The 126,045-nt window shown below is 41.0% G+C and overlaps 3 protein-coding genes across 6 annotated transcripts in view; 2 read left to right on the top strand and 1 right to left on the bottom strand.

Moving 5' to 3' along the window:
- The window catches only part of LOC308219926 (prolyl-tRNA synthetase associated domain-containing protein 1-like), a gene marked incomplete at both ends in the record, with an annotated part of 1,208 nt that extends 930 nt beyond the window's left edge, over positions 1 to 278 (top strand). The window contains one exon of the mRNA XM_080615533.1: positions 1 to 278. This exon is cut by the window's left edge and continues 160 nt beyond it. Coding sequence (XP_080471659.1) covers positions 1 to 278 — 278 coding nt within the window.
- A 6,087-nt stretch (positions 279 to 6,365) lies between these two features.
- On the bottom strand, positions 6,366 to 85,343 carry CCDC88A (coiled-coil domain containing 88A; the record flags this gene model as incomplete). 4 transcript variants are annotated; one of them, XM_080616321.1, is made up of 32 exons in its annotated part: positions 84,445 to 85,343; positions 84,243 to 84,343; positions 62,646 to 62,754; positions 57,079 to 57,148; positions 52,416 to 52,474; positions 51,567 to 51,650; positions 50,881 to 51,021; positions 49,733 to 49,902; positions 46,088 to 46,169; positions 45,418 to 45,576; positions 41,865 to 42,011; positions 40,940 to 41,084; positions 40,249 to 40,433; positions 37,687 to 37,824; positions 33,780 to 34,850; positions 33,090 to 33,217; positions 29,140 to 29,281; positions 28,336 to 28,512; positions 27,654 to 27,815; positions 25,138 to 25,415; positions 24,803 to 24,946; positions 23,535 to 23,721; positions 23,022 to 23,167; positions 22,335 to 22,427; positions 21,928 to 22,142; positions 16,850 to 16,933; positions 15,625 to 15,828; positions 15,249 to 15,320; positions 14,190 to 14,270; positions 12,508 to 12,773; positions 10,542 to 11,031; positions 6,366 to 6,430 (listed from the first exon to the last, which is right to left on the bottom strand). In XM_080616321.1, exons 1-32 carry the CDS (start codon positions 84,505 to 84,507, stop codon positions 6,366 to 6,368), a joined length of 5,658 nt encoding a protein of 1,885 aa, XP_080472447.1. In that variant the 5' UTR covers positions 84,508 to 85,343. The 4 variants fall into 4 exon arrangements, with proteins under 4 accessions (XP_080472447.1, XP_080472448.1, XP_080472449.1 ...); XM_080616322.1 differs by having other exon boundaries at positions 29,140 to 29,278; XM_080616323.1 differs by lacking the exon at positions 16,850 to 16,933.
- A 28,163-nt stretch (positions 85,344 to 113,506) lies between these two features.
- The window catches only part of CFAP36 (cilia and flagella associated protein 36), a gene marked incomplete at both ends in the record, with an annotated part of 13,282 nt that continues 743 nt past the window's right edge, over positions 113,507 to 126,045 (top strand). The window contains 9 exons of the mRNA XM_080616366.1: positions 113,507 to 113,624; positions 118,548 to 118,612; positions 119,059 to 119,160; positions 120,027 to 120,141; positions 121,105 to 121,192; positions 121,856 to 121,907; positions 124,031 to 124,157; positions 125,004 to 125,173; positions 125,574 to 125,729. Coding sequence (XP_080472492.1) covers positions 113,507 to 113,624; positions 118,548 to 118,612; positions 119,059 to 119,160; positions 120,027 to 120,141; positions 121,105 to 121,192; positions 121,856 to 121,907; positions 124,031 to 124,157; positions 125,004 to 125,173; positions 125,574 to 125,729 — 993 coding nt within the window. The remainder of the gene's footprint in view (positions 113,625 to 118,547; positions 118,613 to 119,058; positions 119,161 to 120,026; positions 120,142 to 121,104; positions 121,193 to 121,855; positions 121,908 to 124,030; positions 124,158 to 125,003; positions 125,174 to 125,573; positions 125,730 to 126,045) is intronic.

Genomic DNA, 126,045 nt, shown 5'->3' with positions numbered 1-126,045 from the left:
TTGGAAGCGGCAACCTGAGGTTTGCTGATGAAAACGCCATGCTGGAAAAGCTGAAGGTGGGCCAGGGCTGTGCTACACCGCTGGCGCTCTTCTGTGACCAGGGGGAGGTGAGGCTGGTGCTGGACGCTGCCTTCCTGGAGGATGGCCATGAGAAGGTGTATTTCCACCCAATGACAAACACTGCAACCATGGGTTTGAGCCCTGACGACTTCTTGAGGTTTGTGAGATCAACAGGGCATGATCCCATCATCATACGTTTTGATGAGGACACAAAGTAGATGAAGTTCACTTTTTTATGACGAGGCATAGGTTTTGTAAAGAAAAACTGGCAAAAGTCTCATTACAAATAAAACTGGAAAACCCAGGCTCACTCCTTTTTACTCTTTCAATTGTGTGAGTTTATAGTCTGATGAGAAAAAATTCTGTCTTTGGGTCATTAGAAGTTGAACAGCATATTCTTAAAAAGACAAGAGATGTTTGCAGTCTACCACTGAGTAACCAGAAAAGGTGTTATTTAAATGATGTTACAGTCTGTTAACGAAACAGATAAAACTGGAACTTCCCATGTGTGGTACTGGCCTTGAAGGGTTAAACTGAAAACATCATTAGGATCTAAGAAATTAACTTAAAAGTTCCACGGCATTTGTCAGTACACCCAGGACAGAGGTGTCTCTGCTGTGTACCTGTACCCACTCATCCTCTCCTACACATTGCTTTCTTTTTATTATTTTCACCTAGAAAGAAACAATTTGCCTACACTACCAAAACCACATTTGATTGTCTTATGTTTTTAGCTGCAGTTTCACTTTCACAGTATCCTCCCCTTGGGAAGTTACCTTGTGCTTGCCCCATGAGCACAGACATGCACCTCTCTACTAGAGCTTCTCAGCAACCAGGATGCAAACCCCGGTACCAGCCTCCCTTCTAACGGAAGAGCTCAAAGGAGTAATGTTACTGCAGGTTCCTGGTCTCTGTTGGTGATGCTTGGGAGGAAAGTTAATACAATCGGGAGCTGTACCAACATTTGTGTGTGGTTTTGTTGTGTCTGTGCTCCAGTGTACCTTAACCAGCACCTACAGAAGTGGAGAGAAAGATACAACGAGGGGCTGTACTTGAGCTGCTCCCATCGGGAGAAGGGGACTGCCTTCCCCTGACAAACATCCACGTGTTCCAAGAGGTTGAGGGGAGGCTGATTTGGCTTTCAATAGGTGATACTTTGTACAGAGAAACATCTGCTGTCCCATGACCAGTACACGCTGAACGCGAAATCTCTCAATTCCTTCTCCTCCTCTCTTGCCTAAATGAATAAACCCCCTTCAAATAGAATGTGTGTTGAAGACAGAAGCAGCAGAAACTCCATGAAGTTCAGTAAATGTGCTGTGGCAACAGGTACCCTTCCAGAGACGGGAGCAGTGAAAGCAAGGGACACAATGTGAAGATGATGAGGAAAAGGGCTTCTGAACACAGCCTAACAAAAATGTCACGTACAAGCAATAACACTGATGAACTGAAGACAGAACACAGAAGGAGGAAGAAAAAACACATTAAAGACCTCATGATCTTGGATGACTGTTTGCTACCACATCACTGGAAAGGATGCAGTATTTCTTCCTATTTTTTTCTTATTAAGAAAGTGAAACTTTAAATTCTACAGAGGGAACAACTAATAAAAAGCATCTCCCAGGGCAAAGCAAGTCACTGCACAAACAGCCTTACCACGGTGTCCTTCAAATCCTTCGAAGGATTTGATAACCTGTTCTCAGCCATGAGCTTGAACTGCTGTCTCCTAACTGTTCTGTTGTTATTCTCCCCTCCACATTCCAAAGACACAAACCAACCCGAGCTATCGCTGCAGTCATCTCAAATGGGAAAGAGGTGACCTAAAAATGTTGATGCTATAGGAAGAGCCGCTAGAACGATGTCCAGATACCTGTGGTTTTATATGTGTTGTTAAAGAAAGGACTGAAAGGAACACGTGGATACTGTCTTATGTGTCTTTAAAAGTAGAATTTACTTTACCCTCTGCCTGCCACTCACTCTCCCTTCCCTTTAAGTTTTCTTTGTGGTACCCTAGAATACTTTATAACTTAAACCCCAAATGATATTTGACTTGTCAAGGTTTTTCTATCCAGAAAGCTTTAAATGTGAAAAGTTGTTTTAAAGACACGTGCACACAGCGCTTTACTGTGCTTCATGGATCTCCAGCTCTGTACTGCCTCAAATTTAACCACCTTTGTCCTCAGGAGAGACTCTCAGACTTCTCTCAGCAGAAGTAACAACCAGGCAAAATCAAAGCTTTCAATGCTACATTTGGCAAATCTATAATGATTTCTTTTTGCATTTACTTATGAAATTAGTGCCTTTTTTATTTAAATAATATCAAAATAGCGTCTAGTGAGCAGCCACACACAGAGAAACAACACAAACTAACACTGTCCAGGAAAGATTCTGCGCCAGCAGAGTCAGAAGGACTCACTGACTACAACTGAACACCACCATCCTTCCAGCAACATCAGTCTCCAGTGAGAGTGTGTATAGATGTACACACAAGAGTAAGAATTATTTGGTTTGGCATTTTAATAACATCATTAATAAATGTTTACAGTGGCAAACATTAAAAAATCAATATGTAAAGGAAATTACAGATTTAAATAAGAGCTTTTTGAGTGTTGTTTCACACCTCGGTACATTCCTTTAAGGCAGTTTTATTAATATCAAAGCATTATTTACACACACATCATCATCTAACTCCACAAATCATACATGAGCTGCTTCGCTGGGGCTGCAGCATGTCTTGGGAATAGACACAAGACGTGTTGGGAATGATACTAAATCCTCTTGCAGACCCTCAGCAAAGTAAATCAAACCGACACATTGTACAGCACTACAACCTGTTTGTGATCCGGAACCAGCAGTGACAGATCTGGCAGTGCTTGAGGAGAAAGCAGTGTGCGTACCCCTGTTGTACACACACTGTCCAACAGCCACCCTGGTGTTCCCCTGGGAGATTGTGTTTCAGAACACGTGAAGCAGCTCCCTAATTAAATTTACATGTTTATTGTATTTGAAGGGCACAGACTGGGAAGATTAAGAAGGAGAAAGAAAATAATTGGAACTCCTCAGAGCATGGAGAGCTTCCTGACAGCTTCCTTTGCTCCAAGACGTCTGCAAAACAAAGTGCTGTGAGCAGCAGATCCTGATCTCTCAAACGCCAACACATCTCTGGTGCTGGGCTTGGCTAATTCAGCAATTACAACCCCAAATCCCACTCTGGCCTCTGTGCTGATGCAGGTGAAGTGAGTAAAAACCCACTTCCATTGGCACAGACAGGCCTGAGCCAGGACTGGGGTGCCGGGGGAATTCTGCCCCCAGGCTCTGGCTGATTCTCTTGTACAAGGAATGGATGGGGGGGTCATTTCTAACACCCGTTATCGGTTAATGAGTGGCTGTAACCCTGGCTGTGATTGCACCAATGCTTTAGGAAGGTGTAACAACATGCAGAAAGCAAGTGTGGAAGTTGTGATGGGTGATCCAGGACAACTTAATGAACACAGAAAAGAGCTGAGCTAATAAATGAACCATCAGGAGATGCCCATGGGCCAAAACTAACACAGCCACACTTGGTGAGGGCAGGCTATGTGTGCCCAGCAGCGCTGCTCACAGAGAAATGCCTATCACACAGTCAGGGCAACACACTCTTGCCCAACGGGTCCTGGAGGATCTACCTGAACCCACCCAACTGCTTGGACCCCATGAATACAACCAGCATGGCTGTTACTGTGCGGCTTGGGATGCCCAAATCCCTCTCAAAACATCCTTGTACTGGTTACAACATAGGGAACTGAGCTCCGGATTCCAACAAAAGCTGCCAGCTGCTGTGGAGCCAGACACCAGGAGCACTGCAGGCTTCAGATCCTCCTGGGATTGCAGCTCTGTGTGGATACTCAACAAAACACCCCACGCTTCTGCTGGAACCAGTGAAAAGCTTGGCACTGAGAGTGAGGGACCAGAACCGGATGCCAGTGTGAGCTGGTCACCACAGTAAGCCAGTGATTGTAATGGAACACCAGAAATGTCTGCAGAGGAAGAATGGACATTCTATGGGTGCAGAGCTGTGCAATTGGTCCTGTTTTCACTTAAGAAAAACAACTAAAAAATGTTTAAACTCTCTGGGAAAACAATCCCAAACTGAACTGAGTATTCCTATTGTAAACCCAGAACATTCTGTGCAGATCTGCATCTTTTAGGATATTTTATCATCAAAGGGAGCTCAGAAGGAAGTTGCTCTAAGGAAGAAAACCAAGAGAATTTCCTTCTAAAGCTTCCCCAACTTTCCTCTTTTTACCCTTTTTAACAAAATCTCAGTAAAATGAAGTAAATGAGGTGCCAGGATGCTTTTGAATTTGCTGAACTGCATCTTTTCTCCAGCGAAAACAATTCCATTCCAACTGTCCTTGACAGCTCAAGTGCTAAACCCTGCAGACACATCAGCTTACCTTCACTTAGGTGAGTGGAGATAACTGGAGATGAAGTTACTCGCACGCCTGTCAGCGGATGGGATGTGAGGAGGTTACACAGTTAACCTGTTAGAACTGGAGCATGAGTGTGCTTATGGGGTTGTAGTAAAATACAACTACAGTAAACTCATTTTGGCTCTGCTTGTAAGTTCACATACACGTCCTGTGAGCTCTCCCCACGGGCTTTCAAGACAACAAATATATGCAACCACTGAATGTACCAATAACATTCATCGACTTTAATATAAATCAATAATGAACAAAATGTATCTTGCTAGTAAAAGATAACCTTAAGGGGAACCGATTGTAAAATGCAGGTGATATTATTTACATTTCTTTTTTTTGCCATCAAGAAACCTCCTAAAGCCACAACCAGCTCATGTCGAAGGACAAACAAGTGAAAAAAAGGAGTCAATACACACACATCGTAAGACAGTTTGATCCTGGCAATGCCACTTGTTGAAAACAGCCTTGTAGTAAAAGAAAAGGCATAGAAAAATCATACCCGACCATGTCCTGCCGGGAACATCTGAACACACACTCGCAGAGTAACGTGTGGGAATGTGAAGAACACAACTGACAAACGACCTCTGTACCACACGATCATCCCAGGGCTCGCACGTGTTCGTCACTGAGCTGTGTCAGGTTTGTAAACATGGTTTTTTTCCCTTGCAGAACGCAACAAAAATCAGCAGAAACGTTTTAAAGAGCAATTTCATGCAGATTACACTAACCCAGTAAGGCAGTGAAGTGCCAGTAAGCGGGGAGGGGTTTGGAGCTGTATTTACAGTCAATTCCAACAAAATAGTACAGCGGTTTAGATGTACAGAAGAGAAACTGCTTGTTAGGGGGGTTTTTGGCTAATTATTAGCAGAAGCTGAAGCAAATCAGTGGCTAATTTCATAAACAGAAGAGGAAAGAAGTATTTTTATTCCTTTTTTTGTTTCCCCTGGAGTAAATTCTTGAGACCTTAAAATCCTCGGTCCTTAGGGAGAGATGAGAACTGTCCTTTATTCAGTAGATCTTAACAGTGCAATGTGCAATAATTCCTAAGACCATCTACAAGTTTCCGGCAGCAGACTCCAGTAGAGCTCCTTGATTCAAGGAAGGAAGGAGGAAGGTAGGTAGGTTTTTATTTCTTGCCTGCTCTAGTCACGAAGAAGGTAAAAAAATTCCCTTAATTCTTATTACTGATTCCTACAGTCGCTGTCTTGTTACTTCAGATATAAAGGCTTCATACTGAGATACTGAAGGACACTTTTCTCTCTGCGTTCAGTTGAAAGGCGGAAAGAGAAAAGAACATAAGAAAAGCTTAAAAGTGGGGAAGTATAAAATACAGGAGTTAAGTCACTAACAGAACTAACAGCACTAACAGCATGCAGCAAAGGTGGTTTAATGGAGTCGAGAGGAGGACAGGATGCCAAAGACAAGCTTTGTACAAAGGCAGTCTCCTTGTGCTATGGAACACTTTTTGTTCTGTTAAACTGTCCTTTTAGATGTATCAGTCCCTTTCTAAGAACTGACTTCAACATTACTCCTTTCTTTAACTTTCTTCCTCAAGAAATATGAGCAACAAAAGTAAATGTCATTTTCCCAGGCAGAAGGCTGATGGGATGATACTCCCTTTCCTGCACAGGCAAAACAACTGCTGGAAACCATCCTGCTCTGGCCTAACCAGTAAGCGAGACAGAAGCCAGTTAAGCAAGCAGCATTTACAACTGGTTAATGCAATGTGCACTTGTTCTCATAGGTAATGCTGTTAGTTTGTTGTAAATGAAATTAATCTCATTTACGTTTTGGGCAGGAAACTCACCACTTGGCCCACAGCTCAGGTAGTGGGTAATAGAATTAGGAGCTTTGTTGCTCCCTAGACCTGCTTTTTGAATTTCTGCTTTCTGGGATAGCTTCCACATCTGCAGAGAAAAGCATTTCACGTTATTCATTGTGTTGATCAGGACATGAAAATAAACCCCTCATGCATTAAAATACATTCGACTCATTAGTAGAGCAAAAGGATACACTTCAACATCTTTTTTGTTTGTAGAGGAAAGGACAGAGGAGAGGGATGGAAGAAACTCACTGGAAGTGCCTGCTCAACCACACTTGTTACAATTCATCCTAGCAGTCGGAATAACCGGGTACTGTTCTCAAAGCCACACTCAGATACACTTCCCTTTCAGATACACTAACCCTAAATGCCTGTATGAAAAGGAAATGAACATAACCCAATGGAACCCAGGCTGACTGAACCCAGCAGAGCAAGGACTCGCCTCATCTGTGTTCATCAGTTCTGCAAAACACAGAATTAACTTTGCATGCAACAGCCTGAACGTGCAAAATGCGGGATCTCGATTTACTACTCACTGCAAGCAACGCATCGAGCAAACCTTAACAGCAAGCACATCACTGAGCCTGAACACAACCTAACCTCTTCTGGCCAGCAGCCACCTATTTAGTGCTTGTAATTACCATGCAAAGCCCTAACTCTTCAGTTTTAAAGGCAGCAGAGACCAAGGGCACGGTGCAAGGGCACCATCTGCAGGGCTGAGTGGCAGCAGTTTGGTCTGAAAGGAACCTCACAGCTTCTTCCGCTGTTTGAGCACAGATCACAACAGACATCCATGATGTTATTGTTAAAGAATGAAAAGGGGAGGAAAAATAACCCTTCCTTACATGAAAACATTTGCTTTCTCTCATATATAATAAAGAAATGTTGACAATTTGTCATTCAGAGACACTAAAAGCTCTAGCAGCATGTGCCTGCTGCTGTGCTGAACTCTGCAGAGCAAGCCCAGGAGCACAGAAAGCTGGTACCCTCAGAACTGAATGCAGTTCATTAGAAGGTTATAAACCACACAAAATGGCACCTTGACCTGGACAAGGTGAGTCTAGAACTGTTGTAGAGGGTATGAGGCACTCATGTTCCAAGGCACTGACAGTTATTCTGAAGCCCTTTGGGTTTAAGAGAGCAGCTGTTTTAATGCTGCCCCCCCAGTGAGGTAACGTAAAACACAGGCTAAAAGGCATTAAAAGGCATAGATACCCACTCCCAGGTTTGGTTTGTTTGAAAAGCTCTGTGCTAGGAAGAGAAATGAGATGGTTGAAACTGCAGTGCTGCATGGGCAGGGGCTGGAAACAGCATATCCAGTGCCTGGACAGCAGCTTTACCTTCACTCTACTGGGGTGACCTCTACAACTTCTCTTTAGACCTTAGGGTTGCTCCTGACTATAGTCAGGGTTCAGTGCTGGAGGGTTTGCAATGTATCTGGGGACAATACTGGTGGGGTTTGTAGCTGAGACAGCCCAAGGACCTAAGCATGACAAGGCTGGCAAACGAGGCAGTATCATGCACTAAAGCTTATCCAATGTCTCAGACAACAGCAGCTGATCTAAGGAGAAGATACTACCGTGAGCTACAAACCTTGTTCTTATCCTAACAAGCAGCCTCGCTGCAAGACACAGGCTTGCAATCAGTTAAGCAGATGATACAGATACTGGCAGCACAGTGTGAGTTTATAATAAGTACTCTGAGAGCTCTGTAATGCCTTAAATAACCCGCAAAATGTGCTATGCTCACATCGCTTCAGCACTGTTCACCTCAGAGCTAATTCTAACACAGAGAGATTAACAGAAACAAAGTCGAGTGACAGGGCCAGAGAGCAGCACACACTGATCCTGCTGCCTGTGAAATGCAGATGGTATTTCAGAGTTGGGGTTTTTAACAGAGAGACAATTCTAGAGGGAGCTCAGCAGTAACTGACAGCTCGCTGTGAGCAACACTTATCAGCCCAGTATCAAGGGATGCCTGCAGCCATGGGGAAGGATGGCTGCTTCACGTTGAGGAACAGTCATTTTATCCTGCACAAAATGTCTCTGAAGCATCCAAACTTCTGCCCCTGTTCCTTTTCCCTACCTTAGAATGGAGCTGGAGCTCTGGGAAGGGCTATCTCTGTGTTCTATTAACAACTCCCATGTTTGAAATGGCCATTTTCTAGACTAAGATATGGGATGTGTCTGCTGCTTTCCCTTAAAGAGCAGCAGATTTGCTGTCTCTCCCTAGTGAAACGCTCAGGAATTAAAGCTCCAGCAGCACCATGAGTGCCACAGAACCGCTGGCAAAAGAGATTCAAATGTAAAACTCAGAATATGGCATTCATTATTTCCAGTATCCAGGAGATTTGAAGTTATTTCTTCTCTAGATATATTGTCATTCAGGTCTTTATAGCATATGTAATGTTGGCCTACCATAGCTGTTGGTAACTACGGCCTCTAGCAAAAATGTGCTCATCTGAAACCTCATTAATTAAAGTATGATACAATTTTAAACTGTTATATATAACATAATATACAGTTACATATTCACCATTGAGAGGCTTCAAGCCATTGCAGACACAGGGGCACATGAAGCAATTCGTTTTCAGCATTTCTCTGTATTGGTCATTTGGGATTTAACGAGTTACTCGCTTCACCATCCCTATAGTAACTTTACAAGCAATGTCTTGGTGATTGTGTCTTTTATTTAGCTGTGTTAACGTAACAGCTATCCCTGTCACACATCTTCTTTTCTATTGTATTAGTGTTACTTCTATTCAGAAGAAAAAATGAGCTTCCACCATGATCAATACAGGTTTTTATTACCACACATCACAAGGGGTCTCCTATCACTCCGTTATTTGACTCCTAATAACCCATACACTTCACCACATTTGTACACCAGGCGTGGAGAGACAAAGCATACAAAAGGGAGGAGGTGGAAAGGGTCATTTCTTCATTACAAGTGCTGTGTATCATGTGAGTATTTATCACCTCCTCCTAAGATTTATTAGGATTATGAATGGTCTTTGCATTTATTAATGTTCAGGGAATTGAATAACTATGAACAGTAATTCACGTTTATTGCGCAAGCTGGAGGCATTGAATTACGGGGCTGTAACTTGTTCCTTGTGCGAAGTGCGTTTACACCAGGCCATGGCATCAATGAAAAGGGTAAGACGCTGGAATCTCTCTAACCACTTCTTTCCATTAGTATCTCATTTAAGCAAGAGGAGGGGGGAGTGTTTTTACTCCAAATACATCCTCAGTGTGTTACTGTTACAGCTGAAAAGCCCTGGTTTTGTACTGGAACTGCTCTTGGTGCCGTTTGTGGCAGTGCAGCATGCGACTGGTTTGACATGCATTCAGTAACATACACGGAGAAACCAAAGTATCTGTGATGCGTGACAAATAAAACCATAGCTTGCATTATAAAGACTTTTCAAGGCATGCAAAATACATACAGTGCAATTAATGGTTCATGCAGGCTTTGGTGAGGTTACAGTTACACATTCAGACATGCTGGAGTACACAACTGAGCTCTAGAAACAGCCACCCGCAGATCTAACATGGGATTGTTCTGTCATTGGAGTGAAATCTCTGAAGTCCAGTGGACACTGAGCAGAACACCTATGTGTTGTGTGACACTATATATATATATATAATTAATAATACAACTTCCTTGTCATACGCAGCCATACTCATACCACACAGTTTTGTTATCCTCAGAAACCAGCAGTGGGGATTCAGCCTCACTGGTGTTCACACACGGGGCAGGAACAAGTTCACTACTCAGAGCTGACCGTGGGTCACTACGAGCAGGCTCCTGGGGAGCAGGAAGCTGCTCTGGATTCTTTGGCACTGATCTAAATGCTGACAGATTTGCCTGCTCAGTTGGTTTGGATGTAGGTCTGTGAGGCAACCCACTTATATTACTAACTAATTCAGTGTTAAGGGATAAAAATGGCTGAGCCACAGTGAGCGACCCTGTGCTGTCGTTACCAGAGGATTTATCATTAAACACACTTGAGCTCAGCAAAGTTCTCTCCCGAAAATTTGACCTTTCCATCCTGGAAGTTTTAGGCACATCAGAGTGACATCCTACAGTACGGGGTTTAACTGCAGTAGCTGCATCGCTCTGTGGAACACAATCTACTCTGTAAGCCACACAGTGAACAAAAGGAGAGGGTAACTGGTGTGCTGAGTACTCACTAGAAGCCGATGGAATGCTCCTGTCAGCGGTGGCTGGCGCTGGATCCACTGATACAGGCTGCCTACTGTCCTTAGACAAGAAGTCATGAATGCTTGTCCTTCGGGTGGTTCCTTCTGCCGTGGAGATGACGCTGCTGGCACGAGGTAAGGTGGCGTAGGGATTGCAATCGCGGGATTGGCGCTGGGAAACGCTCCCCTGGAGCTTTTCCTTAACGGATTTGGCCTTCCCTTGGGTGCCTCCTGTCAGCTTCGCTGGAGAGCTAGTGACAGTGGGATCGTCGCTCTTCCGAAGGCTGGGCCTCACCAGCTGCTCTGGCTTCAGGGACCGTCCATCTGAGAAGTCAATGGTGGCTTTGACACTCAGTGATCTCACGATGCCACAACCGGCTGACGGCTGCTTCCTCAGCTTCTCCTTCCCTGCCAGCTCCGAGGACTCGGATAAGCTCCTCATCACTTCATCTAACAGATTCTCTTCGCTTGCTGATTTCATCTGTCACAAAGGTGAAACAGGAATTTATACACTGGAATTCTCACCTTTGTGGACATAAATGGAGAACAATTCCTGAACGTACTTCAATGACTCAGATCTAAAAGTAGCATTCAATGTTTATGGTACATACCACTGAGTCTTCTGTACAGCTTACAAGTACTTTGGAAACCAGACAGCACAACTAATCTGGAGGTAGCTTCTCTATCACTGATTAACTCAGCAAATCATATGCTCAAAACTCCAAGTTCACCTTCTCACTCACTTGCCCTGTGCCATCACGCACTCATACTTCCTGAACCATTTCATGTGGACTCTTACTGTAACTGACACTGATCATCCAGAGCCGAAAGCTCAATTTCCTTCATCACTCAAATAACAAAGACAAAAACCTCACACAGCAACACAAAGTACAGAACTTTGGGGTGCCTGCAGTGCCTCCATCGGGACCAGAGAGCTCCCCATTTTTTCTTGAAAGAGTCAATTTGGGAAGAATTAAGCTAAAAGCATTAAGGAGATACTCTGGCAGAAGACTGGAAAGAGACCTCCTGAATCCCCTTGCACCCTGAATGATTTTGTGATGCTGTGAACGGGTCTGTGCTACATGAGTAGCAGTGGATGGATGACTCAGGTGGTTTCTGGTGCTTCTATTGCCAGAAAAGTATTGTCTAATGCTCAAAACCCAAAATCCTTGTCAGGGACTCCATAGGTGAGAGGTCACTGGAAGGATCTAGCAAAAAAATCCAGGAACTCAGTTCCAGATTCAAGTCTGGAACCTCTGACTTCCCCAATCAGTACAGATGTGAATGTGTGTTCTTCATTTTCAACTGTGGCATTAAAACCAGATGGCTTCTGGTTCTCTCTCAGGGCAGGGCCTAGTCACAGTAATGGGCTTGCTCTATCCTACAGCTCTTCTGGCTTTTGGACATCTCTACTGGTCAGGAACTAGTGAAGAAGCAATTGGAATACTAAGGGACAAGGTGATTTCGGGCTTCTAACAAACTGTCACCAATTGAAAGAAACATTCTCTTTGCCTTATTCCTCTCAGATCTCAGTATGTTCCAAGCTGTTCATTTTTTTGCCCAGTTAAAAGATGAGTCTGAAGCAGACAAGAGCCTCTCCTCAGGGAACAAAGTAAAGCATCATCCTCTTACTGAGGACAAGAGCTGAATGGGAACTAAACCTACCCTGAGTTTGTGGCCTTCACCTGAGCTCTGGTGCGTGTGCCAGGTCTCAGTTTTGTGCAATGGAGATGGATTTTCCTACCTAATTCAGTAACCCGGAAAGAGTTAAGCTGCAAAATCCCAACTGATTTTGTGTGTAATACAGTGAGTGCAGTTTATCAGGATACCGTCCACACCACTCCTTAATGTAGATGCAATCAGTAACTCCACACAGTTTTACAGCCATTCTGCTACTCTGAGTCTTCTATCGACTCTTCTCATGGGATAACGTAGTTAAAGCATCCATTAAACTAACCTCACTGGAGGTACTCTTGTTGCTCTCTTCCAGAAACTGCTGCAGGGTCACGACTTCACTTCCAGGGGAACCCGTTCTGATGTGTCTGCCGCGAGCATCCAGCGTCTCGGGTGTTCTCTGCTGCAGCACAGGACTAGACCTCGTGTGACCCCTCAAGTACTGAATGGGGCTGCTGCTGCTGCTGGACCATGCCTCGTGCTCGTGCAGCAGGCTGAACTCCCCGCTGCTGTGGCTCTGGGGCCTGCTCTGATTGTGAATTGCACCTGCTTTGAGGCAAATGGCATTCAGTGATTCCATAGGAATATATGGGAGCTGCTGAACAGTACAAACCATGCTCACATCTGAAACAGTATCAGATTCAATTATCAAAGCCCACTTAAAATACTAAATCCAGTTTAAAAGATTAAAGCCAGTTGTCCTTTCTTACTCAAACCAAGCAGATTAACACAACTGCACTCCCCTGACTTACCTCTTCGAGCTCTTTAAACATCATGGGGGTTTCTGAATACAACCCCTACCTCTCACTTATAATCTGGGCCTCCACCTACGTAACATCATATTCCAAGGGGCTAAAGAGGAGTCTCCATTCTTATTCAGCATCACTGTGAGGCACATGCTCTACTATACCAGTAATGAGGTTTACATTAAATGAAATACAAAGCATGGAATGGAAAGAAAATGTTTTCTTAAACACAGCTCTTCAATGAGGACAATTGAGGAATGCTGCTTCTGCCACAGCTTCTGCTCTTACTTCTAGTTTATGACAACTGCGGCCTAAAGGAAGCACACGGCATTCAATGTAAAATGAACTCCACAGCACCAATTCTTTTTATTGCTCAGTAATTGTGCATTGCTTGAAAAATACTGATGAATAATCAAGTATTTCCTATGCCGTGTTATTCCCAAGGAATTAACTTTGAAGAACAAGATTTCCAATGCTGCACAGAAACCGGGGTGAGGAGAACCCCACAGAATCATGGAACAGACACAAATTAAACTAATAAACCCAGGAAACTAATGAAACTAACCCAAATCTCAAGCTGGCATTCACCTCTGAGCTTCCAATCTGATACTGTTTAATAAATGCAAGCCACTAGTATTAAACGAAGACTTGAGTTGGCAGCATTCTAGTCTAGTATGTCCAATGGTCTCCAGCTAGAGATTATTATTCCCATTATAACCAATGTCTCAGGACTTGTGATCTATGAAATTTATAAATCCAGGGATGTTATCCATCCTTTAGAAACAAATACAGGTGACTACAGGCTGGTATTTCAGCTGCCATTTTGCCCAGTTTGTGTGTTACACACAGAGCTTTACAACAGTAGGATGCTACGAGAGAAAAAAAACATAATGGAGCAATTCCTTGCTTCCAAATGAGCCATTTTAAGGCAATTTGGGGGAGTTCTTATTTTGTAACCTTCTTCCTTGGGGTAGGTTTGGTTTACAATGGTTTGTAACTTATGCACTAACATCCCCCCTTTAATATTTATGAAAACATAAGTTATATTAAGTATCCTTTCCTAAATTGAGGAATAAAGGCTATAAAACACCTAAACAAAATCAGTCTGTGGTGTTTAGTGGGAATTCTTTAATTTTTTACTTATTTTAACCTATAACAGATGATCTTACAGAGAAAACAATGGACACGAAGCACGTATATGAATTCACCTACAGCATACCTTTGACTTCATGGAGTGAAGCATTGTTATTGCTATTGCTAGTGGATGTTCTGCCACTATCAAGGCTGGCTGGTCTGGAAGCTAAATGGGAAATGAGGAGACACGATGAGGAACCAGGTTTTAGCGGGTGGCACGGCACCTCCACATTCTGCTCACAGAATGCTCAGAGGCAGGATCATGCACTACGGCACAGGCTGAGCATGCCCATTGCCAACAAAGTGGTTTCTTACACATCAGAAAGCGAAGGGATTTCCAGGCAGCCCAAGAGGACACTTTAGGAAAGGGCACTACAGGAATAGTAAAGGTACAAGGGAGAGGAAAAGAGAAATAGAGAAACAGAGTGTATGTTTAGAGTTGAACCAGGCTGGTTAGTGGGAAACCAGGGTCTGGAGGTGAAGGGCGTGCAGCAAGCAGCTGGTGAGCAGGTCACTTACAACAGATTTGACAAGGAACCTTGCACAGAGTTGAAATGCCACCAACAGGAGGAGCAAGAGCATCTGCACAGATAGCGGGCTGCACTCCTATGCAACACAAGGAAACGCGCTGTTACTGTCCCCAGAAAGGTCTGTGCTCCTGCTCATTTTAAGTATTAAAGTTTCACTTCTACATAATCTATCACAGCTTTCACTTCAAGCGTGGCTTGAAGGAAATGATTGCATGAGATACATGGCAAATTTAGGTTTCACTGAAGAATAAAGAATAGAATAATCAGGCCACATTTGGATTTGGGTTTAAAACGGCTTTTAGGATGGAAATTATAACTTCTTTTCTTTTACTATTAACTCTGAATGAATTCTTAAAGGGAAAATGTTTTGATCCTGTTCAGATGCACTTCATAGATACTTTCTACTAGATAGAATATCTACTAGAGATATAGAATATCTGATGTAGTAGTTAAGAAAGAAAAGAACAATCTGAAGAAATGAGACTATGTATTCAAGAGAGGCAAATCACAGAAAGCATGCTCATTCCTAACCATGCCATTCACTCTTCCTTGCAAAGTTGGTTAACATTCACATAACGTATCCTTAATTCAGTTAGTTAAAGTTCACCTCTTACCATGAACTCTCGATCCTGTACTAGAATCATCACTAATACCTTGTGGACTTACATCTTCATAGGATGTGGTATCTATATACAGAGACATAAAAGAAGATGTAAAATGAAATGAAATGAAAAGATTATTGAAATATGTAAAATATACTGAGGTATTTTTCAAACCAATCCAGTTCTACTTAGGTAACACACTGTAGGAAAACCCCACCAACACTTTATATAACTACAGTTATTAAACCTATGCCACAGCTTAGCACTGCAACTCAATTTACTGAAGTTGCTTTCTGTGGAATAACTTAAAATAGAAGTACACCCAGTATTTACACGAAATTGCTGTTACACACAGTCACGTCACGGTGCAAAAAGCTTCTACCTATACCTTTATTATTTAGCAACTGCTTGGATCTGAAGCCTGCAGAAGAGTTGACAGCTGCAAAGTTGATAGCTGTAGTAGAGAAGGCCATAGCTCCCAACTCCTTCCTCCTTTTACCCGCAGATATATCATCAGGACCCTCCAGATGCTCAGAACTACCTGTCCATTGTCCTCCTGCTAGGACCATGGACTGCACCAGGTCATTCATGGCTGGGATGCAAATGAAAGCAAATGATCAGCGTGGTCAATGTATTCTTCTGGTCTTATTTTGTACTGCAAAACGTTGGACAGTTTTCTAAGCATTAAAGCATATTGAATACTGGAAGATACAAGCACAAGATCATCCGTGTTATGACATGCAATCAGCTCAATGAGTGAGGAGTGGTGTAAGTCAAGTGACTCCTTTCAGCTCAGTATGGGTCTTAAAACTGCTTTTATTACGTATAATTGCCATGCTTGCGCTGCAGTATGCGTGTTAGAAGCTTTGATTCACTGTTTGCAATGAGAAAATGGAATGGAGAAGGATAAAATGGGCAAAGGTGTAATACAACATGATGTCAACAATGATACGGGATCCTTGTACAGTGCAGGTTACTGCAGGGATACTGGATTTCACATTAACAACAAATAAAAGGGTCTGGAAAAGATGACATCTGATGATATTCCCCTTCACTGCACTATAACTAGAGAAAATTGTCCACCCCTCATCGGAAAACCAAATAAATCAACTCAATACAAACACTTTGGCAACAACAATTGATGGATACTTGAAGAGTGACAGACCACCATAGAGCCTCACACTATCTTCTACCCTTCCTTTAAACAAAAGATTACAGTGATTTCTTAACAAAAGGCTTATGAAATGTGTGATTTGCAACTATTTAGTTTAACACAGTGCACTGTCAATTTATATACACATAGAGACATGTGTATATAGACAACTATGTATACAAATATATGCAGTCACAATGCACTGAATATATATATGTATGTATGTGCATGTGTGGGTATAGTATTGGGGGGGGGGGGTGTGTGTGTGCACATATATAAAGTATTCAGTGCCAAGGTTTAAAAAAAAGGGAAAAGCTCCAGCTCCTTGTATTGTAGCAGGACTTGCACATTGCAAAATAGGAGGTAAAATACAGCGCAGTCCAGGGAGAGGTTAGTGAAAAATTAGTAACGGAAGCCAGTGTAGCCATTGAGAAGAAGCTGAACTGTCAGAAAGTCTTACACATGGAGCGACGGTAGAAGGCCTTCATTTTGTCTTTTTCCTTCGGTCTGTTCCTCAAAAAGGGCAGTCTTTTCAGTGCAACCACTTTAATGTCATAGCATGAGGAAAAACGGAAACAGGGAAATGAAAGAAAAAAGGGGAGAAGAACAGATGGAAGTTAAATGTTGAAACTAAGGACAGAAATGAATGTCTGAGTTTAAGCTATGCTACACGCTATCGTTCTCATGCTTCTGTGTGACAATGACACATGAAAGCTGCACTAGGAAAACCTTAACAACCTCAGAAATGCACTGAAAATAATGGTGAAGATGTAACACAGTTTGAAAGTTAAGTGCCAAGCTCTTGGAAAATATAAAGATAACTCTACAGACTATTATAGAAATTAAGGATTATATAGCTTTTACTGTGAAAAATAACATTTCTTGAACATAAAGAAAATGTGAAGCCAAAAAAGCTTAAAATGAAAGCAACTAAGTACAAATTCTGCTTTAAAATCTGCTCACATCATTATTGTTTGAGATTAAGCACTCCTGTAATGCCTTGCCCTGCATTTCTAATAGGACCCAATCTATTATCAGGCTTCATTGGCTACATTGTGTGCTAACTGATGACTTTGGTTATCTACTGTGTTGTTGGAAAATGACATGGCCCTGATGTTCAATCTACTGCTTATTTGCAGTGATTGTAGTATTTTAATGAAATATTCCACTTCAAATCTGTAACAGGGAAAGGAAAGTCAAGGTTTATGGGCTGCAATGGGACTGACCAAATCTTTTAGCTGAAATACGAGATTTAGAAAAAAATAGAGGAATTAAATCCAAATGTGAGTGTTGCTGTAACATTTTGGGAGGACTAAGAGAAAGCTGAGATCTATTCAATATATATAAAATATCAGAAAAGAGAGTTAAAATCACAAATAGTATTGTAAGATAGAGGAGGGGGAATCCCAAGTGAATCCAGTCCTTAGATTCAGCTCTTCTGCACTAGTAACACTTGCCTTTTCAATCCCCAGATAGAGGTGTCAGCCAGCTGCCAAGCACACAGGAGCCACATGCAAATGACTGGCATGGAAAGATCCATAAAGAAATCCATCATGGAATTACCCACCAGCATCCTTTACACAGGTCTGAAAGCCCAGTCTATCAGCCCAAGACCTGTTCATTTCATCTCCCTCAAGTCACTCTTGGGACACACACTTTGTCATTTACACTGGGTTTCTGCATTACCAGCAGCTTGTTATAGCAGTTAGTTTTTAGAGCATTATATATACATAAGTGTTTGTAAGTGCACATGAACTACCCTGAAAGAGGACATCTCCCTCTCCATCTATACTGGAGAGGGATCTATAGTTTCAATCTCCATATTATTCTGCACTTTTATTCTGCACTATTATTCTCCATATTATTCTGCACTTAGTGAATTGTCCAATACAGAAGTACACAGTATTTGGGTATACATAATCTACACAAATATATTTTATCATGTACATATACTTGTATGTACCTCAAAATAAGCAGTTATTTTGGTTTGGTTTTATCAGATCAATAAAGCCTTCCTCCTCTTGTAGACCCTGAGGAAATAAGCCAAAACCGACATAAAAATGGATGCTGCCTGGCTCATAAACAGCAGAGTCACTGCTGAACCTCCCACTTAGGAGATGTGTTGTGTATCTAATAGTATATAGAACCCTGCCAAAGGAGCATGAGGCACAGCATCAGACTTAGTCTTCTAACAGGTAAATAATCAGGTTTAGCATTAATCCCATCAAACCAAAGAGGCAATCCTGCTCTACTTTTTGCCATCATGGTGAAACATGATTCTTTGTGCCTTCTATAATCCTTTGTAGACAACCCCCCCATCACTCTGTAATACTTTATAGATATCTGATCCCTCTTCATTAGAAACGACCACCCAAATCTTATTAAAAAGCACACAGGATGCCTAAGAATCGCTGAAGTCACCTGTGATTCTTGTTCATTAACACAGAAACCTCCCAGAGGACTGATTTATGGCTCTGAGCAACAGCACCAAAGCGAAAACTCCACTGCAACTATCGATGTCCTGGAAATCATCTATCAAAGCCTGCCCCTTGTCAAAATGCAACCCCCTGCAGTGAAGCAGTTACCTAAGGGAATTCTGCATAGAATACAACTAAAGAAACATCCTGCACAAAAACACTGGAATGACCAAGCTACAACAGGAACAAACAGGCATCACAGTCTAGCTTAGGCAGCTTGAGCTCTTCTCACCTTTATTCCACCAGGCTTTAAAGCCACAATGGCAGAAAGACTGTGTCTGTCATAGTCAGCAGCTACTCAAAACCCTCTGGTTCATCAGCTTTTCTTTCTCTTTTCAGTATTCTATGAACATGTTCTTGCTTCCTGAGCTGAGAATGAATGATGAGTACTGCAGAATTTCTCCACTGATCAGGAAACCTCCTGTTTTGTGATCTTCCTACTGTTTGCCAGAAATACTCTGGGGAATTCTGCATGGACAGTATTAAAATCCTCCAATCATTTTGTTCATGCCATAAGAAAACGCCAGGCAGACATCTTCTGAATGCTTTGGTAGTAGAAAATGGAGCCCAATATACTACTTCTACTTCCACTATGACACGATGTGTCCTCCCCTCCTTCCCAGAGCACCTCAAGACCCAAAAGGACTTCAAGCACTCTGAGACCACAGGTGCTGTTGTCTCTGCAGAACAGGGTAACCTGACTGTTGCTCCAAGATCACCTGTCTCTGTAAGATGAGCGTTTCAAGGTCTGTTGAAAACATCTGCATCAGAAAGTGAACTGTAGCAGGAAAGCAGCCTCCATCACCAGCTTCCAAAGCAGAAAATCCACAGATCTCACACAGAGAACCTATCAGCAGTGCTAGTAGCAGGATAGTTCAGTCTGGAGTCAGTAACTCCTCCTGCTTTCTGTGACAGGGGATACAAGGTAGGAAACCTAAACACCTCAGAGAACACATCAGCTACTCTGTCCTCTGGCTTTGGAGAATACCATGATGTGTGCCAGTGACTGCCATATGGGGAATGTTAGCTGCCTTCCCTTGCTTTCCAGGGGACACTTCCTTTGGAACCATCTCCATTCCCAGACACAGGAGATGAGGGTGCAACAGAACCTGTTTCTTCCCATACCCAAAACTGCCTTCAACCAGTGTGGAGCTACAACACCTGAGCACATGCGTGGACAGGCAGCAACTTGGAGGTTTTCTCTTTCTTGTGGCTTCTTTCAGTGGAAGCTGCTACTGCCAAGCCACTTCTTACAGAAAAGAAAGCAACAGTGTCCTGGTATTTGGGATTTACAGTTGTTCTTAAAGCAGGAGAAACAGACTGCAAAATGTGCACTGTTACTGGTACTTCACACCAAGATACTCTCCTGCTTTGTGAGATGCAAACTGTCAGCACTGAACTGGCACATCAGTCCTCCAAATTGTATCAAAAACTGTGGTTTCCATGGCGATGTGTAATGGAGGAAGGTTAGGACCGGGGATAAGATCATCCCTTCCAGTGTGTGTGGATAAACACACTGGGATGAAGGGGAACATGAACAAAGTCCATGGAGCAGAAATTAATGAGGTCTGAACAACTTCAAACCTCTTTGAGGATCAGCCATGGTGACTTCAACCGTGGCTCCACGAGGAGGTAACTGCACACTACAAGGTCCCAAGTATCATGCAGAGAAAACTGTCACACACAAGAGCCCTTCCAGAACATGAAATCACTGACACAGATGTGGATGGTCTGAACCAAAGCATGCACACTGGATTCACACTAACACACTTGCAAACACATCCACTGTAGCTTCAGCCACTCCCGAGTTCCACAAGACTTCAGTTGAGATGTAAAAGCAACAGTTGCTCATTTCAATTCAAAAGTACCTGTTTTGAACCTTAACAGACCCTCACTGAAAAGAGCCAAGTTAGCAAGAAAGTGTTAAAATGTAACCTCAAACTTACTATTTTCTTCAGTTATTAAAAGAATACTCACAAATTGGATTTTAAGCTCCCCTGACATAGTGGGTTTAGATGGTTTTAGCTTTGACTAAGCTTCTGCAAGTACAGAAGAAAAAATGCACCATCATGGCTTCAATCATTTCTAACGCAGCAAATTCAGAGCTGGCACAGAAGCCAGGATACCAATCTGCTGTCTTCTGAAACCCAAGACATCACGTTTATAAAAGCATTGCAAAAGTGACTGTTAACACACGCACAGCCTGATGCTTTTACATGCACAGCCAAAATGCTTTTGGTGCATAACTATTAAATGGAACCATTGCAACCTGATAAAGGGGCTGCAATATTATTGTTCAAGTTGTGAGAAATTGGGCAGTTTATGATTCACACCACGAGTGGATTACAACAATTATAGATAATAAATGGACACACTGCACAGAATGTGGCCTTTTACAACAGGCATCCTAACGTGACAGCTGTTGGGCTCTTGCAAGGTGAGCAAATTGTGTCTGGAATCTATCCACACCTCTGTAACCCTCCTCAGTCTCCCTCAGCCCTTAACTCCAATCTTTGGGCTTTTTAACACGTCATGTCTATAAATTGCCTCTTCCTATTGCCTATTCAAACGGTATAAAAGTTCTTCATCACTGGCTTTGTGAGATGCTGGAGAAACACCTCCAGACAGATCTATTTGGCAGCTAAAGGATGGTAGCACAGCCACAGCTTGGAAAGCACTTCCAAGGCAAGGGGAAAGGTTCATGCTGGGACAAGAGGGACAAACAGAAAAGGGTTCTAGTGGAGGCATCGGACATTCTATCCAGGATTCTGCTCGCCTGACCCAGGAACAGCTCCTGCTTCCGCTTATCCAAGCATTGTAAATGCATTTTAGTATTTAGAGCTGAAGATATGCTAAGAATTAGTTCCTGCCCAAACACTCAAGGAGTTTGCAAGAAGTCGGTATAAACCTGTCATTAATAAATGAATTCAGGCTTCATTCCTAAAGACTTAAATCCTCCGAAACACAGAGCCTTTTCCAGCACCTCTTAACTTCTAATCACATCAAAAAGACATTTAGTCAGGGATTATTAATAGAAAAACAAATGTTTTGCAGTACTCACTGCTACTCTTTTTGGTGCCCAAGGTCTGCCCATCTTCCAGAGAGTTGGAGCCCACAGAGGAGCTATCCTGACTGTCCTGGTGGGGCAGCTGCAGGAAGCCCTCACTGGACTCTGAGCGGGTGGGTGTAAGAGTCATGGACTTGAGGCGCTCTCTGTTAACATCCTTCTTGGACTTTATCAGCTTCCTCATTTTCAGAGTGATCCAGTTGCCCCTTCTGTTACCAATGACACAGCACATCGATGGCATTAATGATATATCACTCGTACCTCCAGATTTTTCCTGCTTTGTACGCAAGAACACAGACATGATTCTGCTCCCCTGAAGTTTAAAGAGATCTTGATTTTCAGCTGGAGCAGAACAAGTATGCCATGGCTTAGACCTGTGCTTAGATCATGTTCATCAGTACCTTCTTGGTGGAGATGGCTCATAAAATTTATACTGATCCATTATCTTCTCCTCCAATTTCTCCTTCTGTCGCCGTAATTCATTCAGCTTGTCGCTGTTAACAGAAATCAGTGATAATGCATGCTTCAAAAATGCATGTATAATGTGCGAGCAGCACGTTCCTTTAGATAGCTGTTCTCTCAAAGTTGTCACTTATGAGGAATTCTTGTATAAGACATATTTCTTACTGAAAACTCAGGCAAGATAGAGCAAACCAGCAGTCTTACATTAATGTTACGATATAAACTTGAAAAAAATCCATTTACTTTTATTACACAACAGAATTTTCCCCCTTTTTGAATGATAATGAAGTGCACAGAGGCTCTAACAGAATCATTCAGTCATGCACTTTTCCCTCTCAAATTCAAATCAACCCAGAAACCTTGCCTGTAGCAGAATGAGGAATACATAACATTTTTAGTCCTCATTTGCATCATCAGCAATGAACACAGTTGCACTGAGCCTTCAGAACTAGAAATGTGTTTGTAGTTTATCTGCTTTTCATATATGATTTACATTTGTCTTTTAAAAAGAAATATTTCAGAAGTAGCACATTTCAGAAGGCTGATTTCTATATGAAACAGAAGCTTCAATGAAGTATTACGGTAACTGCCCTAAAGACAATAATTTCATTGTTTTAAAGACTCACATGTACTGCCTTTGCTCTACATGGAAGAGATCCTTGCTTTCCATATTCTGCTCAAGTAATGTTCTATTCTGTAGCATTAATGTCTGAATTTGATCTAGTAGATGTCTGTTTTCCTCCTCCAGATTTCCTTTAAGCTGGCTAAGCAGCTGTTAAAATACATGAAATGGTACATGCATATATATGTGAGCATATTTACACACACAGAATGAGATTATCAAGAAAACTGAGGTCTAAAAAGAGACTCAAATCAAACAGAAAACTTAACTAAACCATGACTCAACTGATAAAAGCCTCTTTGATGCTTTAAATAACTTAAATCAGTTTACCTAACATGAGCCCCAGTTTTTGTACTGCCTGCACAACAGGCAAATTAATGTCTTCAGACCCACTCATTATCTATAAACCCAGCGATTAATTCTCAAGCACTTCATAAGGTTTCTATGAAACTAAGAATACATTTATATGACTATTACAGTGATATCAGTCATGATAAATAGCATAATTCCCACATACCTCACACTGATTATTTAGCTTTGTCGATGTAATATCCAGTTGTTGGTACTGTTCTTTGAGTTTGGAAAACTCGGCTTCCAATCGTGTTTGTTCTAGTTTGGAATTGTTCAATAGTGTTTTCAAATTCTTATGATCCGTTTGGAGAACTTCGTTGTCTCTCAAGAGCTGACTGTAGGTGTGAGTAAGCCTGGAATTAAAAGACATCATAAAAGAATATATGCAGATAGAAGGAAGTATACTCATGTTTCAGAGGGAATGTGGGTAATGACACTTCTCTCTTCCATGGGGTAGCTCTCTGCTACTCCATAGAACCCATACAACTGTTTCTTGCTATCACATACTGTAGGTAAGTCACCTGAGTCTAACTTTCCTAGACATGCCTTTAAGCCAACCACTCTGGGCTCTCCGTATGGTTAAAAATAAAGCAGGATTCCTAAACGCAGACATCACAACTGGTTTTAAGATCCCACTTTTCAAAATACAAGAATCTTACAAACAAGCTAGAATTTCTTCCCAACACAAACCAATAATTAATAGGAACAATCCAAACTCTGGCAATGATGGATGTTCATATATTGGTTCTGGGCTCCCTCTGTTACTGCTGGGCCTGGCCATGTCCCTTTCCTAAAACAAGCTCCAGCCCCTACTAATCCTCCTCACACAACACAAAAGGTAGGAGGCATTTAATTGTGAGCCTCTTTGCCAGATGAACAAACCTTAATGCCTCTGCTTGAGGGGGGAAGTATCATGCCATATAAATACTACCATTAAACCTAAGTACTTATGGCAAGCTGTATCTCAGTTGCAGGGGTCAAGCAGGGCTTTGCCACCCACTATGCTTCTACTCCTACTGGTATTAACCTCAATTATCTTGCCCCTTAAGCAACTCATGCAGAGTGGTTTGCTCCCTCTACAGCTCACAACCACGCTGCATTGTGCTTGGCCTGGCATTCCTGAAGACAGTATGTGGAATTCAGTATCCTCAGGATATAATAATTACATTTTGTGGGTTTGAGTTTGGTTTCTTCCTATTCAGTCTTTCTAAAAAGACTGTATCACAGACCAACAAGAGGAGATGCTGTAAGGTGTGAATTGTAAATGTTCTCAATTGCAGCATGAATAAATGTGAGAGGACACAACATTTCCTTAGACTGTACTAGCAAGTGCTCAGAGCTTTGCCAATACCCATATTCTGTATCTGAACATGTGTGTTATTTTATGTGTAATATATTCCATATGCACCATTCTATATCTGACTTCTGCTTTACCTTTCATTTTCATCACGGAGCTTTTTATACTCTGCTGCTACAGTTTCATGCTTTTCATTTTGCTGCAGCATCTTCTCCTGTTCTACCTTGAGTACCTTCTCCAGTTCTTCCAGCTGCACTTTCTGTTTCAGCAACTGGTTGTACCTGCAAACAAAATTAATATTTAAGTTACTTTTTTGTGGAATGACAAGAAAACATGGAATTTTGGGGAAAAGTTTCAAAGTTTAAAGATCTTTAATGTTGCATTTAATACTGATTTTATTCATACTAGTTATAGAGTGGCTTTTGCTCAGGAGTTGCAGACTCTAATTTCACTTATGCCCATTAGTATTTACCTATCTTCCAAGTCCTTATGCTCCACCTCCAGGTTTTTGTGTGCAGATTTCAGACTCCCATGCTTGGCAATCAGAGATTCGTACTCAGAAGCCTGGCGCTCGTGCAGCTGCTCCAGTTTCTCATGGTCTTTGAGAAGTGAATCATACAGTGACTTCAGATCCTCGCGCTCCTTGAGCACGCATTCGTTCTCAGTTTCTAAAGCAGACTGCTGGATCAGCAGTTGTGCATTCTGGTTCATAAGAGATGTGCTTTGAGAGTTAAGCGTGGAATTTTCAACCTGCAGTCAGGGACATTTGACAAGAGTTGCAAGTTAATTCCACAGTCTGGATTACCTTTGTCTATCTTCTCCTATTGAGAGATTGAGTTTACTCCTTAGCATCTTAGCAACCTTCTAGTTATTGACATGGTGGGGAAGATATCAAATGATTACTTACCTTCAAATATCTTTTAAAAATGCTGTCTAGATGAGAAGCACATTTTCCTGATATGACTAAAATAAAATGAGCCTTCACATTGGCATAGTTTGGGTTTTTTTAGTCTTTATTGTACAGAATCTCTATTGTTTCCACAAAATTCTTATTGTACTCACATATTCTTTACAATGAGACTTCAAACAGTAGCATTCATTTAACAGAGAGTAAGGGAAATAAAACAATAGCACCTGGAAGGAACTACCCATATTCTGTTTTACTGAGGAACTGCCCTTCCTGGTTCTCCTCCAACAGCAGTAATGTCACTTGGTCACCACGTACATGTTGTGAGAGCTGGTGTACAGTTTCTCCACTGATCATGTCAGAACAGTATTAATGCCTATTAACACACTAAAGCCTTCAACAGTTGACAGATAAAAAAAACCCCAAAACAATAACAACAACTTTACTTTCTGTGCCTCTGGAGAGCTTAACCTAAACTAATCATTGGAGATCTTAAAAGAATGGCTGATACTTAACATGCTTGTCATCTGACCTGTGTTGGGCTAGATTCCTTCTCTTTCCTATTCAAGAGATGAAAAACACAAACTACTGAGGCTTCTAATGCCCTCAGGGTATCTATTAAGGGAAAAAACCCAAAATCTATCACTCCAGTGCACACTGTTACCAAGGAACAAATCCCCTTCTGTTGGAACTGCAGCATTCTTTGTTACAGATGAGAAAGCTGAACCTTTTGCTGGAAATGAAGTAATGTCTGATGGCATGTGTATGCTGTGAAACTTCCCAGACTGAAGCCCGAGCTTGATGTAGCTCAGAATTCCCAGTTGTCCTTTAAGACATCTCTTCTATGCTCCTTACAGGAACTGGAAGGAACAGTAGAATTACAGTTGCCTAAGGACAGTTCTGACATAGTCCATGTAGAGCAACTTAGTGTGCACTTCAGATTTAGCTAATAGTTAAATCACTTTATTTTCATGAACATATTTCACCTTTCATTTTGATTCAGAGTTGATGGACAGTTGTCTTGCAACTTGCCTGAAGCTATGAGCAAAAATAGCTGAATTTGAGGAAGAAAATAACTCCCGTTCTCAGTCTGTTGCGTGTAACATCACCCAGTCACTCCCAGCAACAGAAATTACACTGCCTGGTGAGGCTCACCACAAAAATATTTCACTAGTTTTTAGTGACTAGACAAGACACAGTGTGTGCACCACTGTCCTATTCCATTCCTGAGCTTGCCAGCCACAAAAGGGGGTGCACTAATCAGATTTCAGTATGGTAGATGGAAAGTGCATCTGTGGTACAACCACATCCTGCTCTCCAGAAACAGGCAGGAAGATAACTGGAGACGTCCACAAACTGCATTACTCATTACTGTTTACTCATTTAAAGACTCCTTCACTCCTGGACTTCCATCCACCCTCCATCATTCCTGACACTGTTTACTGTTTCTGCTGACCTGTGGACTTTGCATTCCCTCTCTAAGTAGTTTTAATTCTCAGAGCTCCAAAAAGCATTACATCCATTAACAAGAATATTTCATTTATCAGAGGAAAACAAGCTATGTATTTAATAACCCTCTTCAAGTATGAAGAATGACATCTGAATTTTGGCTCTAAGAGCTGCAAGACTGTGGGCAATCACTTTTGTAATGCCCATGGTCACTCATTTCTCTGCCTCTGAATTATCTGAATTCAATCTTAACATACTTACTTAGTTTTTATGTGTCTCTTTGGACACCTTATTACCCTGACCTAGTTTAGAAGTACAAAAGAAATATAAACAGAAAAATATCTTAGAAGACTGGATAAGAGAATTTTCTCCACTCCAAGGATAAAGTTCGGAGTTTAAATTGGACAAACATGAAGGATTAAAACCGACTTCTAGAGAAGTTGTTACTCAACAGCAAACAACGTATTGACTGCTTTTAGTGCAGATTATTTGCACATCATTTTCTTTTCCATGTCAGTACCAGAAGCAAAATCTGACTTTATATCCGTTATTGCCATTAGCTTTAAATGCTTTCAGGTGAAAAAACCCTCTGCGTTCATTTTAGTTTTGAAAGCAAACCAGGAAAATATTACCTGCAGTTTGGCATTCTGAGTCTGCAGAGTTGTATTTTGCTCCTGTAGAGAAACAGTCTGCCTCTGAAGTGCAAGAATCTGAGCCTGCAGATTGCTGTTCTGTGTCTCAAGCTGCTTTAATTGTGTCTTGAGTGCTTGCTTCTCTGCCTGCAGTGTGGCATTCTTAGAACATTAAAGGAAATATAATGAAAATGAGAGTTCAAAGCTGTTTACTGAGCCGAAGTTAACACTTAAACTAGAGTTTGTTTCTTCTAAACAAACAAAGCAGCATGACTTCACACACTGGAACAGAATCGTAAATCATCCTGTAGAACCAAGTAACACAGCAATATTATCACTACAGGTTAAGATTGAAAAAATAGGTAACTACTATTGTACCTATGGAGAAATAGTAGAGAAAACTCCATGACTCATTTAAATAAAGATCATGTAAGAGGGATTTAGAGATACTTGTGGATTCAAAAGGGCAAATTCAGGTTTCCACATTTCCTTCTATATGCTGGAAGTCAAGTTTTTTACAGCAGAATCCAGCTGCTTCACAAATTATATTTAACTCACATTCTGCTTGGTTCATAAAGTAGGTGATAAATTGCATATTTCCTTAAAAATCCTCTCATTTATATTACTGGAACAGCTCACGATAAATAGCTAAAATCAGAGTAGTATTTAAAACACATCTTACATTCCTCTCCACTTCAATTAATCTATCTTTAACTTTCAATAACTCTCTAGTAGTTTCCTGGTTTTCCTTCTCCCACTTATTGACAGACTGATTTTCTTCCCCACTTCTCGGAGGAGAACTCTGAACCATCCTTTCCTCTTCTTGTCTTTGCTTGAGAGCTTCATAGTTCTTTTTCACCTGAAATTATTTAGGACAACTTACATTAGGTTCAGCCTTTTCCATTTTCTACATCCTAACTGACTACATGAGCATACCATCTTTCAAAGAACAGAAAGTGCTACATCACTGTGTTTGCAGATCTGCTTTTTGCATATGACTGGGGAGATGATGTACATGATATTTATGGACAGCTTAACCCTAACGAGTTTCTAAAGGAAAAAGACCTCTATTTTCTATTTTATTTCAGTGCTTTCAGCTGTATCCTCCCACTTACTGTAAAGTCCTACAACAAACGAGATTGTATTTCATTTTTCAACCAGCCCACTTAGGTTGTTCATGGCATGTTCAGATCAGAACATGTAATAGAAAATGACTGCTTTTGACATCCCAAATCAAATCAACCTCAGGTTATTCATCCACCTGACACATTCTCTGACCAATGAATAAACTCATCAAATTCTCATGTGATTTCAACACTGGGCCTGTATCACTGCAGTCTTAAAATGCAGTCATGACTTTGTCCTGCTTTACATCACCTGAACGATGCCCACCTTTCACTGTCTCACACAAGGTTGAGTGCAGAAATAACAATAACTGATATGGGATTAATTTAATCTCATTGAAAAAAAATCATCATTCTCTTACTGTTTTAAGTTCCTGACGAAGCTGCTGGTTCAGATTTGTTGACTCTTCTAAACGTGCCTCCAGAGCAGCAATTTTCTCTTCTTTTATTTCAAGAGACTTCTTAAGTGTGGATTCTAGTTTTGACTCCAAAAGCTTGTACCTACTGGTCAATGACACCACACACACATACACACACAGAGAAGTCTGTATTTTAAAGGATTATTTGAGGTATTTCAATTCTAAACTGTTCTGAAACAGTAACCTCAAAGCTACAGGCAAAACTGTTTGGATGCTGCTCTATTCAAAAGCATGAAGACACCTCAGTAATGACAGAAAGTCCTATGTTTAAAACAGCAGAACATGACAGTCAAACCCATTTCTGAATCCTTCTTTCTTTTAAAACCTATCACAGAGACAAAAAGCCCCGTTGAGCCACAAGCAGCAGGGTGCTGGCTTTAGTTCATTAGCACGTGTGTGATGACAGCACTCTTCTTTCTGGCTCCCCTCCAGTGAATCCAGCGGGGACCCGAACTAAATTAGGATGTGAAGTATTTGGAGAGCAAGATTTTCATCAATTTCCATTTCCTGCCGGCTCACAAAGAGGAGGAACAGGGAAGGAGATGAACGCAGCACTTTGCAGGTGCATACTCATTTGATGTATGAGTGTGCAAATTGCTCACTCAGCCCAGCTGCTGCTATTTTTAAGACTGTTACCACTCCCAATGTGTAAAGCTGTCATTTTTTACTATATTTATAATATTTTAGGGCACCTAAAAACCCCAAATTACATATTTGGGAGAGAAATGGTCAGATTTAGAATATATCCCTTTAGAACAGTTATCTCCTTTTTAGAAAACACTAAAAGCCATGCTCATTAATCACTTTTAAGCAGTTCAGTCCCTGTACACATGCTCAGAATCTGGAAAACATCCCACTTCTCCCCACAGTAGGATTAAATAAAGCAAACCACTAATATCCCCCTTTTTAATCTTGACTGCTGAAGAATCTATCAGTTTAGTGAAAGGAATAGACTGCAAAGGACTCCTGAATGGACAAAAGTATTAGATCTAGTCAGGAACTGGAGCAGAAGACCAATGGTAAGAGGATTAATAAGTCGAGAGCTGTCCAGCAGCATCATGTAGTAGGATGAGAATCCTACATGTTAAGGTCTGACAAGTAATTCTCAGGGACTTAAGAAACAGTAGGCAGTCTATGACAAGTAGAATAGACAGTGTTTCATCTTCTTGAGCTGAAGCATATATTCAGTTATACACTACACAGAAAACAACGAAGGAAAAAGACTAACAGCAGAGACCCAGTATCCAGTTTCCTTTTGAACACCTCATAATCAAAGATAGTAGGAATTTTCTAACTCCACTGAGATTTGGGTATCTCAGATTCAGGGTCAACATCCATGAATCTGTTTGCCTACTGACAACAGCCATTAGAAGGGGAAGAGAAAATGGAAAACACTTCAAAGTTAACTCATCAGACGTGGCAGGCCTCAAGAGAAAGACTCTGCAGTGCTACCGAGAACATCCAACAGAAACCACAAGCAGCTCCCTCCAAGCAAAAAGAGAGGAATTATGCATTTTTAAGTCCCATCACCAACATGAGAGAGGCAGACCAAAAATACACTGACAAGTCATTTTGGCCATAATGAACGTGATGAAATAATTGCTGATGCCTCACCTAGGTAATAATATAAGGAAATAAATCCAGGTACCTTTTGGAAGAACGAGGAAGTAGAGAATAATGGAAAGGCAGGAGAGTGGCAGAGCAAAACTTCAAACCAACCAATGTTTCCACTTTGAAAACAAATATTGCTCATTCACAATCCCCAACTCTATATGAAGTCTGAGAAGCTGAAAACTGTAGCATAGCCCAAATCACTTCACATCTAAAACAATGCGGCCACAAGCCTGAGCTCAAAGACAGGCTTTAAACAGTGTTCCAGGTAAGCTTCAAGATCTAATGCTTCCCACATATCTCACCTCAGATCAGCCTGAACAGTCACATCACACCCAAACAGCCTGACAGCCAAATACCGTGAACCATCAAATATCCCATCTGCTTTTGTGGTGCTTTCACATGGTCAGGGCTGGACAATCCAGTTCACCATGAACACCCCTCTACACAGGCGTTATCTCCTGCTGCAAGGCAATCTGCAAAGAATGAGGCACGAGCTCTTCTTACGCAGTGCAGCTGAGCAGCACCACGTCACAGGAGATCTAATGCCAGCAGCAGACATTTGCCAAGTGCAGGTCAATCAGTATGCAGTGCTTGAGCCTGCCCCCTGAGCTGTGCTCTTAATACATACATAGCAAAAAAGGTGCAGGAGCTCCTTGCAAAAGGAATACCCATTCGAAAAGAAATACAGGGATGTGGAGGGAATGAAAATTAACTTATTTGTGTAATTCCCACACACAGCTAACCTGGAAGCAAAGGAAGACATGAAACGGGTCATGGTATGTGCAGAAGTATGTTGGAAGTTCATTTATGGATTATAATTTATTGAAAGCTGGATGAAACTCCCTATTCCAGAGACAAGCAACTCCAAATTTTCTTCCAAATTATAACTTACAGATCAAATGTAACATCATTCGGTAGAACGTGAAGGAAACACCAGTGTCACATGGCCCAATGTCACAAACCAACTGACCTATGAGAAGTGAACCCAGCTGATGTTTAGGAGTATGAGCACTAGCAAAGGACAAATGCTGTTGTCTGGAAAGGGGATGCAGCCTCATGATTTTTTTCATGTAGTATAATCTACAAAAGCAGCTTCACAGAACAACATTCTCTCCCTTTATGGGAGCACTCACTCCAACCACTTAGAATCTAGCATATGGGTTAGAAAAACCTTGCTCAATCTGGATTTATTCATCTAAGCATTTTAAGCTTCAGCTCAGCCCAACGATAATTCTTCTTTGTCTGGTATACTCGTGTGACACAGTGATACTTAAATCAGAACAGACCTCTTGACTAGTCAAGTTCTGAGGACTTTTCCTGACAGAAGAACTCCTGGTCTGTGAGCTGATAAAGGTGGATGAAAGACACAAGCACAAAACAAGAGGTGGTAACAGATTCGTCATACAGGATTCTGGCACCATCCCAGCTACAGAGCACTGGCAGCAAGAAAGAGAAACTGATTTTGATTGGGTGGGGGGGATATAGATACAGATATTTTGATGTAGAAGACCCAAAATCAATCTAAATGTTCACGACAATCAGTTATAATGACAGATCGTGACAGCAGCTTTTCTTTTTTTCTTCAATAGCACAACTGAATAGCATCATGAAATAAAGCTTGGCTGGAAGCCCATGCTAGTCTGCTTTTCTTCTGTCACAAGTTTTGCCTAAATCCCTGCAGGACAAGACAGAACACAACATACAGCAGAAGAAACAGATGTCAGGATAGCAGCTGCTTTATAATGGCAGGTGTGGTAGAGTGATAGAGCCACTATGAAGTTTTGGAGACACTCAAGTATGGGGCACTTCCCAACCAGTCTGGGTGGGAAAGCAGCTTCCTTTTGGTAGGAAGAGTTAGAAGGAAATAGTGGAAGGAAAGAGTGAGACAGTTTAAGGTAACCACTGTGTGACAAAGTGTAAAAACCCTTTCTATCAGTCAAGCAGTCAAGAAGGAAAAAGCCCACTTTGGTTCTATTATCTTTTACTGCTCCTGCTGCTAACTCGAACATAAAGCATTTTAATTATACATTAGCTCTATCTACTGACAGACTTCAAGAAATTTCTTGGTGACAAAAAGTGGCAACTCTCTTTCAGAGACAGCTGAATGGAAAAGCACATCAACTACCTTATTATCCCAAAGAATAGCAAGTTCCAATCTGGGTCTATTAATGTGCCTTAAAAAAGTCTCAGAGTATGCACAAAACCAGTCTGTAGAACTACTTTATGAGTAAAAAAGAGCCTCATTTCTGCCTGTTCCAAGTAGGCCCTGACATCCTCACCTGTCATCACTGCTCTGCTCATCATGCAAGAGGCGCTCCTTGTTTAAGCCTATTTTTTCAAGTTCGTGGGCCAGTTTTTCTAAGTCATTGTTCATTTGTTGAGTCTTCAATTTCTCATTCACCAAGTCCTTGCACAGAGAAAGGTACAGTCAGAATCACCATGTAAATAAAGTGATGCACTCTTAATCCTAGAAGTGCTGAGGCAAGACTCTTTTGTGACTACATGACTTGAATAACTCAATGGTAACTCCTTTCCTTCCCATTCAGCTAGATCAGACATCACACTGCAGCTACAGTATGATTTCACCCTAGGTGTTCACTCCCTTCCTTGCTGTAGGAGTTCCCTTTCAAACTTGGTTTTGAACATTACAGTGAAGGGAAAAGGTTTCAGCCAGAACCAATGCTAACATGAAGCATCTCAACAACATTCATTTAACAAAGGCTCCATGACAATCTGCAAGCAACCTTACAGAATTAAGTGTAATATGGTTCTATTATTCCATTTGATTATCATGACTGTATAAATTTTAATTGTCTAACACTTTCCTTACTGTACCCATTACGGATGCTATTAGTATACAGATTAAATCACAGAAACTGCAAAATATAAGATCTTTTTCAAACACACAGGTATCATTTCTTCACATATCAAATAGGTCATGCCAGGAGTGGTAACTGATTTCTGTTTACCTCTCGTAAAGTGACAAGGGTTTTCTTATCAATGGTGGCTCTTTTCACGAGTTCCTTGTTTTCTTTTTCTAGTTCTTTCAGGCGCACACACGACTCTTTATAGACAACTATTTCTTTAAATAGAGATTTATTTTCCCTTTCCAGGTTACTAATCTTTACATTGTTCTCTTCTAAAGTACTGTCTTTGATTTCTGCTTGTTGGCGAAGCCTTTTATTTTCCTTTTCTAGCTGTTTCTTATCCTTTTCCAGTTGAGAAGTCTCTTGCTCTAACAACTTATTCTCCTTTTCCAACTGCTCTAAGCGCTTACTGGAGATTTTTAACTCCTCCAAGTTCTTTTGCAGAGTCTGATTTTCAGACTCTAAATCCTGCAGTTCACTTTCTAATTGCTGAATCTTCTTATTGCTGTTTTCAAGGGCTTTCTGTAGCCTTTGGTTTTCTGTGTCCAGGCCCTGGTAGCTGACTTCCAAGCGTTCCGTCTTCCTAAATGAGGCTTTCATGAGCTCCAGGCTCTTTTTAAGTTGCTCCTTTTCACTCTCCAGCTCCTTGTTTTCTAATTGTAACTGTGCCACTTTAATGCTTGTACACTTCAAGGATTCAATTGTTCTTCTTAATTCTAGATTTTCCTCATCAAGCTGCGAATTCTCCTTTTCTAAGGATTCTAATTGAAAAGTGAGGTTTTTCAAGCTATCCAAAGTCTTCTTCAGTTTCCTGTTTTCCATTTCCAGGTCTGAGTTTTCTTGTTCTAAGGCCTCGATCTTCTCACAAGTGATTTTTAAGGTAGTGATTTTCTTCTGTAATAGCTCATTTTCCTTCTCCAGACGATGCAGCTCATTCTCCAGTTCTTCTGCTCTCTCCCCTTTCTCTTTATAGTGCTCCAGTTCTTTCCTGACTTGTTTTTTCTCAAATTCAATCTTATTTAACTTGCTGCTGGTCTCTTTAATGGACTCATGAAGGATTTTATTTTCCTTTTCAATTTCTTTCATTCTGGCTTCAGCACTGATTTGGGAGCGTTGTCTTAGAGAAGCTACAGTTTGATTCAAGTGTTCATTTTCCTGTTCTAATAGTTTAATCTAATTTGGGTAGAAAAACAGTAAACTCTGGTGAGCAACACACCAACAAGTAATTATTTCCATATATAAACTGAAAGCTACTAAGATTAAAAGATTACATCATATTTCTCGTTTATTTTTAGTTAAAACAAGAAATATCCTTTTACTCTATAAGTATTTATTTGAAGCATTACACACACTGTGTATGTACACAGGTGCAGGTTTGACAACAAAATAAGTCAAAGTGAATCTTCAAGCATCTTCCTCTTGGATATTATTAGTAGATAACATGAAACCAAAACTAACACAAGCACAAAGCAAAACAAAGCTCAGTCTGCTTCTCATTCCTCATTCGCATTTCAGTTTCATTTGTGTTTAACCAGATTTGGATTATTTTACTTCAATTCTAATTCCCAGAGATGCGTGGCCTCAAAAAACAAACCTGCAGTCAAGTTCTGAACCAAATTTGACGTGGTGGGAAGTGTGGGAGCCACGAAAGTGTCTTTATTTCACTTGGAAAAAGTACTGTGGGATATGAGGGCATCCTGATCACAGTCAGTAACACTTTGGGAAGAAACACAGCAAAGTTCCATTAATTTTTGAGTTAAAAAGAACCCTTGGACATGCTGTTCCACAACAGCTTCCAGAGAAAGTAAATCCTACTGGAACTGAATTATTTTCTTAAGTAACATATTCCCAGATCTACTACAAGGATAAAGGCAGCATTTAAGTCTTCATTTTCAGTATTTCTTGACTCTTCCAGTTACTCCAAACCATTTGAAACTATTTGGGTATGTAACAACAGAGAGCAAAATCCAGCATCTGTTTAGATCAATATTTAAGGATGCACTAATAACAAAGCATAAGGGATGTTTCGACAAGAAACTGCTTGGGAGAAAAGCAAAAGTGCTGGTTGCTCTGAAAAACAGCCTGAGAAAATAACAGACTGTTCTTTCATATTGAAGTCTGAATGTAACTATTAATTACAGGGTCTACAGCTCCATCCCCAGCAATGCCAAACTGTTTTGAAGCCATTAACTAGAAACTAATAAACAGGTGTCTAAAAACACAACTTCATAGAATCATAGAATGGTTTGGGTAGGAAAGGACCTTAAGATCATCCAGTTCTAACCCCCTGCCATGGGCAGGGGCACCTCACACTAGATCAGGTTATTCCAAGCCCCTGTGTCCAACCTGGCCTTGAACACTGCCAGGGATGGGGCAGCCACAGCTTCTCTGGGCACCTCGTGCCAGCACCTCAGCACCCTCACAGGGAAGAACTTCTGCTTATCACCAATCTGAACTTCCCCTGTTTCAGTTTAACCCCATCACCCCTTGTCCTGTCGCTACAGCCCCTGATGAAGAGTCCCTCTCCAGCATCCTTGTAGGCCCCCTTCAGATACTGGAAGGCTGCTCTGAGGTCTTCACACAGCTTCTCTTCTATGTTACTGCACATGCACAATTCCTTTCCATCAATTCTGCCTCTAGAATCCAAACTAAACAAAAAACCATGATCAATGCATCCATAATTTTGATGAAATCAAATAAACCTTGTATAGTTGACTCCCATAAGTTTCAGCACAGGATTCATAAAAGACATGAAAGATGCTGCTAACCCATCAGAGCTCCTAAGTATGTTATTTTAAGCAGGAACAGTCCCACTGAAATGTCAGTCCTACTCCAACATGTTTATAACAATTTAAGTACGGCTGAATTGGGACTTAGGACTTATTCCAGAAAGTCTTAGCTCTTTTCTCCCTGGAGTACACCTCTAATACAATGCGTAAAACAATTTTTATAGCAATTAACACTTCTAAACAAGACAAGCTGGCTTATTTTCTTTAAAGTTATCCCTACTGTTCTCTTTAAATGAAAGTAAAGCTTCAATGCCAAGCTTTTTTTCCTTTCTTTTCTATGTCTGGAATTTTATTTACTGATTAAATTGGGCTTTTATCAGGATCTTTGAAATACAACATTCTGTATTTCAAAATGCTGTACTTTAAACTAAAAAGATGCTGATCTCATCAAGAAAGATCAGTGGAATGTATAAAAGATAACTGCAGCTCTGATTCTGAAGGACTTGATTACTAAATACGGGGTTTCTAGAAGTTTCCCTAACTCTTGTTTCCTAATGGCTGCCTTCCACAGGTCCCCTGAACTGCTCTGCAAAGCCCTTGAGAAGGTGTTAGCACCCATTAGACACAGGCAAACCAGTGACATCCAGAACCCTCCCAAATACAGCTCAAATCTTTCACAAAGACCCAGTGTCTGGCAAACAAAAATACATTCTGCCATCCACCTATAAGCCACAGCTAGAAAACATTCCAGTATAGGGGAATATTATGAAGCTGGGTATGATGGATCCTACCCCAGACAAATAAGACTGTGGGTGACACAGGAGGAACAGTCACAAGCAGAGCAGCTCTGCCGCACTGGTCTGGTCCCTTCGAGGGACAGGCTGCTGTAATTCTCATTAGTACTCCAGCATTACTTCAAACACTGCCCAGCTGTCTGGAACCTGTTTTCCTCCATTGAGAGGTGCCTGGCTTACCTCCAAAGTTCCCAGTTTTCTGTTTTGGCTGAGCTACACCCTCTAAGCAACCACAGCAAACGCACAGCCCACAAAAGCCACAGCAGCACTACAGAACACTAAGAGAGTTCTAAAACTAACAGTAAAGCCTCAGCTAAAAATGAGTCATGTCTCTCACTGGCTGCAGGTCTCAGACAAGCTGTTTTGCTGCAGATAGGTCCTTTTGGCAAGTCTGCTACACTGACAATCCCTTTATGCCTGTAAAAAAGCACAGGAAGAAAACAGTACAGGGCAATGCAGCATTAAGATTTCAATTCTGCTACTCACTTGTCGCTCTGAGTTTTCTCGAAGTGCTTCAAGTGTCTTTTCAAGCTGTGCTTTTTCTTTCATCAAATCCTTACTCAGATTTTGACTGTTCTGAAGGCTTTGTTTCTCTTGGCTAATTTCATTCTCTAGTTCTTCAAGCTAGGGAAAAAGAAACAAGCTCTTTACAACGTACTTACAAATGACAATAGCATTACTCTGAGCTGGGTTGAAGGTACTCTTATAAAAATGAATAAAAAGGTTAAAGTTAAGAATCACGTGGGATTTTCTATTCTTTATCTGAAACAATTCATCTCTTCTAGGAGTAAATTTCTTTCTGCCAGACTTTTCCCTGGCTCAGACTGTATCTATAAAGTACTTTTGCATAAGAAAAACATCAGATTTTATTAGGCTCTGGATACCTCTCCAAGCATCTTTTTTTTCTCTTAAAATTCCATTTTAGTGAGATTTAAACTGCTCCTCCAAGTCCCTTTTAACTTACAAGGGCTGAGTGTTTAATTTTACTTAACTCTTTCAAGAGATACTACGATGATTCCTTGGGAATTAAACCCAGAGGTTTGTTTTGGCGGATGGTTCCAGCCTGCAATGTTGCCAGACAACAAAACTGCTCATAAGTGAAAATACACAAGTGTGATTTTTCTCTCAGGTATAAGTTGTAATTAGTCACTTGAAAACAACATGCACATTGCATTTTTAAACAATCATCTGCTGGAAGGTTCATACTCTTAACTCAAGTCCATTGATGCATTACTTGATCCTAGAGGAGTCCAGACATAACTCAGATCGCAGGCATGGGAAAGCTTTTAGAAACAAGTTATCTGAATTATACATTATATTGCTGCTAAAGAATACAGGGCAATAAAATCACAAAAGGTAGCAGAACGGAATTTGCAGAAAGCATGGCAACAATTAGGCCAGAACCTGAATTAAATCCTTCTCTTGCGATGAGAATACTAATGTTCGATCAGTCTTCTGCTTCCCTCTCCCTCTTCTCCTCAAACTCAGATGTTCCTGGCCACTTGCTTAGCAGACCAGTGCACATTTTATAGGGATACTGGAGCTGTCATTGGTTTTTGCGAAGGAGAAGACAGAAGCAGACTATGTGTACAGGATTCATAACACATTTTATTCTACTTCAAGCTTTCTGCTGAACTGATCACCATTCAGAACACTGTTTCTAGGGGCAAGTGAGGAAAAGTCCCTGCCCATGGCAGGGGGTTGGAACTGGATGATCTTAAGGTCCTTTCCAACCCTAACTATTCTATGATTCTATATTGCCAGACATCCAGAGTGGTAGGAACAGTGTCAGACAATCACAAGGATCTACTATTGCTTGCTTATATAGAATCATAGAATGGTTTGGGTTGGAAAGGACCTTAAGATCATCCAGTTCCAACCCCCTGCCATGCGCAGGGACATCTCACACCAGACCACTTTGCCCAAGGCTCTGTGCAGGCTGGCCTTGAACACTGCCAGGGATAGGGCAACCACAGCTTCTCGGGGCAACCCATTCCAGTGCCTCACCATCTTCACAGTAAAGAATTTCTTCCTTATCTCCAACCTGAACTTCCTCTGTTTCAGTGTGAACCCATCACCCCTTGTCCTATCGCACCAGCCCCCCATGAAGAGTCCCTCTCCAGCATCCCTGGAGCCCCCTTCAGACACTGGAAACTGCTCTGAGGTCTCCACGCAGCTTCTCTAGCTGAACAGCCCCAACTTTTCTTCTACATTATATACCTACATATATATATATTATATAATGTACCTTATATACCTATTCCTTCTTTTGCACACTCCTAGCTTCACTCTGGTACTGTGCAGAAACCCAAAGCAGCACAGAGGCTGCTTTAAAACCCACCATATTGTTAAGAAATCAGAAAAAGCACAGGAGCATGGAATACACGAGGGATTTCTTTCAATTTAGGTTTTTTAATGATCTCTTAACAACTCCAAGAATAGTCTAACATCTGAAATATTGCTGAAGAAAAAGCTATTTCATTTCACTCCACTGTAATTAATTCCCATTTTTTCCCCCTTTTTTATTCTCTATAAATATCACTAAATCACTCTACTTGATACAGATAATTTGGAGAGTAAAATATTGTAGATCAGCACAGAAATATCTGACAAATTCCTCTAATTCACTTGCTCATCAGTTCCCTGGCCCATCTTCTCACTATGAAGATATATGACCAAGTTTTTCTGTTCAGCCTTATCACCCTTCACCCCTGCACACATAACTTCCCCTACTCAATAATTACAGAAATTAATATAAAGTTATCAAGTATCTTAAAACACTTTCATTACATATTATGTCCCCAATATGTCAATAATTTTCTCCTCAATGGTATAACACAATTCTGAATAAAATGGTCACAGTCTTACATCAATGAAAAAGCGTAACCAGAAAACATAAAAACCTCTGAGGTGGTTTTCTTTTTTTACCATAAACTTACAAACACTATTTAGGCTCTGTAATACTTTACCTAAACCAACAGTAATTCATAAAACAGCAAGCAGCATCAAGTAACTCATACACAGTTCAAACCAGACACTGATGATTACCTTTTTGCTAAGTCTTTGGTTTTCTTTTTCCATTTTCAGGATCCTTGAGCTACTGCCTTCTACCGAACCCACTGCACTTTGTAGCTCTTCCACTGTCTTCAGCAAACTTTGGTTTTCCATTTCCAACTTCAGCAACCTGCTTGATGTCAGTTCATTCACTTCATGACCGAGTGATTTCTGTGGCACTGTAAGAGAAAAACACCATTAAAAAAAGGTTACTTATTACCTCGAGTTCTTGGGACCTTTCAGTTTTAGGCTTAGGGGACTGAGGTTTTTGACAGTCCTCCAATGCATTCCTGGTGAATAGAGCTAGTCAGGATTAACGACCCATCTCCTTACCCAACAGTTAACACTGTAGATGCATGAAAGGAAACGTTCTACTCATCCTGATGTTCTTAATCACAGCAGAGATTTGTCTCCTGCAACTGAGGATGTATCTCTACATTTCCACAAACGATTTGTATGGATCCAATGTATGACCAAGCACGCTATGTTGGAAGGTTCAAAACTCTTGCCATAGCTAAACAATTACTCTGCAAACAATTACTCTGAAAAGCCTAAAAAAGTCTTTTTTAACTTGGAGAACAGTAAAGCAACGTAACTTAAGATCTGTGCTACAGCATACAGAACCTTAAATGAGCTTCCAAGTTTTCTATTTTATCTATTAAGTTCCAAGTATTACTAGGTTTACCTTCAGAAAGTTCAGTAGTCCTATTTATCTGTTCAAGTTCCCAGCCAAGATGCAATGATTCATCCATACTTTGTTTCTGAGCCATTTCTAGAGTCATATTTTCCTCCATGAGTTCCTCAATCTTCTTCCTGTCCATATCACGCTCCTTAAAAGGTATTTCACATGTAACATTAAAAAAAGGATGTCTCAACATACACAGTATTTTAGTATCAAGTATGCCACAGAGAAATGCAAAAGTGCATTTTCTGGTGTCTTAACACACAGTGAGACAGGGAGTGAAAAAGTATGGAGAACTTGCAACTAGCAAAGAAGATTATGCAGAGAAGAACCTCTATTTATCAGAACCTATGGCAGTGATTACTTGTTTCTTTTTCAAAGTTCACTTCTCTGCAAGTATCAGCAAAGGAAGTATACAAAGTATACATGACAGTGTATTTATTATAATATGTAATAATATATCAAATTGACTTTATATTTTAGCATGTTTACTCTTTGGAGTAGAACTGGTTAAACCAGAAAATTATTTTGGGAATAACCTTCTGATAAATATGTCACTATACTGCCAGAATTTGAAATATGAATAACCTCTTGCATCCAAGCATTTGAGTGACAAAAGACTATCTTCACATAAAAAACAATGGATCCTATCATATTTACTAATGAGTCTCTGTAACTCATCATCATCATATTTTAGCTATCCAATTAAGCACTGTCTTGCCTTTAGGAAGAGTACTGCTTTTGCAATTTTTCCTTCTCTAGGTAGAACCAGAGCAACTGTAGGAAAATGTATCTAAAACTTGTTATACTAAATCAAGACATTCCTTCCTCCTCTCTCCCACTACTGGGACTGGAAGTTCTTCTATTAAAAATGGATATGAAATTCAATGCATATCAGTTGTCTCTGCCATCCTCCATTTACACTTACCATCTCCATATCGTGTAATTTAGCCTTTAATTGTAGATTCTCTTTTTCTAACTCATGTAATTTATCAGAACGGGCTCGGGTCCCCTCTAACTGATCTTCCAACATTGTCTTTGTTTCTAGCAACACTTGATTGTCTTCCTTTAACTCCTGCAAGAATTAAGCAACAAGAAAAACTCACAACAGAAGTATTCCCTTTCCATACAAAGTTGATACACATCATAACTGGTTTCAGAAAGGTTTCTCTAATGCTAAAACATTTATTTGGAAGCTGTAGTAGACTATTTACATAAAGCCCCCATATTTACAGCAATTTCACATAACTAACTTATGAAATCTTTATAAAAAGTAAATTTTACATAATTCAAGAGATATTAAATAGTCTCTAAAGCACACAGGAATAAGTAAGGTGTTCATAACTACAATCAAACCATAAGTATGTCTGTGATTTGAGATCTGATCTGGAAAGATGTATTGCACATATATGAACTACAGCTAAGCAAAAGACTGACATCAAATATAAATTACAGGTGTCAGGCTCAAACAAACAGAATTACTTCACACACCACTGAACTGAATTGTGGAACTTGTTGCTACATTATTGTGTAGATGTAAAAGGCTTACATGTGTGAGAGTTACCTAATTCATGCAAGAGAAGGGCAGAAAGCCCCCAAGTACCACTTCTGAGTGTGATTTCCCTAAGCTGGAGGCTGGACAGCACAACAGGAAAGCACCATCAAGTGCTCACCCTTTTCTTTTATTCTCCTCTAAGCATCTACTATTGGCCATTGTCAAAGACTGGAGGCGGATGGAGATACTCATTTTCAGTCCCTAATTTATCTTATCACACTGAACTCCTTACTCTTTGGTTTGCAGGGTATGGAGGATAAAACCTGAGAGTAATTTTTCTATAGGCCATAATCAGGTTTACAACTTACTTAAGCCCAAAGTCAGGACATGATGCTGAAATGCAACGTGTTCTTAAAATACAACCACAATCAAAGGTCCAAACAGCTTTGATTTATGTACATAGAGGATTGTTTTAATGACATCTGATGAAAATAATATTGGGTAAAAACATATAACTGGCAATTTTACTCATGATATAAAGACAACTTTTCGCAATTCAGCTGCAAACTCTGAAAGAAAGATTAGTGAATAGAACATAAATATTTATCCTTCATACTCCTCCCTACACAAATATTAAATTCACTTGTAATTATTATTATGAAGCAAACCTAACTAATTAACATCTGTCTCCATTCAAGCATGCTTGAAAAATCAGAGCTTAAAAGCTGTGAAACATGTAAACCAATTTTAGGGGGTTTTACAGTTTCAACATGTTTTCAGTGATTTCAAATCCTGTACACTATTCTCTTTTCCTTTACTAGGTTTTTTAAACATATGCATTCAGTCCCTCTTACAACAGTAGTGCATACAATCATGACTTAGAAAGTCATTCATGTAAGATGGTTTTCAAGCAGCTCCTACATAAAGGTTTCCTAAGATGCATTATCAAGCTCATGCTAATGCTTACCACTCAAGATTTTCCAACAGCCCCAGGTATGCTGAACTCCTGCATCATGTAGGTAACAGCCAACAAACTTCGAGGAAATTTGGGAACATAAACCACAGCACTGGACCTTTATCACTGAGCTCATGCTGAATAGCAACATCTTGTTTAAAGTATGTAGAACACTGAGAAAAGATCCACAGCTGGAATGTGGTTCCCAGCCCATGTTTTTAAGTGGTGAGTGAAGGCAGATTTGGAGCGTCCTCAAGAATGGATGTTCCAGTGACAGCTACTAAGGTATGTATTTGGTATATCTTGAGAAAGCTTCTTCCAATTTCATCAGATTATTTCACATTACACAGTAAGATGGTAAAATTAATTTCCACAAGCAAGGCTAAGAACAGGTCATCTTGAAAATAATAACAAGGCTCGGGAACCATGACATTTTTAAGTTTCAGAAATGTCTAAAGCCCCTTTAACAACATCTCAGCCTGCACCATGCACCTATCTCTCAGTACACTCCATTGTTAGCTTTTTTACACTGCAGTTCCCTTTGAAAAACTCTCCATCTAATTTTCCATTAAAAAACAAGTAACTATCATGTTGGTTGGTATGCTTTATTTCTCAATAAAGCTACTAGAAATTTCAGATGAAGGATCTACAATTGAACATCAAAAATATTTGGGTTTTGCCTTGCAGTTTTCCCTTCTTCATTATCATCAGCTTTTATCAGTAGTAGCTAAATTCTGCTGTGACATATGAAGCATACATTCATTAAAAGGTTTCAATTCTTTCTAGAGGATGCTGTATCATTGGTCATCAGTATTACGACATTTTTCGGATGCAGTAACTAGAACATTGGGGATATTGTGTCATGTCTAGGTAGCAGTTCAGTGGGAAGAGAATCTGGAGGTTACCATAGATCACAATGTTGAGATGTTGCTTTGGAGTTCCTACACTGGAAGGCGCAGAGAAAACACGGAATTCAGAACTGTATTCAGAACTGGTAAAGTCATCATTAAAGTATGAAAGGCTGCTATAAAAGGCTGTGGACACCTCATCACTCAGGTCCTAAAGCCCTGGCTAATACCAAGCTTTTATTTGGAGGAGAATGGGTATATAAAAAATACCATGCTTAAAGCAGAAGGACCGAATGAATACCTGACATCCTATCCAGGCCCTAATCCAAGGGGCCACATTAAATGAAGAAGTTATGTACAAATATCCCGTGCCACAATCTAGCCTAGTATCTTGGTTTTGCTTTTTAGTCATTTTGACTCTAAAGAAAAGGCTTCATACCAGTATCTCAGCAACTACATCTAGGCAACATAATATTTTTCCAACAAGCATTCGTTTCGAGTTCTTCCAGCTTTTCTAAGAGTTTCTTTTTATAATAACCACCTTGAAAATGTCTTTCATTAGTTCTGACTCCCACAAATGTTTCTTTCACAAATTCTGCCGCCTTGACATTCACCCAACAATTTGGCCATTTACAGGCAGAATTATGGCCTGATAAAATCCTGCATGCTGATGACTGGTTTCCTAAGCTCCTAATTCAGACAGAACTGTAGGTGTGTCTCTTGGCTGGTATCAGTGTATCTCTTTTTAGTATATTTTACCCATGGAATGCAGTCATCCTACACTTATTTACATGTATAGCCACTATTTCCTCAACACTTTACTTGGAAAATTACCTTCTCTTAGAAGACCCACAAGAGGAGAAATGAATTATCACATTTATAGCCTATTTTTAAGCAATTCCTCCTTGGATTTATCAATATCCTAAACAGAGGCTCCTACTGATCTTGCTGGCTTAGAGCTAGGGTGAATACTGCTGACTTCAAATCAGACTGCATGCCGTTAAGACACAGCGACTCTTACCTAAAAACTGTTATTTATCACAAAGACCAACTAACATATATCCCAAAGCCAGAAGCTGTGACACCGTTTTTACATCCCAATATTTCAGTCATGAAAATAACTTTGAGAAAGCCAGATCAAACACAAAATGATGGTTATTCAGTGAGGTTTTCCTTACTATACCTCCACTCTAGCTTTGTAGAACTCAATATCATGCAGCCTCTCCTTATAGCGGCTGACTTCACTTTCAAGCTTGTCGACTCGAATTGCCTTCTCACGAAGGGCATCTAATTCATCTCTATACACTCGTGCAGAACGGGCATCTGAGAGTAAATTCATATTCTAGAAAATACAAAAACATAGAAATTAAAGGCAAGAATACTGGGCAGTACACGCTGAAGGGTTATATGGTTGCTTCATTACTTAAGTCTGGGTAATGAAGAAGGATATACATTAATACCGACAAAAAGTAAAGAAGAAAACCATGTATTTTATATGTTAGATATAAGGAAATAGCTCTTTACTGTGAGGGTGGTGAGGCACTGGAACAGGTTGCCCAAAGAAGTGGTAAATGCCCCATCCCTGGCAGCATTCAAGGCCAGGATGGAGTCTTGGGTGACGTGGTTTAGTGTGCGGTGTCCCTGCCTGTGGCAGGGGATTGGAACTGCATGATCTTAAGGTTCCTTCCAACCCAAACCATTCTATGATTTGGTGGCCAAAATGCAAAATAAAGAAATGCATGAAACCATACTTCCTAAGACAAAGAGAAGGTGGAGGGAGGAGAATTGTTCTGGTGGTGGCCACTTTTTTCTCCCCTTTTTTTTATTAAACAATACATCTGCAAACCCTGTACCTCTTGCTGAAGTCTCTTCAGTTCAGCTTCCATCTGCTCAAGCTCTTGCTTACAGTCAAGCAACTGCTCAGTCTTTTCCTCACTTAAAAGAGAAAACACAAACCAGTTGGATGCAACTGCAAAACGTGGTAACCGTCATCTCATTTGACAACAAAACACTAAGATTTGTGAGACTTCCCTTTTTTAATCCACAGTTTCATGGAGATGTGGAGCAGAAAACACTGGGGTGCAAGAAGGGATATTTTTCTGTGATAAAGAACTTCTTTGGTAGAAAAGCCCAGACAATGCACATGAATGTGCACCAGATTCACATCCAAAAGCAAACTTAGACTAATTTTAAAATATACATTCAAAAGGTCCAAATATTTCCCAGGAGAAGCAGACAGTGACCACTGATACACCCTGTCACAGAGCAGGTAAAGCCAATTCGCAAAGCACCTTTAGATTGATGTTATTTTTCCTACGGAGAAGAGCGAAGGTTTTCAGATGCCTTTATCCATTAAAAGAATGAGGAACTTCACCACCTTAGTTTTATGAAATGCTTAATGAATTTTAATTTTATAGAAACACCACGGTGTCTGTTTCAGTCTATGTCGATCTCTGTAATAAGAAAACCATAGAATCCTACAGCTTTTACAGGACTAATTCTTAACTTCCAGCTTCTCAATACTCAACAAATGAGTTCATTAAACACTAAGTGCAAAGGAAATATTTAATTCTCTCAAAGACATGGAATACCCAATGTTCAAAGTTCAACTGCACCTCACAACAACCAGTATTCACTGTGGAAAAAACCAGCCATTTCCAATAGTTCAGATCTATCAAAGATAGATTGCATAGTCAAGCATGTTACTGTATGATTTAATGTTTTGGAATAAAAGTATGAAACAAAAAGGAGGAAATAAGAGAATTTAATGGACTGAAGCATATAATACAATCTAAAAGTCATCATACTAATGAAAAATATATTTGTTTTAAACAAAACTAGACCAGTTGTTTTAAAAAATGAGCCAAATCTCACCATGAATTATCTTTCTTGACAGCCTCCAAGTATACAAGGGTTCATCTATGCATAGCTGACTGTGCACAGCAGATACCAGAGCTTTCCCTCTGCATGGGTGTTCAGAAACCATACAGGAATACAAATGTATTCTCTGCTATGTTAGATCACTGTAACTTTCCTATTAACATTCATATTCCTGTATTATCGTTCTCCACAGAAAGACACAGGACGTAATATAGAAAATTAGGTGTGCAATTTCCACTTCTGGAGTTTCTCTGTTACAAGCCTCAAATAGCTGTTTTGCATCCAACTGAAAGAGCCATCTTTACAGACCCTTTGTATGAAACTGTACTAGCTGCAGTGCATCTTAAACCAGGTTCATTGCCAAAACCAGATTATAAATAGATTTTCAGCTGAACGTTTTCAACTCTGGAATGAATCTAGTTTTAAATTTACCAAATCCACTCAGCATTTAATACCAAATGCCACATACAGAAGTTAATTCAAAGTCTAGTATTTTAAATATACTGCTATGCATAAAGGAAATTTATTTACGAACTGAATTCAAATAGAGTGCAAAATGTGAGATGCTCTGAGCCATCACTGTTGCCCTAATTGCATGCTTCAGCTCCAGACTAGAGAGGATTGTACTAAATTATACAGAGCATAGCAGTGTGCAGTGTTTAGGCTATCTATTAACTGTCAATCAAACTAATAACAGCAATTTTTTCACTAATTTTCTTGGTGCAGCTGTTTATAGAATATCCTGGGCGGGCTCATTTCAGGAGACACATAATAATACAGACATCAGGAAAAAAAGAGCCCTATCTTTTTGTCCTCTATTCTTCATGAAGACCAAGATGGAGTGGGGGAAGGGGATGCTCTGAGTAAATCAACCAGATACTTAACCCAGCCAGCTAGAGATGATCTGATCACAAACGCTGCTAAGAGCAGACCAGTGAGCTGGTAACTGACTTCTGCTACCTTCAACTTCCCATTTAATTTTACCTGTTTCCTCTCTCCATGAGATATGCTGGATTGAAAGAAAAATCTCTTTATTTATGCTGTTTCTAAACTATATCAAGTTGGTTTACATACTTAATCTCTTCAGATGTGATGTTTGTATTTTAAGTTCATACGGCACACACTTCATTCTGCTAAAACAACATTACACATTGCTATAGGGAGAAACAGATTCTCCACTTGACAGTTATTGTTCCCTAACTCTTCACTACTGCTCAGATCTGTTTCAAGACTATGAAGACAGAGTAAGTAGCCACTTACTGAATCAGCTTTCTTCATAAAATAGAAGGGAAAAAGGAGGTTTTAATTAGAACGTGAAAAACAAGGATCTTTGTTACAATGGGACTAATTTTTCACTTGGATGAGGTGAAGGAGGGGAATATACCCCTAGCTAAGAGGTCACCATTAGCAGGAGAAGAGGGCAAACCCTTAACTGGATGAATGTAAAAGCTGGAAACTGTAAGAAACTGTAACTGACCCAAGCTATAAAATTTACTCATTTTACAAACTATACATTCCTTAGATATAAAAGACCACCCCCTGCCAGTAAACTCAAGGTCTGTTTCACTGCATCCAGGTTTGCAGTGGGTCAAGAGATTCAGAGGAGTTTGGTTTGCAGGATTCCCTTTCTTTCTTTCATTTTTCTCTGTAAAGTGGCATGGCACTACAGTTTTCTCTGTAGAGTGAAACAGCATTGAAAGGCATGAGCAAACAAGTGTTGTGCAGACAAGGAATCTTCTACACAGAAAGAAACAAAGAGATGGGGGACAGGAAATTAATGATAAATTCTTCCTGCCTGCAACAAGTGAAGATGTGTCATACACCATGAATGAACCACAGATGACTATTTCTTACTTTATTTCCAACAAGAAACAGGTAACTCAATCACGCTGCTGATCAGGAATCTCTACAGCACAATCTCCTTTTAAAAATGATGTTTTTGTCACTTATCCTGGAATGCTGAGGACACATCTCTTGCTTTCAGTCCCTACCTGCCTGCCCATGTAATTGTTTTTGAGTGTCACCCCATAACTGCCTCAAGTGCAAAGCTATTGTCTTACAAGCATATATAAACACAGATATATTAAAACTACAGTCAGACAGTCATTAATGATAATGAACAACAGAGGAAGCACAAAGAACTTGCCTCTGAACAATATGGACACAATATGTAAGAGAAAAGGCAAGGCTGCATTAGATTAGCTGTATTTCTAAAAGACAAACAGTTTATGTAGAACAAAGAGCTCAGTACTGCATTGTAACATGCTCAAGGGATTGCTCAAACAGAGTCAGTTCAGAGTACAAAAGACACAAAATTAGCACAGCACCAGTTCACTGATTTCCATGTGTTTATGGTTAAAACATTGATATAATTCATAATACAAATTAAGACAAACACAGATGAAAAGTTGTATTTGTCACACTGGTCCCCAGATATCCTCATATTATAAAAATTAAGCTTCCTGGGGTGCAGTAAGTAAAAAAAAAAGCATCTGAAACTGTAATTTAACACCTGAAAGAACGAAGGATTTGTCTAGAGGGAACTACTACTGTGTGAAATAAACAACATTTAAATCCCTGTAATTCTGAACACGCTTCTGTGATGTACATGTACTCACAGCTCTTGCCTAAGCCTTCTTATCTTTGCTTTGGCATCTGCTAGCTCTACTGAGAGGTGCTGTCTGCTTTCAGTGCGCTTCATGCCAGGAGATCCACAAGGTGATTGTGCTGCGGATGCGTGAGGTAGGAAACGGAGACAGTCCCGTTCTTCTGAGAGTTCTATGATAGTCTAAGGAGTTTCAAAAATAAAGAGATAAAACAATACAAAACTGCATCCAGAGAGCCTTTTAAGTCAGAAACTACTATAATTCACTGCCTCAATAAATCAAAGACTGAAATGAAGCAAAGAATAATGGAAAAGTTTTGCCCTAAAAGAAGTCAGAAGCCCTAAATACACCTCTGTGCCTAAAGCAAAACAAAACCAAACACCTCTAACAGTACCATTTGGCTGTTCTTAAACTACTCGTATTTAGCCTTTTAAGTCCACAAAACTATCAGTGCTCTCTTGTATTTTATATCTTTTGTATTTTAAAGTTACTTTTCCTTTTTGTTGCAGAAAAGCATTACCATACATTCTCTGGCCTCATGGTCCAGTTTGTTTTACTCGTCAAGGCTGTGAACTGGACAGACAGTTGCTGTCAAAGGAACATTTGGAATAATTGTAACATGAACATATCCACACTCTACTGGGACCATCAAGATGACTCACAAATTGCAGTTTTTATTTAATACACTTCTGTTTCTTGATTCTCACACAGAACAGTGACTGTACCACATGACAAGCTTGTAAAAGCTCCCTCTCCTAGTATGGATCCTGCTCCAGTTCAAACCTGTACAACAGGATACAGTAATGTGACAGACATCCTTCAGTAAATGGCTTGCAAACTGTTCAGTGATTCCTGGAAAGTTCAGCTGATACAGCTTTGGATTTTCTGTTTCCAGCTACAGATGAAGGTTATTTAAAGTTGTTATAGACTCTGGTTACATGGAAAAGATCATCTGCTATTACCTTTCCTAGTTTGTCACAGTATTCAACAACTAGTATGCACACCAACACTACCTGAGACAACTTTCTGGCAGTAAGGAATCCTTGCTTATATATGCTAGCAGAACATACATTAAACTATTAGTTATAAAAATGGTAACCTGAATCATCTTAAAAGAAGTATGTCTTATATTTCTCTTAAGCAAAAAACATCACCCATACCTCTGAGTGCTCATCTCTTTCATCTATAAGCCTTTTTAAATGCAATGCCATATTTTTCAAGAGAGGTTCAACATACTCTTGTGTCAGTACAATGACATCCATCCACTGCAGATCAAACACATTTTCCTGATTATGAGTTACCTGCACAGAATGAAATGGAAGAGAAAAACCATCCCCTTTAAATGATGAGATAGAAAGGAGACATAAAGAAAATCAAGCTGAAACTTTACGGGTTAAACTCTCTAGACAAGGTATAGAAAACCATTTAAAGTAGATTAAACTGTAGGTAATGGAATACTTCAAAGTAGCACCTTGTACTTCTAGCAAAATGAGAAGCAAAAGGTGACAATGACCTAATATCTATTACATATCACATACATGAGATTAGAATTATACTTTATAAATAAATTTGCACATGACAAATTCATTAAACTACAATAAGAATTTCTTGGAGCAACAAACTTGCTCCCTGGTCCTGCTTTAACAATGTAGGCCAAAAAAAACCTCAATCATGAAATCTTTCTGTGAACCAAGTTAAAAAATGAAGGCATTTTTGGCTTACTAAAACCACTTGGTATCCAAATCACATATTTGATTTACTTGCTCTTCAACAAATGCAATTAATCTTCCTACAACACAATATTCCACCTCCAAATAAGTTAAAAGCACAGAAAACCCCAGTATACCTCTTGAATATGGGCTGCAACAGCTGCTCTAGTGTCAAAATCCAGTCCTTGGATTCTTTCAATAAATTCTTCCTTTTTCTGACACTAAAAACAAAGACATCTATTTTATATACATTTATATATATATCTATATCTATGAATATTTTAATTCTTCCTTTGCATACCTAAGAGCTAAAATAATAAAGCTGACATAATATCACATAACTAAGTTATTATCCAATAATCTTGTGAACCAATACATACTTGGTTTATGCCATGTTACAGTAATTATAACTTTCAACACTAACAAAATGATAAAGAAAAAACAGATATTGAAATGGGGCAAGGAAGAGATTTCTTAGAATAGCTACTTATTCACGTTTTATGATAGTGAGTTCCACAGGTATTTTTCAGTGTCCTCCTTTAGTACTCAATTATTTAAGTTGTTATGAACATATAACTGGTTCTATTTTTTCACTTTAATTAGCTGAATGGTACAAATTTCCCTAATAAGAACATCAGCCCATCCAAAAAGTTCATTAAATATGAGAAACACTATTAGTAAGATTTATCAGTAAGATAATTGGAAGTAAAACTTTACCATTTTCTTCCTTTCCTTATGGCATCAGGTAAATAACATCATTACAATTAATCAATTAATAACTATTAGAAATGGTATATACACAGTTTGCTGTATTTGTACAATAAAACATGAGACGCTGTAGCCATTTTAACTGTAAGAATATCCGTATTTTCCAGGAAGGTAATAGTACCAATACAGAAAGGAAGGTCAAAGCATCAAAACAGTAAGAAAAGAGATCCGCAACACTTAAAACTATTTCATACAGACATAAACATCATTAAACTTACCTGAACTGCACAACCAAGTAAAAGCAGAAGGAGTTTTTTTATTTCTTCTGTACCTGGCTCTAAGAGGAAAACAGAACTGTAAGAAAATGGTAGGTGTAAAATAGGAATTTGAGCTTCTTGCTCTACCCCTCAGAAACCATCAGGTTTTCTCTTTATTTTCATAAAACTTAGTTAACCTAGTTCAGAAAGCAAAAAGATGAATAAAACCCCATTTTGCCAGCTTTCAACTTAGGCCTTTTTGCCATTTAACTGCCAACTTTCAGCGTTAACAAACAGCTTAACAGCCATAATAGCTTTAAGTGGAAAAAACCACAGCATTTCAGCCCTTTGTAAGGCAAAAGTTGTGAGTGACATTTTCAGAAGTGCTCTGGAGACCTACAATCAAGTTTTCAACTGTAATCTCAGATATCTCAAGATAGTTATAACAAGTACTTCAACTATCTGACACCCCCAGGCTGTAAGAGTTGGGCGATGAGTTCATTTATTTTGTAAAGCTGTATTAGATACTCATCTGCACATCTAAAAGTCAAAATATATTTCCACATCTGGCTTTAAGCATCTTAATCTCCTAAAGAAGCTTAAGTTAAAGGACTCTGTTTACAGATTATAGTTAAAGATGTTTCTTACTTTTTACATATGAAACATCCTCATCTTCCTACTAAATATATGATGTACCTAGAATGTAAATGCCATAAAGCAATCAATTTAAGGATGGCAAAATAGCTTGGGCTGGTTGGAATTAAATTCTATATGGCCGTATTTTGCTTTACTGAAACAGAAAACACCATCCAAGAGGCTATCTAGGAATAAAAAGATCCTAACAGGATCCTTTCTCCAATATACTCTGGATTTCAGCCAGTAGTTTATTTCACTGTTAGCTAACCAGACAAAAGCTATGCTCTCAAATATGATAAAGCTGAGTCTGGCTAGAAACATGACCTTTCTTTGGCAAAACTCTGTGACACAGCTGGTATAACTACTACTGATACCAAGAGTCACACTCAGTCCAAATACCAAACTGCGAACGTTTAGCATATACTAAAGTATGCACAGTCATTCTGGAACCTGACCTAAGTTACTGAAGTCCCTTTTTTTGAAGGACACAGTCGGTAATCACAGATGATCTCCAATGATCACAAGGGGTAATGGTTGGATCTGAGGATCTTAAAGGTCTTTTCCAACCTAGTTGATTCTATGATGATTATAAGCATCTAAAAGAAAACTCATCGGAACCTTCTTTCTGAAATGGCAGCTTGCAATCTTTTTCTACACTTGTCAACTAAGGCTATTTTGGATGAACCTCCACGTAAGATAGATGTAACTATTCACTTAAAAGCAAATTGTCTTTTGCTTTGATCCACAGTATTTTGTAAGTGAATTAAATGTCAAATCCTTCTCAAAAAGTTACAGATATGAGGTAATCTTGATCAAAAGAGGAAATTAAAAAGAAATCAAGAAAAAACCTAAAAGGACATAGAACTCAATGTTTATTACTAGCTTTCAGAGAAGAGTGAAGTCTGCTGCTGTAAAGCAGAGATGAAAGACAAATGCTAAGCTTCTCCACCTTCCTTATGGCTCCAGTTCTCTGTGCATTATAATACTAAGTATATTTCAAGACTGACTCAACCTGCTTTTGTTAGAGGGAAGTGTGTATAATCCCAATGAACAAGGAACTTTCCAGTTTTCCAAAAGAGGTTTGTCAAGTAAACAGGTTACAAAGAAATGGGAGAGCCTTAATCATTTATAGAGACTTCTTGTATCCCAAAGACTCGAGTTGGGAAGCCTTTTGCACAGAAACAGAAAACATCAAGGAACATACTTCATCAGAAGCTCACTACTTCAGCTAAAGAAGGGGAATTCCACCTGACTGCCTGTCTTTATCAATAAAGATTAACCAGAACATTGCAGTAGAAGGAATCCATCCCAGCATCTCGATTCCTACATTCATTTATCCTAATAAATTCATCACTTCTTTTCTCCTTTTTTTAAATCAATCCCTGAACTCCTCCTTGGACACTCATTTACACTTTGCTTCAGCATCTCTTGACCACCTTTTAAAAGCCTACCTGAATATTGTTTCCATGTCTCTCCCCATATTCCCTGAGGAAACATGGCAAAATACTGAACAACCTCAGCTTCCCACTGTTACCAAGCATCTTGTATGGTTTTCTTCCTTTTTTTTTTTTTGTCCCCATTACAAATACAAAAATAGATCACTCTTCCACACCCTCCAACTTGCTACTTGAACTTTGTCCCTATCCTACCCCATCCTCCTTTGATTTCCCTTGCACTCACTCTTATCCCTGACTTCCATCCCCTCTGTAGCCGTCCACCCTCCTCAGGCTTGCTCCCTCAGCAATACAAACTTGTTTTAATCCTTCCTCTTCCCCCATTAAAGAACATTCACCTTGTTATCTCCTTTCTCCTTCTCCTCTGTAATTTAACTTCACATTTACAGTCACAGTCTGTAGCACTTCTCCTCCAGTTCTCTCCTCCAACTGGCTTCCTGCCAATTAGCTCCACTGAAACGTTTCTTGATCAAGTCTCTAATGACCTCTTTTTTATACCAGAGCTCAAATCCAGCATTCTAGCTGCATTTTCCCTGGTTAGCCAACTGCTGCTGATACAGTCAAACACGTTTCTCTTCCTGAGATCATACCTGCCCTGGCCTTCTGCAATTTGTCATCCTCTGGCATTTCTCTAATAATCATTCCTGAAGTGCAAAGGGCGAAAACTGGGAGACATCCCTGTGAAAAATCACAGCTACAGCCTAAGCTTTAGTGGACCAAATCCAAATCATTATCAGAGAATCGACTTTTACTATGGGGACTGGCCTTGGTGCAATCAGATTTGCACAGCAAGTCTCCGAAAAGGTCACTGAGGTTTGATTTCACTACACTTCCCACCAAAGGAAAAAGCTTTAAAGTCCCTGTAGGGATGAGGCCCTCTTCAAGCTGACACAGCAAGAGCAGGCCTAAGTTTCAAAGGGGAAAGGTTCTGGATGGCACCCAAGAGAACAGGTCTGTCTTCTGATTCAGATCAAACTCCGTGATGAATCCAGGCAGGAATCTGAAACATCTTCAGGAATACTGTGTGTTCATAGCACTTCTTTTTACAATATGTGGGCTATGCTACAGTAAAGTCTGTATTGTCTCACAAATCCAGTAACATCCCCACAGGAGAGCAGGGCATACACTAGCAGAGGTTCAAGCTGCCAAACCACAAAAGCTGCATAGACTTAGCTGAGGTCCCCAAACAGGAAGAAGCCTCTGTTTCAATGACTAAAGCATAGATTTCTATGTATACAACTGAGTATTACATTAGCTCTCTGGGGGAGGTTGTAGTGCATTTTAAATAAGACTTCATCTTATACTATAAAATATTGTTAAGACATGTTTTGTTTCAGTATCTTGAAGAGACTAAAAAATGTCACTATAAAAACAATACTATGACCTGGGGTTTTTTGATCTGTTTTTCCACTAAATCTGGTTTCTAGGCAGATCCATGAAGGCTTTTGAAAACCTTAAGAAAGCCTGGAATCAAACTATAAAAGCACAATGCATTCTATGCTTTTGGAAAAGAAGAGAACACATTCACACTTCTGGGTGCATGACAGATTACAGCATCTACACATACAGAAACTTAAAAGGCTGTGACCTCAAAAGCAAAAGCAGCAATATTCAAAAGCAGCAAGTGAAAATCAAACAAATCAGGATACCTACAGAAATGGCATATATGCAGATGGGATATGGAAAGTATCAATGTTATGTACCCTGGAACTAAAAAGCAAAGTAACACAGATGGGGCTTCTTGCTCACGAGAAGAATCTTGTCCCACACACACAGAAGCATGGCATATTAAGACATCTTAAATGAATAAAAACAGCCAGGGGAAGCTACACAGCCTGTTAGAGTAGTTCCTAACCTCTCTGCTGAGATGCTAGAACATCAGAAGTAGAACACCTGGGACACATTAGACCCAAGTAAATAAATTCTGCCCAATCCATAGTGGCTCCATGCAGGCCAGGTGTGTCTGCTCCGTGCTTCTGGAATTGAGAGCATGGTGCAGAGATTCCCAAGTGGCTGTGGATAGTCAGCTGGGTCCACACAGGCTAATTTTCTTGGTCTGAAAATTGCAACTCTCAGAGCTGGAAGCAGAGAAGGTGGGAGCATGGAGAAGACAGTGTCAGTTCAGGGGAGAAAGCAAGAAGGTCATTGCAATATTTTTCAGGTAACGATGCAAGAGAATCAGGAGAGTTTTGGGGAAGGAAAAACAAGGATTAGGACTTGGATCAAGTGAGATGCATTGAACTGCCTCTTCTCTCAGGGGTGGCTCAGGTAAAGAAAGTTGAAAGTGTGGTAACTGGGAATACATGAAACTTATACTTTGTTGTATCAGTGGCTCACTGGTTGCTTGGGAATGCACTTCCTTTCAGTATAAATCCTATTGACAGCCAGTGCTGAGGTCTGGACAGAGCACATTACTGTAAAGTGTGGACCTTGGTGTGAACAAAGAAAACGTTACTCATCACTGTTAACCCCCTTATTTGCTATAAGTATTTACACAACCTTCTGTTGAAAGGCTCAACCCTACATGAATTGTATTTCCAGTGAAATGATAGAATAAATATGTGAATTCTCACCTGAGTTAAAACCAGACTTACCAGAAAAAGGATTCTTTCCAATTATTAATACATTTGGCAAAGACATCATGATCAGCTGCTGCAAATTCTCCTATAAAAGTTAATTAAAATATTGTTTTAATCATATGTACTGAATAAAAACGAACATCAAATACTAACCATCACTGAAGAGAAATGACATCACATATACTGAAGAGTATTATATTAGATAGTTTAAAATGTTTCAGGTCTTAATACACACATGTTCAATACTTAATTATTTGGACTCTAATTCAAAAGAAAAACAACAAGCCAAACTTACAAGTATGAATTACTTGTACAAAAACCTTGCTTTACTGGTTTGCAAGATCATCACAACATAGGAAAACCCTCTCATGGCAATGAGCTGGCTAACGGATCTTGAGTCAACTACATCCCATGTCTCAGAAGGCAGCAAACTCCTTTTTAGTGATCATGTTTCTCTTGATGGCTCATTGATAAAATATTTATTGTACTGACTCTCATTTTCATTTACAGTACAAAAGATCAATTTCCTCTATTTCATGTCCACCGTCTCAGTGGCCTTGCCAAAACATGGATGTGAAAAGCAGGGGGTTTGCTGCAGTTGTGCTGGGAAAATCCTGACTAGAATACCCCTATTTGCACGACCAAGCACAGTTTAGTTTGCTCAAAGCAGCAGCTTTGTCCACCTATTCCATAGATTGCATCAATGGATAGTCCCTGACAGCCAGTAGTGGCTGTAATCAGGTCAAATCCCCAGTCTAGACAGAGCCTAATTCTTCTGAAGCAGAATAGTATTCCTCCTGGTCCCAGATGTTTATCCACAGCAGATGCCATCCCATCAGCAGCTTTTTGGTTTTGCGCAGTGACAGACTCATTAATACATAAAATGTTCATATTCATAAGCAATGTATTCCAAAACCACCCCTTTTTTTACATCCAAAAGGCACAAATTAGGTGTCATATTGTAAACAAAAAATCTAACCCAAAAGTCACCTCATTTTATGCCAAATTTGAAAAACGATAATATTCTTGAAAAGCACCTGTAGAAATCATCACCTATAATATCACCTATACCTGCATATCAGTTAGTGTAACACACAGAATCATAGAATAGTTAGGGTTGGAAAGAACCTTAAGATCATCCAGTTCCAACCCCCCTCCCATGGGCAGGGACACCCCACACTAAACCATGGCACCCAAGGCTCTGTCCAACCTGGCCTTGAACACCACCAAGGATGGAGCATTCACAACCTCCCTGGGTAACCCATTCCAGTGCCTCACCACCCTCTCAGTAAAGAATTTCTTCCTTAGATCCAATCTAAACTTCCTCTGTTTCAGTTTGAACCCATTACCCCTTGTCCTGTCACTACAGACCCTGATGAAGAGTCCCTCCCCAGCATCCTTGTCCACAACTCTTTGTGTGCTGCCATCCAGCCAGTTCTTTATCCACCGAGTGGTCCACCCATCAAATTGATGTCTCTCCAATTTAGAGACAAGGATGTCATGTGGGACAGTGTCAAACGCTTTGCACAAGTCCAGGTAGATGGTGTCTGCTGCTCTGCCCTGTCCATCAGTTTCGTAGCCCCATCATAGAAGGCCACCAAATTGGTCAGGCAGGATTTCCCCTTAGTGAAGCCATGCTGGCTGTCACCAACCACCTCCTTGTTTTTCACGTGCCTTAGCATGCCTTCAGGAGAATGTGCTCCAAGATTTTGCCAGGCACAGAGGTGAGACTGACTGGTCTATAGTTCCCTGGGTCATCCATTTCCCTCTTCTTGAAAAAGGGGGTACATAAAAAAATCACACCTGAATAAATACTAGACTGAAAAACACATACTGTGACTGCACACACCTAAGACATTACAAGAAGGGAGAAAATAGCTTTCACCTACTCAAACATCATGAATTTCAAACATTGCTTTTGCATCCTGAGATTTTGATAACACCAATTTTCAAACAAAAAAAATAGATATGAAGTGCCCCACAGGTAGTTTAAAGTCAATAAAGAACAGGTAAAATGTAAAGAATTCAATGAGTATTTATAGATACTACAAAAGAAAATGACATATGTTAAGAAGTGGGGGCTTGGTGGCTTTTTTGTTTTATTGTAATAGCCCAAATAATTCCATTATTATATATTATTATTATTATAAAGCTTTTCTTATTGTGAAGCACAGTACAAGCAGGGGTAACCAAAAAATGTATCTTCTAAGGACTAATGCCATTTTCACCTCTTCTTACAACACCTTTACCCTGCTTCAAAGATGTCTACCACCTTTTCTGTCACATGGTGTTAACTTCATCAGTAAGCTTGGTGCAACTGTTCTCAATTTGTGTTTATTCTATTAAAAACCTGCAATTGGAACTTGTGTGTCCCAAAATTCACACATTTCACTGTTGTTTAACCTGTAAAAATAAACTAAACCTATTTACAGAATCCTGCTTGTACAAACTTTTAGTGTTCATTAGCATTTATTCTATTACAGATTTGCACATCATTTGCCAAATGAGGCTGACAGAGCACTCATGGGGCTCACTATTAAACCTTCCAAGCCCACCAAAACTTATAAGGGGATCAGTTCTCCTGAATCAGCTGCTGAGAACAGTTCCACACACTTAAAGGCTCAAAAGACTCGTTTGGGAACTAGTAAGATGCTGTAAGCAAATAAAGCAGCTTCCGTGGTAAAAGGACTTGCAATTCTAACTACAAAGAAGAACAAGGGTGACACAGGAACCGAAAACCTTGTATTATCTCACGTAACATTCTAATTTTGAATATTATACTCTATAAGTGCTATATATACTCCATAAGGTTTTTTGATAAATATATTTAAAACACTAATGGAATAATTTGCTAAACAAATGTTTTCCACAGATGTTATAAAAACACACAGAATAAACTAGCATGGACAAGCTCACAACAAAAAGTTCATAGAATAGTTTGGGTTGGGAAGGACATCCAAAGCTCATCTAGTCCAACTCCCTGCAATGAACAGGGATGTCTTCAACTAGATCAGGTTGCCCAGAACCACATCCAGCCTGGCCTGGAATGACTCCAGAGATGGTGCAGCCACCACTGCTCTGGACAACCTATGCCAGTGTTTTACCACCCTTGTTGTAAAGAACTTCTTTCTCACATCCAGCCTGAATCTTCTCTCTTTTAGTTTAAAACCACCACCCCTAATCCTATTGCAACAGGCCCAGCTAAGAGGTCTCTCCCCATCTTTCTCATAGGCCCCTTTTAAGTACTGAAAGGCCACAAAGAGGTCTCTCTGTAGATTTAACAGTTAGGATAACATAATGGTAAAAATTAAAAGTCCCCTTACAAGTACTATGTTATTCCTACTGCAATATTCCAGACATTGTTTAATCTTGTACCTCAAGACAGTGATTATTTCCATGTTTAACTACTCTCAGATCTCAAGCATCTGAGAACATACACCCAGCATGACACCTCTACAGCTTTCCGAAGCCCTCAGGTGTGAGGGCTCATGCATCTGCTCTGCCAAGGTGTACCCCAAGCTAGGAGTGGCCTCTCAGTCTGATTACAAGGCATCCATCAGGCACTAGCTTTTCTGCCTTGGGTAATTTTGCAGGTGACAGGAACTAACTTGACCCCTTCTTGAGACTGAGCATGCTACGCTGCCCTGCTAACCCATGCAGGGGTTGTGGGGAAACACCCCATGTGCTAGGCTGCACTACGCTTGAGAGGAAACAAAGCCAACAAAGTCCATTCTTCATCACTGCTCTCCAAACCCAGTGAACTACCCCAATGTGTAAAGCTCCCTGTCCACATGTGGGCATCGCTGAGTGACCATCAACACACGGAAAAAGCAATTTTACATTTGAACAAGTGTTGCAGTTTGGCTACTGAATGTCTTCAATCCTAACTCAAATACCAGACCTGCAGTGCTTGCAAGTAGCCTCACTTGTACTGTGTGGGGAGGCTGGCATCTCACAAGCCTCAGAAACTGAGGAGGGAAAGAGGGAGAAAGTGTATGCAGTTCCATATAGCTTACACTTACACAGGACAAACTTGAACCACTAAAGGCCTGGTGCCTCATTTTAACATTTATTAAGAATACTTCTGTATTTTAAAAAAGCTATAATAAAATATTTCTAACGAAGGTTTGGAGTCATTCCAAGATAAGCTACCTAAATGCAAGCAATTCTGCCTGATAGCACTGCTGATACTATAAAGCCAAAGCAGCACAGGGAATGCTTTGTATTCAAAGAGAGATCAATACTGCCAGTGTTCGACCAGTTGTGAAACACTAATGCCTGGTTGAAAATTACTACCATCAGGAAATAGAGAAGCATATGTGCCTTTGCAGCAGCACTTAGATCCACATATAGTAGCTGCCAAGTAAAGAACAATGTGAAGTATGCATATGTGTAAAGTGTGAGCTAGAGAGATGTACAGTGGTTGACCACCACAGGAAGTCACAGCTGGGAATTGTCCATGTGATCTGGAGTTTCTGAAAACACACTAAGTGTGTACACATGAGGCAAAGCACACATCAGTAAAGGCTCTGCCATGATGCACTGCCAGAGGCAGATCCAAGATTTTCTCCCAGATGTAGACTCTTTTGGCAAAAAAGAGCAGAGAAGTGTGGAAGGGCACTAAAAGACACACTACAAGGCATGCTGATGATATCTGCAGTGTATTCCTATCTTATAACAGTCTTCCAATACCTAAAGGGACTACAAGAAATCTAGAGACAGACTACTGATAAGCACCTGTAGGGACAGGCCAAGGGCAATGGTTTTAACTTGACAGAGGGGAGACTGAGATGAGCTCTTAGGCAGAAGCTCTTCCCTGTGAGGGTGCTGAGGCGCTGGCACAGGGTGCCCAGAAGAGCTGTGGCTGCCCCATCCCTGGCAGTGTTCAAGGCCAGGTTGGACACAGGGGCTTGGAGCAAGCTGCTCTAGTGGGAGGTGTCCCTGCCCGTGGCAGGGAGTTGGAACTGGATATGCTTTAAGGTCCCTTCCAACTCCAACCATTCTATGATTCAACTTCAGTGTGCCCATGCGTACACCACTCTCTCCAGGCTAGAAGGGATGGTACCAGCTCTTACCTATTACACAAAACACATAAAAGTTCAATGCCTATTTTACAGCTCTAGATTAGATCATCACTACATTTACTATGAATTCCTATTCGACCATTATCACCTCACTGACATTTCCTCCTGAAATTAAATCAATTCTAAGCCCAATAGATTTCATCACATTTCTCTTACAAAGATTCCAATGATAACACTAAATGCACATGCGATGACTTCTCTAATAGGCAGAAAACTTGCTTCAACTCAAAAATACCAACCAATACTGCTTAATGTACTATATGAGTATTCAAATATGCAGAATATCTATTATATAAACAGATCATCATCACTCACATCCAAGTGTTTCCAGACTACTATGATAGCTGCAAATTAACCATGATAAAAACATGACCAGATTTATAAACCACCCATGAAGTATCTCAAAATATTAATCTTATTTTTGTTATTAGGCCTAACTATAAAAGAATACTCAAAAACAATTCCAGGCAAAGCACAATAAAAGAAACAACTACTGACCTGATAGTAAGTTTTTATTTGTTTCACCAAAATAGACAGGTTTTGAATCCTCAGTGATGCATCATTGTTTACTTTTTTGTTTATCCTCTGATTAGCAGACTTTGGATTACTGGAAAAAGAAAGAAAGAATAAATTAAGCACACTGAACATTAATCTCTAATGCGCTCTCTATAAAACAAATGATACAGTTAGTGTGCCAGCATAACAGCTTCTTGTCTTCGTCACCATGTCTCTTTTTTTCCCCCTCCACAAGTAAAGGAGCAGCTGTAGAAGTGACTGCCAAGGCAGAAAGAAACAACTTAATAACTTGAAACATGTGTCTGTGATAGAGCAACTCAGCTTAGCACCCTTTTTGGCTATTAGCGCAATATGTAATTGGGAGCACCCATCACAATTACAGAAGAATGAATACGAGAAGAAAGTTTTTGTGGCTCTGGCTCTGCACTTCTCCCTGACAGAATACAGAAAGCAGAACACAGCTGTAATGTAAATATCCCAGCACACACATTGCAGACATCAGGAATCATTCTCACTGATGCAGACAATTACCAATAACAGAATTCAGTCTGGCTACATTATCAAATGTCTATATACTGGAAAGCTGTATGATGCTATTTAACCATCATGAGGCACAAAGCCAGAATGTAACTTTCAGAACAATGAGCAATATGAAATCCATCATGCCAGCACACACTAAATTATCTCACAGTTATTTACACCTCACTGAAATCTGTCAACAAAGGTATTATTAATTGGAGTTATTGTCACGTATTCTCACATACTACCAGATTTTCCCCTGGTTTATCTTGGCTTCAAAGAGGAAATCAATCCGGTTTTCCTTCACAAAGCAGAAAGGATCTGAGGAAATGCAGATGAGTCACCTTTTTTCAATACCTCATAACATACCAAGTTATTAGTCACATACAAGACAGGGTGACAACCACTCATGATTTTTCAGGGAAAACAATGCAGAATCAGTACAGCTCTCCCACAACACCCTGTACAGAACTCAAAAGTTACAGTCAGTGTGAAGCGTCTTAACTTTTACAAAGACACTTCATACAGTTGCCCAACACAACTTTGGATATTTAATGATATTATGGCATTGTTTAATGACATTACTGTCAGGTAAGTGTGCAGCTGGCTGGGACACTGCACTCAAACTACTAACTTCTCACTGTCACACTGGAGGTTTCTGCAGGGGTATGTGTCTGCTGGGTCTGGTTTCAGTCAACACTGTCATTAATGATTTAGACAATGGAATACAGAACACTCTTATGAGAACTGCCACTGGCAAAACCAAGGAGGAATAAAAAAATCAAATCAACACACACAAGACTACAAAGAACATCATGGCAGTTGAGAACAACCTCGATAAAGCACAAAAGTGGTGTGACAGCAGTATAGTAGAATTCAATAACAACACGTACAGGAAAGGGATTATAGTCAGGAATCAAATGCAAAAAGAGGAGTAACTTGTTATAATACAAAAATGACCTGAATATTATAGTGGACACAACCAAATACTAAGGCAAAAGAATTTACATTGCCAAAAAACCCTAATTCTTCAATTTTTTAGCACAAGTATTGTTTAAAGAGAGGTACCTTAAGAGGGGCTACAAAAAACCTGGAGAGGGGCTTTGGACAAGCGCCTGTAAGGACAGGACAAGGGGAATGGTTTTAACCTGACAGAACAGGGAAAACGGAGATGAGCTCTTAGGCAGAAGCTCTTCCCTGTGAGGGTGCTGAGGCGCTGGCACAGGGTGCCCAGAGAAGCTGTGGCTGCCCCATCCCTGGCAGTGTTCAAGGCCAGGTGGGACAGAGGGGCTTGGAGCAACCTGCTCTACTGGAAGGTGTCCTTGGGCTGGAACTGGATGAGCTTTAAGGTCCCTTCCAACACACACCAGGCTGGGGTTCTATGCATGGTACAGATGATGTTTCAGTTACTAGAGAGTCATGCTCCAGGGAAGGTCTGCACCTGTACCTGTTCCACAGGTGAATCATCTGGGTTCTAAGCAGCATGCAAAGGCTCATCAAAGCCTTTCCCCAGTCACCTGGGTGCACTGTTTTGCCAGGTTACACACAGGTCCATACGCCCCCAGAGAGCAGGAACTGCGTATTGAACAGCACATCCAGAACACAGTGTATTTTTTCCCACAGAGTTCCTCAGAAGGAGACTGAACGGAGCAGGTTACAGGTCAGCATGAGCTGTCTTGGCAGAACACCCAGAACCTGCCACCTGAACACCAGATGCTATTGATGCACACAAGCTGAAGGCTGCGCAGAGGACACAAGAAAAAGCATGTACACTGTACAGACCATATCTAAAGAAACTATATGTAAGCAGCCTACAACATCATCGATATACACGTATTCATATGCTTCTATACAGATACTCAACTGTAACATGTAAGTGTAAACCACCTGCATCCCAAGCTCAGCTACTCCCTCTACTCCACTGAACTTTGTAGTATCATGATTTATTCTGATGCAATTTATCACTTTGATTGGTAGTTTCATGTGTAAACAACATTTACATGTAAGTTACCTACACAAACTTCAATTTGTCTTTTACAGCTTTCTTTGGTTGTAGCATGTTAGGGAGATACATCTATGTTCTTTTCTTCAGTTTATTGCCATTGGAATTTCCTGGTTTGTAAGCATGGCCAGAAATAACAGAGAAAAAATAATGCTGGGAAAGGAAATCAGACCATAAATAAAATGTACCTCCAACACAGTCACTTTTAGAAGAAAAGCAGTAAGCTTAGCATCTTTTTTCTCATATATATTAATATAAATCTAGGAAAATTAGGACACGGATTCTTAAACTGGTAATTGCTTCATTCCTAATGCTCATCCCCACCTTCCTAAAAATACCATAAACAGAGTACATCTTGGAATACATTAGCCCAAACTATGTGACTAAGACGTCACCTTGGATTTATTAATTCAGCCAACCTGCAGCTGCAAACAGGACTAAATGGGCTAACAACAATTATGCTTTGGAGATGTGTAGAACTGAGCTCCTTTCCAAACTGAATTCATGCAAATTGGTTAAAATCAGAAGAGAAAATCCAGGATAAATCCTGCTGCCCTGCTGGCATACAGAGATCAGCTGAAGTCCCCTAGTTCGTATCTCCAAACGGCCGATTTGGGCCCTTAATCTTCATCTTTAATCTTAATGACTATCAGATTATGGCCAGGCTTTTTCATCATCTTCAGCAACATTTCCACAGCCATGTATTTCACACTGCTCTCCCTTTAGAGCACTCACAACAGAGGGCACTGGAGTTTCCTGGATATTGTAATAGCTCTTATTTCAGTATCAACTCAAAAATTAGTGTGCAACCACAAGAATTCAAAACACAAACGTCATAAAAGCTCAGGCTTTCCACTTCCTCATTTCAAAAGCTTTACTAGAAAATTTAGATCCTGTAAGAACAAAAACTTTATCATTTGCATAGCACTATGTCTTCATAATGAGTATGTAAACATACCACTGTGTTGGGCCACAACAACCCCATGCAGCACTCCAGGATTGGGGAAGAGTGCCTGGAAAGCTGCCCATGGAAAAGGACCTAGGGGTGCTGACTGACGGAGCTGAACATGAGCAACTTGTGCCCAGGCAGCCAAAAAGCCACCAGCATCCTGGCCTGTACCAGCACCAGTGCAGCAGCAGGGCCAGGGCAGGGATTGTGCCCATGCATTCGAGGTGAGGCCGCACCTCGAATCCTGTGTTCAGTTCTGGGCCACGCACTACAAGAGAGACATTGAGGTGCTGGAGCGGGGCCAGAGAAGGGCAATGGAGCTGGTGCAGGGCCTGGAGCACAGTGTGATGGGGAAGGGCTGAGGGACCTGGGGGGTTCAGTGTGGAGAAGAGAAGGCTCAGGAGGGACCTGATCGCTCCCTACAACTGCCTGAGAGGAGGATGGAGCCAGGAGGGGCTGGGCTCTGCTCCCAAGGAACAAGGGATGGAACAAGAGGAACCGGCCTCAAGCTGCACCAGGGCAGGTTTAGATGGAGCTAAGGAACAATTCCTGCCCCAAAGGGTGCTCAGGCATTGGAACAGGCTGCCCAGGGCAAGGCTGGTGTCACCTTCCCTGCAAGTGTTAACACCCCGTGGAGACGAGGCCTCAGTGCCATGGGTTAGTGGTGGCCTTGGCAGTGCTGAGGGAATGGTTGGACCCAACAGTCTGAAAGGTCAAAGATTCTATAAATCTTTACACATTTTTAATACAAATTGTTAATATCCCAATAGTACAAATGGGAAATTAACACAGAAACAAACTCCTGAACAGTGCCTAAGATATAGGTGTGGAGCAGTTAAAAAACAGGCAGTAAGAGCCCATGATTTCTTAGGACACAAATTCCTTGCCACCACTGCCATCTTCATGTTCTTGTGAGAGACTGAACTGAAATCAGACTCCATCATCCACTGTCTCAAAAACCTGTAAGAGAAGCTGAGATGGGACTCCACTGTCCACTGCCTGAGAGATGGATGGGAAGAGTTAAGATAAGACCCGAGTGTCCATTGCCTGAGAGAAGGGTGTGAGGAACTGAAATGGGACTCCACTGTCCATTGCCTGAGAGATGGGTGGGAAGAGTTAGGACTCTTTCATTCATTATCTCAAGGACTGGTGTGAGGAATTGCTACAGACATGCAGTTCAAGAGCTGGCTGCAAGGCCAGTGAAACTGGTCCACCAGTGCAGTACACGACATTAAGAACAGAGGTATTCCCCCCAACTCATAATAAAAGGGGGAAAAGGTAATCACCATTGGGACACCCACCTCTGACAATTACTATGGACCCTGGAGGACTCCCACCACCGAGGATGACAACTATGGACCCCCATGACACTGCTTGGATCCATGGTGGTGACTATCTCTCTCTCTGCAACCCAAATCCTTGCTTCATTTCTATCTTTCTTCCAGTCTGCCCTATCGCTATCTCTTTTTTATAATGGTTTCCTTGTTTATAATAATAGTCTTTTTGTAACAAACCAACTGATTGATTACAGTCCTTGACCTCACTTGCACCTTAATTTCACTCTTGGGATCACAAATGAAACAGGTCCGACACCGGGGTTTTCTCCAGTTAGACCCTGACAGTTCTGCAGGACAATATTTCACTACAGGGACTTGCACATACCAAAGACAGAGCACATGAGCTTTGTGTTTTATTTGATGTTACAAATATAAATCCTTGAAGTCAGATCATGAATAGCACAATGTCATTACACTTGTACTGGGCTATTGCTCCTGAACAGCAGCATTTCCCCCTCACAGTACAAAAGTTAAGTAATTCACATCTCTCACATGTGAGCACTACAGACACAACAGAATCTGAGCACTTACAGAACACTTTAGTGGACACTTGGCAACAGCACCACTGCAAATAATTCTTACGATTCATCTTCTCCATCATAATTCTTAGAAAACCAACAGCATATTGATCAACGTCTACCAAATCACACATTGACAAAGATAGTTAGAAATTCTGTCGATATGTATCAACTGCTGCTGAAAATAAAGTAACATTCATTTATTTCCACCAATTCACTGCACATATCCCCCTCTCTCCATAGATGTATTTTTTCTTACGTTGTGCATACCTGCATCTATCAAGACCAACTCACTTGCTGACAAATTCCTTACACTTTATGAAAATTCCAGGTTTCTTTTTTGATAAAAGTTATACTGTTCTGAGTCAAAATGATTCATTCCTGTACTTCAGAACAGAAAGCATTCAACCTTTGTATTTTCTTTTTGGCATGAATTGCAGGCAGCAGTTTACTGAGACTGAATTTTCCTGGGAAAACTTGGGCCACAGATGTGCTCTGGAACTGTATCTTTACCGCTTGAAAAAACCCCTCACAGGCCAGTTATATGATCCTGTGCTAGTGCAGACTATCACCAAGCAAAATCAGAATGTCAGCCCCAGGACAACCTGGCGCACAGAATTAATTGCATTTCTCCAAAAGATTACAAGAGCAGGTCCACCAGAAAACCAGACCTCAGAGTTCCCTTGACATTTCTCAACAGAACTTTAAAACAGATTGTGATAACAGGAAGTTTAACCCCTTGCTTTTGAGAGCTAATAAAATTACAGTTACTTAAATATCAGTACTAACATTATTAATCTCTACCAATCATTTCTAATGCAGTTAAACATAGAAACAGAGTGGTCTGGGTTGGAAAGGACCTTAAGAACATTCAGTTCCAACCCCCTGCCACAGGCAGAGACACCTCACACCAGATCATGTCACCTGAGGCCTTAAATACTGCCAGGGACGGAGCATCTACCACTTCTTTGGGCACCCTGTGCCAGTGCCTCACCATCCTCACAGTAAAGAACTTCTTCCTTACACGTAACCTAAACTTCCCTCTTTCAGTTTGAACCCATCATCCCTTGTCCTATTGCTACAGTCCCTGATGACGAGTCCCTCTCCAGCATCCTTGTAGTCCCCTTCAGACACTGGAAGCTGCTCTGAGGTCTCCACACAGCCTTCTCTTCTCCAGGCTGAACAGCCCCAATGTTCTCAGCCTGTCTTCATATGGCAGGTGCTCCAGCCCTTGATCATCCTCATAACAGCGTAACTAACTATAGCCTTTGGGAAGTTTTATTTCCTTGATTTTGTAATTTTTGGTAAAGATTGTTGTATTGGTTTGTTAACCTTCAAACAAGGGGGGTAAGTTGTCATTGCCACTCTCACTCAATACATGTGAGCAATGACTAGGGTGCTCTTTACTTAAAAAAATAACTGTTTCTGACTCTTCCTGGAGTGATATCCCGCTCTCAATATCCTCCTGTGCAAATACCTTTCCTTTACCTCTCTGCTATGGTCATTTAAATCTTTCTAACCACATTATGTCATTCAGTGATTATACTTTATAAACACAGGATATTAATAGGCTCCCTACTAAAATGACCCACCTGTTGAAACATAAACATCTAAAATAGAGATCAGTTGGTAGAAGAATCCTTCAGTGTTTGCATTTACTAGTATTCCCTCATCTGCAGTCACCAATTTCTAGCTTTCAGATTATGTCTGAACTGTCAGTTTTGACCTGCACAGTGCATTGAACAGCCAGACCAGATCTGACAGATCACTTCTCACACCGTGCACTGTTACCAAAAGAGCTGTGATTAGGTCCTTCAGCAGGAGATTTATTACTGTAAAAAGTAAACCCACCTTCATTCCCAATACTGATAACCAGGTCTCATTTCCTCCGAACCTCCAACTTGAAAGCTAAGTAGTCTCCTTAATCCACAAAACACCATTTTAAATTATCTTCAGTTAGTCAATACAGTCCATCTTCTTAAATATTGATGTCTTAACTCATTCCTCTCCCAGAGGAAATAACACAGCACAATGTTAGCTACAAGTTTTCCATTATATGTTGTTTGTATAACTGTAATTCGTCAGTCTGGTCCAAGCCAGGAACAGACATACTAATTTTCTCACCAGGCATTTGAAATAACTAATCAAATCTGCCTATTTTTTTCATACAGAAAGATGAAGTTCTAAACATAAGCCACCAGAATCTGTACTTTCAAGAGCGTGCATCTTTAAATCTGTTCACATTTTTTTGGCAACTAATTTACAACAGATTTTAATAAATTACTTGTATTATATAGTGAATTATTTAATTTCTATGACTAAGAAAATGTTGTAATAATTACATGTTTATTAATACCAAACCATTTTGCTCATTAGAATACATTTGGTGCAATACCACTGAAATAAACTGGTATGTGCTATTGGGAATAAGATGCAAATGAAATTATTTTGAAAAGAAATCAGGTCTAAAATAGACCTTTGTAAAAGACATCTTTAAAAAAGACTTTTTAAACAATATGAGATTGCAACGGCTACTGTGCTTGTTACACTGTAAATATTGTTAAGGCAAATATATGCTCTGAACTGCTTTTATTAGGTGGAGATACTGAACTGCTTCAGCAGCAAATAGCCTGGCAAAATAGGGCAAATCTGTCCGGAAGTCAATAGGAAGCAGAGCAGTAAAAGATACCCTTAAGCAATTTTACATTTAAGAGCAACCTACTTATGACAAGATACATTAATTTCAATGCAATAAAACCAGACAGGAGCATCTATCCCAATAATGCATTAGTTTAAAACTCCTGATTAGAGAACTTCAGTGATTCTGAAATCCTACCAGTTTCATGAGTTACAGATTGAGACCTCATATAATCAGGGATTAGGTGTCTTTAATTTTTCATTGACCAAAATCTATCAGAAATGGGAATCTGATAGCTTAATGGCTTCATGCTTAAATCTATGCAGACTGCAAACCAGTTGTGTCCCCTCCTGCCATCTGTTCCTTGATGGTGCTTCATGATTAACTCTAGTATTATAACACACTCTAATTCTAAATATATCATTGTTTGAATGTATTTGTTCAATACAGTGAAATACTGAAACAAGCACTTTGGAAGAAATTCTGCAAAAGCATACATCTCAAAGAGTAACATATTGACTGTTACTCTGTGTTTTAGCTTACAGCAGCATAGTATTCACTTACACATAAGTGTTGGTTGCCTAATAAAGTTGTATTTTTTGCAAAGTTCCTTTAATTTGGAATACTGAGGCTCATTTCTCCTCTTTGCCAAATACTTCAGTAATTACTGATACTGGAATTTTCAGATAGAGTTCAAATGATAAAGCAGCATTCCTATTATTCACTATTAGTAGGAAAATAATAAACACATACAAAGTGTGGTTTGCAAAGAAATTTAATACAGCAATGTCCTTCTACTGTGAAAGCTGAAGTAAGATCAGGGCCTTCATTGGAGAATAACTGATAATCTCCACTTTGCTTTAAACATTTGAAACAACACCAGAGAAGGCAGCTAGTTGAGGCAATGAATCTATTGGAAGCACTTCTGCATGTGGGACAAAAGGAGCACTGCACTCCACCAGTGTAGTGCTGGATCAGTTTTAAACTCATCAATCACAGCCAAAGGGTCAGCCTGCAGGATTTACTGTATCAAAGGATGGGGCAGCTTCTGAAGTACAGTATTTCAGTGGCTGAACCTTCTGATCATGCATGTTCTAGAAAGGCTGGGATAAGATGGCATACTTCAAACTCCTCCTGCATCTATCAGTACGATCAATTGCTGCTGCCAAAGAGTATTTCCATGCTAAATCTATCAAAAAGATAAAGAAAAAATAATAATCTTAACTCCTTTGCTATACACCTCTGGCACATGTTTGTCAGAATTCCTGTGTTGACAGAAATGGATTTAAATGGATGACTTCCTTAAAGACAGCAGTCCTGGGGTCATAGTTGGACTTGATCTGAAAGGTCTTTTCAACCTAGTTGCTTCTATGATCCTATGACACAGACTATCCATTCTTGAAGCATGTAGAGAAGTAACTCAGCACATTCTTATCTGAAGAACAGATGGCAATAAAGTCCCTCCACCTCTTGAAGAGTATCATGCAAGACACGCAACCCCAGAGGCTGCAATGTAATGATGATATTCACAGAATCCCAGCCTGGTTTGGGTTGGAAGGGACATTAAAATCCATCCAGCTCCAACCCCTGCCACGGGCAGGGACCCCTTCCACTGGAGCAGCTTGCTCCAAGCCCCTGTGTCCAACCTGGCCTTGAACACTGCCAGGGTTGGGGCAGCCACAACTTCTCTGGGCACCCTGGGCCAGCGCCTCAGCACCCTCACAGGGAAGAGCTTCTGCCTAAGAGCTCATCTCAATCTCTCCTCTGGCAGGTTAAAGCCATTTCTTTCGTCCTGTCCCTACAGGCCCTTATAAATATTGAACAACATGATGGCCCAGTGATATCACACAACGCACACATGACTGATACAACTGGGGAGCCACAGTCTGACTTGCTGAAGACACAAGGGATATAATTTCTAGAGTTGCAGAAGTGTTCGCTTCTGAATCCAGCTCAGCTGTTTTATCTACGCGGGATTCAGTAAAAGGATGCTCTAATCCTAACTTGCAATAAGCAAACATGATTTATGCTAACCACTCTTCCTTGGCTTTTTAACACGCATTTATGATAATCTCTTACTTGTAAAGTGCCTGTAGTTCTACCCTTCCAACAACAGTGTTTGAGCAGCAATCAATGCACATAAAATGGTCATGTAATTCTGCAGACACCTGCTTAAACATCTAAAGATATCACTACAAATGCATGATATCCTTCACCACAAAACAAGATGCCCATTACTACCTCCATTTAAGCACACTTTGCTAACTCTGCACTTAGCAAAGATTGACTGTATGTGCAGAAGTTCAGCAGTTGGTAGCAACGGTTTTTTGTTTCAAGCTAATGTGAGTTTTAGGAAGTAGGTCTGACATCAAAAGCCTTTTGGCCCTGGCACAAAACCCCATTTCCCAGGATTATGTCCAACATCATAAACTGATGCTGAGGCACTATGCCTACGTTAAAAAAACCCGTGACCAAGTGGCCTACAAAAAATTGGTTGGATAGTGGGGATCAAGGGGAACACTGCCAAGAACATATGAGTAGACACTGAGCATTATGAGACAGCTTTCCTACTCTATGCCTTAGTTCTGCACCATCTGACCAGGCTGAACTACTCACAGGGTAGCTGCACAGTACGTAAGCTCTCTTGTTGGCACTCACAGCAGAGGAGCTACCTAATTACTCATGGCTGAAGTGTCCTGGAATGACTATATCTGAAGCAGTGCCACAAGCCTTTGCGCCAAGTAACCCTGCCTCTCCCTTCTCCATCAACATGGGCCTGCTGCACCTTGCACCTCAGGGCTGCTCTGACCAACACTGCTCTGCTGGATGGTCCCACTGTCAGTGGCATTATCTGCAGGGAGAAAAATCCCCTCACATCTGTGCACTCCCAGGTTTACACCTGAATGTGCAAACAGCCAGACAAAATCATAGAATCATAGAATCAACAGGGCTGGAAAAGACCTTTAAGATCATCAAGTGCAACATTTACCCCAGGACTGCCAAGTCTGCCACTAAATGATGTCATTAAGGACCTCAAAGGATAGTAAACTCAAGAGGCTGGTGGCTGATCTTTAATGTATCCCTCCCATGGTTTTAAAAACGAAGGATTGTCCAGAACAGGCCAGATTTTCTGTCACTTTTCCTTAATGGTAATAAGGAAGATGCATGCAGGCGAGCAACATATAGGAGAAAATGAAAGGAAATAAAACAGTTGACTTGTCACTTGTATCACTGAATTAACACCCCCCAAAATTCCATACCTTCCAAGCTTACAGATCAACAGCTGTCTTTATCATAGCACAACATGGAACAATTTTACTACTATTGTTTCAGCTTGACTAGCAGATGTACTCTTTTTTCCTATCACATTATGTAAAAAAACCTCAAACAAACCTTTCTGCCAAAGACTGAAAATGGTGAATCACTACCAACTGCACTGAGGAACTTGGGTGAGCTCCCTGAAACTCTCAATGAGAACATGGAAGAGCCTCTGCTCCACAGAGCAGAGCTAAACTGGCTACCTACCACCAAAACAAAAAGTGTCAGCAACGGAAACGAAAATCTATAGAATCATAGAACCCCAGACTGGTTTGGGTTCAAAGAGACCTTAAGCTCCTCCAGTTCCAACCTCCTGCGATGGGCAGGGACATCTTCCACTAGAGCAGCTTGCTCGAAGCCCCCTCCAACCTGGCCTTGAACACTGCCAGGGATGGGGCAGCCACAGCTTTGCCGAGCACCCTGTGCCAGCACCTCAGCACCCTCACAGGGAAGAGTTGCCTTAAAGCTAACCTGAAATCTGTAAGATCTGAAGCATCACAGAACACTTGACACTGTCACACAAAATAAACACTCTTGGGTATTAAATAATTCAGAATTCATAGAAGAACCAACTTGACAAGCAAAACTTCTGAGCCTACAGGTGAGTACCATGAAGTCTGACAAACATACTTTACTACTTCAACAAATCTTAAATATCTTACAGGGTTCATCTTGTTGGGGTCTTTTGTTTGGTTTTGGGTTTGGTGTTTTGGGTTTTTTTTTTTTTCTTGGAAAAGGCCTAGTAGCAAATATTGTTTGGAAAGGTAGAATTAGGCTGCTGTAGTACCTGCGATATTATTACTTTCCAAATTAAACCAAAACAAAAAAGCAGCACAGGATGAGAGAGTACACATACAGTCTACAAAGGACAAGCAAGAATCATAGAAACATGGTTTGGGTTAGAAAGGCTCTGAAAATCATCCAGTTCCAACCTCCTGCCACAGGCAGGGACACCTCACACCAGACCACATCGCCCAAGGCTCTGTCCAACCTGGTCTTGAACACTGCCAGGGATGAGGCAGCCACAGATTCCCTGGGCACCCTGTGCCAGTGCCTCAGCACCCTCACAGTAAAGAGCTTCTTCCTTATATCTAACCTGAACTTCCCCTCTTTCAGTTTGAACCCATCACCCTTTGTCCTATCACTACAGTCCCTGATGAAGAGTCCCTCTCCAGCATCCTTGTAGCCCCCTTCTGAGGATGCACCTACCACAGAAAAAAAGCACTGAGTACAAGGAATGCCGAAGTTTTGTACAGTTTCACTGTGTGTTATTTTCCCTCTGAGGGTCAACATTTTTTACTTCTGAAGTGAGTTCAAGTTTAAAGATCTATTTAGTCCAATTCTATTTAACAGAGTAAGTGAAAACTAGTTGACTTCCTGATTAGCACCTCATGTAACGGGCCATTAAAACACTGCAAACATTTACACTCCCAATAATCCTGTGACAGAAAGATTAGCCTTACACAAGTAAGCACTCTCCGATCTGGATCACAAGATGCAGCATGACTTGATACCAAACACCAGAAGGCATTAAAGTGAGAAAATGTTTTTACAATCTACCTTGAAAAGAACATTCTGCAAACATACAGGTTAAGTGGTTTGGAAGAAACATCAGAAAGAGTTATAAAAGAAGCAGAATAGGGCCAGAAAGTTGTCATCACAGATAGGGAGCAGCAAGCAGAACAGAAGAGAAGCAAATAAACACTTATTGCCCTTAGCAAATGACATTTGTGGAGCTAACATGCAAAGTTATTTCAAATATTAATATAAAGGAAAATAACTTATGTAGAATTTAATACACATTTATGCATCTTTTTACTTGAGCTTAAAAAAAAACCCAAACTCTTAAGAGATTAAGTTTGTATATATTTTTCTCTCCTACTTGAACTTCCAACACCACTGCACTATGTACTCTGCTTTATTTGATAAGCATATATTATCAAGTTAAATACTTCAGGTTAGAACACAAATCTAGACTTTTTTCTTATGAAGGACAATAACCCTCCTGTAAGTAAGTTAATAACAATATACATCTTCATCTTCCCCGTACCAATTCTTCAACTGCTGACAGATCTGAGCCTTTGCCCAGATTATTCCAGAGAAAGAGACAAATCCATATGCAAGGCTCCTGGAGAGATGGGGATTGCCAAAGAAAATAAGTTACATTTCTTGTAAAAATCTCATCCATGTGAGCAACTTCATTGCTTCAGCACACCAACTGAAATGCCTTGCAGATTCTGCATGCACATCAATGCATGTACAATCTCCTACTGATTTATGTATAAATATAGATATAACAGAAGGACCTTACCCCTGTTGACTACCCAAAGCTACAAGATAAACATACATATAAGCTCTTAAAGGATTAATATTAATATTCTGGCTAAGATGCAACCCAGCACTTTGTAAGTATGACATTTTTCTACATTCTACCATACATCAACTAGTATCTGTATTGTCCTTTTGTCTGGCATACACAGTACTCTCAATATACAAGTATATTCTCAAATTGCCAGGAAATTACACCTGACATTTTCTGCTCAAGGGCTGATTTAGGAAAACAAAAATACAAACAAAAACTAGAGCAAATATTTCACTGCAGCTTAAAATCAGATATAATTCTGTAATAAGCCCAAGTAGACTCTATCTCCTACCACTACAGGAAAGGAAGCAAGTTCTCAAGTGTATCAAAATGTGCACCACATTCAAAGAGTCACTCAACAGACAGGAACATAATACAAGCTGCTGACAAGTTCATCCTCTACTATTTTCAAATCCCAACATACAATATAAGGTTATTATTGCCTTTTCTTTAGGGGAAGCCAATGGAAAACACACCAACAGAGTTTGGGTCAAGCAGTAGTCTTGCTTTGTTTCAATGCCTTAATATACTAGTCCAACAAAACAAATGGGGGGCATTTTTAAAGTACTGCTAACAACTGCTCAAGAGGCCATCCCTCTTTGGAGCATCTGAAGGCTGAGATACAGGACTCTAAAACAAAGCAAACAAACAAATAGAGACTCCTGCACAGTTATTACCGTATGATCTCTGACCACTGAGGTCATATGCTCTAACAAAACAGCATTTTGAAAACCGCCTTCATCCCTAAATAATTACTGCATAGGGAAAAGTGGTACAGTGTTTAAGACAAGGCAGGCAACGAACTGGTATTTAGAGAAAAAGGAGGAGGAACCAAATATAAGTGGAACATACAAAAGAACACAAAGCTAAAAAATCCCTTCTTAACAGAAGAAATACATGACGAAAATCTTGAATTTGCACAAGATTAAGGTGTGCTTAAATGACCTTAAAATGAGCTTAAGATGTGCCCAGATGATGTGGTCATGAAGATGCTGCGGTCATGGAGATGCTGCAAGGGCTGGAGCAGCTCTGCTCTGAAGCCAGGAGGAGAGAGCTGGGCTGGGTCAGCCTGGAGAAGGGAAGGCTCCTTAACGGGAGACCTTAGAGCAGCTCCAGTGCCTAAAGGGGCTACAGAAAACCTGGAGAGGATCTTTGGACAAGGGCCTGTAGGGACAGGACAAGGGGAATGGCTTTAATCTGACAGAGAGGAGACTGAGATGAGCTCTTAGGCAGAAGCTCTTCCCTGTGAGGGTGCTGAGGTGCTGGCACAGGGCGCCCAGAGAAGCTGTGGCTGCTCCATCCCTGGCAATGTTCAAGGCCAGGTTGGACAGGGCTTGGAGCAACCTGGTCTAGTGGAAGGTGTCCCTGCCTGTGGCAGGCGGTTGGAACTGGATGGGCTTTAAGGTCCCTTCCAACACAAACCATACTAGGATTTAGCAACCAATTTGTCAGTGTACTAGATTAGTTTTCAAAAGAACTATCAAGAGCACAGCAATATTTGGCAAAGGTTTGTGGTGTAGAGATCCCCAAATCAGTCATGATACCTGAAGAAACACAGTCTTGCCAGTGGAAGATGCAAGCTGATCAGCACAAGACATATGTAGCTAATCCAAAATTCCCGAATTTACTGCTGTTATACAACAAAGAAATACAGCAACATTGTAGGGTGGCTCAAGGCATCTCAGCCACCTGGGCAAACAGGCCTTTCTGGTACAAAAAGTAGAGCAAAAGTGGCTGTGTTTTGCCTTTTCTTACAACACAGGGAGCCAGAACAGCCACAGCACAGAAGCAGAGGCAGATAAAGAGCAATGTCAGCTCCACAAACAGAAATATCACAGCCAGCCATAACTGGAACTAGAAAGTTCACAAACTTCATAAAGCTCACCCAGCCTGAACGCTGGGCACTGCAAAGGGCAAATGATGCTTAGATGAACCACTCAGCCATCACACCTGAACTGCTACAGCACGCAGCACAGCCACTAGTGCCAAACAGGGAGATGTCTTCCTCTGGCTCAACATCACACTCGTGGTGTTCCTCGCATGGTCCTCTGACTGCAGCTAAAGCCAACTCAACCTTGTGTAACAACAGCTCTATTTAGTAATGCTGCACTGTGTTCTCTGGCTGTACCTCCTCCATTATTCTGCTCAAGCATCTCTGCTGTGTAGTCTCCAATGTAGCATCCTTGTGTCTCTACATGCAAAACAGCCCTGAGCTATTCAGGAGATGGTGTGTCAGCACACTCTTACCTTTATGACAGTGAAACACATAATATATAGCCTGGAAAGCTGTCAGTAGTTTCATTTCATTATTCTACAGCATGTAGAATGTGAGTGAAATGCAAAATAAACTGAAAATAAAACTGGAAAATCATAATGAATATGTTGTTCCCTTGCCAGAATATTTTCCTTGATGAAACAAGTTAGTTTGATTTTAGATCTTTCAACCAAGACTGCTATTTTTGGAGCAGGCACGTAGACTCAAGGGAGCACCTCTGTATGCATTAGGAAACGTTTTTTTAACTCTGCTTTCATTCCCTGGACACAGCTACTGCTGCTAGCCTGGACTAAGGATGGGATAAGTAGAACACTACCAAAAGAAACAAGGAGACAGCGAAAGATATATACTCAAGTTAGCACATGCAAAAGAGAGAAAAAAAGTAGATGTATATATGCAGAGAAAGATTATTTACTTCCTGATCTTCAAAATACTGCAAGAAACAAAAGTGAACCACAGAACAGTTTACTAAATCAGAGCAGACAGGATGAAGGAAAACAGACACCAACTGTAGCAAAAATACAAAAGCATAAAAAACCCTAGTCAAACTTCAGGCATAAGCAAAGAGCAAATACTTTAAGCATTTCACATTCAAGCCACACTTCCCTTTAGCCATGAAACCGCCAAGCACCTCAGAAGTACAGATATCTGCTTATGTTCACTTCATTTGCCCAATTCAAAGCTCACTGCAAAATTAATCATCATTACACCTTAAGAATTACCCTTTCCTTTTTTGTAATCAAATGGTTATAATCCCAGCAATCTTGACCATGGTGCACATTCTGCTGGATACTTACTACAGAATTTGCTTCTTTACAAGAAAAAATGAATGTTATAAATCCAGCATTCCTTAAGAAAAATGTAGGCTCTACAGCTGCAGAACCACTCTTAGGAGCAAGAACTCTCACCAACTACTACAGTGACATCTACCTTCCTTGTGTGGAAGCCTGACAGAGCACATCTGAAAAGTGTGAATCAAATCCATTTGGTTCAAGAAGGTGAGAAAGGTACAGACTTCATAATATTTGACTTTTCTTTAAAGTACACGCTCACAATTTTACTGCCAAACGCCATTTCATTTTCCCAAAGCCTTTTTTCCCGCCTGAAGCTGCCTTTTGCTAGTTGGTCTTCTCACAAAAGAGTTAATTGGGTTGGAGTGCATGTTCCTGAAGCTTTCCACACAGGCAGGCAGTTGGCTCAAGCACTCAGATGGAGTCCAGTTTTCAGGGAAAGATATAGGCAAGCCAGAAGTATGGGCTGGCAAGCTCAATTGCTTGGAAAAAAGCATGCAACTAAAGACTTAAGAGCTCAGAATAGGACTCAATGAAGCACTCTACACATTCTAGGCACACACCACCACAGTGATGGAAGGAAAAAGTCAGCCAGTCCACCTGGAAAATTCTATGGGTGTGAAAGGCTGGCATGTGGATCCAGCCAGTGAAAAACAGGGGGAGAGCAGCAAAGGGGAGAAAAACAGAACAATAAAATACTTAATCCTTTGAAGTAGTTTTCAGCCTGTCTGGATGCAACTGATATGGATAATGTTGATTAATAGAGTCAATTAAGACAAGTCATGAACATAACACTGTGATGAAAGCAGACAGGTTCTCCAGACAGTGGATTAAATGAACTGTTTCAGAGTTTGGTCCTATACTGGCTCTGCACACAGTATTTGTCCAATAGCTTAAACAGATCCATTTCCACAAATACAAACCATAATAAAATAAAACCTTTAAAATGAAAATACAGTTTCAAGCCTTTGTTACTTGAACAAAAATTAATGGTGGTGCTAAATGTAATGAAAGTCTCAATCTCTTAATTCCTTGCAGCTGCCTATTTTTATTCAAAGGAACCAGTAAGACTCTTGTCAGTTTGGGAAGCACACTTTGTACCACAAGACTTTCAGCATTTCTTACACAATCCTGTTGGAAGTCAATTAACAAATATCAGAAATGAAGATTAAAAACACTCAGAAAATGAGTCTTTCTGTAAGAAACCTCCATCTTTTTGGATCAGAAGAGTATATAAGCAGTGCAATACTAAGGCTAAAATAAACAAGGCGTTGTTACGCTCTGGAAAAACATCTCTAAGACAACTAAGTATTATTTTACTGTAATTGCACCAAGATGTGCAACAGGTGACTAAATCCATTAAAATACTGTTTCATTTATTTTGCTCAAGTATATGAGCACTTCATAACATTAGAAACATTATGATAGAGAGGTATAGTAAAGGTATGAAGTATTCTTGGGATGTTCCTCCACCTCCCTGCCGTGGCAGAACACCACTGCAGTGATCTCTTGAGTTCTGATTTATTTCCAAGAAGCATGACCTCCGTTTGTATCAAAGAACACAAAGATAAAGGCTCAGATTTAGAAAGACAGATGGGTTTCTATCCAGAGGTATCAGATACTGACTGATCCCAGCAGAAGGTAGGTAACCGAATACTTTTGTAGAACTGGACCTAAATTTAAACAGGAAATGAGAGACATTCTCTCAAGTTAGGAGCTAATATTGTAACACTGGAATTCTCCTTAATTAAAAAGGAAATGAAATCATAATAATAAAATTGGCCTGTAGCATCTCCAGCAAAGAAAGAGCTCTTCAGATGTAACACTGAATGGAATCTGTGTAATTTTCACATGTACTAAAATTGACCAAAAACTCAAAAGCAAAAGATATAAAAAGAATTCGATGAATTATTCTCTCTCATGTGTGAGGTACTAATAAACTCAATGCTGATAAAACCCAATCATCTCAGTACCATTATCCCCCAACTATTCCAATGCTGACATCTGTTTCCTCTGTCTAAATCATTACAATTGATGAAAATAGATTTGGTCTAGACAAGCACAAGGAGAAACAAATGCCATACTAACACTCTCACTTGTAGCTGATGGAGGGCAGGATTAACTCTTTTTTAACTGAACAAAAAGCCTTCTCCAAGTAACAAAGCCACTTTTCCTGGCTGCGTAACTGTTTACAAACCGTGCCTAATCCAATATCAGCACTCACTTTTATGGTCACAGAATTTTTTTTTTCAACATTTGGCAAAAATAAAGTATGAAAGTATGTATAAAGCAGGACCACAGCACCTCTAACAGCCTCCACTTGCTCTTGCTTTTAAGGGCCTTTAAAGCATCTCATGCTGCAAAAACCTTTACAACCATAGGAAATGATCTACAACACCAGCACATCACAAAGCCCTTAGATGACAGGTATGCACCAGCTGTATTTCCACACCAGAACAGCCTTAATATCTCAAAACTGGTGCGAATAGTAAGCACTATGTAACACAAGTCATTTAAGAAAAGCAACTTCTAGTGGTGATTTCCACGTATTTCTACAAATGGCACTCTTGATGACTTCTGCAGGAACATTTCTCTATAGCTTCTCTATAGCCACAGCTCCTAACCACAGAACTCGAGTTTGTGTGAATTAAGTCAGTGAGGGCTTAAAAGAAAAACTACCCAAAACATAACAATCTGTAGCAAAATCTTTTGCTTTTGATGTCACATGATACAAATTTTTTCTGCCCCATTTTCTCAACATACGGCAGTTAAGACTGAAAGGGAAAGACAGAAATACACTGAAATGAGAAAATACTGAAAATAAGTTATAGAGATCAGTAGTTGGAGCTGCATCTTTGAAATGTTTTTGCAAAAGAAGACACGTGTTTAATAGGTGGCTATTCAAAGTGAACAGAACTGGAAGCTAACACAGATTTCCACAGTGACTTCACCAGAGATGGAATCAGCCTGCAAAATGTGAAACATTTTTTCCTCTCTTTCACACCTGGCAAAAAACCCAAAACAAACTAAACCCCTCCAAAATAGAACTGAAGTTTCCAGAACTGTACTCTTACATAGTAACCAACCGTAAAACATTTCAGTCCCCCCAAAAGTATTTTCAATGAAATACACCTTTCAGTGTAGGTACATATTTGTAAAATGAATTTCATTTATACCACGCCTCTAGTTTAAGGCAGGTTTTAAGCGTTCTGATTACCAAGCTATTTTATTTTACATTTACATCTCCTGAGCATTTTTTTTAATACATACACAAACAACTCCTAAATTAACTACAGTAATCATGGTACAGGATGAAGAAAGCACAAAGCCAAAGCCAAATTCAAGGCACTCTGGCTTAAGCATGGGAACGTTCCCTCTCTGCAGCTTTCCATTTTACATACACCTATCCCACATAAGTATCAGATATCAATTTATACTCTTAAGTGTTCAAAAAGTTTAATTTCAAGGCTATATTCTTCACAACCACCTTGATCCACTTCCAGTACCAAATCCACCTTCCAAACATTTTCACCAGATACAAGCTCTACAAGTTCAATGCATGGTCACCACTGAGAAGCTACTTCATTTAGAGGTAGTCCAAGAAAACAAACACATAAAATAAAACCAGCATGCTTCAGTGAATGCATCGCTTTAAATTCTTATTAAAATATGCTAGAAATATGCTCAAGATGGGTTTTTTCTTCCAAAAAGTTCAATTCCCCTAAGTTTTCCATGTTTCTCAATATTACATGAGTGAACACTTGGAATTTTAGCTGCACAGAAGTAGGTGACAAAAGCAAATGCTGATTTCACAAGGCTGCAAATTCAAACTTGAATGTGGTAATGTGTAGATATTCCTACATAGATGAGTTGTACAAGCTGAATACCAACAGCAAAAACCTTTAAAGTACTAAATATGAGTCAAAACTGTAAACAGAGTAAAAGGATGCCCATCACTGAGCAGTGTTGCTGACAAACAGCTGTCAACACAAGCTGCTCACACACCACCGGATCTATCCAGCCATTCATAAACCTACATTTTTGCATACCTATACAAGCAAAGACTGTATTTCTCTGTAAAGACTTAAAATGCCCCCCAGAAAAAGGTATGGAGAATATTTTTCCACTAGTAACACTTTTATGATTAGATCACTAGGCACTTGACAAAAGCGTTACTCTCCAGCATTCAGTAGTGGGCAACATTCCAGTCACAACTACGATGAACAAAAAGTCACTATAAAGAAATGTTTCTAACAATCAGAGTTTTGAATAAACAGTTTATAAAACCATGCAAAAATGTTTCTTCACCGGTTCACAGCCAGAAAACATTCTATAGAGTCAATTAAAACATCAGGTTTACTGCACAACTATCTACTCTGATTTAGAACTGAAAAATACAGCAGAAAGAGTTGAAGGACAGTCCGTTAACTTAGTAAACAACATTATGTGACTCCCATATGATCCTTAAGTTGCATGTCACATGAACCAAGACATGTATTAGAATCTCATTAGCAAGCAAATTTATTCAGAATTTTGTTTACAAGCATGACTTATGGCAGAATGAACCCTTATGCTTCCCCACTGGAAAGCTGGGAAACTATTTACAGCCATCCAGTTTTCCAGTAAGTTCTGCATATCGTGATTCAGCCTGTGTTACACTATACGTCCTGCAAATACACCACTCGGACAGCAAACTGTGAAGAGTATCTGCTATGCCTCCAAGTCTCCCCTTAACTAGCCATGTTACTACACCAAGTATAAAAGACAGAAATTTACCGGGGGGGGGGGGGGGGGAAGAGTTTTCGTATTAAATAAAACCACACAAGAAGAGCAGAAAAATCAACCCAAGGCACAACTCGCGCACACTTACATTTGCAGCATGACTTCGTTCAGAAACACGCCATCCACCAGCGCCACATATTCCTCCAGGTTGGTCCCATTTCCTCCAGCTAACGGTCCAAATGTCTTAACCTAAAACACAACCATCACCACCGTGACACTAACTCCACCTCATCATCGTCAAACAATGCGCACATAAATGAGTTAAGGTGTGAGGAGAAACGAATGCTTACCCAGGTGACAAGAGGGCTAGACATGAACTGCTCCAAGAGGGGTGTGAATATCTCGTTCTCCATCTTACAAGAAAACGGTTAACATCAATGCAGCTCCTCTGATGCAAAAAAACTTAAGTCCTTTGCTGTAGCAACTCTGAACTGCTCCGCGGATTTAGCTGCAGGAACTGAACCCCATTTTTACCAAGCAATTCAACAGCAACAAAAAGTCAGTGCGCTGGCAACCGGGATTTATCTTCCTCGTGCAAGAAAAAAGGCATCTGAAAGTCCATCTACGCGTATTTCAGCTTTTCCATTGATGTCTCTCCCTTCCTACATACCGAAGGGGTAGAAGGACGGAAGGAAAGAAAAGAGGGAGGCTGCCTAGCTACTGGGATTCTGCATCAGACAAAAAAAAAAAAGGAAGGAAAAAATCTGCTTCAGCAGCGGCAGCTCCTCAGAAAGGAAGGAGAAATTCCAGGAAAACTCTGCAGGCTCATCCTGCCCCTTCCCCACACACAAAAATCCAGATGAGGGGAGGCAATGAGGGGCAGGCACCCCCAGCTCACCCCCCGGGCTGCTCCTGCACACAAGAGAGCCCCTCTGCTCCCCTCCCCGCAGTGGCACGGCAGCCACAGAGGGGGAACCAGCCCCCGGCAGGGATGAGAGGCTATTTTAACGCAGTTCCCTTTTCTAACCCCTTCCCTTTTCCACCAAACGAGACAGCGGTAGGACCGGCACACGCCGCCTCGCCCCACAACCTCGCCCTTCCCCCGCGCTGGCCGCTCCCCTCGGCCTCCGAAGCCCCCCGACCCCCTTCCCCAGCCCTAAACCCCCGTGTCCAGCTCTTCGCCTACCCCACTACCCCCACCCCTCCTCAGCCGCCCGCCGCACCAGCCCCGCTTCCCACCCCCTGCTCCCAGATAACGGCCACCTCTCCTCAGCCAGCCCGGCTGCGCCGCATCACTCCCTCCCCTCCTTCCCTCCCTCTCTCTCTGACGGGCGGTTCCAGCGCACGGATCCCTCCGCTCCGCTCTGTGTGCGCGGTAACCGGTGATCCCTCCGCCGGACCCGGTCCCTTCCTCTCTCCCTCTCCTCCCGCTGCTCGGGGGCGGGGCCACAGAATGAAGCGCGGGGGGGGGGGGAACCGCTGCAGGGCTCGTGCGCGGCGCGCTGCGGCGGAGCGCGCGCCCAACGGCCGCGCCGCGTGAGGGGGGGGGGAAGCTGAGGCGGGAGAGCGGCTGAGGCGGCTTCGGCCCTAAGGGGAGGATGAGGAGGAAGGAGAAGCGCCCGGGGGCCTGGCACACGCAGGTCTGCCCCTGGGGTGAGGGAGATGCTGTTCGGGTCGCCTTTAAGGGAAAAATGAGGGGTCCGTGAGGAAAAACTCGTTGTGTGGGAAGAAAAAGGGGAGGGGGGAGACTCCCATTGCAGTCGCTGACGCCCTTGAAGGGTAAAATGGGGGATGCATCGCACAGCGCTCCCGCCTTTGGGAGGGAGGACAGGTTTGCTCCTGAGGTGAAAGCCAGGCGCACCCGCCAACGGTCTGGAGGGATTGAGCTGGGAGGGGGGCGACCTGATTGCTGGAAAGAGAATGATGACAGCAATTTGCTCGCCTAAGCTATTGTCCTTAAGCTGTCTCTTGCTACTTGTGTTTCACATCTCTGCGTTACCATACGGGACCGTGTCTGCTTAATAGATCATGTAGTTTATTCACAAAGCGTCTTGCAAAAGCTCAAAGTAAATCCGGCTTCTTTCCCATGTAGTACAAATTAAACTGCAGCAGTGTTTGACCAAATACCGTTAGTTTTATACGCACAGCTTAACAAAAAAGCCCAAACCACCACTACTAAACAGTGCAGTGAAACCGACTGAAATGAAGCCCTGTTGGAGAACACCACGGTAACAGATAACACAAGATTAAGCTTTTTAACCCAAATACTGGGTATAGTATTAATCCTAATGGTCCAAGAGTGGAAAAAAAAATCCAATCATGACCTTTTCCCCCTATGTGGAGCTGAAGAGAATGTTTGAGTAAAACATTGGGGAAATAAATTATGGGCTTTGAAATATTAGTACGTAACATTTAAGAGTTGCATAGTTAAATTACGTTGTTTTAATTCACGCAATTAACACATTTGCAGCAGAAGTCATGTCCTTCCCTCCCAATCCAGATCTTTAGAGTGACCCCAGAGTCCTCCTGTGAAACAAAAGAACTAAGAGGAAAAATCTGCGGCTTTGGATCTGAATAAGAATCCGGTGATCCACGGGTGAAATAGTTCTCAATCAACTACTAACCCCTAAAGGCAACTACAAAAGCATTTTTGTAAGAGCCTGGCTAACCAACTGCTGAGATCCCTGTGTCTGGCAACAGCATATAACATGCAATAGTGCATGCAATGCTGCGGAACTTCCCTGCCTCATCAGTTTGTTTCTTGTGGGCTCCGATTAGGCAGTAATGGCTTTGGGATAAAGCAATTTCTAGGAATTAAGAATCTGGGTAGCAGAAGTTGATAACCCACATAGCAGTCACATGTTAATAAGCTGGTTCATGAGTTATAGAATCATAGAATAGTTAGGGTTGGAAAAGACCTTAAGATCATTCAGTTCCAACCCCCCTGCCATGGGCAGGGACACCCCACACTAAACCATGGCACCCAAGGCCTCATCCAACCTGGCCTTGAACACTGCCAGGAATGGAGCATTCACAACCTTCCTGGGCAACCCATTCCAGTGCCTCACCACCCTAACAGTAAAGAACTTCCTCCTTATATCCAATCTAAACTTTCCCTTTTAAGTTTGAACCCACTACCCCTTGTCCTATCACGACAGTCCCTAATGAGGAGTCCCTCCCTAGTTCTTGAAAGCCATCCTGAAATTCCATAACATTGAGATAAAGGTTTGATTAAACAATTTAGATGTTTTCACTTCCATCCACACCACCAGTTTTTGCACGTTCTCAGCATTGCTGTTGGCCACTGTTCCTGCAGGAAGACTGTATCTTAGAAATACATTGTGCACTGCTTTATCTCAGATGATTGGCAGTTCCTTATTCAAACTGGAGATCAGTACAAGAGATTTCAGAAAAGGTATCCAGAAACAGTCATGAGAGTTTTATTTTCGGTTTTGGTTTGGTTGTTTGGTTTCGAGTTTGGGGGTTTTTTAGACTAAGAGACCTTGACACCTGTGAAGAAGCTTTATGGTTTCTGTAGCTCACACTTGTCAAACTAAGTATAAGAATACTTCCCTCATTTTCAGGTATATGCAGACATCAGAATGAGTTGCTGAAAGGGAAGTTATTTACAATGTAGTAATAATTAGAAGAAATTGGACAATCTAGAGATTGTTCTGTTGCCTTTAGTGGTCACCATGTAGGCACCAGCAGGATACCTATACAGATTAGGGACACTGTTGGCACCAGGCTTGACCAGTTGTGGATCTCCTGGGCCAGCTCACTCATGCTCAGCAACAGAGCAATGCAAACTAGTTATTTAACATGCAGCCAGCTAAGAGAGGTGAGAAGACCTGCTATGAGACAGGAAGCTCCCTACCTCTGATTGCTGAGCCTTAGACATCCCTTGAAATAAATTAAAAGGTAGAAAAGCTTTTCTTTGAGTTGTTTTTCTGACCCCAAACTGAATGTGAAAGGCTTCCATTTTTAGCATAGCTGATGGGAGTCTTCTGGAGTACTGATCCAGTTAAAACTTAAACATCACAACTCTACTCCCAAGTGGCAGAGCAACACCACTATAACCTGTAGACTGTGATAGATTTGGCTGCATTGCTTTAGCACTTCTACCTGGGAAGACTCTTAAGAGCAAGTTTGATGCTACCCTTACAGATGGTAAATTCAGGCACCTTGTTACTACAATTCAGTCCCCGCTGAGGAAGTTGGCTCCTTGAGTGAACTGATCCAGAACTAGAGAAGGCTGACAGCAGGTGCTTGTGTCTCAGACTGTGAGCTGACTGAAATCCTCCTCCCTCTACTCCTTCACCCCTGGGGTGGAGCATCTGGGTTTAGTTTTAATAGTTTTAACCATTCTAAGAACATGTATTTGGGAATATTTTGGAACTAAAACATTATCCTATTCAAAATTTGGAAAAATGTACAAAGAACACTCCTGTTGTTTCACATCTCCACTCTCTAGAATGGATTATTTAATGCAGTCAATATTTAATACAGTGTGTGGCCTACTACTGCTGAAAGAACCGATTCAGACATTAACCTTGTTATTTGAAGTATAGTGTTTGTTCTTCTACAGATAAAGCATCCCCATCTCATTTCTATAGCATCTCCTTTGGAACCACAAAGACTGTACACAGAAGACACTGAAAACATAATCAATCTGTTCCTAGACTCCAGATCTGCAAATTACAGAATTACTTTATGGTCTCACTTGAACTTGTTTTCCTCATAGTATAATTTCCTGTGCCTCTCGTTGCAAACTAAAGATTGAATGATTAGGACACAAAATGATGCCTTAAGTCTGCAGACAGCAGAAAAGCACAATTGTGTACAGCCTCATTTACCTCGTCAGAGTTTGTCGGAGGATTTCTGGTCAGCCCTGCCCACACGGAGCAAAGGGAGGGGACTGTTCTGGGAGACGAGTGTAAACAATCTACCCAGTGTGCATCTGATGCAAAAGACGGTGGTTTTGTCTTCCTCTCCTACATATGAAAGGAAGGAGGTGGCAGAGAGAAAGCTCTTGCTGCTGGTTTTGCCTACGGATCCACAGTGCTGGGTTGCTGGGCCTTCATCTGATGAAGCTTAAGAAGAGCAAAACAGGAACCAAGTGTGAATGCTTGGGATCCACAGCAGCGTTCTGAAAGTTCAGTCAAAATCAGAGTTCTCTGAATATGGGCTGACTCAACAGGACAGTGGCTAGTGAAAACTGCAGGCTAACAACAAGGAGTTGTCCTTATCTTATGCTTGCTCCAGGAGAAACCTGTTTCTCTGTCAAATCAGAAATAGATATAAAACGAAGAGTAAGGGCACTAAGAGGTTGAGTCTTTTAAGAATGGCCAGGAATTTCCAAAAGTCCCACAGGTACAGTAGACTAAAAGTTACTTCTTGTCCCACAGGAGTGGAAAGATGGGGAAATCCCTCCATGGCATGAATAACAAGGAAAATCCACCAAAACTCTTGAAGATTTCTTCCCCGCTACTGCATCTGCTCTGATGTGACCAAAATTCCCCATCAGCTGAGCCAGAACTGTAAGTAACCTCAGAGTATTTTGAGTGAAAAATGAAGGACAAAACAGTTGGGGCTTGGGGAAAGTGGTTCTTTTCCATTTGAGGATTTTTACAGATCCGAGACATTTTAAAGTTATGTCAGGTTATACCAGTTAGCAAGAAATAAGTATAGAGGTAGCAGACAAGGAGCATCCTGTGCTGATATCTGTAACCCAGAACAGTTTTCTGCATCAGCATCAATGCAAATGCATCAGAATTTCCTGTCAGGCAGAATGTTAGTTGCACAAACAGGTGTTTACCATTTATGATCTAGCGCATTGACACAAACCCAGGGGTGGCTTCCATTAATGATTTGTTGTTAAAGTAAACAATGACTTGATTTGAATAAGTTAAAACTTGAGGTAATAAACTATGTCTTTTGAGTGCACTGCATCTTAAGAGAAAGCAATGCAGTATATTGAGAGGGTAGAACTGTAACAGTAGAGCCAGATCCTAACTCCTGCTGTATCACTGAATTGCACATATGCCAAGTCTTAATTTACTTGAAGAACTACTTGTGTACTTAAACTGTGAAACAGTTGGTGAGAGTATTATATTTAATACTGCTATTCATTTGAAGAGGGAGGTGTTTGCAGCTTTTTTGTTCCTTTTCAATCAGTTGGACTGGCAGAATGTTTCTGTGGCAAGTTACAGTAACATTCTGCAAGTCAGCTGATGTGATCAAAAATAAACAACAAAGTATTTATCTTCATTTTTAAATTTAATAGCCAATCCTAAGTCTTTCCATAGGCTTAGACTGCTAAGAGAATGTCAGACAAACACTGCCTTACAAAAAACCTCTTAGTATTACAAACCAGATCTTTTTCCTGCTGTCTTGGTTTAGCAAATAAAACGTTTATCTGTGTTTGACTTCCATCTGCAAACTACAAAACTGTCTAATAATAATAATGTTGCCTATGAACACCCTTTTTTATTTGCTGCATATGAAGAAAATATTGGGGTTTTCTTAAAAGCAAATGTTAAGCATTACAGCAAGACAGAGTTACCCAGGACAATAGCTTTGGTACCAACTCCTGTTGTGGCCAGTGGAGTGAGACTGAGCAGAAGCTCTTGCTGACATGCCTTCTGTCAAACAAGTTCCTGCCAGTACAAGTAGTGTTCCTTATGAACTGGGTCAAAAAGATGAATTATAGGGCACTCTATGTGTTTCCTCTGACAAGGAGCAACATGCAGCCCAGTGTGCTAATTGTTAGCTATTACAGCTAGCTGTGTATATGCAGATCAGCAGCTAGAAAAGCAAGGCTCTCTAATTGTGTCAACAGCACTGTGCCATCTTGGATCCCTACCATACAGAAAGGGTGAGCTGATTTTCTTCTCTAGCATTTTCCTTTAGTATAGAGCACTCTCGCCATTCAGCTGAACAAAACAGGGTTTATATTCCCTGTGAAAGACTTTCTTACCTCTTCAAGATCCAGCTGCCTCAGTTTCATTTTATTATGACATTCAGTTTGCGTTGCTTCACGCAGCACCACGTTACTGGTAATTGCCTCCCTATCCTTTGCCACAGCCTCTTACTGGTGCCTCCCTACTTTCATCCACGTTTTTGCAGTCTTAATGTCACTTGACCCCAGTAGCTTGGGCAATGCTGGCATGAAACCCATATTTATCAGCTCAGCAGAGGTTATTAGCTTCCATTTCACAGAGCGCTGCACCACCTTTGATGTTAGCATGTCTCATTAGAGAGGCATTCCTCACCAGCTGGAGATGGTGTTTAGGATCTTCCCAGGGTCAATAAATAATGAACTGGATGGAATACATTTCTGTGTTTGAGATTTCAGTTTGTGTACATGGACCTAGTTATGCCCACAAGAAGAATGAAAAATATACAGCACTAAAAATATAACTGTAGTAGAATAAATTCTGGTCATATCTGTTATTCTGAGCTCCCTCCCTCAGGATTATCTATTCATTTTCACGTCCAATTTTACCCCTGGTTATTTGTCAAATTATTTACGTCTGAAAACAGCTTTTCTCTCTATGAAATACTAGTGAAACAATTAAAAGCTTTTAAGCTATCCCTGTTTTGCCTTTGGGGAAATCCTTTGACAAGCTTGTACAGCAAGAAAACACAGATGATTGATGTAGAATGATGTAGAAGCTTCTTCTACACCATTATGTTAAGAAAACTGATATTAAAATATTTGAACTAATTGATAGTAAAAATAAAGGTCACAAAAATAACTGAAGATGGATTAAAAATGTTAATGACACCTACTAGATGGCATTCCTGATTAAGCTTCTTGCAAGTGTGGATCATAAGCTACCTACAACTGGGAACAGCCTCTTCATTCACACCTCTTTCAGAAGCCACTGTTAAGACCCTTTTGTTTGCATTATGTCCAGATGGTTCAATTCACTGTAATACCAGTTTAATTGTGAACTCAATTTAATTGGAGATGAACATAAAATTGGAATTCTTACCTATTTCTGTTTATCTTTGGAAAATATGCCAGAAAGGTTTTGTTCTTATTTTGGCTGGGATCGAGTTAATTTTCTTCCTAGTGGCTGGCACAGGCTGCGGTTTGGATTCAGGATGAGAATAATGTTAGTAACACACTGGTGTTTTAGCTGTTGCTGAGCAGTGCTTACACTAATTCAAGGACTTTTCAGCTTCTTACCCCAGCCCACCAGCAAGGAGGCTGGGGAGCATAAGAGGGGACACAGCCAGGACAGCTGACCCCAACTGACCCAAGGGATATTCCAGACCATATGGTGTCATGCTCAGGATATAAACTGGGGGGAAAGCTGCCCTGAGGCTGCTGTTCAGGAACAGGCTGGGCATTGGTCAGCAAGTAGTGAACAACTGCACTGTACATGCCTTGTTTTGCAGATGCTTTTATCGTGATTAATGTTTTCTCTTCCTTTTCTCTCCTATTAAACAGTCTATATATCAACCCATAAATTTTACCTTTTTTGCCCCAGTTCTCTTCCCCATCTCACCAGACAAAAGTGAGTGAGCAGCTGCATGATGTTGAGCTGCCTGCCAGGTTAAACCACAACAGTCCTTTTTGGCACTCAACATGGGGCACAAAGGGTTGAGATAACAACAGATCCAACTAGAACATGTTAAAACAAATTTGTTACAAGCATTGATTATATTAGTTTAATAGTCACTGTTAATAGTTTAATTTAAATTGTCGCATTAATAGTTGATTTATTTGTTCTCAGAGTAGTGCTTGTTCTCAGAGTTGTATTATTAACACCTTACTTGCTGTATATGTTCCTTGTTGTGCTGTTCATCACCTCTGGGCCTAGATTAAGGTTATCATGTTGATATCCTGTGTAACACTGGTTTATGGTACGATAAAATTACCGGTCATGAGGCTAATCTGGTATTTGTACTCGTCATTCCCATCATCTCTGTACTTTGGGGACCATCTCTTGGAAATTCCTACTAAGAAAGGGAGAAGTGAACAGGGCAGGATGCCAGAAGCAGGGCCATCACAAGAAGAGGAGGAGGAAGAGGTAGCACTCAAACAAGGTGGTAACCACCTGATCCCTGAGCTGCCATATATGCTAAAAGAGTTCAGCTGTAGTCTAGGCAAGCACATTGTCATGTGGCTGCTCCAGTGCTGGGATAATGAGGCCAGGTAGCCTGGAATTAGAGGGTAGGGAAGCCAAACAGCTGGAATCCCTTTGGAGGGGACATTGACAAAGTGATTGGAAAAGGGACCAAGCCCTCAGCCTCTGGAGGCAACTCTTGTTGAGCATGAAGGTATCCTTTCAATGAAGGTGTTATACGTCACCCAGAGAAGCGGACAACCATGGAGAGAGGTATTCAGTACCTGAGGGAGTTAGCGGTACTGGAGGTGATTTAGAATGAGCTAGCAATGAGCTGTTATCCAAAGATCCAGATGAAGTCCAGTGCACACAACCCATGTGGCAGAAGACTTAATGGAACACACCATTGTGTGCCAACTCATTGGCAGTAATGGTCTGGAAAGATGGAGAGGGACGAACAGTGGGTTAATTGGCTGGCCAACTCTGGCAATGTGAAAGAAGTCTCTTCCTCTCCACAAGCCTGAGTCTTTGCTGTGAAAATGTTCCAGGAGTTCTAACAAAGAGGATATCCTCTAGTCCCACTTGGACAACCAATATCTCAGCTATTGCTCTGCTCAGGAGGGGATATAGTGGGTACACACTACAGGCCACCCCATGTTTTACCTGTGTAACCACTGAGAGGACATGAGGAACTGGGATGGAAAAGTCTACCTCGACCCTAGAGGCATGGTACACGAGTTGCAAGGAAAAGCAACAAAAAGAGGGTACTTCCAGGAAAATTGTTGCTCCAGTTTCCAGTGGGCAGTTTCCCAGACAGAGTAAAGGCTCATCTTACTTCCATAAAGGCACCTCAGAATTCAGAACAGATTTTGTGAACACTGGGGCTGTTTTCAGTAGCACACAATTACCAGATGATGTTCATATCATCTTCACTCTACTAAATCTACTGAATGAGCTAACGGTGCATAGTAACAACACCCAGATTTTCTGTAGTCTCTTAGGTGTAATCTTCAGAATGAACTCCAAGGTTCCTTCTATACATACAATCCCTTTGTGATAGCTACCATTATATTGAGTAGAAAAATAAGTAGAAGCAGTTTAAATAATAACCATTATCACAAGTTAAATTTGAACTCCTTGGCTATTTCCCTCTTGTCTTCTGATATTTTACCATGGCATTTTCTACCCAAATCTGCTCCATTTTTAAAATTTGTATTCAAGTATTTTTCTATGACAGGTAAAATGATTTATCTTAATAACCTGCGTAAGATTAGAATTCCAAGTTTTGTATATATCAGTCTTGATTCCAGCTTGATAATTCTTGTGTGGGTCAAAAAGGGTTTATTTTTGCTTAAGATTTTTACTTTAAATATTAGTAACAGGTCAAAAAATATATCAAATATTAACCATAAGTAAGACAACATTGTAGCTCTTTTCACAGGGGTTTTGAGAAAATGCTATACCAAAATAATGCATGGTTCAAAATTCGTTCCTTATTATCCCTTTCTGCTACTATGACCTATAGAATGTCTGATGATAGAAGTCCACCTTAACAGTCTACCTTAAAAAGACGAGATTATTCAGTTTGTATGTCTGTAAAAGGAAAACACCTTAACAAAGAATGGTTTGTTGCTGACCTGCAGCTGGTTGCTGCATTTCATCTGAAAGCCTATTTAAGTCCTTAATGGTAACATTTATTCCCTCACCCTCAGAGGAGGATTTTATGAACAAAATTAATTAACAAATGAGGATAGCCAATTTGGTGCTATAGATTAGGCTGACAGTCACCCAAAAGGGGTGTTGGCACTAATAATAATGATTATCACGAAATATCAAGAGGTCTTCTGACTGATGAGCTCTCTGCTGGAGCTGAATCTTTCGTCCCAGGGTGGTGCATGTACAGCAGGGCAGAGCAGATAGTAGCTGGCAGAGAAGGAGAAGCTGCTGCAGAGGGCATGGATGCTAATAGTGGAAATAGCCTACAAGTAACCTCCAACCCAAATGATCAGTATGTGAACCCTTGATGCTCCAACCAATTCATCCATAGTTCCATTAAAAAGATGACGGACATGCCTCCTGCTTGTGAGGCTGTTTTTTTAATGTTTCAGAGCTGATCCTTCTACACTGAATAGAGATACACTTGCAAATAATTCCTATTCACTTGGCTCCGTAACTGTTATACTCTGAGCTCAGCTCTTTTGCTCTGTCGAGCTTTCTTTTACTACTTCTGTGTTGTCTTGATGCAGTTAAGTGGAAGCATGTAACAGTGAAGTATTAGAGGCACTGTAGTCTCCTTTAGCAACAGGGCCTGTGTTTAAGAAATTAGTCAGGCATTTAGTAACTGCTAATCCTCCTTGTGAAGAATACAAGGCTTGTTTCTTCGAAGGAATTTCTCATTCAAGGGCCCAAGACAAAGTTCAGTTTTACCTACTAAATGCCTTTGCAGCAAGCCAACAGTAAGAAAGTAAAAATAGGGGTTTAATCTCATTTTCTTTCCTTATTGCCAATTTTAATTTGGTTGTTTTGTGGTAGCATTGTTAGGATAGATAGTACCGTAACATCATATTTATGTGTCTGCTCTTTGAAGTGCTAATAATTATCTCAGGGCTTGACAACAAAGAACAATCTAACTGTTCCAGAGGTCATAAAAGAAGCTGAATAGCATCCAGATTTAGATATAAAATGCAGTTCAATTATCATGGCTTTGGGAAACAGACACCAGGTAGAAAGCTTCCTCTAAATTACTAAGTATATTCTTCCTATAATTATTACATTTTTCACTATGGGTCTGCACAATCTTTGTTTCCTAGTCCGTAACAGCAGAAAATCCCATAATATCACATATAGTGACAGTTGATTCTCCACCTGTTCTTACACCCCAAAACTTGTAGCTGCAGAAGGAATAAAAACAGTGAAAGAGGTAAGTCAAGAAAATACCACATTTCTAAATAATAAGCCTTCATTTCTAGTATGATCCTCTTTTAAGTGAAAGTAAAAACTCTGGCTGTAGACATTATATAACTAAATTTACTTTATACCAGAATTATAGAAACAAAGATCCTTTACCTTATGTAACACTTGTTTAATATTTTCTTATTTTATCTTAGCTTATTTTAACTGTGACTTGAAAGTCATTCTAGGAGCTCCTTAAGCTTTTTTGCCACTGTTCAAAGGAAAATCAAGATGAAACTGCACCTACTCTGTATTGTGCTTAAACCAAGAGTGCCCCCTTGAGAGTTTTTCTATATATGCATAGGAGTAGGTGGCTAGAGGATGACCAAGTACAAGGTTAACTGAACATAGTACTTTTACATACAAATAAGGCCCAGAAATCTGCACACACTTAAGATAAAGATATTTCTACAGATTCTCTATTAGGCTACTGTGGATGTAAACAAGCCTTGTTACTTCCAAACCTCTCTGTAACGTTGACTCTACCTAAAAATGCGTAACTAAATATAGGACAGATTCTGCAGTTTTGTATTGAGGATAATACTTGTAGGACCACTGAAGTAGACAAAGTTCTCAGGTTCAACTCTCTCCAAACCCAACATTTTAAGAAAATGGCATCACAGATCCTATATGACATTTTCATTCCTATATGCCTTCTCCTTCAGCCTACTAATGCTGATGAGGCACTCACTGGACTCTGGATACATCTGTCTGCAGAGCTCAAGTGTGCCTGTGGCTCCAAGTTCTGTCCAAACTGGAAACCAATAAACCAGTTCAAATAGTAGGGGCATAGCTATAGCAACTCTGGATTCACCTCTGCATGTTCACTGGGAGCCCCCAGCAGGTTTTCACAGCCTCTGCTGTTACAGCTTAGTAACTAGAAGTATCTCAGCAGACTCATTTAAACATAACTCAGCACATCTACACAAGCTCTTATCACATTGCCAAAAAATTATGTATAGATACCATTAGCGGAATACAGGAAACAAGCATTGAGAGCAATGATTTCCCAAACACACACTTTTTAAGCATTTACCATGCCATGAAATATATAGAAAAAAAATACTGCTGATCTTAAACTTTTAAGAGCTGCTGCTGTTACAGGGTGTGCCTGCATAGGGGAATGGAACAAATTAATTGCAGTGAGCAATGAAATGATCTTCATCCACAAGATGCAAATCTCAATTTGCAGCAACTGGCAAGATGCTACATATACGCTTGTCCTGGGTTCAGCAGTAGCAGTCATTTTTCTCCTTCTTAGTAGCTGGTGCAGCACTGTGTTTTTGACTTTCGGCCTGGGAACAGTGCTGATAACACCGATGTTTTTAGTTGCTGCTTAGTAATGTTTAGTCTGACCAAAGACTTTCTGAGCCTCATGCTCTGCCAGGAAGGAGGGGAAGCCGGAAGGAAACAGAGACAGGACACCTGACCCAAACTAACCAAAGAGGTATTCCATACCACAACACGTCGTGCCCAGTGTATAAACTGGGGGCAGCTACCCGGAAGGCCTAGATCACTGCTAGGTCGGGCTGGGTATTGGTCGACGGGTGGTGAGCAGTTGTATTCTCTTCCCTTGTTATTTCCCTTTATCATTATTATTACTGGTGGTAGCAGCAGTGATTTGTGTTATACCTTAGTTACTGGGCTGCTCTTATCTCAACCCATGGGAGTTACAGTCTTTCGGTTCTCCTCCCCATCCCTCTGGGAGCAGGGGTGGGGGGAAGGAGGGGAGTGAGACACAGATTGCATGGTTCTGATTTATGGCTGGGCTTAAACCATGACAACACTTCTGTTAGAAAGCCCTTATTTGATGGTGTAGTAAGTTGGTGCTAACATTCATATCAATGCCTCAGAGCTATACATTAATTTGCAGTCATCCATGTGCTTTAACACAACTGACCTCACAAAACCACACAGTTTGCTTATGTGACATGGTTTAGTGGTGGCCTTGACAGTCCTGGAGCAAAGGTTGGACTTGATTATCATAAAGGTCTTTTCCAACCTAGCTGATTCTATGATCTCGTGTCATGATTAGAGCTCCACCATCTCTTGTGTTTACAGGACTCACATTATATGAGGTTTTCCTCCCCAGGCACACAAAAGTGGTGACTACAAAGGATTCTCTTTATAATCAGTCTTGCTCAGTGTATCTCAAGTCATCAAGTCAACCAAAACATCATTCAGCCTGTCACAAACTATCAGCTTATCCTTTCAAGCTCCCTATCCTGACTTCTTAGTATCAAACCCACTCACTCATGTATTTGGTGGTAAATGCACAGAGGGCCTGGCACAAAAGCCATCACTACAATCTTCAGGATTAAATAGTACCTTTTGTTCAATGACTTACTCAGCTGCCATCCCATCCTTTCATGTTGGTCCAGCTTCAGTTTGTCATTCTGGAAGTACTTTTCTTTCCCATCCATTCCCCTCTCTGGCATCCTGGATTTACAGATGAAAACTCTACCACAGAAGCCATTAGAAGGAGCTAAGCATTATGTGAAGATCAGTTTGAGTCAGTCTATCATATTATAGATCAATGTACAGGACTGAACACCACATGAGGCCTTTTGGAGGCATTTTCCACGTAAAAAGTATTGCATTTCATCTGTACAAACCTTTCAAGACATATTTTTCTCATATAAAATTATTCTGGCACAAAAATGAATACAAACAGCAAGGAGCCAATAATATTAATACCAAACATACTAAATTCTATTTATTTCACTGAAAACCATGTGTATTTCTGCAGGGAATGTAAAATTGAATTTAAGTCCAGGAAGCGCTCTATTACTGCTCTGGCACTACAGTGCAGAGCTGCTTTGTTGTTTGCTCTAAAATAGTAAACTAAGCCTATCCAGCCAAGTGAAGTGTCAGGAAGGAGTCTTCTGATCTGTAGCACCAAAACATGTTTTGCTGGTCTCTTGTCAGCTTTCCCAAACAAGCACTTTTTCTACTTTATCACACTGAACACATTATCAGTATAAAACCTACCAGCAGAGTCTCAAATGCAATTTCTAACCTCCCTCCGCAACCCTTGTCCTCCATCCAATTCTCATCAGGGCCTAAAGTCCTGCCAGGATTTCTGCAAGAGTGCAAAAGCATGGATTAACTTCACCCCATGAGCCCCAGAGCCCACTTGCTTGCCAGCCCACTGTGGTAATACGTGAAACAGCAGAACACGAGAAAACCTTGCAGAGAGCTAGCTACTACAGCCAAGTCTGGCAAACATCTCAAGAACTGATCCTGAGCTCAGAGGAACCTTGGGTGTGATGGAATCCCAGTGCTGGGAACTAAGAAAACATCGTAAATGTGCCCCCAGCCCCCAAACAAAACAAAAGCCTCAATCCCAAAACAGTAACACCCCCCCAACCAAAACCGGTAACAAAGCGGGAGGGAATTCTGAGCCTAGTTTACAAGGTCCTCAAAGCCTCTTCATACTGGGCATAGCAGTTTATCTGAGAATGGCCTATCAGCCTTTGTACCTTCAGGCTATTGAAAACAAAAGCTAGTTGCTGACCTCTGATCCCTTCACCTGAAAAGCAAGGTGTCTTTCAGTCTTCTACACCCCCACCCTCCCACAAGGTAGAACTAGGACTGGAAAGAAAAGGCCCCAGTAAATCTTTAAGCACCAAGAACTTCACACCTTCTGCCTTCCTTTGTTAACACGAACTTGAAATCACTCATTTTTGTCCATTTCTTGTTTTCTTTCCTACAAAATCCAAATGACTTGCTTGTTCACCTTTGTAAAGAGTGTTTGGACATTTTATACACTTGCTATACTTAGGAAGTTTTATAAAGTTAAAAAAGCATGAGTAAAACAGACAGTGGATAAAGTTAAATCTTAGGTAATGACAGCATAGCTCCCAACTTTGAGTTCTACTGTGAGGAAATCCATGATAGTCACAAAATAACCCACAAAGTTACACACAGCATCACTTGGTAATCAATGTTCTATTAAAAAAAAAAAAAAAGAAAAAGTTGGAAACTATGCTGGTTTTAAATCATAACATTAAAGCACAAGTAAAAATCCCATATCCTGAATGCACAGTCCACAAATTTAAACTACTTAATAAATAACTCATGGACTCATGGTGCTTCCATAAAAATCAACTATGAAAAGTTACACAAAGCTTAATGAAAACCATGCACGCACTGGAATTCTACACACAGCCTGTCCTCCAAGGAGGAGCACAAGCAGCCCTGCTTAGACTACTATCAGTCTGTTATAAAGTTGTGAAAGACTCTGTTCTTTGTGTCCCAACCCTGCTTTACGTGCCTTCCTGTTGTCACACGTGCTGATACGGTAGTTTCACTGAGATATTGAGGGAAATAGTGCTCAGCAGCTCCCAGCCCTTTGCAACACCAGAGCCTCTTCTTTCTTTCTGTTCCAAATGGGGCCTCTGCTATAAACCCCATTAAGTGGCACCTTAGAGCCCTGTAAAAACCTTATTGACCAGTGCCCATCAAACCTGCAAGCTTCTGGGAGGCCGACTGCAACAGTGATGAGAGCCAATGTGTTGGTGTGATGAGTTTTTAATTTGTGAGCTTTGCTTAGATATCCAGAAGCCACCCTGACACTATTGTGTCACCCTGATCATGTGGCTTAATCTCAACAGTGAGCTGCCACAGCCAGAGCATTAACATGGGATCTCTTCCACACCTGGAAGACAGATAGGGCACATAGGTGAATGGGATAAATTTCTGCTCCCCAGCATATGTCATTGCTAATCTAATCTGCATAATTCCTCCAATATCTGTCTTGCTGCAAGTTCTGTACATCTGAAAGCTATGAAACAGGACAAGCTACGCTCTATACAAAACAATTCCATCTGTATCTCCACTGAAGTATTTCTTTCTTGTATATCCAATTGATTTTTGTGAAGTGTAAAGTGCAGTTTCTGTGAAGCACTCTGATGCATTGTCCTTTTTGTTCTTCCTGGCTTTTATAATCAACAATGGAATGCAATTAGCCAAAGTTCTTGGGGGCAACTGAAACATGTGGATAATAAAAATCAGAAATGCAAACTCTTAGGTCCTTCCAAAGAGCTCCCGAAACCAGCACTTTTGTCTGTGCAGTACTAAATGCCTCCTTAGAAGCCAAACCCTGTGGTAAGACTGACTCAAACCAAACTCATGTCCCTAACTGTTGCCTCTAAGACTCTTCCTTGCACTATGTGGAATATGAAACTCCAAGGTGGGGCAGCATTCAGATCTCTTCTAGTTTCACTTTCCATATATCCCTAGGTTGCACTTCAGTAATCCCAATATTAAAGTCTTTTTTAAGGGAAGTTCTAAAAAGGAATTAAAATGCATATTTCCTAAAGTGCTAGCAACTGAAGAGAAAATGAAACTTGCTGGTACGTAATAGAAGTCTTTCTGCTTAGCTTGCATGCCACTTGGCTGAAGATGTCAAGAGAGGACTTGTATAGAAAGTTTCACAACCTCAGAACCGCACAAGATCTTTTCCCAGAATCCACACACAACTACTGAGGCTACAATTTAATTAACTATTATTATCTTCAAGGACTTGTGGCAGTCACATTCCCTGAACTTTTCCTACTCTTACTTTCAATAAGTGTCCTAGCATCTGGCAATTTATTCCTGCATTCTTTTAGATTAGAATGCGGGACAGAGTGAAAGTTCATTCAACTTAGACCAATTTATCTGCTTTTAATGCAATTGGGAGTGTAAGTTTTCTAGTTAGGCAAAAATTAAAACCAGAGTCATGTTTCAGACAACTTTAAAGGAGTTCAAATACTATTGTGTTGTCAGTAAGGTTCAGTGCAGACTATGACCAAAGCTAAGACTGTGTTAGTTACTAATTTAGTCCAATAAAGTAAAATCAGGAGACAGAATATAATGTATTGCAGTTTTAGCTAAAGGTCATTTTAGGCTGGTGCCCCTGAACCAGCTGACACATGATTCAGAGCTGGTGCAAGAACCAGCTATTGTTTTGGAACTCTTTAGGAAGTGATGAGTATTTGGCAGAGTAAACCAAATTAACATGCACTAGTGGAGATTCACTTCAAAACCACAAACATGCTCCAAGCCTAAATACTTAGGCAGATTAGACTGGGTAAGAGACATCTTCATATGCATCACACAAAACTGACATTCAAATAAACGTATAAATAAGTGTGTATTTTGCCCATCTGAGGAAAAAAATAGCATTTGCCCTATCTAAAGAATTCCAGCACAGTCTGTCACTGAGCTTGGAACCCCTATGACATACTCACTTCCTGCTCTAATCTGCTTTGAGTTGCACAGCAGCAATGAACAGCTTTCTTCATGAAATGCATGAGCAACAGCTATTTTCAACACTGAAGCCTGAAATCCCTTGTAGAGTATATTTAGCTTGTAAGTGTAAAGCCATTCTGAACATTCCATAAGGAATAATGCCATGTTTGTGAGATACCATATTTGTGAAAGGCTTTCACAATGCCAGTGAGCAGAGGTTGCAGTAGACTTGCTTAGATTTTGGATGCATTTAAAATAAAACAAACAGAGAGCAGCAGAAGTAGGGCTACTCTAGAGGAGTCTGGGGCCATAACCATACAAGGGGTCACACAGACCTTACCAACCAGGGTAACAGTTCTGCAGCAGCCAAGCAGAGCAAAGCTGGTGATAGTAAAGGATATTGGCACCCAAAAATAAGCCTCAGACAATTGAGGATATTGAGCAGAAAGAACCTCAGAAGTAGCAAAAGACTGAATTGAACACAAACCTACCTCCAGCAGAACTCAGAGAACAGAACCAGCTCCCGAGCAAGCTCAAATGGGGCTCCCAGGCCAATGGTTGGATGGGTGAGGGGGGTCAGGTGAGGCTGGAAAGGGTGATTAACATGCACCCAGAGCCCTGGCAGTAGGGACAAGTCAGCTGAAATCAATTTTATCTACTGGCAAATATGACTAGAAGTTGCTTGATAGCTTCTAAATCCAAAATTTGAATGTCTGACACATGCTTCCATGATGCTGGGTAAATAAAAGTTATTTACACTTCCTGAGAAAGTAATACATTTGGGAGCATCTTTTTGTTGACATAATACTGCATTAGTCAAATGAAGAAGTTGGTTTCTGACTTCGAACAAAAAATTTAGACTGAAAAATATGTTAAAGTATGTTTTAGGATGTTCATGCTACTTCATTTAGGGTTCTATATATTATATATGTACTCTCTCTATATGTACTATATATAAACTCGATGATTCACTACTGTCAAAATTAATCAGAATTTGACAAATTGCAGAGTTACATTGAACTATCACTCTGTGCTACCTGCAGACACCTTTGATGGTTCGAGACCATCTTAAAAACCTAAACATACACAAGTCCATGGGACCTGACAACATCCATCCGCGGGTCCTGAAGGAGCTGCTGAATGAAGTTGCTAAGCCACTGGCCATCATATTTGAAAGATCATGGCACTCAGGTGAAGTTCCCAACGACTGGAAGAAGGGAAATATAACCCCCATTTTCAAGAAGGGGAAAATGGATGACCCGGGGAATTACAGACCAGTCAGTCTCACCTCTGTGCTTGGCAAACTCTTGGAGCAGATTCTCCTGGAAGGCATGCTAAGGCACATGAAAAACAAGGAGGTGGTTGGTGACAGCCAGCATGGCTTCACTAAGGGGAAATCCTGCCTGACCAATTTGGTGGCCTTCTATGATGGGGCTACAGAACTGATGGACAGGGGCAGAGCAGTTGACGTCATCTACCTGGACTTGTGCAAAGCGTTCGACACTGTCCCACATGACATCCTTGTCTCTAAATTGGAGAGACATCAATTTGATGGGTGGACCACTCGGTGGATAAAGAACTGGCTGGATGGCAGCACACAAAGAGTTGTGGTCAATGGCTCAATGTCCGGCTGGAGACCGGTAACGAGTGGTGTCCCTCAGGGATCGGTGTTGGGACCGCTCTTGTTCAACATCTTTGTCGGTGACATGGACAGTGGCATTGAGTGCGCCCTCAGCAAGTTTGCCGATGACACCAAGCTGTGTGGTTCGGTTGATATGCCGAAGGGAAGGGATGCCATCCAGAGGGACCTCGACACGCTTGTGAGGTGGGCTGATGCCAACCTGATGAAGTTTAACCATGCCAAGTGCAAGGTCCTACACCTGGGTTGGAGCAATCCCAGGCACAGCTACAGGTTGGGCAGAGAAGAGATTCAGAGCAGCCCTGCAGAGAAGGACTTGGGGGTGTTGGTCAATGAGAAAATGAACATGAGCCGGCTGCAGTGTGCGCTCGCAGCCCAGAAAGCAACCGTATCCTGGGCTGCATCAAGAGGAGCGTGACCAGCAGGTCGAAGGAGGTGATCCTGCCCCTCTACTCTGCTCTCTTGAGACCTCACTTGGAGCATTGTGTGCAGTTCTGGTGTCCTCAACATAAAAAGGACATGGAACTGTTGGAACAAGTCCAGAGGAGGGCCACGAGGACGATCAGGGGCTGGAGCACCTCCTGTATGAAGACAGGCTGAGAAAGTTGGGGCTGTTCAGCCTGGAGAAGAGAAGCTGCGTGGAGACCTCAGAGCAGCCTTTCAGTATCTGAAGGGGGCTACAAGGATGCTGGGGATGGACTCTTCATCAGGGACTGTAGTGACAGGACAAGGGGTAATGGGTTCAAACTGAAACAGGGGAAGTTTAGATTGGATCTAAGGAAGAAATTCTTTACTGAGAGGGTGGTGAGGCACTGGAATGGGTTGCCCAGGGAGGTTGTGGATGCTCCATCCTTGGCGGTGTTCAAGGCCAGGTTGGATGAGGCCTTGGGTGCCATGGTTTAGTGTGGGGTGTCCCTGCCCATGGCAGGGGGGTTGGAACTAGATGATCTTAAGGTCCTTTCCAACCCTAACTATTCTATGATTCTATGATTTGTGTGCTGACCTTCAGATAAGATTTCTGCCCAAAACTGAATCAAACAGCCAGCTCTGGTGGAGAAATGATGCCATGAATAAATCTTGTGGAGAAAATGTACAATTGCCATTCAAACTGAGGTTTCTTATTATAATTTTTATTAAAACAAGCATTATATTATTATATTATTTGAATTCCCTGGGACAGTATCATCCTGTTACCACTAGATTCAGGATGGACCTGTGATTTTTCAGGGCCTGAATTCCCAGAGACAGCAACTCGTTCTTTCTCCTGACACCCTCTGACAGCTTCTTCTGTGGCAGGGAGAAACAGATTCTTTGTCTCAGTTAAATTCTTGCTGAAGGAAACAGCACTTTGTGGGAACAAAAATCCTATTTTAACTTCTACATGTGTTTAAAATATCACAGTTGGTGTATTTGTGCTCAGGATTTATGTTCAAATTCAAAAGGAAAATGGCAGCATTCAGAGCCATCTTCAGAGTCCTTCATTGTAACCCACTTCACAATAATCAATCCTAATCTAATTATACTGATTACATGAAATTGCTGGTGAGACTGAAATGCAGTCTTACCTCAGAGAGAAGTTTTACTCTATTCATACTCCTGTTTTACAGCAGCTGTAAGCACAAAATCACTGAATCACAGAATAGTTTGGGCTGGGCAGGACCTTAAGATCATTCAGCTCCAATCCCCTGCCATGGGCAGGGACACCTCACACTAAACCATGTCACTCAAGGCTCTGTCCAACCTGGCCTTGAACACTGAAGCATGGAGTGGTATACTCCTAATAAATGTCAGAAATTCCTTTAAGACCTCTAGATACATGCTACAAACTTGTACCAACTGTGGCAGTGTGGACCCAGAAGATGCTTCTGCTTGTGTAATACCAAGGCTTAAACCAGGCCATGCGGCTGTTTTTATTGGCAACATCCACAACGCTTTGTGGTGTCGGCAGTGATGTGCTGACAGACTTCCTGCTTACAGCAGGACAGTGGGAGACACTTCTAACTCCAAAACGGCAGGAAAACTCATCCATGTGGAGCTTAATGAAGGGCCATGTCTTAATTAGTCACAGAATGAAGAGTCACAAGGGAGCATTTCCCAGTTTAGTTTTGTGAATGCCTGAGATCAGTCACTGGCTGAACAATAAGAGCAAATGTAGCCCTTGCAAGGAAGAGGTGCTGCTCAGGAGAAGAAAACACTTCAAAATGCTTAGAACTACGACAGCAGCAGTCAGCCTCAGCTCCATGGAGTTCTGGAATTTAGATTTAGACTTGGCCATGATTACATATGTTAGACTGATATATGGCAGGAGTCTAAAGCAGTGAAAGCATTAGCCTTGGAAATGTTGCCTGATTTACAGAACAGTGAAGTGTCACACCACAGGGTGAGCTACTCTCTTGTTCCATGCTTTCCCTCTGGCTGTCATTTCACATGAGCCAGCTTCCACTCCTCTCTCTCACCACTCCCCGGCTGCCAGCATCAGCCAGAAGAGCCCTCTGACAATTCAGACAACCGGCTCTGAATTTTCCATTGAAACAACTAGAAGACACCAATTTGTTTCAAACACGTGTCTTCAATTTAAACTGAACTTCAGCAAAGTTGTCTCTGCTTTAGGGATGGGTTAAATAACAACACAGGTTCTTAAGATATTATTGGAGATCTTTTAGTGGTAAAAACCTAGTCCAGAGCTGTAGGAAAATGGTTTTCCTGATATATTCCAGGGACTTTGAACAGCCACATCTCAGATCTTTAGTGTAACTGTTCTGGCTGCAGAACTCAGTGCTGGAAGAGATCAGAGTAACAGAGCTCCCAGTCTTCAACTCAAACCACAGAATTCAGCTTGTGCTACTTCATCTTCCCTCAATAACAACTGAAACTGGACAGAAAAAACTAAAGCATTACAAGGCTTTTTAGAATTCAAGATGTGCAGATACCACAGAAAAAAAAAATGGTAAAAGCACTACAGAAATCACTAAAATACTATTAAGACTTAGTCAATGTGTGGAGAAAATTCCTATGAAAAGTATACATGTCTATATGTGAATAAATCTTATTTTGGGTAAACGAAGAATAAAATTTACCTTGGGAAAATACATGAAATCAAATGTATGGATAGACTTTTGGATGAATGTGTGGTTAAAATGTGCATGGTTAAAATGTGCAAGGTTGTGGCAAGTGTGTAAGTGAAAAAAACCTGAAAGAGGGAAGAAATAAGTCATCTTGTACTTTTTAGTATCTTTTATTTCCACAACATAGAAGGTGAACTCATTAGGTGCTGAACACTTCAGATGCTTTCAAGATTAGACAATTCAGCTAAGAATCATTTTAGCATTACAAAAACCTTAAAATATTAATGATAACAGCTCTTAGAAATCAGAGATTTGGGGGGGGCTGGGGTCAGCAGGGTCATTTTTAATAGAAATATTCCATTGTCATTTCTGATGCTTTTATTGGCATGGTTTCGTGTGGGGTGTCCCTGCCCATGGCAGGGGGGTTGGAACTGGATGATCTTAAGGTCCTTTCCAACCCTAACTATTCTATGATTCCATGATCCTATTGGAGAAGGCAGTTGAAAAATATGACAGGATAAAAGAGAACAGACACTGCATTAAGAGTATTTTTGTGTCTCTAGTATAGCCTTCTTTTGGACTTGTGCACATACTTAGTAGGGAGTAAATAAGGAGCCATGTTGCTATTCCAAACCCCATGCTATTGGAGGAAAACAATTTGGTTCTCTCTTCAGCATCCCAGCAATGGGAAGGTGTGGATAAGGATGACCAAAGGAGAACCGGTACCTGTAATAGGGCCCTCTTGTTGTCTTGCTCTACACTGGGGAAAAAGGAAACATTTCCTGGACAGTGAAACTCCAAATGGAGTTTACTCCAAATGGAGTTTCTCCTTGGAAGAGGAATGAATGGCCTCTGGTGCAGGATGAATTCTACTGAAATAGCCTTACACTTACATGAAACAGCACAAGAGGGATGTGGAGATGCTTGAGTAAGGCCAGAGGAGGCTATGGAGATGCTGTGAGGGCTGGAGCAGCTCTGCTCTGGAGCCAGGATGAGAGAGCTGGGCTGGTTCAGACTGGAGAAGAGAAGGCTCCTGAAGGGGAGACCTTAGAGCAGCTCCAGTGCCTAAAGGGGCTGCAGGAAACCTGGAGAGGGGCTTTGGACAAGGGCCTGTAGGGCCAGGCCAAGGGGAATGGCTTGAACCTGCCAGAACAGGGGAGACTGAGCTGAGCTCTTAGGCAGAAGCTCTTCCCTGTGAGGGTGCTGAGGCGCTGGCCCAGGGTGCCCAGAGAAGCTGTGGCTGCCCCATCCCTGGCAGTGTTCAAGGCCAGGTTGGACACAGGGGCTTGGAGCAAGCTGCTCTAGTGGGAGGTGTCCCTGCCCGTGCCAGGGGGTTGGAACTGCTTTAAGGTCCCGTCGAACACAAACCATTCTATGATTTTATGATTCGAGTCACAAGAGAAAAGACAAGCTTTATAAAACAAATGACCTAAATAGGAAGATCTTTAGAAGTTTCTGAAGGAGTTCAATATCCCTGAGGGGAGGAAAACTAATATAATTCATGATTCCCTATTTGACTTGAAGAATTTCCTCAATATGTTTGCATTCCTTAGAACCAATTTCACTCCTATTTTAGCTTTACCTAAAGTAAATGAAGTCACTGAAGTATATCATATTTAACAAAACCCTCATCAATAAGTAATTACAACTAAACCCAGCCCAATTAGTATTATAACTTCTAACCTTTTATGCTAAAGTCACATTGAACTCTGCCTGTTGGACTGAAAAAAATGACTAGGGGAAAGATGAGAATGTTCATGTGCTAAATGAGGTGCCAGAGGCTGTGTTGTACAAACTTAATTGGCAAACAGCTTAATTAAACATTTTAGGTAAGAACTGCTGAGTACAAAGCACTTTCCTAACTGCTTGTTAAGTTGTGCACAGAAACAATTGCACTTGCTGGAACACAATTAGTTTCTTCCTGGTGAAAAATCCAGGAGAATAAAATGATGAACTTACTTACATTTTTAGTATATTTTTGCATGTTCTGTTATGTGGGAAAAAGAAAGACGAGAATGAAAAAAATATGAAAGGAAGTGCCTTGGCTTTGCCTCTGGGCAAATGGGAATATGTATGTTAACATTCATGTGAGACCTCTATGTGATGAACAGGATACAGAGCTTTATCTCTGATAACAATGTTTGCTCCATGAATCAAAATACATGTGAGCAGATAGTGTTTGGTAATCATTTTTCTGCTGCTTTATCTAAATAGAGTTTCTTTTGGAAGAGCACTCCTGCTGCCATAAAGCCCTGTCCCATGGTTCCTTTTTCCTCATAGCAAATACATTGCTGCTGGGTGGTCAGAAAACAAATCTTGACTGAGTTCCCAGACAAGAGAAATGTGCTACTTCTTAATGGTCTGGCTACTGACTTCAGGCTGCTTTTCTCTGGGGGGTCAGGCAGAACATGAACAGAAGGTACATGCACATGAGCTCATCAATCTGAGCAAACCTTTAGTACTGAGGTTTAACTTCACAAATTAATAATCAAGAGAGCTTCCCCGCTGACATAGGAAGTGAAGCTCTGCCCATCTTCCCATGATATAGCCATATGAATAAATATTCTGGCCTGCAATTTATAGAATCATAGAATCAACCAGACTGGAAAGGACCTTTAAGTCTGGATCAAGTCCAACTGTTCCCCAGCACTGTCAAGGCCACCACTAACCCATGTCACTGAGGGCCTCATCTACCTGGTTTGTGAATGTGCAGAGCTGTTCATGTTTTGCTGGAGTAAAAAACAGCTTAAAAGTGTATAAGCTGCACAAGTGTAAAAGCTTTAAGAAGTCATAGTTTGAGTTTGAAACCTATTCAATGTCTTTTGAAGTAACACAGGAGAACATCACAGCACTTCATACATTTTAACTACAGTGTAGGATGTACCTTTTTTCCACACATTGCTCAATACACAATTACACTGTTTTCCCATGGCCTTTCCATTAAATTTAACAGCTCTGCATTTGTGGGTCTAGTAGGAAAAATCAGATACAGGGAAGGTCATAGAATCTCTTTTATTAGAAGTTTTGAAGGCAAAGTTAGATGAAAATATGTCAAGGACAGTCTAAGTATACCTTTGCTACCCAGGAAAAGTGGAGTGCATGACAGCTTCTCAGGGTCCACAGGCCCACAGTCTCCATGGACGAAAAGGCCTTTACACCACAGTTTGCTATAGGATTGCTTGAGAAGAGGGTTCTCTTTGAGGTCAGCTTTGTAAAACCAGACTGGAATTCCCTTTCAGAGATGTGATTATTCCCTAAAAAAATCCCTCCCGAACTAAAATTCATAAAAGCAAATTGGAAAAGTTGTATTAGGTTCACTAAGATGAAAATCTTTATAGTTGTTGCCATTGTAAAACTATTTATTAGGTATTACAAATTAGGTGGATGAAAGAATTAAAGCCTAAATAAAAGATTAATAATAAGACTGTTTACTATGACTGTAAATCTAACCTTTGCCAATAGCCTCAACATTGCTCACACATCAACAGAATTATCCACACTGAAAAGACTAAAAGGAAGAAGTTAAAGGTGATGTAAACCAAGCTTTGCTTTCCCAGTAGCTAAAAGCTCTTCTGCCTCACTTTTGGCCTCTTTTTTATTTTATTTTTCAAATTCATTAGTTTTGACCATCTGCATCCTTCCAGGGATGGGGCAGCCACAGCTTCTCAGGGCAACCTGTGCCAGCACCTCAGCACCCTCACAGGGAAGAGCTTCTTACATCCAATCTGAACTTCCCCTGTTTCAGTTTAAACCCATCACGCCTTGTCCTATTGCTACAGTCACTGATGAAGAGTCCCTCTCCAGCATCCTTGTAGCCCCCTTCAGACACTGGAAGCTGCTCTGAGGTCTCCACTCCTCTTCTCCAGGCACCAACTTTCTCAGCCTGTCTTCAGAGGAGGTGCTCCAGCCCCTGATCATTCTTGTGGCCTCCTCTGGACTTGCTCCAACAGCTCCATATCCTTCTTGTGTTTGGGACACCAGAACTGCACACAGTACAGTATTATAGATTGTTATAGAATCATAGAATAGTCAGGGTTGGAAAGGACCTTAAGATCACCCAGTTCCAACCCCCCTGCCATGGGCAGGGACACCTCACACTAAACCATGCCACCCAAGGCTTTGTTATAGATTGTTATAGATTACTAGTACTACTAATACTCTACTAGTGCAAGAATTATTTGATAAAAGAGAGACTGGAGATACAATACCTTGGGCTTTGTGATTTGCTGCATTACGCATATGAGTGGAACCCACTGAATGTGAAGAGGATTGGGTGCTGCCATAAAGAGCTCAGCAGCATGCAGACTGGAAAGGTGTGACAGAATTTGCTTGTCACTGCATCTAAAAAGCGATGAACCAAGAGTCTGTCAAAGTGTCTGATACAGTTCCTTGTCCAAAGGAGACAGGAGATGAAGCAGTGATTGCTCTTGTGTGAGTCAGACAGGACAGCATGTCCTGCTCTAGCTTTTGTGCTATTACAACTAAAAGACTAACTCAAGTGTTCCCCTGACATTTAAGAATATAACTTAATAACATTGGGCAGTTTCGTAAAGGTGATAAAATGGTTTTGATTAGAGTGGACGGAATTCCCTCATATTCATTACTCCAGCAATTTTTCTTGTAACTGTGATGAAATGCTTTCATTTTCATGCCACAAATAAGTGAAAAGTAAGATTACCCATGCTGAAAGAATAAGCAGGTTTTTCTCAGTATGTTGAGACATCTCAGGTGACCTCCGCAGAGACAAGCATGTTGCTAGCAGAAGTAAGAGAAGCCAGAGGTTTTGGGCATGTCCTACAGTACAGCTGCGTGCACTGATATGTAAGCGTGTGATGCAAAGAACAAAACTAATTTTGGCATCATGGCCTCTTTACTGTAATTAATCTAGTAGTGACTAGAGAAATTAGGAGAGCCTTCAGCTTTGTTCTACTCGGTGAGGTACATGCTGTGAGTTCTGGTATGAGGCACAAACACCCTGTGTCTGGAAATACACACTGCCTTTACAAGAAGTCACATCCAAATGTCAGATGCTCTCTGGTTTCCAAGCATGCGTGTCTGTGATGGACTTTTACCTACTTCATTCAAAGGAGAAGAAACATGTAAAACTCTAGGATTTTCTGGTCTGAGCCCTGCCCGATACCTTTCCAAGTTTCCCAGTTTCATTTCATGGTGGGTGTTTGCCCATATGATGGCACATGCAAGAGGTGAACATGCTTCACAGTTATGTAAGCTTGAATTAGTGATTAAGTTACGTGAACAGTCAAATCTGAGGTAGCTGTTCTCTAGGCAATACCTTCATACTGCCAATAGTTGCAGACCGCAACACTGGCTGTTGAAATGGAAGCACTGATGGTGTGAATGGAGTTAGTGACCTTCCAGTGCAGCATCGTTCTAAAATGGTTAAGTTAAGCATGGTTGCTCAGTATTTCTCTGCAGTGAGGACAGCACGAAGTTGTAACCTCTGAGATGAAAATCAATCAGTGCGCATCCAGCCCTGGATCTTTCTGCAGGTTGAAATCTCATTAATGACTATGAAGGGGTTTATTGAGCAAGAACAAGAGTGAATCCTGGTGTCACCAACTGCAGCGACCATGGTACCAGTGGTTCCTTCCCTGCATGAAAAACCTCGAACAAGGGCAGAGTTAAAAAGGGATGAATAGATTTCAAGGAGTTTTGGTTGTTATGGGTTGTTTTGTTTTTACTTACCAGCAACACACGCACAAAAAAGGAGGGCAATGAATTTAAACATTAGAAAGACAACACATTTAAACATTGGGGAAACCTTTTCAGTCTTTCAGCAGTGCAACAGGACAAGGACAGAGATTACATTAATTTTACTGGAGAAAAGGGATGTATCCACAAATACCAGCCCTAAGAAAGAACACCTGTATGATTAAGTTTTAATGTCAGTGTTCTTGCATATTGCCTTGTAAATGATTTCCTAAGACTTACACCTCAGGGTGTTAGTTACGAGTTGTGCCGGGGTATCCGTGTCCCCACGAGGGCCTGATGAGTGACACGTTCAGTCCAGCTGTCTGGAATGCGAGCAGCGGGTACAGCAGCTGAGGAGGCACAGAGGAGTTGCCGGGTCGCACACTCCATGCAGGACAAACAGCGGAGGAACGGGAATTCTCGGTCCCGGGATCACCCTCCACATCCTTGCGGAGCACTGGAGCGCCAAGTGCCGCGTTAACCGGTTGCCCCTTGCAGTAGGTCCGCTTTAACTCCTGGTACCCGGACCTCCACGGCGGGCACGGGAAGTATCCCAATGAGGTCGCACCGAGCCCCGCGGCCCTCCACACCTCTACCACGCCTCCCCGTTACGCTCCCGCTGCTGCCATCCCCGCTCCGCCCCGTGACGCCGGTTGCTATAGAGCCGGGCGGGCGCTCCAACCTCGGCCCTCCTCCCGCCGCGGACCCGGCCCGGCCCGGCCCGGCTATGGCGGCGGAGGAGGAGGAGGGCGACGTGGAGTGGGTGGTGGACACCATCGCTGGGTTCCTCAGCGGGCCCGCCTGGTCCATCCCCATCCTGGAGTTCATGGAGCAGAAGTGCGACGGTGAGCAGCGGGGCCGGGCCGGGCCTCCCCGAACCCACCCTCGGGGAGCGGCCTCGGTGCGGGCACTTGCGGGGGGACGGGAGGTCCCGGCGGGGGGACTGTCCCTGCGCGGCAGCGGGACCGGCCCCTGCGGGTTTGTGCGGTCACCGGGCGGTTTGCACGTCCGGTCAGTGTCCGTGTCGCCCCTCGGGAGTGATCCCCGCTGAAGGCTCGTCGGGTTTTGCTTAGCCATAGCCTGCGCTTTGGGACCGGTTTTAGGGAGTGGGGGGGTTTGCTCCGGGAAGGTCGGTGTCCCCCCGCAAGACGTTAGACAGGCTGCGGCAATTTGCGCTCGTTAGCTCGTACAGAGGATTATGGCATGAGCTTATAGCGTGGCACCCGAGCGGGTCCTTCGCTCTGCTGCACATAATACCTTGATGTGCTAGAAAGGGGGTAGAGGCCTTTAATGCTTTCCCATAGCTAAATGTTTTCCTTAGGAAGCTGGACGGCACAAGTAAAATCACTGTCTGGTCAGTGGGATAGAAGCTAGGAGGCCCAAAATTCAATTCCTGCAATTGGCAGTTAAAAGATGAGAAACCATAAGTTAATACTTCTCAAAAAATGATAGTCAGTAGTGAAAAGCCAATGGTTAGCAGTTACGTTTTGTAGGTCTTCCTGTGCATGAGTTTAGCTCACTAGCAACTCCAGTTGAACTTCATTTTCTTCCTCAAGAAGGACCTCAGGGAATCACAGGATAATCTGGGGAGCAGCCTGGGAAATACAGGCAGCGAGAAGGGGACTGGAATAGACCTGTAGCTCCGTGAAAAGGGGCCTGAGGAGACGTGTATAGGTCTCCTTTTGTGATTATTGGAATAAAAAACATGTTTGAGAACATGGTAGCCAGTGATCTTGCCGATGCATGGGAAGTATTAAAGCATGTTGCCATAGACTAATTTAGGGTCACTTTCTATGGCTACTATGAGTAAATCTGTCCCTTCAGTATCACCTGACAGGATGTAGGACTCCTAGGAATTTTAACTTTAAAATCCGGGTGTCATGAAATGAAGGCTTTCATTTATTTCATTATTTCTAGGGACTTACCAACATCAAGCTCAACTCAGAATAGTTCTTACTATTAACATATTCTGTCTGCTTGGGCATACTCCTTCCTCCCCTCCGTCCTGCTGTGGGCTCCGGAACAGCTTCTGTAATGGTTGGTCAGGGGGCTACTGTCTTCTGTTGTACAGTTGTTCTTGTTAGGGCCCATTAAGAGGTTTTATTTCATATTCAGTGAAACAGACACACCTCTGATTCAGATCAGCTTCTAAACAAGTTGCTTCTCAGTTATCCTGAATCAGTTCTACCCTTTCCAAGCAAGATCCATCATCAAATCATAAAATCAACCAGGGTGGAAAAGACCCTTCAGATCGTCAAGTCCAACCCTTACCCAAGGACTGCCAAGACCACCACTAAACCATGTCACCAAGGGCCTCATGAATGTATACCTTTCCCTTGTATACTGGGAAAAGAGAAGGGTAAAGCTGCTGGACTCTTTACAGTGAAGAAGAGAGAGTGAAATCTAGACTAGAAGTTTCTCTTGGGAAGTGTTTAATCTTGAGCACAGTGACGCACTTTGGTTATCATGCAGAAGTTCTAGGTTTAAGGATCGAGGGAATCAATTATCCCTCTCTGGAGCAATGATCTCTTTAGAAGGTTGAGGGGCATTTACTTGCAGTAAGAAGATTTAGGGAACCTCTGTAAATTTCCACTTAGTGTGAGTCAGGCTTATGCAATGGCCAGTGCCACTTGTTGCTTTCTACCTGAGAAACTGGAAGAACAAAGGAGAGAAATCACTTGAATAAATGATCTTCCAAGGTATCACTTGTGCTACAGATTGGCGTTGGGCAACTCCAGGAGCTACTGAGCAAAAAAGCTGAAGAAGTGTCAACTGCAATGCTGGGGTTGATAAGAAGCACAGTTAAAGACATTTGAAATTTCAGTTGCAGATACCTGTGCTATTTGCTTTTGCTTTCTATAAATGTACTGTGCTGATTCCATTGCTGTATTTTGTCAGGAGAGAATTCCTTTCATTCTCAAAGCATTTAGTGTTTGGGCTAAACAAGCAAATCAGCAACATTTTATAAGCTGGCAGTAATGTGTGATTCCTCAAAAATACCATTTGAGTGTTGGTAATCGGTGTGTAAGGCATTTACCTTGGAACTGCAGTTACTTAGGCCAAGGCCTTGCTAGGTACGACTCATAAATGAGTGTAATGGTTTTCTATCTGCTGACAGGTTGCTTTTTCTCACTCCCTCTTTCTGGGGGCTTGATTCATTTCTCATGGCTTGATTGATCTCCTTTTATGTGGCTGTAAAATTGAAGTGAAATCCGTGCGTAATGTACTTAAGGCAAGAGGGCTTTTCAGTTTTATTCACATGTTCCAAGGTGTTAAATGAAACATCATTTGGACATAGATAAACTTGAGAATAGCTCTGAGTACCAGAAGATAAAGACAAAGGAATAAACAGATATTGTAGAGGACTGGGGGAGAAAGATGAGAGTTCCCTCAGGTTTGTTTACCAACTCTTGTCTGCAACAAGAAGACCTCAGACTTAACACTCATCCTGTTTGAGGGGTCCTAGCAAAGATTTTCAGCTTCAGCAGGAAAATGATAAGCTTGTCTCCCAGGATATCCAGGTCCCCTGGCATACCTCGATCCAGTGCTGCTTCAGGCATTTGTTCCTGTCAGGTGACCAAAGACTGTTCCAGAACCTTAAAGGAAATGATGATTACTTGGTTTAGGAGCTATGGCTCAAGACAATCCAAGGTCTCCATTCAAAGTACTCCTTAATGCCACTTAACTCAGAGGAGATGCTGACTGCGGCTTGCTTTACTTGGAACTTCATCCCCTTTTAGTTCAGAGCCTGAGAACAGAGAGCAGTTTGTGCAGGCTTTCCAGCCTGCTTTCCATGTTGTCCTGTAGCTGTGGAAGGAGGAGGAGGACTTGGAAGCATCCCTTTGGCAGCGAGGTTAGCTGTTGGTGTGGACACTAGCTGAGGAGTGTCATCCCTTCTTTAGGTGCCCAGGGTGGGGAGGAACAGCAGGAGGTAAAAGGGAGCAGAGAAACTAAGACAAAGGTTGGGGACTGAAAGAGCTATCAGGGAGATCCCCTAGAGGGGAGGAGGAGATGCAGAAGACAATAGAGGCAGTTAAGTGTCTTCACCCTCTTGGGTTTGGTAATACAAATAAGATTTATAGTGCTTTTCTACCATTTGAATTTATTCCTAGATATTTTTAAAGCTTTTGTTTTAATCCTGTTATAAAAAAAATTCCTGTGGGCAAAACTGAAACAAAAACAAATGTTGCTTTTCCAGATTATGCCATTTAAGAAGTCGCTCTAAATGGGTGTGAAAGTTAGACTAATCCTCTGTGCATCAGCACCATCTTCCATCAGAGATGTCGTATATAGATGAAGAATAAATCACACTCATTCATGGATTTAAGCAGAATTCCCATCCTTAAAACGACTTCAAAGCTAGGACGTGGGAAGTGACTTGTCCAACGTATAGTGGCTAATCTTAAAGGGGATTGAGGAAGACTTATTTCTAAGCCTCTGCTTTAATTGCTGGGTTTGACATTACCTCTGTTCCTGTTGACATGAAAACCCCATGAATTAAAACCTCCCAAACCCTAGTTTTCAGTTTCCCCTATTTTCTGCTTCTTCCATCTATTCTGCAGTATAGAGACCATTAGCTTGATACTTCCAGTCAAGAGCTCTTAATACGAACTTATATGAATATGATTAATATGGGCTATACTATACAGATGGCCATTTTGTCTAAATCAGGATAGATATCATTAGAAAATAACCTACCTGCGTCAGGTTTTCTCTTTGGGGTTATCTGGTTTTCTGCAGACAGGCTCTCATTTCCTGTATCACTTTGGCTCTTGCTAAATTGTCGTGGTTTAAGCCAGTGGGCAAGTCAGCCACGCAGTTTCTACTCCCCCCCTAACCCCGAGGGATGGGGAGGAGAATCGAAAGAATGTAGAAAGTTGAGATAAAAACAGTCCAGTAACTAAGGTATAACACAAAACCACTACTGCTACCACCAATAATAATAATGATAAGGGAAACAACAAGGGAAGAGAATACGATACCACCCGCCGAAAACAAGCCCGACAGAGCAGAGAACGTGCCCTTCCGGGAAACTCCCAGTTATATCCCTGGGCATGACGTGCTGTGGTATGGAATACCTCTTTGGCTAGTTTGGGTCAGGTGTCCTGTCCCTGCTTCCTCCCGGCTTCTCCTCCTCCCTGGCAGAGCATGAGACTCACAAAGTCCTTGGTCAGGGTAAACATTCTGACCAGCAACTGAAAACGTCGGCTTTATCAGTATTATTCCCAGGCCGAAAGTCAAAAGCACAGCGCTGCACCAGCTACTAAGAAGGAGAAAAACTGACTGCTGCTGCTGAACCCAGGACATAAATGAATAGCATTTAAAAGAAATTTGGTTTAAGTCGTTAATACATCCTCCATGTAAATACATGGAGAAAGGGAGAAATTTCCTGCTTTATGTATGTCATCTGCCACCTTAGAGCAACCTTACGCAAGTTCACATGGTAGTTATATTAAACCTTATATTATATTAAAAACATATTAAAACCTCACTTTTTAGTATCCGTATCTGCTGAATCCTCAACTTGCTTAAAAATCTGCTTCTACTCTGAAGATATGTTTTCCTGGGCTGAAGTTTAGTGACATTAAATTACCAGAAGTACATGCTTAACCTGAATGTGTGGAAAATATATTGTTGTTACTATCAGTCATGGCCTGTATTTTAATATGGTCCAATATATTACCTTGTAAAGGTTAATCCTTTAAGGCATAAGTTAGTTTGTGGTGCGTCACTAACTCCAAAATGTGTGTGTGTGTTTTTCCCCACAGTTTTCGATGATGAAGAAGAAAGCAAATTGTCTTACACAGAAATCTATCAGGAGTACCAAGCTCTGGTGAGTGTTATTCACTATTTGGGGTAGGTTTCTAAGAAATCTAATTTAAAATGTTAAAGTAGGATTTAGATGAACTCCTGATGGGGATCTTTGTTACTTAGAATTTTCTAATGTTGCCTGTTATAGGTGTTACTCAGAAATCCTTTGAGTCACATATGTCATGCTTAAACACAAGATAAGTAGAAAAGAAACAAACCCACAATCATATCTATTATGCTGTGTAACATATTTTTCATTAAAATTAACATATTTTTCATTAAAATTAACATATCCACTAGCTAAAATACTGTACTTAAGGCTTGATAATATTCATCTTTTCTGTCAAGTTAAAATGCCCAACAACACATGTATAACATGTGTTTTGTTCACTAACAAGTCTCATAAATCTTTTGAATTAACTTGCAATTATGGGAGAAAAAATTAGTAAGGCTTGTGTTTTCTTTCAGGTTGAAAAATTATTAGAAGACTATCTTAAAGAAGTTGGAATTAATGAAGAGAAATTTCAAGAAGCTTTTTCATCTCCTCTTGCAAAGACACATACTTCACAGGTATTTCCCTATGTTAAGGAATGTAGAGATTGTCTTTTTAGCTTTGTATTTTCACTAATGTAGCAGGGTGGAGATGAAACTGTGCAAAGTTTTCTTTTTAAGAGTGTAGTTTGTAAATGATAATGTGTTTGTATTTGAACTTTGAAAATAATGACAGATATTTGTGTGTCGGACATCTTTTGAGATTCATCCTCTATGCTTTGTATTTTCTAAACCGAACCTCTTAAGCTTAGGGTGTTTCTGCCACTTTTGTTTGCATATTTGTCAGCTTTATGTTAGTCTTCAGTCATTCACAGCAACAAACTTAAAAAATAGATGTATTCCATAAAATAAAAGATGTTTTCTTCTGATTTTATAATGAAACAGTAAAATCTGTAAGAGAAACATTGGCTTTGAGAATAGAAGACATGGTTGGGCAGCTCTTCCCCTGCTCAAAGAGATCTTTCAGAATTGCCTCAGGTATTTTGGGCAGAGCAGTGGGAGCTTCTGCTGCCGGTTCAACCTGGGCTCTGTTGACATACCTCCTCCTCCATGTGTAACCAGCTTCTTCAGAGCACACATTTCTCACCACAGCTTATGCATTTATGCAGGAAGTCACATGAATTGCAGCTGGAAACTTACACTGGGAATCCCTCCAGGTTTTGTGCTAATGTTATTGTAGACATGTTGATCTCAAGACATAAACAGTCAAATTATTTTCTTGACTATCAGCTCAACCTGTATGGCTGGAAAAATAGAGAGGAGAATTAAATGTAATTATTAAAAACATGCTCCACAGAATTTAAACCTTCACATAATTCCAAGCAGACTGAGTTGATAATGATTTCTCTATGATTTTTAACCTTGTGCATGTTTTCTCCCCACAGGCCATCTTGCAAACAGTGTTGGCAGCAGAAGATTTTAGACTATTTAAAAAAATGATGGTACAGAAAAATATTGAAATGCAATTGCAAGCCCTTAGAATCATTAAAGAAAGAAATGGTAAGAAGTGGTGAGCGTGGGGTTTCACTTCATCTTTTTAGTATTCTATTGATGACTCTGTAATCCTTTCGTAACCGAGTATGGAATACTGCTTCAGCTCCATTTCAGGTTAATGGAAAACATGCAGCTGATGTTACTGGGACTAGGATTTCAGTACTGAGTCCCTGGCCTGTATTCTCAGTGAGAGCTGTCTATAGTCCTTTTTAAATTAACAGATTTTTCAGCTCTGTTTGTCTAAATCTTTCTGTGAAACTTGACTTAGTTTTTTGTTAAATAATTTTGGTGATAATTTTGGGTGTTAAAGCAATTACATCAGTTTATCAACAGTGACAATACTGATAGTTTGAATTGTGCTGCTTGCATAGCAATGATGCTGTACTATCTGCTGTGCCTACTTGGCAATTCAGGCTGTACAGTTGCATATGAATAACCCAGAAAGCAGAAGTTACAGCTTCAGCATGCTAATACATGCTTCTAAAGAAGAGGAATTAATTTACACAGAGCTTTGCTGCTCTGCTGATGTTTCTGAAAGGATTTTCATCTACCTGCTCCTTTATTTCATGTCTTTAGTTTTACTGTTTTGTTTTGTCTCCTTCCTGCATGATGGTTTTTGAGAATCATTTCTAAATGTGAACTTTCATGTAACAGCTAAATGTGAAACTGGTTCAGTTGGCCATGGCCGAATTGAGTCTGTGAGAAATACCATGTAATGGTCAATGCAGAGTATGGCTTATGCTTTACACTTACATGTCTGAACTTTATGGGTCAGAAACCTTTGCCTTTTTGCTGCTAGCAGTGATGCCCAGGATATAGAATCTTTTTAGAAGCAGGTACATAGAGGAAGAATTTGATGGGTTTGAGTTTGTTTGTTTTCTTTCTTTTCACTACCTGAAGATGATACCAAATGGACTACAAAATAATTTTCTTTAGAGAAATGCATAAATTTTGCCATGATTTTTGTAGGTGTCTTGCCTGACTGCTTGACAGAGGGTTCTGATGTATTCAGTGAAATTGAGCAAGAAGAAATGAAAATACTGAGGGAGGTTCTAAGGTAAAAAATTAATCAGTCCTACTTTGTACATTGTTTTAAAATAAAAAATAAAGGTATGTAGGGCCTAACTCCTCCAGCCTCTCCCAGGAAACTGCCTTCATCTTACAGATGACATGAATGTTCTTGGCAAAGTCCTACCTAAGAGAACATGAATGGTGCTAGATGGTGAGTGTGATCAGGAGTATTTAAAGACTTTCCACAGCTTCCTTCTTAGCTGTGTTCAATGGCTGTTGCTGTGATCCAAGAAGATGTGTGAGGACTGATACTTCTACAGATTCTCCTCTCCCAGTTCACATATATATAAACATAGACAAATAATAGCAGATTAATACATTCACATATTAAATCATGCTATTTTCCCTCTATATTCAGAAAATACTTCCCTTCTTGACTTTAAAGAAGCAAATGAAACAAGCCCTGGAAATTCTTACACCATTGTTTTTGCACAGGGAATGACAGACTGAAGATGGTGGGTTCTGTGTGTTTATCGTAATAATTTCTAGTAAGAGTGCATTTGAATTTAAGTCATGGAAGTATTTTGAATACTAACAATTATTCTGTAATGGTTTTGATAGTCCTCAAATATTTAAGCAGTGCTAAATTTACCTAAAAGTCACTAATACTGAAGAAGTTTTGAGCATTTACTTGTATTTTGTGCTACAGAAAATCTAAGGAAGAATATGAAATAGAGCAAGAAAGAAAGAAGACTGAAGAAGTGAGTATCTTACCTTTCCAGATGAGTTACGTTGATGATTAAGGAATACTCTGATCTTCTGTCCTGGGTGTCAGCTGTATCACTTTAAGGCAGTGTGTACCATCCTAAGCAAAGGGGCTGTCAGGAAGGTCTGCCTGATGCTACTCTTTGAAAGGTCTGTTATCTATGTTTTTCTTGATGGTAGCATTGACACCATCAGCCATTTGGTGGAGTTCATGTGAAAGCATACTCCCACTCCAGTATCTGAATTCCAAAATCCTGCTAAAGGATGTCAACCTTTCAGATCCAAAGAACATCTGAATTACTAATATTGTCAAGATCAAAGAGACTTCGAAGTATAAGCTTCTTAGAGATTGCAGCATTCATAATCCTTCAGGAATTTTAAAGATCACTTCATAGACAGTGTAGTTATTAAGTCTGCACACTACTGCCAGAAACTAATCACCAGGAGCCAGAAATCCTCTCCAAATTAGACCATCACTTGGTCTCAATCAGAGTAAACTGGATAGAAAGGTGAATTCAGAAAACTGAATGTAAACAGGGATGGGCTAAATTGCCAATTGCTCAGCCACAAACTGAAACTGAAATTAGTTTTGACAAGGGCCTGTAGGGACAGGACAGGGGGAATGGCTTGAACCTGCCAGAGGGGAGACTGAGATGAGCTCTTAGGCAGAAGCTCTTCCCTGTGAGGGTGCTGAGGCGCTGGCACAGGGTGCCCAGAGAAGCTGTGGCTGCCCCATCCCTGGCAGTGTTCAAGGCCAGGTTGGACACAGGGGCTTGGAGCAAGCTGCTCCAGTGGAAGGTGTCCCTGCCTGTGGCAAGGGTTGGAACTGGATGAGCTTCAAGGTCCCTTCCAACCCAAACCAGCTCGGGATTCTGTGATTCTGTGAAATCAACTGCAGTGGAATCATGGCAATAAACCTCCCCTTCCCTGGGAGGACATATACACATAGCTGGAATTGTAGGCTGTTTCAGAAGAGAGCAGAATCACTCTGCTAGTCTTTCCTGCCATTAGGAAATAGAGCATAATAAATTTAGAAAGAGAAAACACTGTTTCTTAAACCTAAACTGACAAAGGAAACCACCTGGAGACCAAATGCAGCTACTTTGTTGTTGACATTGTGCTTCCAATCCTACTCCCTAGTTCAAAGCAATGCTATTGCATGCAAGTCCTGAACACTTGCGATATTCTACCAAATAAATCCCTGCCCCAGTGTCTGACACTGTAGAACAGTGGTGAGAAAACTCTTCCTTCCCATATTACAATGACATTCCAGGAAATGAGTCACCTCTTCTACTGGATTTCTTACAAAACTACTGGAAAAGTCAAACTTTGGCTCATTTATGAATTGAAGTTGTATTAAGATGCAGTCTTATCCAAATCTATATAGACCAGCCAAGAATATCAATGTTCTTGATAAGTATGACAGATTACAGAAGGCCCAGTCAAGTTACCTTGATAGTTACTGTTCAATAATATGTTTTTGTTAGAGAATGTTTTAATACAACATAATTCAATGTTTTGATGGATGCTGGAGGGTTTTGACATGAATTAGATGGTTGAGGAACAGTACAGACATTTTCTGGGCAAATCCCAGTTGTCTTTACTATTTTGAGATGTGGGTTGTGTTGTCAAGATGTGAATCAGTGGTGTCGGAGATTACCCAGACCTGTTGTTTCCATTTAGCTGATGATTTCTCTGTTTCTGTGGAAACTTCAATATATGGTCCTGCTTCTCCTATTGCACTGTATTTTTCTGGTGGACAACAGAGGTTTGCTTGAAAGACACAGGCAAAGTTGGCAAAAAAAACCCCAACTCCAAATTATCTCTTTGGGAAACAAAAACCAATTTACCCAATATCCCAACCTCTCATTGTTGTTTAGGGAACAGATTTTGAACTAAACCAAAAAATGCTGACTTATGACTGTAAGCCGGTAAGAACCTTCCTGTTAGTAAACCAAAATAGGTAGTTTGCTTTTGTTCACTTTGACAATGCAGCATGTAGTGTAAACAATACCGTTTTAACTCAAAGTTCTCTTGGGAGCTTTCTTTGTGTTGACAGTTGGACTGTAGTGCCAGGAAATGGAATGCTTGGTTTTGTCTGTTTCTTCTTTAATTTAAGGCACGTGATAAAACGAAGTCACCAGCTGTTACCTGCAGTGTTCCAGGAGATTCGAGAGGAGCTGTTAAAGCTAAGGAACCCAGTGAGCGAGCTCACAATTCTGAAGAAACTCCAAAACCTCGATTAGGTAATCTCATGGCAAAGTGCAACGCTGAGTGTGCAATATGATACTGTTTTCGAGTTGTGGAAGACTCCATAGATATAAAGGTTTGAAGAACCTGGCTGGATAGGCTGTGAGGAAAGCATCCTAGCTTTGAAGTTCACCCTGCTTTGAGAAGGATATTTCCAGTGGGAGACCTGCAGAAATGCCTCCAAGCACAGTTGTTTTATTACTCAGTGATGTTCTAAGTCATCTCCAACTGGAGGAAACTTCTCTGGGCACCCTGTGCCGGCACCTCAGCACCCTCACAGGGAAGAGCTTCTGCCTAAGAGCTCATCTCAGTCTCCCCTCTGGCAGGTTCAAGCCATTCCCCTTGTCCTGTCCCTACAGGCCCTTGTCCAAAGTCTCTCTTTTTAGGGGCCTACAATTTCCCCCCTTTTTATTACTAGCTTTCAAAAACCAGATGCTGTACTTGTACTCTGAGAAAGATTAAATAATGCTTTACACTGTAAGTACCTCTACTGCAATGAATTATAAATTGTCAAATGCCTGGAACATATAGTTTCATATTCAGTGTTCCAATAGGCACTGGCACAGGGTGCCCAGAGAAGCTGTGGCTGCCCCATCCCTGGCAGTGTTCAAGGCCAGGTTGGACACAGGGGTTGGAGCAAGCTGCTCTAGTGGAAGGTGTCCCTGCCCGTGGCAGGGGTTGGAGCTGGAGGAGCTTTAAGGTCCCTTCCAACCCAAACCATTCTGTGATTCTATAAATGTGATTTTCATTTTTTGAAGTTTTCTGGTTCTGAAGAGGCATCTGCCTGTTGGAAGAAACACAGATTTATTTCTTTGTTTCTATTCTTTCTCATTGCTACTTAGAGGAATCTCAGAAATCTGTGAGGGAAGACTTAAAACCTGTCCGCCCATTACCCAAAGGAGCAGACAGCTCACCTCAGCCGTCTGGCACCAAAGGGAAAGGTGACAGTAAGAAAAGGTCAGCTGGAAAGTGTCCCGAAAATGCAGCACAAAAAGCTGGGATGAAAGGACCTGTAAGTTCAAAACAAACAAGGAAAAACACCAAACACAGAACTAGAACACAAAAAGGCAGGATTACATTTCGAATATATATTTAAGACATTATTACATTTAAATACATATTTTCTGTTCTTTTAATCAGGTGGTTTTGGTTTGGGTTTGTTTGGTTTTAACCCAGCATGCAAACACTTATGGTTTAATTTGCATGAAGTTCAGATCATCATTCTAGTTTTAGAATAGACCCAGCATTTGCCCTGTGATCATTTCTTAGTAGACAGCTCTGGCTTGAAACCTCAACTTGAATTTTTTTTTCACCTAGTGATTTTGGAGGCAAATAGGATGTAAATGCTTTTATCTGACAGAACATGCACTCCAAAAAATTGATTTCAAACTGTATTTAAAAACCAATTCCAGAATTCCTCAGAGGTTGAAAAGGAGGAGTTGAAGCAACGTGAGGACTACCTGAAGAAAAAACGAGACATGCTGATGGCTACAAAGAAAGAGTCAAGAAATAATGTACTGTTACCAACAGACACTGCACAGAAAGAAGAGGAATCGCCTCCTAAAGAGGTGAACATTCAAACATTTGTATTGTATCTGGCAGTATTTTCAAGTTATTACCTTTGCAGCAGCTTACAGGCTACAAGTTTCAATGCTTAAGTCAGCATTACCCTGCTTCAATATCATCAAGTCCTCAGGGGTAATTATATTTACGAACAGCTCAAATGCTGGTTTCCTCCTTGTCTGTTCATTTGAGTTTTGTGCCAGTTTCAAATGAAGAAATCCTTGTTTTCTATCCATCCACCACTGCAATAGAAGCCACGTACCATTTAGAAAGACAAAGCACTCTGAAGGGTGGATACTGCTGTCCCCTACCCAGTTGCCT

The sequence above is a fragment of the Psittacula echo genome, assembly GCF_963264785.1.
Source record: "Psittacula echo genome assembly, chromosome: 4".
Taxonomy (NCBI): Eukaryota; Metazoa; Chordata; class Aves; order Psittaciformes; family Psittacidae; genus Psittacula; species Psittacula echo.
The sequence above is the reverse complement of the archived record's forward strand: the minus strand, read 5'-3'. Positions and strand labels throughout refer to the sequence as shown.